Genomic DNA, 144,179 nt, shown 5'->3' with positions numbered 1-144,179 from the left:
TATTGTTCCTGCCTGCCATTTGCATCTTACAGATAAAAGGCATCTCCTTCAAATGGGTAAGAGGACTACAGTTAGTCCTGCAATTGAACTTGCTAAGGAATCATAGAAAACTTGAGTTGGAAGAGGCCCCAGTGGCCATCCAATCCAACCCCCATTCTGCCATGCAAAAATACACAATCAAAGCACCCCTAAGCAATGGCCATCCAGTTTGTTGCACTCTAGCCTTGAGACACCTCCACACCAGAGTTCAGTACTACTAACTACAACAGGTCATTAAGAAAAGCAGCTACAACAGGAAAAAGGGGCATTTCCCAAAAAAAAAAAGCAGTAGTAAAGGAGCTATAAAATAGCAGTAGTCTATATACAAAAGAACAATAGTCCAAAATGGCAAAATACATGAAATCCAGGAAGTCAAGATCACAGGCATTAATCCATAAGCCATAAAAGCAGAAACTTTTCTCAAGGCAAAACTCTTTCAGGAACAAAGACAAACACAGAAAACTTGAATCATGAACTTGAGAGCTAAAACAGGAACTTGAATGTTTAGGCAATGTTGTGTACTCTAAGAGACACCAAGAAATATCACTTAATTTAAACTCAGCCTGACCATGAAGCCATGAGATCATGCCCCACACGCCTGGTTTTCAAGGCCTTCCCACAGAGTTTCTCTGACTGCCTAATTAATCTATCCTTCACCCTCTCTGTGTGGAGATCTAATCTGATATCATGGGAAAACTCCCATCAGCTAAAAGCTGATTCTCAAGAGAACTGGGCTTTTCCCCTGTTGCTAAGAAACATTGGAATCCAAAAGATCCTCTGTCTCATCTTCAACTGCCTGCATTTCTCTCTGATCTGAGGCCTGAAATTCACCCTGATCATGTACAGATTCCTCAGTAGGAAACCCATCACTCCCCTTGTCCTCTAATTCCCAGCATCTTGCTGAGCTAAACACAGTTTCTGTTTTAAAAAAAATTACAGAGGAGAACCCAGCACACCCAGAGGCAGCACTGCTGAGCAGTTCAAACCTTCAGGAAAGTTTTCACAATGTTTAGTCAAAGTCTCTTTACCTGTAGTTTGAATCCATTGTTCTGTCTTGTCTCTGGAGCAGCAGAAAACAAGCTCGGTCCATCTTCAATGTGACATCTTTCCAAATATTTAAACATGGTTGTAAGGTCACCTCTTAACCTTCTCTTCACCAGGTTAAACATTCCAATTTCCCTAAACTACTTCTTATAGGCACAGCTTCTAGACATTTTACCATTTTGGTAAAAAGATAATGTCTTTCTCATCCATTTTCCTCCTTATCTGAATATAGAAATTTATATTTATCTATGTTGCACCCAATGTTATCAGTTTGGGCCAGGTTCTTCACCTTGTCAAGATCATATTGAATTCTCTTTTTCTTTTCTAAGAAATTTGGTGCCATCTGCATATTTTATAAGCATCTTCCATAGTGCACTAAGTCATTTATAAAGAGGCTAAACGTCATTAAGTCCAAGATATAGCTCTAAAATTTCATGTCCTGACCTCATATTTCCCAGACAGAGAGTCAATCAAACTGTCCCTCATTCTGCTGTCCTTACTAGCATCCAAAATCCTGCTCTAGAAATGGCCGCCTGCCACAAGAGAGGATCACTTGTATTTTATGCTGTCTACATGGATCTGGTGTCCTGCTCCCTGAATCAATACACCAGGATAAGGGCATCATGACCTCAACCACTTTCATAAAACAACACAGTTTCTTGAGATTCCAGTACATGATAGTTCATGCACAAATTCAAATAGCTAAAAAGAAAGGGAGCTTCTTATGTAACATTAGAAAGACGTTCCTGATAATAAATCGATTATCATTGAAGGAGGTGTATCATCATTCCTAAATTAATTTATAATAAGTACATAAATGAAAAAACACAGGTTTTTTGCCTGAGAAATTACATCTCGAGAAATCTCTATGTCTTCCAATGTGACCCTATTATCAACTTCTGCTGGAAGGTGGCCATATGACCATACTAGAGTATCTAGAGATTCCTAGAAAGGTCTTCTTTAGGAATCTCTGAATCCTCCAGCACAGCTCTATGACTAACCTACAATTGACATAAATACATGAAGATTCTTAGAGAGAACCTGGAGATTCTTCAACTATGTTAATCGATACATGAATGATCAAATGCACAAAAGTTAAATTCAAAAATGGAGGGAGGGGGTTGCAACTGTAGCAGACTAGGTGGATCAATGGTCCGAATAAACAAAAGGTAGCTACGGTACTTATATTCATATAGGAATTATTCTACATTTGTGTCAATCAGTAATGACACAATGCTAATTTATATGCATTGGCACAAATGCATTTTCACTCCATGTCTTCCTAATATTGAACAGCTCAGCTTGCATAAGAAGGGTGTTTGGTCCATTTTGAGACTCAAAGGGTGAGGAGAGGGAAGCTTGGCACCAGTTATGGGGATGGAATGACTGTGTTTCATCAGATTTTGAGGGAACCAAATGCCATTCAGTGCTGTGAGTTGGCAAAAAATCAAGAGATCTGGGCTGCTGGCATAGGAGTGGAATTACAGAGAAGGGTTGCCACCCATTCATAACATTTATGCCCTGTCCATATTTTGGGACTCCTGCCCATAAGAAATAGAAAACTTTATTATGAATAGAATTTGGTTGCTTTTGACTGGTGGATCCTTTCTTTCTCTCTCTTCAGAGGGTGAAAAAGATGGCTTGGGAGGGGTTAAAGGCAAATTTGTGTGCTTTGAATTTGAGAACAAACACTCATCCTTCAGTGAGTTAAACATCGCTAGTTTAAAAAGGTTTAACATCTCATGGTAAATAAGTACTGTATTTCTTTAATCCACTGTTGCCCTTGACAATACAGGTTTATCACGTTTTTTGAAACTGCCTGCAAAACCTGTTTTCTAAGAGATATAAGTGGAGTGACTGAACACTCCAGAAATAGCAAAGATGATTACCTTTGGCTCACCATCTAGAGAACATAAAGACATACCCTACTCCTTCCCTTCATCTGACTGAGCCAGTCCCAATTAATCCTCTACCATCCCACTTTCTTCAGCTGTTTCTAAAGTGTTCCAGTGTCTCTCCCTTCCCTGAAAAAAAATTGCATCATCATTGCATATTACATAGCACGATATTTACATGCTACATAGTGGATTCTGGCCAGACCTCCCCAAGACTCACTCTGTAGTGGAAATGAGTTATACCCAATCCTCCACATTTGCTGGTGTTAGGGGTATAGGACCCCCACAAAAGTATTTTTTTAATCTGTGAAAAACTCATCCCTAGGAATCTCTTGGTCCTCCAATGCATTTCTGTTCCATGTTGCAAAGACATTAAAAGTTCTTCCATGATCTTCTCCTTGGGTACCTATCTCCCAATTTGGCCATTCAAAGCATGTGAGCCAAGTTCCATATCATTGAGACCTCTACTTCTCAGTACCCAGATCATCCAGAGGTCTAAGATCCATGTTTCAGGCAGGCAGGCAATCATGGGTCCTTTCACAATAGAAAATTATAGTGCAGGGATTCCATTTTTGATTCCATAGATCCATATGATGGAATCCTGGGTTTTCCTTTTAAGGAAGGGCTTTTAGAATCTGCCAGTCATTCTAATGCCTCACCAAATTGTAGTTCTCAGGATCCCATGATGGCCATTGTTGATAAAGAAATGTGCATAGCATTTTCCATTTGATACCATCTTCCGCAGCTAAGTTTAGAGCTGGCTGTACTGTTAAAAAGAGTGAGCAAGCTGCCTAAGGTTGTTTGGGAGGCTGGAGGACTGAATTGTGTAGACCACACAATCTTCCTTGTGCCACTTAAGTCAGCCTCTGCTGCACCTGGGTGTTGTTTTGCCACCAGTGTTGGATTCAACTGGAAATCCAGAAGATTTCTGTAGTTGAACGGGAATAATACTATCTTGCCCTCTGCAAAAGACAGTAAAAAAATTGCCTGAATTGACCCAGGTTTGTTCTGAGACTGTCAGAAAGGAAGACGGTGGTCTTAGTTGACTAGAGTTGCTGTGATTTTCTAAGATGTGACTGAAAGAAATGGTGAGTGGTTGCTTGCATGTCCCATAATCTGAGTTTTAGTCTGAACTGTCCAAAGTGCTGCATCTGTTTGGGTGATACGATTCAGCACCTTGGGAAGCTCCTTTAGAGACCAAACCCAATGACATATTTGCCATCCTAGTGCTGATATGACAGCAAGCATAGTTCAATGCGTCTCAGAGTTGATGTTTGTCCTAGATTGCCATTTTCCTTTTCATGTTAACATGCAACTGACAGAGTTTTAGACTAGGCTCAAATTGCACACTATCCACAAGGCTTCAATCAAGAAAAGTAATTAGGAAATGTGGACACCAATCCAACTGCTTTCTCACACTAGTTTAGGCTGGAGCTTTTGAATTCATAGCTACAGAGGTCTTCGCCTTCCCAAACCACATTGCCCAGAATTCTGCAGGCAGCAGAAGATTCCCAAAATGTGGGGCTGACCGCTTTAGAGACCATGTGTGATAAAGCCAGTACAATTTGCTTAATTTAATCAGACTAAAATTTGAGCTTTTCCTTGTTGATTGAGGATCGAGTGGACTCCATACAGTTGGCTTTTCATGTCCAAGGATTCTGTATCCACATATTCAAACATTCACAGATTGAAAATATTCCAAATTGCAATTTTTGATGTGTTGTCGAAGGCTTTCATGGCCGCAATCACAGGGTGGTGGTATGTTTTCCGGGCTGTATGGCCATGTTCCAGAAGTATTCTCTCCTGACGTTTCACCCACATCTATGGCAGGCATCCTCAGAGGTTGTGGGAAAACATACAACCACCCTGCAATTTTTGATGTTTGCCATTTTTCACAAGGAATACCATTTAATTATGCCATTGTATATAATGCAACTTGAGTGTCCACAGATCCATGGGGGGTTCCTAAATCAAATGCCAGCAGATACCAAGGGCCCACTTTCCATAGAAGCAACAATAATTCCCTATACTGTGTATGAGGAATTCTAGCCATAAAACCTTGACATATTTCATCTAGAGGATTTGAGTGCATTTCTTTCCGAGGTTAACCTTATTAAATTGGTCTCTCAAGCTGTCCCCAAATAAAGAATGAACCTTTGGAATGACCCTTGGTTTAAAATGTTTGACTTTCCTGTGAAAAGCTGTAACTGCCCTCTGGAGCCTGGAAGTCTCGCAAGGAAGCTTAAAGTGAAACAAAAGCTAATCTTTTGAGCTAAAGTGTGGAGATGATGGTACAAAAGGAGAGACATTAAAGCCAAGGTCTACAGTGAGTCACTCGGAGATATCTAATTATCTAATAGCAGGTTGTGAATTTATCCAAGCCCTTTCACATCATTTTCCACCAAGTAGGAAAGCCTTCCTTTAAGATGGTACTCTTCAAATGTGTGTGTGTTTCTGTGTCAAGAGTGACTTGAGAAACTGCAGGTCACTTCTGGTGTGAGACAATTGGCAGCCTGCAAGGACATTGCCCAGGGGACACCCAGATGTTTGATGTTTTATCATCCCATGGGAGGCTTCTTTCATGTCCCCACATGGGGAACTGGAGCTAACAGACTGGAGCTCACCCCAATCCCCGGATTCAAACCACTGACCTTTTGGTCAGCAGTCCTGCCAGCGGAAGGGTTTAACCTGTTGCGCTACCAAAGATGTGTGAGAGATGTATACATTCCTCTTTGTCCCCAGTCATTTTGTCTGATGACCATGCTGAATAAAGAATTCAAGGCACAGAACTCCTACATACCCTGAAGACACTAGGTCTCATCTGGTTTTGAAAATTGTGGGCCTTTGGGGACAACTTAGGTGTGGTTCCACAGATCCACAGATGCTCAAGATCCAATCTATACAAAGGCATAGTAAAATGGTACACCTTTTATAAAGGGGCAACATCTAGCTTTGATTTTTGAGGGACAAAGGAATATTGGATGGATGATTTTGTGGATACAGAATCCATGGATACAGTGGGCTGACTGTACTACAATTGGGGACCAGAAAACAATACCAGATGCTGTAAGCTGTATTTCACAGGAAGGCAATGAAACTGTCAAACACAATTCCCAATTCCAAGGAATTCCATGGAACAGCAACCTAGAAGAGAGCCATCTTCTAGGGTGCAATTTATCCACAAAAAGCCAGGGTTTTTAAAACATATATACAAAAATCTGTGAGCTAGTTGTTCTCCTCCTCCGTGACACACACATACCTAATGCATGCATATTTTTCATGTGGGAAGCTTACATTTTCTCAATGGGGTTTGCAATGCAAATGTAAAGTTTACATTGGCCAGTAGGCTCATCTGCATCACAAATACTTTCCCAACCCTTTCTCTTCCAAACAAGCAGCGTTCATGATAAACAGTGCAAAAGAGAGCCAAGTCTCCCATATGCCCACCTCTTGCAATGGTTTGATTTTATGGCTGAACCAAAATTTGGGAATCATGTCTCCCCGTGTCAATCCAAATCATATCGGCTGCATTTCTAACAAGACTTCCAGAAGAGATTAATTAAATTTCAAATTCATGGCCAAGTCCAGGAACCAAAACATCGCCTTTCTTGCACTGAAGGGATGAAAAGAGACAAGAAGGTGGTTGTATTCTCTCTTTTTTAATTAAAAAAAATGATACCAAGCAAAAAGGCCTTTAATTTCCCTTCCACAGACTCCAAGATAAGTGGGTCCTGCTCAAGGAGAGGAGCAATCTTTAATAACGGAAATTCTGTAGAGAATAGTTCTTTGGTCTGCTTGCCAGAAACCTCCTGGGGGAGAGAAAATGGGAAGGAAATTAAATCTGACCTCACACTGTTTGAGTGGAACGAACAAGGGCTGCTGGCTTCTTCCTCTGTCTTCCCTGAAGCCATTTCTGCTTCTTCTCTCAAAGAATCCCATTGATTCAAAAGTGTCAGGAATAATTTGAACAGGGAAAGGTAAGAGAGGTGTTGTGGCCTGAGCATTGGACTATAACTCTGGAAACCAGGGTTTAGTAAAGGTAAAGGTTTTCACCTGACATTAAGTCTAGTTGTGTCCGACTCTGGGGGTTGGTGCTCATCTCCATTTCTAAGCCAAAGAGCCGACGTTGTCTGTAGACACCTCCAAGGTCATGTGGCCGGCATGACTCCATGGAGCGCCGTTACCTTCCTGCAGAAGCAGTACCTATTGATCTTCTCACATTTGCATGTTTTCAAACTGGTAGTTTGGCAGAAGCTGTGGCTAACAGCGGGAGCTCACCCCGCTCCCCGGATTTGAACCGCCAACCTTTCAGTCAGCAAGTTCAGCAGCTCAGCAGTTTAATCCACTGCACTACCGGGGGCTTCAACCAGGGTCTAAATCCCCACAAATCCACTGAGTTGGTAAAGCATGCTCTCAGTCTCAGAGGAAGGCAAGGGCAAACCCCCTCTGGAAACACCTTGCCCAGAAAACCCCAAGATAGGGTTGCTTTCAGGCTGCCATAAGTTGGAAATGACTTAACACAACAGCAACAATTTCCTCGGCTGTCTTCCTTCTAAATACTAACCAGACCTGATCAATCTTAGTTTCTGAGATCAGTTGGGATTCTAGTACCTTCAGGGCTGTCTCAATTCTGCCTTGCGATGTCCATCTTCTATTGTCATTTCCTTATTCAGAAAAGAGCTGTCTGAAGCTCCAGATTAGAGTAGGAAAAAATTCCTTTAATAAACAACAACTCAAACGTAACAAACAGTCTGCTCTATACTGAATCAGATCGATGCTTCATCTAGCCCAGTACAGTAGAGTCTCACTTATCCAAGCTAAACAGGCCGGCAGAAGCTTGGATAAGCGAATATCTTGGATAATAAGGAGGGATTAAGGAAAAGCCTATTAAACATCAAATTAGGTTATGATTTTACAAATTAAGCACCAAAACATCATGTTATACAACAAATTTGGCAGAAAAAGTAGTTCAATACGCAGTAATGTTATGATGTAATTACTGTATTCATGAATTTAGCACCAAAATATCACTATGTATTGAAAACATTGACTACAAAAATGGCTTGGATAATCCAGAGGCTTGGATAAGTGAGGCTTGGATAAGTGAGACTCTACTGTATTTTCAACTCTGATGGGCAGCCACTCACCAGAGTTTCAGGCCTACCTGGAGATCCCTCTCATTCCACCCAAGTGACCTGTTAGCGCAATGGATTAAATCCTTGTATCGGCAGGACTACTGACCTGAATGTTGGGTTGCTGACCTGAAGGTTGGTGGTTCAAATCCGGGGAGAGCGGGTGAGCTCCCTCTGTCGGCTCCAGCTCCAGCTCCCCATGTGGGGACATGAGAGAAGCCTCCCTCAAGAATGGTAAAACATCAAAAACATCCAGGTGTCCCCTAGGCAATGTCCTTGCAGATAGCCAATTCTCTCACACCAGAAGCAACTTGCAGTTTCTCAAGACACTCCTGATGAGAGAAAAGAAACCCAAGTGTGTACTAGGTTCAACTCTTTCTCTCTAGCTTCCATCATTAGATCTGTTTGGATGTGTTTTGGAGAAGGGCATTATCTGGTTCATGAGGATGGGAAGATTGGATCATGTAGTCCAAAAAGTACGATATTCCTTCTCCCAGCTCTGCCTCTGCCTTCACATTATGTGAAGCACACAAAATGAATCCAATTCCTTTGCTGACAGAAATGAAGAAGTTTTTAAACTTTGTTTGTGTTTTCAAATACATTACAACTTGTACCCTCAGTTTGCTTCGGACACGATAAATAAATAAAATATGGCAGTGTAGAAGGAGCCTCAGTGAATTGTAGGGCTCAGTGGAAACTTGAATCTCCTTCTTCCAACTTTAGTGCTCTGACTTCTATATACCACATTAACTTTTTATTTTTTGCAAGAGATGTTATGCACCTGAGGCCTTAGCCATGCAGAACATGTGCTCTGCCACACACCAGCAACCTATTGGAGACTTCCCATTCTCATGCCCCTGCTAATCTCTTTTCCATTTTAACTCACAGTCAGTCCTCTCTGGCCATGGAAAAATCAGCCTGACTGCCGTAATTAAAGGGAGAAAACACAACAAACCCAACCTAAAGATATCAACAAAGGCTGCATATTCTCATTTTAATTGCTGCCCATAGATCCTTCCAGACCACGCTATTAACACTAAGCTGGTGTGTGATTTCATTAAATGAATAGCTGACTTGCACAATAATTACAACCTTTTTTTCTTTTTAAAACAAAAAAGAGAGAATCTTTTAAGTTTACCACCTCCCAAAAATGATAGCTTTGTGTCCTCTCCTTCACTCAGCCTCTCATCTGAACATTTCCAATCAAAAGAATCCCACCTAGTCATAAAAACAATAGTCGGATGTTATATTCCTAATCATGGGTTATTTCAAACAGAATTACTGGTTGTGCCTGATGATTCAAGCATTATTTCTCCAGGGCCATCTCTCCCAAGCTGGGTGGCAAGGCTGAATGCTTTTGCCTTTTGGCTCAACAACTGAATGATGAACCACAGCCCAAACTTCAGCCATCAGGTATCAAATGACCTGCTTATGGGAGATGAGTTAACTATAGGTACATCTATACTGTAGAATTGATGCACTTTGACACCACTTTAACTGCCATGGCTCAATGCTATGGAATGATGAGAGTGGTAGTTTTACTCGGTCTTCAGCATTCTATGCCAAAGAGTACTGCTGCATCACCAAACTACAATTCAGCTAAAGTGGTATCAAATTGCATTAATTATGCAGAGTAGATGCAGCCTGTACTGTCCAAGTAAATGGCAATTAAACTGCACATTGTTAAGAGCCACGGTGGCACAGTGGGTTAAACCCTTGTGCTGGCTGAACTGCTGAGCTTAAAGTTGACTTGCTGACCTGAAGGTTGCCGGTTAGAATCCATGAGACAGGGTGAGCTCCTGTCTGTCAGCTCTAGCTTGTGGGGACATGAGAGAAGCCTCCCAGCTAACACATCTGGACATCCCCTGAGCAACTTCTCAATTCTCTCACACACCAGAAGCGACTTGCAGTATGTTCTCTAGTCGCTTCTGACATGATTTTAAAAACAACAAATTACTGTATATACTCAAGTATAAGCCTAGTTTTTCAGCCCTTTTTTAGGGCTGAAATAGCTCCCCTCCCCAATAGGTTAAATTCAAAAACATTTAACCTATTGATACCTCAAATAATGTAATTTTATTAGTATCTATATTTATTTTTATTTTTGAAATTTGCCAGTAGCTGCTGCATTTCCCACCCTCATCTTATACTCGAGTCAATAGGTTTTCCCAGTTTTGTGATAAAATTAGGTGCCTCGGCTTATATTCAGGTCAGCTTATACTCGAGTATATACGGTATTCATACCCATAACTGCAGCAGGTAAAACTATGCTTTTTAATCATTCAATATAGTGCATTTAAATCATGGTTTACTCGTTGTTCACTTGGAAGCATTTTTCTCATAGCTTGGTTTCAAAAATATGGTTTATACATACAGTGCTATGATTTGGAAAGATGCCAGACTGAGTTGTATGGTAGGATATTAGTATCTCTGCTCCACCACGGAGAGTAGACTGGGGCTGGATCAACATTGCCATACTATGCTGCTTGAACTGCATTATATGTTCAGTGCAGACCAATTATTGTGTGGTTCAGTGCAGTGCAAACTACATTGTATGGGTCTACACTGGCCATATAATGCAGTTCAAATGACATAAAATGGCAGTAAAGCTCCAACCTGGGAGAATCCAGTAATCTCCCATATTGTCTTCCAAAGTACAAAAAAATGCAAGCCTTCCTTTCACAAGCTTAAATTTGAAAAATGATCTATCCATATGGAGTCAGACAGATGTGCAGGGAACGATATTCTTTAGTAACAGTGTCTTTGAGATTCCTAACTTGAAAAATAAGGGATGACACACTCATAGCCCCTTTCTTTCTGCAGCTAAATAACTTCAAACATCACATTGCAAGTAAGGAATTGCATTCACAGATCCCAATGAAAACAAACTCTCTTTGAGGATTCAAAGCCGCCCTTCAGAGAAATAGATTAATTACAGACTCTGATCCTGAATTGCTGGCTTTCTATATGCAGGGGGTTTTTTTAGTGTGGAGAAAGAAACATTCATTCCGAAGTGGTTTGGTCTAGGAATAATCTATGCCACACAATCCTGTCTTTTAGCCTGCCTCTCCGTCTGGATTGCTTCTGAATCTTGTTAACGCAATGCTTGGAGCAAAAGAGAGCTATATGAAAATGGAATGCAGATTCTAGACAATGTAGTATGCTAATTCAATTTACAGATGCAGGAAATACAAAAAAAAATCAGATTAAGCATCATTGAAAACGTCCATTGAATTCCAGTGCCAATGCCACCAAAGCAGATGCCAAAATATTTGTCGCTTGGGGAGGGAAGCGGGTCCTCTAGTCAAATTGTCGCCACAATTAGAGCAACTAAAAGAGAATTCCAGGTAAAAATTCAATGTATTGTGATGTCTTGCTGAACAAACCGCTCATTTCTTTGAAATGGTTTCACTTCTGTTGTCATCACTCTCGCGCCGCTAATTAACTTGCATCTGTTTCACGTTTGAAATTTACAGCATTTGCCCACTTTGGCTACGGTAGTTTGCGTCTAGCACTAAACATGTGTTTGTGTTTACTGCAGGCAAGGTCTGAGTGCTTTTGACTTCAAATTGCATGAGTTTATTGTCCCCATCAACAGAACATTTGGGAGAAAAGGCCCGCATTCATTAAAAATGCTGGAAAGCACCGCTCTTTGTATCCTATTAAGAAGAGGCCCTGCTTGAGGTAGAACCTAAGCTGATTTTCACAATCTTGTAGCTCATAGCAATCCCTCTAGAAGTCCAATCATAGATAGTGTCACAGGAAATACCAAGTGTGTCTTCTGTGAAAAGATAAAGAGAATAAGAACAAAAAAGTCTAATTAAATCCAGTGTTATGTATAAGACGATGTTTCATTGGGCAGCAATTTTTTATATTTAAGTTCAGTCTCAAAATCCTCTGGATCATATTTATTTGTATCCCAATATGTAATATATCACAAGTCTACCACATATAGATAAAAAGACTCATTTATTGTTTATATTTCCAACACAAATTTACTACTCCAGAGCTTTTCAAATTGTGCTGTAACACATTTGTGTGCCGCACAAGTGTAACGGGAAATGCCATGCAAGTGCAATAAAACATGCCGCATTATCACAGGATGTCTACGCCCTACACCACTGGAGAAATTATACTGTTTAGCCTGTATTGTATCACTTGACATCCATTGGGAAGTAGCAGCCTGTAATGAAAGGACCAAGGCATTGACATCTCAAGCCCATCCTCTGTTCGGATATCCGCCAGCAAGCCAGTGCCTTTAATTGAGAAATAGCTTCATAAGAGATACCCACAGGAACACCTCAGCAAGTGAGAGTCCAAAAGTGGCAGCCTAAAACCCAGAACCTCAATCAGTGGCTGATACTAGATGAGAAACATCTCCCTGGGCACACAGAAGACTAGGTGACTTGGAAGGCACTGAACAGACTGTGTTCTGGCACAATTAGATGCAGAGCTAACCTTAAGAAATGGGGCTACAAAGTGGAGTCCACAACATGCAAGAGTGGAGAAGTGCAAACCACAAACTACTTACAGCCTGAGCCCTGCCACGTGCACAATGGAAGACCTTCTTACAGCAACACCACAGGAAAAGTGGCCAGCTTCTAGTCAAAGGAAATCTAGTATAATATCAAGTTTTTAACTTTGTTTGTGGTTTTTCTATACATTATAACTGTATTGTCAATTTGTTGTGTCCTTATACATTTTATTACAATTTATGTACGTGTCCATGTCTCTTATAAGAGGATGGTTCAACCTCCGATTTACAAGTCAAACTGAATGACTGTGTCACAAAATGATGCATGTCCAAAACGTGTGCCACCAACATGAAATGGTTGGAAAGCTCTGCACTACTCATTTCTGCATTTGGACAATCCTTCAAGGGTTGGATACCAATGATACAGTGGGTAAGTAAAAAAAAATTACTTTTTCCTATTTTGTTCTTGTACCACATCCCTATTATAGTGTACTGCTTTCTGGGATGCCAACTTTTCTTACATGGGGCCACATATAAGACAGCATGTGAAGTAATTAATTAGGGAATGCATGTAAAATACGAAGGTAAACTTATCACAAGGTTTTCTGTATCAAAGAGTATGTGACTCGCTCAAGGTCATCCAGTGGATTTCCAAAACCAAGTGGGGAATCTAGCCATGGTCTATGGAGTCATAGTCCAATGCTTCAGCCACTACACCACATAAGCTCAAGATTTGCCACAGGAATATATACGGATATCATATGAATATCTCCATCAATATCCTGGTCAGTGATTCTGTTAAGACAAAGCCATCTAGCTTTGCAGTGCTTCCACCCTTTTTGAAATAAAGAAATCCAGTACAAGTGGATTCCTTGACAGATATTGCTGTCATCCTTAATTATAATAGTCTTGGAAGTCCTAATGATAAGAGAAGAATATGGAGATTTAATCTTGCAGATGTTATGTTCTTGTCTTGTACTATCTTTATAGCCAAGATCAGGTGGAGAAAGAGTGCCTGTATCTGCCTACTCAAATGTAAATGGGACTGAGTTCAAGAGGACCTATTCTTTGTCAAAGTATACATCTGATTGCATCCTATTTTATTATCTGGGTGCCTTGCAGAAGCAAAGCAGACAAATCCGTCCAAAGAGACACACCCATCATGGTTCTGTGCACTCATTAGGTAGCACAGACTTCAATAAGGCATCTATTTGAGAGCCATTCCAGTCTCCAGCTTAAACGGCTCTTTAAAAGTTTGTTTTATATGCAAGAGACTAGAAATGTTCCTTCAAAGCCATTCCACTAGATTATGTAATTACTGATTACATCTTGAGGGCATATGCCGTGTGGCACTAAAGTGGATGGGAAAATATGCCCTTCTTTCTCTTTTCTTTTCTTTTTTTTTTTAAATGGCCCTGGAAATACAAAGCATGCTTGTCAAAGCATTGCAAAGCATCAAAACTAGCTCAAGCAAAAATTAAAGACAAACCACTTCACATCCTTTGGATCAAATTGTTCTTTCTGCTGAATGTTACTCTGGAATTCGGAAACAAGATAACATTTTTCACTTTTGATTTATGAAAGAAGGCTGCCAGACCAAGTCGTGTTATTATTACTATTATTATTATTGACACAAAGACATAGTATGACACAGCAAAAAAGATCACGCAGTCCTAAACGATTGGGAAGTGTTCAACTTGTGATTTTGTAATACAAAATCCAGCATTATTATTATTATTATTATTATTATTAATAATAATAATAATTATGACACAGCAAACAAGATAGATATGCTGGATTTCGTATCACAAAATCACAAGTTGAACACTTCCCAAGTGTCTAGGACTGTGTGATGTATTTTTGGATGATGCGTGCAGATCCCAGTAGGGTGGCCTTTTGCAGTTGGCAGATCGTGATTTTGTCAATGTCTAGTATTGGAAAATGAGCACGCAAAGATACTGTGGGACTTCCGAATCCAGACTGACAAAGTTCTGGAACACAACACACCAGACATCACAGTTGTGGAAAAGAAAAAGGTTTGGATCATTGATGTTGCCATCCCAGGTGATAGTCGCATTGACGAAAAACAACAGGAAAAACTCAGCCGCTATCAGGACCTCATTATTATTATTATTATTATTATTATTATTATTATTATTATTATTATTATTATTATTATTATTATGTTCTACAATTCCCAGTGGCCATGCTGGCTGGAGGATTCTGAGGAAAGTTATGTTTCCAAACTTTGTTCCAGAAGAAGTGCTTATTGATCAATCTTACAGTTTCATTCATGGGATTTTATGGGAATCCAGACTTCATTGTCTTCCATTTATAGTTACCATTGTCTTGTTCTCTTACTAAGGAAAAAAAACTAAAAAGGGTGAATAGAACTGCACAATGCCCTTTAATTTTCAGCACCAGAAGCACTCCACTAACTGTGTGGCCAAGGAGCTGTTGTGTCCTCAAGCCGGAAGGCATTGAACAGACTTGGAAGGCACTGAATAGACTCTGCTCGGGCACCACGAGATGCTTCTGTTTAAAAACCTCCAGAGAAGGAAATTCCTCCACACTCCATATTCCACTGTTAAATAGTTCTTACTGTCAGGAATCTCTAGGTCCTCCAGTACAATTCCATGGCCAGTTTTCAGTTTTCAAGAGCCATTCTTGAAGACCTAGAAATTCCTAGAGAGGTGTTGTGTCCCATAAAAAGATAGCAATGTCTTCATTCATGTTTTTTCACTTTCATGGGGGGCCTGTGCCACTAACCCCATGAATGTGGAGGGCTGACTGTAGTGCCTGTTCAAAGACAAAAAAGGCATTAACTGGAACACATGAGTGCATCTTGCAAAAACAACAGGGATAAATGACAATTTTATCCACACACAAATATTTGTAGATTTAATTACTTAATTAATCGATCAATCAGTCTGTTAAGACTCATCTGAGGAACTTAGATCTTTTAAAAAGTCTGGGTGGAACCCCAAAAGCCTATCCCGGCTGCTCTCGACCTGGCCAAGCGTCTCTTTTAAGTCAATTGGAGGGAGGTTCATAAAAGGTACTGAGCATCATTTCAGGGAAGAACGAATGTCAAGATGATGCGGGCAGAGTGTTTATTTAGGGAAAACGAGAGGAAAATGGCCAGGCAATTATGAAAATGAATATGCTTCTGTAAAGCGAGGTGGGAAAAAAAATAAGTTGATCGTGGTAGCGGTGGGGTTAGTTATGGAGGAAACAGGAAGCTGAAGAAACACATCAGCAGTTCTGGTTCAGAGAGTTTCTGTTCACTGTCTGCCACTTTTAAAAAAGGCCTCTTAATATAATTCCGAGGATGTGCTTATTTGCCCATTAAGGACAGGCCACAACAGGAAATAGAACCAAGGAACTCAGAGAGAACCAAGTCCACGTTTTCCTTGAAAATTAAAGACAACTCAATTTACTGGCTGGAATGAGCTATCTGTCTGCTTCAAAGCAAATGAACGTGGTTTCAAAGCTTCAGGTGGTCTGTGCAAGATCTCTTTTTTGCTAGGACATCCATATAAGGCGCTCCCATATGATGCTCTGTCATCTAAAACAAAGAAGAATGGATTGCAGGAATATCAGTGACACCCAGTTCCATTTCTAGTCAAGGAAGTTATCTCACCTTGGTTGCTGTGAGTTTTCTGGGCTGTATGGCCATGTTCCAGAAGCATTCTCTTCTGATGTTTTGCCCACATTTATGGCAGGCATCACCAGAGGTTGTGAGATCTGTTGGAAACTAGGCAAGTGGAGTTTATATATTCGTGGAAGGTAGAGGGTGGGAGAAAGAATTCTTGTCTGTTGGAGTGTGAATGTTACAATTGGTTACCTTGATTAGCATTTAATAGCTTTGTGGCTTCAAAGCCTGGCTGCTTCCTGCTTGGGGGATTCCTTTGTTAGGAAGTGTTAGCTGGCCCTGATAGTTTCATGCATGGAATTCCCCTGTTTTCTGAGTGTTGTTCTTTATTTACTGCCCTGATTTTAGAGTTTTTAAAAATACTGGTAGCCAAATTTTGTTCATTTTCATAGTTTCCTCCTTTCTGTTGAAATTGTCCACATTCTTGTGGATTTCAGTGGCTTCAATGTAATCTGACATGGTGGTTGTTAGAGTGGTCCAGCATCTCTGTGTTCTCCAATAATATACTGTGTCCAGGTTGGTTCATCAGGTGCTCTGCTGTGGCTGACTTCTCTGGCTGAATTAGTCTGTAGTGCCTTTCATATTCCTTGATTCGTGTCTGGGCAATGCTACGGTAGACTCCTGCAGAGGTGAGAGGATCCCCCTTGTCCTTGGCTGAACGTAGCATTTGTTGGATTTTCTTAGTGGGTCTGTAGATAGTTTGTAGGTTGTTTTTCTTTGTCAACTTCCCGACGCCGTCATTGGTTCCCTTGATGTATGGTAAGAACACTTTTCCTCTGGGTGGGTCCTTATCTTTGCTCTTGTGGCTTGTTTTTGATCTTGTAGCTCATCTGATGTCGATGGTGGAGTATCCATTGGCTTGTAGAGCCTTATCTTCAAGCTTAACTTCATTCAAGCTGAGGTTCTCTCTGTGAAACTCATGAACTCAGTTGAGCCTTCTATTTTCCAAGTTGTTATCTTTATTCCTTCCTATCAACCCTTGTGATCTTGGCTCACAAAGCCATTGAGATCTGCCTGAATCCTGATACAGAGGATCCTTCAACCAGTAGAGAAAATATCCCAACCAACGAATTTTAATATTTTGTATTGATTACCTTTCCCTTCTAAATTCAGCCAGCAATTTTATCAACTTTCAAGTGCACCCCTTTAATGTTATCCACATTTCTCCTTTCCTTTGTCTTTATTCTCAGTTTTTCCTAATTTATTAGGTACTTTTCTGTGCACAGATGTCTATCTCTTTGTTTCATTTGCGCTCAGTTTATGAGTCCAAATGTCCATAAGTCCTGATTAATCCTCCGTTGTCCTGTTTTTTTAAGCTGCTTTTCTCTCCCCGCTTCCCTCCTCCATCTTCAGTTTACTTCAATTGGTGCAATCCCTATGAGATCAATACAAGTTGCAAAGTCTTTGCGGCTCATTATTCTTTCTGCTTATGATGACCAAGTGTGTCATTGCTTATGCGGCCAAATCAGGATCATCTCCATGGAGAAAAGTGGAATCAAGAGGCTTAAAAGAACCCCGAGGTTTGCAAAAGTGCCCACCTCATTGGCAATGCAGTCACACATACATAACTCAACCGGGATTGGGAGCAGAGTCTTTGTGAGGTCTTGACATACTTAACAGCCACAAAATGTTGACTGGTTATTGGGGAGAAACTAGGAGGAAGTTAGTGGGAAAGATGGAGTGGAGTTGGAAAGGAAAAGCAACCCCTATTGTAAGCATGGGTATCATGTAATTTTAAATGACAGATGAGAATCAAATTAACTTTAACAGGGCTCTTTTTCTGTGTGAATTTAATGAACTCGTGGTTTTTAGATGTTTGGCTGAAATGTAAAGTAGTACAATTTCATAATTTTCCCATCTCTATCTTGAGGTCTGCAGATCGGACAGCAAACAAAGAAGCTTCAAAATGCTCGCTGCTCAAGCACACGTCTCTTTTTAGCCCAGAGGTGCAAACATTATCATCTTTAGGTCTCCCACGTTGGCAGTCCCTAAATTTAGTTCGCATGCTAACTATTCTTGCTAAATGCTTCTTAAAACTGGCACAGCCACATAACGCCATAGGCAGACTAGGACAGGTAGGAACACAACAGTTACCAAAGTGGTAGTTTTATGTTCATGGTAGCTTGGGGAAGCCATGAGATTTTTAAGTAAAAGGCCAAAGTTGGGTGTGACATAAGAACAAAGATTTTAATTTCTTTGCCTAGATTAAAGAAACCAGTTCAACAAGCACATGCCTTTTTAAAAAAAATAAGGAGGAATTTTTTTATCAAATATATACATGTTTCCAAGTGAAAGTGTTGCACAAAAATGCACTGAACCTTTCGTTTCATTTTCTTTAAAGCATGGAGAATAAGTAGACAGATTGCTAAATGTTGCCCTGAAGGATCCAGGATCACCTACAGAAGCTGAATATTTTCAGACCCAGGACAGTAAAAGCAATTATTTATTTGTAATTATTATTATTATATAATTATTATAATAATTATTTGTAATTATTTATCCCTGTTAAAACTGGCAAGGAAAGGCACCAGATCCCATCTGATCTTGGAAGCTAAGCAGGATCAGTGCTTATTAGTTATGTGGACCAACAACTAATACCAGATGCTATATTTCAGAGGAGGAGACTGACAAAACCACCTCTAATGTCTGCTTGGCTACTGGTGGTCTCCATGTCAGAGTGAATCAATTCTGGTTTTTAGTCCAGATTTCGAAGGAGCAATCCAAGGTACTGAACTCTGTTTCCAAAATAGATCAAGCACCTTGGGTATGTAATTGATACTCAGACTAAAACCTGAAGTAGATTCACGTTTCCACAGACATAGAATCTACCAGCACTGAGTTATTAAAATATGGAATTGTGCTGTCGAGTGAAACAAAATACTTCCTATTTCTTTTGCATTTATGAATGCAAGACTAGTTATTGCACAGCATACATCAGCCACCCAAGGAAGATACACACAGGGTCAGATATAATTTTGCAGACCCTGATATTTAGTACCCTTCACGCCACTCCTCTTCCTTCCTGCTGAAGAAAATTGCATCTCTAATAAAACCCCATGAATTCAACCCCATGACCCCAGCCTCAGATCGCCAAAACCACTGCCTGCTCCACCTTGCAGCGTCATGCCAATGTCAATCTTATGTAAACAGTATTTATAGTTCTGCGAGCTTTGGAGCAGCTGGATTTCTCAGATGTGACCTAAGCAGCTATTTGTCTATAAATGAAGTTGCATTGCACTTTTTTTGGCCCCTCTAAATCAAGCACCACATAAACAGCATTGAGATATTATTACCAGGGACTAGGGAAAGACACAAAACTTTGGTTTAATTTAGGTTAGGCAATATAACTCTGTTTTGAAAAAAATGTTAACTTTGAGGCACTAATTGGATTGAGACCCAGGCCTCTAATTAAATGGTCCTAAATACTTTACCGCAAAAGAGATCCCACCTAAACATTAGGAAGAACTTTCTAATAGTAAGAGCAGTTCAGCAGTGGGATTTTAAAACAGAAACTGAATGGCCATCTTTCAGGAGTGCTTCAATTGTGTATTCCTGCATGGCAGGGGATTGGATTGGATGGCCACTGGGATTTCTTCCCTCTATGCATTTATGAATCTATGAATCTCTAGATCCTCCAGTGTGACTCTATGGTCAACTTCCACCAGAGGCTGAGTATTGACTCAAGCTAAAGAACTTAAGAGATTCATAGAGAGGCATTCTCTTGCATTAAAAAATGATAGGATTTCCACTTTTGCAGTGGTCCTGTGCCTCAAATTCCTGTGAAAATAGAGGGCCGACTATATGCCGGATTTAACTCTATGCTGGAATTATCCCAGATTGTGCTATTGCAGAACCACTAATGTCATAGATGGCTATACCTCCAACTCACCCATTTTGCACAGCTGCTCATCAAGCCAAATGGAAGAACCTGGCACCTTTCTAGACAATGCAACCAATCGTACAAGGGTTATAATAACAAAGCTCTTCTTGCAGGACCACAAAGGGAATGCCACTCTTGTTTAACCTCCTAGAAAGTGAAAGTGCTTGCATGATGGTATTTACACCAGCGTCACTCATGAACAGGATTCCGGTGCCCATCACTTGTAGTAGACCTAGGAGAAGATAACAATATGAATAGACACAGTTCACCGATATACTGCAGATCAAGAGCAGGCAACCCAATGTTCTACCTTGAAACAGATTTAGGAGACTTAAAGGCACATATAATCTCAGAAGAGGAAATTTCAGCAGATGTTGCTTTATCATACAACCAGATAACAAGCAACACCTGCTAAAATTCCCTCTTCAACCATTAAAGGTGCAGCAACCTTCTTCAATTTTTGTTCGAGTAACCTTCAGATGAAGCTACTAGAGCATAGAAATCCAGATATAACTTAAGATAGTAATTAAACAATTCCCTGGGTGCATCTACTGTTCAGTGGTTCTCAACCTGTGGGTCTCCAGGTGTTTTGGCCTTCAACTCCCAGAAATCCTAACAGCTGGTAAATGGCTGGGATTTCTGGGAGTTGTAAGCCAAAACACCTGGAGACCCATGAGTTGAGAACCACTGATCTACACTGTGGTTTGACACTACTGTAACTGCCATGGCTTACTGTTATAGAATGATGGGAGCTGCAGCTTTACAAGGCCTGTAGCCTTCTCTTCCAAGAGTGCTAAAATCCTGGGAGTTGCAGTTTGCTGGGGCACTAGCACTCTTTGACAGAAAAGGCAAAAACTCATGACAATCATAACATTACAACTCTCAGGATTTCATAGCATTGAGCCATGGTGGTTAAAGTGGTGTCAAACTGCATTCATTCTACAGTGCAGATGCATCTTCAATTGCTTCATTGATGGAACTTGTCTTTTCTCCTTTTTTAAAAGAAGAAGAAACACAAAGATTTAAATCTTAAAATACCAGAAGTCCTTATAATCGTTGGTTGCTTCTGAAAAGTGGAGGCAAAAGTGCCGCAAATCCCATCTGGGAGCCGGGATCCTTTTTTCAAGGTTGACTGAACAATTGTAACTTCTGTAGAGCTTTCAGTCTCTTTGCTTCTTTTATCAGCTGTTTGTTTTACTTCAGGCTTTCCCCCACCAGGATTATGAGCGCTGGAAACAAAGTCTAGGAGTAAAACAAAAGAAAGGGCCGTGTTTGTTTATTTGGAGGGAGCCAGGATTCATCTGGCTGGAGACAGCAGGCTCCCCCAAGAGAGATAACCCTGATCGGCTGGCTCCTTCCCCTCCTGGTCTCCATCCCTGCCTCCACTTTGTCATTAAAAAAATTGGAAATTTCATAAACGGCTCGATTCGACCTAATGAAGCCCTAGAGCTAACATGAGAAGAGCCCCACTGCTTGCAATATATGAACAGGCACACGGGACAGAAAGGGAATCCGCCGATGCCTCAAGGGAAACTATTTCAAAAATTCAATAATGTGAAAATTCTGCTTACTTCAGACACATCCATTCTCCCGGGCTGGCTTTCATTACGAAGGCCTCTTTGTGACAACGGCGCTTTGTTCTTCAGGAGTTAATCTTCTTATGCCGCCCTTGAAGTCCGGAGTCCAAATTCTGCCCTCATTTAAGAGCCACGAAATACACTAGAATCATTCTATACTACCGTTTTATTATTTTGTCAGCAATTTGGTTTCCAAAAGGGCTTGTTTTAACTCCTGGTGCACAGCTGAAAATGCAATGTGTATTTTGGGGTATCATTGTTATTAGTCACATTTATGAGCAAAGGGCATCATAGGTGGGGTGATGCCACTTCATTTTCAGAAATGGAGTTCCTGGCGGCACAATGGGTTAAAGTAGTGGTTCTCAACCTGAGGTCCCCAGATGTTTTTGGTCTACAACTTCTAGAAATTGCAGCCAGTTTACCAGCTGTTAGGATTTCTGGGAGTTGAAGGACAAAAACATCTGGGGGGCCCAGGTTGAGAACAACTGGGCTAAAGCCTTGTGCTTGCAGGACTGCTTATTGACAGGTCAGAGGTTCAAATCCAGACAGAGTGGGTGAGCTCCCTCTGTCAGCTCCAGCTCCCCATGCAGGGACATGAGAGAAGCCTCCCACAAGTATGGTAAAACATCAAACATCCGGGCGTCTCTGGGCCACATCCTTGCAGACTGTCAATTCTCTCACACCAGAAGTGACTTGCAGTTTCTCAAGTCAGTCCTGACATGAAAAAAAATCTTCAGAAATAATTCTCATAGGTAAATAAAGTTGAGAGTGTGACTGGCCCAAGGTAACCCAACGGCAGGCAGACCAAACCAGGGTGGTGTAGATATATAATAGGTGCATCTACACTGTAAAATTGATGCAATTTGACACCACTTTAACTGCTATGGAATCACATGAGTCGTTGTTTTACATGGTCTTTAAATCTTCTCTGCTGAAGAGTGCTGGTGCCTCAGCAAGCTACAAATCTCAGGATTCCATAGCACTGAGCCAGGGCAGTTAAACTGGTATCAAACTGCTTTCATTCAAGAGTGTAGATGCACCTGAGTAAAAACTGGAGACCCTTGCTGTGCCTTCAAAGGTTGAATAGAAGAGGGAATTTTCAGTATGTGTTGCTTGTTCCCTGGTTGCATGATAAAACAACACCTCGTGTCAATGGCAGTCCCATGAATTTCATTGGGTTTTATTGGGCAAGGAATATTCAGAAGTGTGTTCTACAGCACCTAGAGTTTGTTGATGGTCTTCAGCTCATCCAGACCTCCATTAGTCCTTTCTTCTATCTGCTGATAGGCCTAAGTTTCCCTACTGAATAAACTGCACATTTGTTACAACTTCAGATGAACTGAATGTCTTAATAAAGGGTCCATCTTCACTGTGAAATCAATGCTGTCTGACAGCAGTTTAACTGCCTTTAAGATGTAACATCACAGCAACAGCCCCTGGATGAAGATGGATGTTGTGAAATGTCTCAGTTCAATTTTGCTCTTGTGTAAAGCTATCTATGAAGATGTGAATCCCAAACCAATATTTATGGGATGTCTACCTGGCTAATACAATGAATGCTCATTGAAAGTGCAGAAGAACAAAAGGGTCATTTTCAAAAGCCACCAAAGAGTCTATATCTAAAGGAGAACCAGAGTACCAGGACCAGTGCATGTGTGAGAAAAGGGTCTGTGAAATCTACTTTGCTCTTTTCCTTAAAGCAAAGGAAAGCAAAGGCTTTACTCCTGAGCCACAGGGGCTGGATTCTGATCTGCTACATATGAATTAATCTGGGCTGAATTGATTGGATTTGGCAGCTGTAAATACTGGAATCAGTAAAGATAGCCAGCGAGCCCCAGATCTGCCACCCAGATAAGCCTGCCCAATGCCCCGGCTACCAGAGGAGGCTGGTTCCTTTCAAAGCTCCCCGCTCAACCTGTAATCACCCAATATTGAAACCAGATTCACAGGCCCTTTGGAGGAAGGGCACTTTGAGATTTCCAAAGCAGAGGCATTTGGTCTTTCAGGAAAAGGTCAGCCCTCCTGTGGCGCAGGGGCTTTTTAATAGAAGCAGTTAAACAGGAGTCAAGAAGAATAGCTGGGGAGACTTGGAATCAGCAGACAGACAGACAGACAGACAGAAGAAAAGAAAAGAAAAAAGAAAAGAAAAGAAAAGAAAAGAAAACAGGCCACGTTCCTCAAGCCATTCTGCTCAGTTCAAACAGAGCCTGTTCCCAAATAGGTGCAGCCTAAGACACATTTCCTGGAGACAGAAACACATTTTAGGCACTAGATCTGAAGTTTCCCTTTCTATTTAAAGATATGGAACATAGACTCATTGTAACTGCAGAAGAGTCTCATTTATCCAACATAAACAGGCCGGCAGAATGCTGGATAAGTGGAAATGTTGGATAATTAGGAAGAATTAAGAAAAAACCTATTAAATGTTGAATTACATTATGATTTTACAAATTAAGCACCAAAACATCATGTTTTACAAGAAGCCTGCCACTTGTTTGGGAGTGTGGCTGTACTTGTGTTGTTGCTGGGTGTGATGGTCTGCTGCACATTGCTTCCTAGAGAAACAGCTATGGATCCAGGCAGGAGTCAGACTGCATTGGATAATACAGAACATTGGATAAGCGAAGGTTGGATAAGTGAGACTTTACTGTATGTGTAACTAGACACAACTACTCAACCATTCAGAAAGCTAGAATCAAAGTGCTATGAACTTATTGAACAGTACACTCCCATCTGCTCAGAAGTATTTTTTCTTCCTTCCATCCATCAGGATGTTCCAAACTTTCTTTATCAAGATGTTATTACTTAAGACAGTTTTCATGTCCATCCCTAAAAGTATCTGTTGGCTGCCATTCTAAATATTTTCCAGTACTGTACTGGACAGTTTTTTTTCCTTCTTTTAACCTTTCCTATGTCAAAATTTCTGATGAGTAAATGAGACCTCATGCAGTCACACTTGACCTAGTGGGTTGCTGTGAGTTTTCCGGGCTGTATGGCCATATTGCAGAAGCATTCTCTTTTGACGTTTCACCCACATCTATGGCAGGCATCCTCAGAAGTTGTGAGACACATTGGAAACTAAGCAAGGGAGGTTCTTTCACACCATCCGCAGACAACATTCACACTTGCCTCCAACAGACAAGAGCTCTTTCTCCCACCCTGGACCTCCCACAGATATAGTATCAACCTCCCTTGCATCATTTCCAATATACCTCACAACCTCTGAGGATGCCTGCCATAGAGGTGGGTGAAACATCAAGAGGGAATGCTTCTGGAACATGGGCATACAGCCCAGAAAACACACAGCAACCCAGTGATTTTGGCCATGAAATCCTTCAACAACAGAATGACCTAGTGATTAGAATTTGAGCTGGTACTTTAGCAACAGAGGTTCAAATCTCATCTCAGCCTTGAAACTTTGGCTGGTGCCTGATCCACATCACAGGGTTGTTGTGAGCATGGAAGTGAGGGGTCATGTATTGGGCGAAACATGGGGGAGGGCAGATGAAATAAATCATTCAACATGCATTCAATAGGGAACCACTGAATGTTCAGAATACATTCCATAGCAATATGCTTAAGAGAATCAGAGAAACATCTAAGAGGCAATGCTGGCAACTTTTGCCATTTTACGAAGAAAATGTATAAAGGGTAAAGCAGGTACTTTGGATACCAAGGCAACCAGGAACAACTCTGAAGCACAACTGTGTTGTTTTGGTTTGAATTTTGGATTAGGTCTTCCCTGTTCTGCCATATAAAGTTTCTCGGTGATCTTGGGCAAGTCTCACCTTCTCAGTCTTAGAAGAAGTAAATGGCAAATTTCTCAATAAATCTTGCCAGCCCTTATCTTCCATGGATCTACCTTTCTATAGTGATGGGACTGCATGTCCCTGTGAGCAATCCCATCACCACATCAGCAAAGCCTCTTGCCTTGAATGTCTTTTATCATTAAAACCTTGTAATGAGACAATCTAAAATGAAACAACAGACCCTTGACTGACTAGAAAACACAGTAATGACTTGGTAGGGTAGAAAGCAGTAGAAAAAAGAGAAAAGCTGCATGCCAGATGGATAAACTCAATCAAGGAAACCAAGCTCTTACTCTGCAAGACCTGAGCAGGGCTGTTAAGGATAAGGTGACGGGGAGATCTCTCATTCATAGGGTTACTAAAAGTCGAAGCTGAGTTGATGGCAGTTTAACAATAACAATGACAGGGTTGCTATAAATCAAGAGTTGTGGGCAAAGGTACATATCAACAACAAAGGATCAGCTCTTATATACATCTATACAGGATTGGCATGTTAGAAAGCAGTAATGGAGTAATGGCTCATGTGCTTTGAATGCAGGATACAGTTTCAGCCCACCAGCATCTTCCATCAAAGAGATCACATACCAGGTGGTGAGGGGAAAAAATTCGGCCTGAAAACCCATAAGTCTGCATCCAGTCAAAGTAAACAGTACTGTGCTTGATGAAGAACAGGCTCAATGTAGTCGTTAATGGGATTGTACCATAGTGTTCTTCTTGGGTCTCTTTGATTTCCGTAGAGGCACGGTTCACGGACCAGGAATATGCATGGACTAGTGGACACCGATCTTTGGTATAAACTGGAGTGCATGAATCTATACTCATATTTATCCAATACGTGAAGGAAAGCCAGTGTGGTGCCGTTTTTTGAGCATTGAACTAGGACTCTAGGAGATTGGAGTCCAAATCCCTACTCATTCTATAGAAAGCCAGTCGATGACTGTGAAAGTCACACTTTGTTAATATTGAAAGAAGGCAAAGGCAAACCCCCTCCCAAACAAATCTTGCCAAGAAAACCTTGTGATATGTGTCTGCTTACGGTAGCCATAATTCATCAATCATTTGAAGGCACACAACAATCTAAAGGAAACTCTTTCCATAGGGTCTTAGGAATATCAAGAACAATTTTGGTGGCCATACTGAAGAGAACAAGAAAGCATGGAAGAACTTTCCCAAAAGGGTGATTTCTACAGTGGAGATGCATTCCAAGATCAAACTTCTACTACAGCTATCTGGAAAGGAATCCTAATGAACTTTCATGTGAAATATTTTGCTCCCAGCTGCATTTATAAGCAAAACTAATATTAATAATCCATGTATATTTCACATTAGAGAATTGCATCCCATTGCGATTTTGCATTATAGGACACTTATTTTGCTCCTTGTTCCTACCCACTGCGGCCTGCTCTTGCTCCTCAAGAATAAAACACACCTAGAAACAATATGAAACAGACCTGGAGGAGCATAGCAAATAGGAAGGCTCATTGAAAAGTTGGTGCCTTGTCTTATTCACACATAAGCAGTTTCTACACATTGCAGTATATTTACATTGGGCTCCATATCATACATATTTGGAAAAGGCAACTTATTTTTATCTGCATCTAAGGAACATTTTGAGGAGTTATTGTTTATGCAAGTATCCTCTGTAACTGCAGGGACTATGTTCCATGCCTCTGTGTGGATATGCAAAACCACAGGGAATAGCAAATCGTATTGAATGAATGACTGCTTGAGGAAACATCCCATAGAGTTGCACAAGACCTAGGAAATGCCTAGAGACGGTATCTTTCTAAACATCACTAGGTCATCCAGCACAACTGTGATCAATCTCTGGCAAAAAGCATACAATTGGATCACCTAGAAAATGCCTTGTGAGGAGATATTTTGTCAGGCATGGGTAAATGAAACTGTAGGTACCAGGGGTCTTATTGTAACTTGTATTTCCTCCAAGATGATTAAGTTGGCATATTTGATTCAGCCTCTCAACACCCCACAAGGTAAGCAAGGCTCAAGGAAAGTGAATCAAAGCCATAAAATGAGTTTTATGACAATAGTGGGCATTGGAACCACTGCAACAGTCAGGAAATCAGGGTTGTTGTATGTCTTTCGGGCTGTGTGGCCATGTTCCAGAAGCATTCTCTCCTGACGTTTCGCCCACATCTATGGCAGGCATCCTCAGAGGTTGTGAGGTATGGAGAAAACTCCATACCTCACAACCTCTGAGGATGCCTGCCATAGATGTGGGCGAAACGTCAGGAGAGAATGCTTCTGGAACATGGCCACACAGCCCGAAAGACATACAACAACCCTGTGATCCCGGCCATGAAAGCCTTCGACAACACAGTCAGGAAATCCACACCATCTATAAGACTTGGCTTCTTCACTGCAGGGGTAGGAATAAGGCCCCCAAGACCTTCTAGAGGAGAGGGAACCCAAACAAATCCTTGATTCTCTACCCACAAAACTGTTAAAGAACGACCCCTTTGCATTTCTGTTCTCCTCAAAAACAAGGTGGGCTGCCGAAACCTTGTCTTGAGCCAGAAGTGTTTTTTCTTCTACAATTTCAAAAACACAGAAATGACCTCCCAGTTATCCTGATTCACCCAGATAAGTTAGGATGGCCCTAGGAGGGACCCTGCAGAGAAAATGACCCACAGAGCTTGCCTGTTCTGGTTAAATACCCAAGGGATGCCAATACTCTGTTATTCACAAACATGGCAGGAAGGCTGGGTGCTCTGGACTATTCTTTGAGAAGTAAAGTGGCCCCTCAAAGTACAAAATTTATCCCATGCAGTCTAGCAGTAGATTAGCATGGTCACTTAAGGTAAAGGTTTCCCTTTTGACATTAAGTCTAGTTGTGACCAACTCTGGGGGTTGTTGCTCATCTCCATATCTAAGCCATTGTCCGTAGATGCCTCCTAGGTCATGTGGCCAGCATGACTGCATGGAGCACCGTGATCTTCCCACCGAAGCAGTACCTATTGATTTACTCACATTTGCATGTTTTCAAATTGCTAGGTTGGCAGAAGCTGGGGCTAACAAAGGGAGCTCACCCCATTTGCGGATTCGAACCACTGACCTTCAAATCAGTAAATTCTGCAGCTTAGCAATTAAACCCACTTGCGCCACTGTAGGGCACTTAGCACTACATAAAAGCTGAACTCTGTGGGTTGAAACCAAAATGCCTTTACTGCAACAAAACCAATTTATGACAAAAGAAAATAATCTGCAATGGTATAAGAAATGAGAAAAAAATCTAGCAAGGGAAGAGTGCCAGTTCTTGTATGTGTGTATGCACATGTATGTATTTATGGTTGAATTTTTGGACACATATTACAGAACACTAGAGGAAACCTTAAGCCAACCGTGCTTCTACCACACCACAGTGCTGTTACACAAAACCACAGAAGTCAGACAAATATATATATAATATGTATTTTTTAAAAATCTTTACATCAGAACTTGCATACAATTTTAATAGTATAACTCAATCCCCTCCTCCCTACAGTTCAGATGACCCTGGTAACAGTGTGTACAACTTCTCGTTTTTTGCTTTCATAATTTCAAAGCAAACAAGACATTTGAGTGTATTTACTCTGTGCAAATAAAGTAACTTTTGGAATCCTTCAGAAGACATCTCCAAGGTTCAATCTGCAGCAGTCCTGTAGTTTTCCTTTTTAAAAAAATGACTTAATGACTGTAGGTCCCCCTCCCCTCCGGTTAATAAAGTGCTCCTGTCCAGCAGAACCCAAAGGCCTTTGAAAAGATTTCCTAGTCATTTTACGAACAATGTCTTTTTAAAATATATATATTTAAAAGGGGGGAAAACACACAGAAAAAAAGAAGTGATCACACGAACTCCAGCTTTCCATGCCCACCGTACATCCCCCAGTGGACTAGTGAGAGTATTTTGTCGTTGCTGAGGTCTGGCTGTCGCATTTTGTCGCAGGTCAGGCAGCAGTTTTCGTGACCCGTCACCGGCACCATGCATTCCAAGTCCAGCTTGGCCACCTGTCCCTTTTTGGAATGGTGCCCGTGGAAGCTGTAGTGCAGTCGGGAGAGCATTTGCTGCCTCTGGTCCTGCAGTCTCTTGTTCTCGCTCCTGAGCATGCGCAGCGCCAGCATGATGAGGAGCACCAAGATCAGCCCACCGGCAATGGGGACCGCAATGACGGCGGCCCTGAACCAGAGTTCTTTCGAGGAGGTCAGCTCCTGGACCTTCGTGATGAGGTTCCTGCTGGAATCGTGCTGGTATCTGCTGCCTTGTCCTGCAAGGAAAAAAAGAGGGGAGCGGTCAGGAACAGAGGTTTTTTGTTTTGTTTTGACGATCAAACTTTGCAAAACTACAGTCATCCCCCCAAATTGGTGGTCCTGTGCCCTTAGCCGCACTGAATGTGGAAGGCTGACTGTATCTATATATATAAAAGAGTGATGGCATCAGGGCAGCGGACAAAACAACAAAACTACAGGCCCCCCAACCTCGAAATTTGACAACACAACCCATCATTCACGGCTCTAGGTTGATACAACAAAAAGAAAAGAAAAATAAAGTCCTAATTACAGGGAGAGGAATAATAGTTTTTATACAATGGCTTAGCTTAGAAGGCTAAGCTCCGCCCACTTGGTCTCCTAGCAACCTACTCAGCCCAGGGGACAGGCACAGTTAGGCCTCACTTAGGCCTCTTCCACAGATTATCAGATTTTAACTGGATTATATGGAAGGTAGACTCAAGGCCCTTCCACACAGCTATATAACCCATTTAGAATCTTATATTATCTGCTTTGAACTGGATTATCTTGACTCCACACTGCCATATAATCCACTTCAGTGTGCATACTAAACATAAAGACAACCATACAACAGACATTCAATATCACCACTACCTCAACAATTTCTCACCAACACCAACAGACAACGCCACAGCAACGCATGGCCGGGCACAGCTAGTTCTTTATAAGTATGTCATTTACACTACACATTAAGTAAATCCCTGCTGTTGCCCATTAGAACATGAAGAATCAATAACTCAATTGTATTTCTTTGTGTATATCAGGAGCAACTTGGGAAACTGCAAGATGCTTCTGGCGTGAGGGAATTGGCCATCTCCAAGGATGTTGCCCAGGGGACGCCCAGATATTTTATCATCCTCTAGGAGGCTTCAATCATGTCCCCGCATGGGAAGCTGGAGCTGACAGACGGTAGCTCAACCCGCTCCCCAGATTCGAACCGCCAACCTTTCGGTCAGCAGTCCTGCCAGCACAAGGATTTAACCCATTGCGCCACCGGGGGCTCCATTCAATTGTATTATTTGTTACATTGTTAACTTTTCCATAACTATTTCGGAGAGAGGAAATCTAGGAAGTGGGAGGGGGATTCCTGTCAAAATCTCTCCTAAAGTATCATTTATAGGTTACTTTTTAAAGTAATTAGAACACATTTTCATAATACAGTAGAGTCTCGCTTATCCAGCATTCTGTATTATCCAACAGAGTTTGCCTTTTAGTAGTCAATGTTTTTGTAGTCAATTTTTCAATACATTGTGAAGTTTTGGTGCTAAATTCATAAATACAGTAATTATTACATAACGTTATTGTGTACTGAACTGCTTTTTCTGTCCATTTGTTGTAAAACATGATCTCTTGGTGCTTAATTTGTAAAATCATAACGTAATTTGACGTTTAATAGGCTTTTCCTTAATCCCTCCTTATCATCCAACATTTTCACTTATCTAACATTCTGCCGGCCCGTTTATGTTGGATAAGTGAGACTCTACTCTACTCCCAAGTACAACTTGTTACAGTTACTTTTTCAAATGCTAAAACTGAAAACATTGTATTTAAGAAGGGAGCTAATATAAGCTAGGTTTCAGCGAATGCCTTCCACAACTCAGGATTAGCTAAACTCATTTCTCATTGACGCTACTGTCGCTGTGGTCTGCATGAAATTGGGGGCCTCCCTTGCTCTTGTCAAAGTGAATCAGTTATTACCTATTAAAAACCTATTTAAAACATTTGCAAAAGATGCTTTTTAATAAAGATAGCTGTAACTTGTTTGATAGCATTAGCTAAAGCATGCACACATTATTATGAAGCATTCCCAAGAGTCTGAAGTCTTACCTCTATGCCTTTATTTTGTATGCTATTTTATGTATTTCAGTTGTGACTGGTAAGCTTATTAGGGTTAGAAATGGTGTTGGAAATTCTGTGTTATCACTTCACTTCTGGAGCCCAGAGTGGCGCAATTGGTTAAACCCTTGTGCCAGCAGGACTGCTGACCGAAAGGTCGGCAGTTCGAATCCGAGGAGCAGAGGTGAGCTCCCGTCTGTCAGCTATAGCTCCCCATGCGAGGACATGAGAGAAACCTCCCACAGGATGATAAAACATCAAACATCCGGGCATCCGCTGGGCAACGTCCTTGCAGATGGCCAATTCTCTCACGGCAGAAGCGACTTGCAGCTTCTCAAGTCACTCCTGACACACACAAAAACTTCATTTCTGGTTATTTGCATTATTTCTTTGTTTTGACATTGGGATGAGCTATGTCAATTAAAACCCAAACAATACTCATAACATAAGCTAACACATGTTGCAGTAAACATGGGGAAGCCTTCAGCCCTCTGGATGTTTTGGTTTTTAGATATCTCATGCAGCCTGACCAATAAGTCACACTCTCTCAGCTTTGGAAGAAAACAATGGCAATCGTGACTGAACAAACCATATCAAAAAAATTCAACAATAGATTGGCCTTAGAGTCACCATAGCTCAGAAATTACTTGAAAGAGCACAACACATTTTTCCTAATTATCTTTTCTTTGTAATGTAAAAAGAAAACCAGTTGTGACTATCTTTAAAAAAATTGTAACAGCCATGGCTCAATGCAATGGAAGCATGTGAGTTGTAGTTTTACAAGGCTTTTAGTTTTTTTCCCTGCCAAATAGAGCAAGTGCCTCACCAAACTACAACACCCACGATTCCACAGCTATAAGCCACAGCAATTAACAGTGGTGTAAAATTGCATTAGTTTTATGGAGCAGATGCACGCCAAAGATAAATAATTCACCCAAACTGTATATTGTTCATGATGGTGATAAAAATAATAATAAGAGATTACATTCTACGATGTCTGGGCTTTTGTATCTTTAACACTTGTGTTAAAGAGGAAACATTAGAGGTATAGATTTCCATGTCAAACTATTCCTGCTGAAATGTCCCGCTTTTGCGCAATTATGAAAAGTATGGGACTCGGGTCCCACTTTACATTGGGCCATGCTAATACATGTCAGTATGGTCCCACCCTTTTCAATTAAACACCCAGCGACAGACAGTCATTTTATGCAAGGTATCGGTAGAGTCTCCCCACCAAGTCTGTTCAGTCAGCTGAATATTTTACATATTTTGAAACAGAGCTTGGAAAAGTCATCTTTAGGACTCTCAAAAGTCCTCCATCAGCCGGGTAGGATAGTGGCTATGGGAGCTATGGCATTCTGGGAATTATAGTTGAAAAAACTAAATTCTCTAAACTCTCCTTTAAGTATATATTGTGCCAAGTGAACTCATGAAATGTCTTTCAACTTTCTTCTCTTCGGTTTAACTACTACATTTTGGGCAGCATAAGTTTTAACAAACAGCCACAGTTTTAAATTAAAAATGCCATGTCCCCTCCAAGAACCTATCCATTAAAATTTAAGGGGCTTCAATAAATTTAATTCACACATACTAATAGTTTTATTTTTCCCGGTCCAAATTGGGCCACGTTTTATTTTGAGCTGGGGCCTCTCGCTAAACAAGTTTCCCCTGGCAAGACACCAGATGTATTAGAGGGGAAGGAACAAGCTTTTGTCCCATGCTAATGCTGATGCAAAAGCTATTTGGCAGAAATCTGTCTGGCCATATGCCTCCCCTCCCCATGTGCTTAATTACTATGAAGACCAAAATCATTAGGAGACAGTCAATCAAGGTCTTAGCTGTTGACAATAAGTCTTAACATCTGAGTATTCCTTGCCTATGAAAATCCCATAAAGCCCATAGGATCATCACAGGAGACCTGAAGGCACATATGCATGCATGTTTCAGTGGCGTTCAACTAACCTGAAAGTTCTCCTCTGGATGGAGAAAGGACGTCATATAACCCTTTGTAATTGCACATGTCTTCGTGACAACACTCCAACTTGGGGATTGTCATTCCAGAGTGGTTTTGTGCCAGGTTGGCTTGACAGAGGTCTGAGGTGCTTGCAAGAGAGTCCAAGCAGCCATGAGTAAGTGGAGAATGGCTGTTCTGTGGGTCAAGCAGTCTGGAGAAGCAAGCGTTGAGCTCAGATTTGCACATGTAGCCTGTGGCGACACAATGCGCAGCATCACAGTAGCATCTAATTTCACCTACAAAAGGAAAAAGGATTGGACTTGTTAAGCTCTGGGAGTCCCATCACAACCAACTGGTTTTATATACGCTACAGATTAATTATCCCTTATCCAAAAAGCTTAGCATCAGAAATGTTTGAATTTTTTCCCAGATTTTGGAATACTTGAATTTGCATACATGTACATAATGAAATACAGTAGAGTCTCACTTATCCAAGCTAAATGGGCCGGCAGAAGCTTGGATAAGCAAATATCTTGGATAATAAGGAGGGATTAAGGAAAAGCCTATTAAACATCAAATCAGGTTATGATTTTACAAATTAAGCACCAAAACTTCATGTTATACAACAAATTTGAAAGAAAAAGTAGTTCAATACGCAGTAATGTTATGTTGTAATTACTGTATTTACAAATTTAGCACCAAAATATGATATATTGAAAACATTGACTACAAAAATGGCTTGGATTATCCAGAGGCTTGGATAAGCGAGGCTTGGATAAGTGAGACTCTACTGTATTGTGAATGGAAATCCAATCTGAACACAAAATTAATTTATATTCCTTAAAGACCTAGTCTGATGGCTATTTTTCTACAATGTTTTTACATTATTTTGTACATGAAACCATGTTTGTGTACACTAAGTCATCACTATCTCAATCATGCATGTAGACAATTTCATATTACAGAATATTTCAGGGTTCTGGATAAGTGAGGTTCATTCTGTACCACTAAAAGATTCCAATACCAATTACATTTGCTATCTTGAAATGCATAGCATCACTGAGTGACATTAGGGTGAATCTAGTGTGGTTGTTTCAGCACTAGCCTATGAGACTGGAGAACAGGATTTGAATCCCTGCTGAGCCTGGAAACTCAATCAATGGGTGCCTTGGGCAAGTCACTCAGCCTCAGAGGAAGGCAGTGGCAACCCTTTCTGAACAAATCAAGAAAACCCAGTGATATGTTTTACTTTAGGGTCAGCATACTTCAGAAATGACTTGACATACAAATGTATGTCAAGCTGAGCAACACAATTCCTCTACTTGTATAGCTTCAGGCGATACAAGCAGACAGGATGGGGAAACAGTCTAGTTTTGATAGATCTGAAGACCTATTTCCTATACTAGTACATTCTTGGTACAAACGATGGTAGCCAACCACTGTTATGATATAGACATGCTCACAAAATGCTTCCAGGTGATGGCAAGAGTGCCACCACAAATCTATCTTATCACTGGAGATGTTCTGCCACCAAAACATGTAATATGAGAGAACGACTTGACAAATGGATAGGATAAGTGGGTAAAGTCAAGGGAAGGCCTCTTGTATGGCAGACCTCCCCAACCTTGTGCTCTCCAGACATTTTGAGTATCAAAGATGACCAATGGTCAGGATTACTGGGAGCTCCAATACAAAACTAAATTGGGGAAGGCTGCTTTATACAGTGTTCCCTCACTAATAGCTGGGATTAGGTTCCAGGACCACCTGCAATAAGTGAAAATCCACAAAGTAGGGACGCTATATTTATTTTAATATTTATACATTATTTTAGTAATTATACACTATTTTAAGTCTTTATCAATCAATTGTGTTGATAAATTGCTTCCTTCTCCTCCCACTGCCTCTTGGGATCCTTTTCTCTCCCTTTGGCTTCTCCTTCCTCCCTTCCTTAAGCTGTAAATTATAATTTTTATGATTTATAATAGTCTTTAGAGTTTATAGGAAAACCGTGAAACAGCGAATCTGCAAAAAGTGAACCACAAAGTACTAAGGGAACACTGTATATCAGTATCACTGTATGGAGAAGATACAGAGACACAGTATGTAATTACTAACATATAGAATCATAGGGTTCAAAGAGACCTCGTGGGCCATCAGTCCAACCCCCTGCCAAGAAGCAGAAACATCATGGAAGCTATGCCAAATTTCCAGTACTGGAAGTAATAATATTTCTTATTCTGCTGAATTATTTGATATTATTCCATATTATTTTATTGCACTACATCCCAAGTAGAGTTAAGCCAACAAATAAATCAGAACTTTTACAACTATAGATGTCCTGTTTCCCATTGATCCAGTGGTCAATGCCCTTTGGAATTAAGAACTGGATTTAAGTCATGCTGTGACCCGGTGATTCCCAATATAGGAGAAGATGCAAATATTTTACCAAAATACATATATAAACTACATGGTTCAGCTTTCTTATTTCTGATATTATATTAGCAAAATCTGTTAAGGTAACTGTGTACTAATGCTTCCTCGTTAGCCATTTCTGCAAGTCTGCTGTTTTACATAACAGATGTTCCCAAATATGCTACCTTTAAAAACAATCTAGTTTCCCCAGAGTTGAAAAAATGTGTTACAGCTATGAAGCAGTATGCAAACAAATAAACAAAAATGTAACATCATTTTATCATGCATAGATTTTTCTCTCCTGTTGTTTCACCCACATCTATGGCAGGCATCCTCAGACATTGTGAGGAAATTAGGCAAGTGGGGTTTATATATCTGTGGAAAGTCCTGGTTGGGAGAAAGAACTCTTGTCTGCTTGAGGCAAGTATGAATGTTGCAATCGGCCAACTTGATTAGCATTGAATAGCCTTGCAGCTTCAAAGCCTGGCTGCTTCTTGCCTGAGGGAATTCACTTGTTGGGAGGTGTTAACTAGCCCTGATTGTTTCATGTCTGGAATCCCCCTATTTTATTAATGTTGTTCTTTATTTGCTGTCCTGATTTTAAACTTTTTAAATACTGGTAGCTAAATTTACCCATCTAGTAGTTCCCCATCTAGCAATAGTACCACTGATATCCGCATTCTGGCAGCTGTAGTCCAAAGAAGTAGTCCCCCTCCCCCCCAAACTTGGCATTAATCTCACATTTCTACAGCATATTCTGTCAAAAGAAGAAAGAATCTCTCATGCAGAGGAGCCTTTTGGTCTTTATTATAAAGCAGGGACTTATTTACAATTGGGGATCCTACCTGCCAAAATCAACCCCTTTCATCTGCAATGGGAGCTCATAAATAGAAGGAAAGGTAAAATAGCAAGGCTGAACCTTCTTTCCACCACCAACACTCCCTCTTCTTTCCTCGCCCCAATGGACAATTCATCATGTGGTTGGAAAGTATAAACATTTAGCCTGAAAATCCTCTACTGTTTGTATGAAACAGAAAACGCAGAGGAAAACTCCAAAAAAAATCTTTAAAATCTTTAAAAAGCTACCCTTCTTGAAAACATCTTCATCTGACATTTTCCCACCAATGTATGCATTTTACTATACAGGGAAATCAGCTTCTTTAATAGTATTTCAGTTTAAATATGTTCCCCATCAATTCAGAACAAGTTCCCGGAAACTGCTGTCACTAGACCAAGTGTACTACCAAACCCACAATGGTCAGGAAAGCATTTTTTAAGCATGCCACAAGAGAACATGCTTTAGAAAGTAGCTTCTCAGGACGCATCTACACTATAAAATTAATGCAGTTTGACACCATTTTAACTGCTACACTTCAATGGGAGTTGCAACTTTACAAGGTCTTTAGCCTTCTTGGCCAAGAGTGTTGGTACTTCTCCAAACTACAGCTCAAAGGAGAACAAAGCATGGAGTGGAAGTGGAGTCAAACTGCATGAATTCTACAGTGTAGATGCATGTTTAGACTTCTATGACAAATTAAGAGCTATAACACACACTATTTTTGCTGTGAACATGTCGAAGGAGATACTGCAGTTACATGACAAGGTTCTTCCTCCTCTTTAAAAGCCAAATGATACCTTGACTTTAAGTTGACATCCTTCCTTTGTGAATGTTTATGTACATGTGTGTATGCATATGTATGCTCTTTAATGCACACAAAAGGGGAAAGGAGAGAAGCAAACCCTGAAGCTTTGAAAAATTATGGAGTTTGAAAGCTGACTAAACATTTGGAGAACCAGTCTGACAGAAAGCATTGCACTAGGCCTGAAATCTTTCATCAGTCAGATGAAACAATGTTTGCATTTTTAAAGGGAAAAAAAGAGGTGGTTCACATTTTTACAAAATACAAATGCTTTGTAGTCCATTTGACCATCCTGAGTGATTTTTTAAAACTACTACAGTAAATATACTGGGTTGTTGTATGTTTTCCGGGCTGTATGGCCATGTTCTAGAAATATTCTCTCCTGACGTTTCACCCACATCTATGGCAGGCATCCTCAGAGGTTGTGAGGTATGGAGAAAACTAAGCAAGGAAGGTTTATATATATCTGTGGAAAGTCCAGGGTGAGAGAAGAACTCTTTGTCAGTTGAAGGCCAGTGTGAATGTTGTAGTTAATCACCTTGATTAGCATTGAATAGTAGTAAATATAGTACTGGACAATTTCAGACTTTGAGATGTTGGACCTAAGGTGCATCTAGATAAAGTTTTCCCCTGACATTAAGTCTAGTTGCGTCCGACTCTGAGGGTTGGTGCTCATCTCCACTTCTAAGCTGAAGAGCCAGCGTTGTCCATAGACACCTCCAAGGTCATGTGGCCGGCATGACCATATGGAGGTGCAGCTACATTGTAGAAATAATGCAGTTTGATGTCACTTTAACTGCCATGGCTCAATGTTATGGGATCATGGGAGCTGTACAAGGTCTTTAGCTTTCTCTGCCAAATAATGTTCTAGTATCTCACCAAACTACAACTCCCAAAACACCGTAGCATTGAGTCCCTGCAGTTAGAGAGGTGTCAAACTGCATTAATTCTGCAGTGTAGATGCACCCCTTGAAGACTTGTAAAGGTGAGCAGAAGCATCTTCTCCCTTTGCAAGAATGGATAATGTAAGCAAATATTGTTTAGCAATTTGATTCTGAAAGCTCATACCTTACATTCACAATATGTTGTGCAGAGCTTGAGAAACCCATCATATGACCAAGTTGTGATGTTATTAAAAAAAACAACTTTCTAAGCCCTGAACTTAAGGGTAAGTACAAAAATACTCAGGGCAAGAGGGCCCCATAAACTATCCTCCCCACTCTATTTTAGAGATTAACAAGCAGAGGAAACAAACCATAAAGCTATGTTTCCGTTTCTGCAGTTTATCCAACCCGACTTAAAATTCTATCTTTTCCTGACCCAAGACAGTCCTATAAACAAAGCATGATGGACCAGTCATCAGGTTATTATAACCCTGTTTTAATTAGAGCCACATTTTTTTGCCCAGAATGGAGGTTTTGTGTTATTGTATCTTAAAAAAAAGCCTAAACTTTATTTCTGTCAATTCATAAAGTTCCTTCCTGAACTATGCAAAAGGCCAGCAAGGGGTATTTGGTATTTTCGAACAGCGAACAATGCCCTTTCTGTTCCCCTCCTCTTTCTTGTTACTGTATTTAGCTATTAAAGAAAAATGTCTGCTTTTAGTCAAGGTGGCTATGCGGAGAGACTGCAGGCTTCGCTCAAAAAGCTTTTGAAGTCGACAGCAGCCAGAAGTCTGTGATCCCCTAATTATATCATTATCAGGCGCATAGTTTCAGTATCTGCAACTGCACATTACTCTCCGTCACTCCCTGCTCTGCCCCTCTTTGATGGGGCCAGAAGACTTCCCTCCGCTGGCTTCAAGGGCTGTTATTTGGGGTTAATTACACCCTTCCTTCCAAAATAAATAAATACTGCAGCACATCAGCCCTGTGCTAGCTTATCCTTTAACCTCCCTCTCCATGGAAAACATGGCAATTATGGGAAAGCATCTCCCACCCATTCCATCTAAGTCTTTTTCAAATGTTACCTTTTATTTTTAAGTGGGGGAAAAAATGAGAGTTCTTCTTTGTGAGTTGTCAAGAGAAAAACATCATAGATTAAGGCTGGATCAAACCACCATATAATGTAGTCGGAATTGCATTATACGGTCAGGGTAGACCAGGCATGGGTAAACTTTTGTGGGAGTTGAAGTCCAAAACACCTGGAGAGCCAAAGTTTGCCCATGCCTGGTGTAGACCCATATAATGCAGAACTGTGTTATATGGGTCTACTTTGAACATATAATTCAGTTCAAGCTGCATTATATGGCAATGTTGATTCAGCCTAAGCTTTAATCAGCTGAAACAGAGAGATCAATAGTTCACATATCATCCTAGTTGAGAAGCCAAGGTGATGTAGTGATTTGAGCATAAGGCTATGACCCTGGAGATAAGGGTTCAAATCCCTGCTCAGTCATGGAAACTAACTAGTGAATGGGTTGCTGTGAGTTTTGCAATCTGTCTGGCCATGTTCCAGAAGCATTCTCTCCTGACGTTTCACCCACATCTATGGGAGGCATCCTCAGAGGTTGTGAGGTCTGTTGGAAACTATGCAAGTGGGGTTTATAGATCTGTGGAAAGTCCAGGTTGTTTGTTTGAGATGAGAATGTTGCAATTGGCCAGCTTGGTTAGAATTTAATGGCCTTGCAAATTCAAAGCCTGGCTGCTTCCTACCTGGGGGAATCGTCTATTGAGAGGTGTTAGCTCGGCCTGATTGTTTCATATCTGGAATCCCTTTGTCTTCTTAGTGTTGTTCTTTATTTTCTGCCCTGATTTTAGAGGTAGCCAGATTTTGTTCATTTTCATGGTTTCCTCCTTTCTGTTGAAACTAGTGACCCCGGGCAAGGCACACTGCCTCAGCTTCAGAGGAAGGCAAAGCCCCTCCGAACAAATTTTGCGCACAAAACCCGGATCTAGGATCACCTTAAGTTGGAGACAATTTGAAGGAACGCAACAATAGAAGTAACCAGTTTAACCTTGAGTATATTTACACAAAAGGAGACCTCCATCCACCCAAGACTGCAGCTCGAAGGAGACAGATGAATTCAATAGCAAGGAAAAGATCCATAGTTTCCATATAATTTGGCATATTGTAAGGTAAAGGTTTTCCCCTGATGTTAACTCCAGTAATGTCCGACTGGGGGCTGGTGCTCATCTCCATTTCTAAGCCGAAGACCTGGTGTTGTCCATAGACACCTCCAAGGTCATGTGGCCGGCATGACTACATGGAGCACCTTACCTTCCTGCTGAGTGGTACCTATTGATCTACTCACATTTGATTGTTTTTGAACTGCTAGGTTGGCAGAAGCTGGGACTAACAGCGGGAGCTCACCCCGCTTCCTGGATTCAACCACCAGCAAGTTCAGCAGCTCAGCAGTTTAACCCACTGCACCACTAGGGACGCCCTGGCATATTGTACAGGAGGGGATTTGTATTCATGTCCTCTCTCAGCCCTCTGCAGTCATAAATAAATACAGTAGAGTCTCACCTATCCAACATAAACGGGCCGGCAGCACGTTGGATAAGCGAATATGTTGGATAATAAGGAGAGATTAAGGAGAAGCCTATTAAACATCAAATTAGGTTATGATTTTACAAATTAAGCACCAAAACATCATGTTAGACAACAAATTTGACAGAAAAAGTAGTTCAATATGCAGTAATGCTACCGTGTTTCCCCGAAAATAAGACAGTGTCTTATATTAATTTTTGCTCCCAAAGATGCTCTAGGTCTTATTTTCAGGGGATGTCTTATTTTTCCATGAAGAAAAATTCACATTTATTGTTGAACAAAAAAATGAACATTTATTATATACTGTACAGTAATTGTCATCACAAACCAGCATAACCAGACAAACTGTGAATCCTATCAAGAATTTCTTGTTACTACCACTATTTCCATGTACAACTATCTATGGTACATACATTTACCTATCCTGCATGCTCTGGTGTTCTGTTCGGCGGGCATGCTTCCAAACAAAAACTTTGCTAGGTCTTACTTTCGGGGGAGGCCTTATATTTAGCAATTCATCAAAACCTCTACTAGGTCTTATTTTCTGGGGATGTCTTATTTTAGGGGAAACAGGGTATGTAGTAATTACTAGATTTACAAATTTAGCACCAAAATATCACGATATATTGAAAACATTGACTACAAAAATCTGTTGGATAATCCAGAACGTTGGATAAGCGAGTGTTGGATAAGTGAGACTCTACTGTATAACGTTTGTGGACTAAAACTCCTAGGTGTGGTGGAATTATAGCACATGAAACTCAAAGAGCAACCTTGAATAGAGTCCAACTACACCGTAAAATTATACACCGTAAAATTAATGCCGTTTGACACCACTTTGACTGCTATGGCTCAATGCTGTGGAATCCTGGAAGTTGCAGTTTGGTGAGACAAAGGCACTCTTTGTCAGAGAAGGCTAAAGACCTTGTAAAACAACAATTCCCAGGATTGCATAGCATTCAGCTATGACAGCTAAAGTGGTGTCAAACTGTTCATTTTATAGTGACAGGAGAGAAGAGAAAAGGCTGAGAAAGGCAAAATTTCTGGAGTTTTGAGGATGGGACAAAAAAGCCTGTGTCTATGCCCTGTGTGAGTGATAGCTCTCTCGAGCCCAGGGCTGGAACCGTTCAGAAGTGCACTCAAGACAGCCTAACAAAAACATTTTGACAACCGCTTGCCCCCAAGGTCTGCCTTAACATCAGCAAAGGCGGGCTGGGCGACACAGGGGGGCAGAGCAGAAAGAGAGAAAGGAAGGAAGGGGAAGGAAACCCAAGCAGCGCCACTTCCAAGAAGAGGCAAGCTTGTTCTGGCCTGCGAGGCTCGGCCCAGGAAGAAACATGACACGCTCGCAAAGCCTTGGCAGAAGGCTTCAAAGGCAGCGCCGGGGCCCAGCGCATGGAGGGGAGGAGGAAGGGAGGGCATCTTGCCCCAGGGAAGCTGCAGGGCACCCAGCGGGCAGCTACTGGGATGGCCCACATCCTCTACCCCCCAACAGCATCCACTGGGGATCTGGGCACTTCAGGCGAGTGAGAAAAGACAGAAAAAAGGGACCCCAAGCTTTGACCCAATTTGCTTCTTCAATGGTGAAAATCACAGAATTATAGAGTTGGAAAGGACCCCAAGGGCCATCCAGTCCAACCCTATTCAGCCATGCAGGAAGACACAATCAAAGTGCTTCTGACCAATGGTCCTCCAAAGGAGGAGACTCCGCCACACTTCAACCAGCGCATAGCTCTTAACATCAGAAAGTTCTTCCTAATATCTAGCCTTAATATATTTTGCTGCAATTTCAATCCACTGCTCTGTTTCCTATTCTTTAGAGCAACTTCCAAACCTTTGATAGTTTTGGTCACTCTTCTCTGAACATGTACCAGCTTATCCTTCTCGGGCTTCACCAGGAGATGTCTGACTAAAGCAGAACAGAGTGGGACTATGACTTCCTTTGATTTCTCAACACTATGCTCCTATTGATGCAGCCTAGAATCGCATTGGCTTTTTTAGCTGCCGCATCACACTGTTGAGAACAACAGGGCAAATTAAACCAAAAGAAACCCTAGCTCCATATGCAGTTGTCCCATTTTAAGTTCAAATCTTAACAGAATCTCCAGCCACACTTAACTCCCCCCCCCCCAATGTTGCCTGTAAAAATCCATTAAACTGTTCCAAAACTGACACACAGTCTCAGTAATGCAGTTTGGACCTTTGAGTTTGCATCCAAATCCACAGCCCCAGAGAATGTCAGTGATGACGGCACAAGAGGCAAACTCCTCTATCTCTGTGATCATGCAACTCGCAAAGTTTGGCTAAAGCTCCCTTCTGAAAGTCATGTATAACAAAATAAGAAGCTTGCCCAGGCTCTGCAGGATAGTGCTAGGATTTCAGCTGAACACGGGACACTGCACACATGGAGATGAAGTTGTTGTTTTTTTGTTGTTTTTTGTTTTGTTGATCAGGATCGAGAAACTCTGTGGCTCTGATTGTCACCTATCAAATGTGTGGAAGATATGGTCACAGGGTGAGCCACATTAGTTCTGCACTTCAAAAGGGAAGGACAAGCCAAGTCTCCCTTATCCAAAAACAGAGGTGGTTTGAATTCCCACCTCACATTTTGGAATATTTGTATATACAACAAAAGCAGCATCTTGATCAAAGATGACTCTAACATTCTCTCCCTCCTGTTATGATTTTGAAGATATTTACCTGCTGAAGAGGCTTGTAAAGCTTGCACCATGAAAAGCTATCCAGACATGAAACCATCAGGGCCAGCTAACACCTCCAAACAAAGGATTCCCCCAGGCAGGAAGCAGCCAGGCTTTGAAACTGAAAGGCCATTCAATGCTAATCAAGCTGGCCAATTGCAACATTCACACTTGCCTCAAACAGACACTCTGGACCTTTCACAGATATATAAACCTCCCTTGCTTAGTTTCCAAAAGACCTCACAACCTCAGAGGATGCCTGCCACAGATGTGGGTGAAACATCAGGAGAGAATGCTTTTGGAACATGGGTATACAGCCCAGAAAACTCACAGCAGCCAGTGATTCCGGCCAAGAAAGCTTTCAACACACCATGTATTTATGCATTTTTTTTGGTCCATTCAAAGCATTAGTTCTGTGGATTTTTGATGTTACTATATCATTGTTGTATTGCCAACATATCTACACAAATGTTTTCTGCATATAGTTTTTTTGGAGATGGGACCAAAGACTAAACACGGAAGTCATTTATATTTCATACGCAACTTATACGTGTACTCTGAATGTAATGTTTTACAAGATTCTAAATAATTTTGTGCATGAAACCATTTTTTTTGTTCAGCTGTGTGCAAGGGGCAAACTTGGGCCCTCCAGGTGTTTTGGACTTCAGCTCCCACAATTCCTAACAGCCTACCGGCTGTGGGAGTTGAAGTCCAAAACACCTGGAGGGCCAAAGTTTGCCCATGCCTGCACTAGAGCGTGAATCCACTTCAAATCCTGCTTCTGCCTCCTGCAGAATTCTGGGATTTGTAGTTTGGGTGAGGCCCTGGCCCTGTCTGGCTGAGCTATCTAAAGCCCCCTCCCTAGACTGGATTTAAAGTGGATCTAAAGTGGATCCAAGTTCTAGTGTGATGAGGTCCAAACTTGAACGCGTCCCCAAAGCAACAGCAGAGGCCGCAAAACAGCGCCACCTGCTGTCGGTCTCAGGGCCTGCACGGCTGAAGCAGCGATGCCTGAAAGACAAGGTCTCAATGTATACTGTAGCAGAATGAAAACATTTTTACTACTGGTTCAATGTTTCCGCAGTTTCACAAAGTCTTTCGCTTTCTCTGCCAAAAGGTACAGCCAAGTCCCAACTCCCAGGATCCCCGAAGCCTCAACTCACCTTTGGTCAGGAGGATGGCCATGGCGCACAGCTCCAGTTGCAGCCAGACGAAGAGGAAGCTGGAGTGGCGATCCATTTAACCCTTCAGGAGACTTGGACTGCAACTCCTATCATCCCCAGCTCAGAACGGGTCCCTCTCCGGCGGCCCCAGCTTCGGGAAGCGGCTCCTTTCGCAAATCAAGCCGGAGACTGAAAAACGAACTTCTCACTCAGCTCCAAACCCTCCTGCTTCTCGCTCCGCTCTGACTCACTACATAAAGTCGCCTCGGCCCCGCCCACCCCTTCCCTCATTGGCGGGTAGGATGTGTCACTCAAATCCCAGGGAGGCGGCCACAAACTTTCCCCCTTTTGCAGTTGCCATTAGTCATTCATTCAGACCGCGGGGAAAGGAGCATCCTGCGTGGGTTTATCTTTTCTCTCCCCCAAAAGACCTCTCTTTCCCCACCTTTGGGTTATTTATCTATCGTGTCAGAAGCGAACCATGTTGCAATGTACAGTAGAGTCTCACTTATCCAACATTCGCTTATCCAATGTTCTGGATTATCCAACAAAGTCTGCCTTTTAGTAGTCAACTAGCTTTGCCCGGCCACGCGTTGCTGTGGCGAAGTATGGTGGTATGGGAAATAAAGTATTGAGGAATTGGTGGGTAGTTAAGGTAAAGGGTAAAGGTTTTCTCCTGACATTTAGTCCATTATAAATGGGTAATATAGCTGTGTGGAAGGGCCTTGAGTCTACACTGCCATATAATCCAGTTAAAATGAGATAATCTGTATTTTATAGGCAGTGTGGAAGAGGCCTAAGTGAGGCCTAACTCTGCCTGTCCCCTGGGCTGAGTGGGTTACTAGGAGACCAAGTAGGCGGAGCTTAGCCTTCTAACTGGCAGCAATTGGATAAAAACAATTATTCCTCTCCCTCTAATTAGGACTTTATTTTTCTTTTTGTCGTATGAATGTAGAGGCATGGATGAGGGGTTGTGCTGCTAGGTTTAGTGTTTCTGGGATGTGTAGTTTTGTTGTTTTGTCCTAGGCCGAAATTTCATTACCCTTTTTTATATATAGATGTTTTTGTAGCCAATGTTTTCAATACATTGTGATGTTTTGGTACTAAATTCATAAATACAGTAATTACTACGTAGCATTATTTATTTACTTATTTACATCACTTTTACCCCGCCTTTTTCCCCGAGGGGACTCAAAGCGGCTTACAATAAATAGGCAAAATTCAATGCCTAAAAACAATGTAAAAACAACAATTCATATAAAACAATTTGCAAAACAACAATTCATATAAAACAGATACCATTACAAAATAAAATCACATTACTGTAGAGTCTCACTTATCCAAGCTAAACGGGCCAGCAGAACGTTGGATAAGCAAATATGTTGGATAATAAGGAGAGATTAATAAAAAGCCTATTAAACATCAACATAGGTTATGATTTTACAAATTAAGCACCAAAACATCATGTTATGCAACAAATGTGACAGAAAAAGTAGCTCATTACACATTAATTCTATGTAAAAATTACTATATTTACGAATTTAGCACCAAAATATCACAATGCATTGAAAACATTGACTACAAAAATGCGTTGGATAATCCAGAACGTTGGATAAGTGAGACTCTACTGTATATAAAATTTGAAGCATGTCCAAGGTTACTGTGTATTGAACTATTTTTTCTGTCAAATTTGTTGTTAAACATGACGTTTTGGTGCTTAATTTGTAAAATCATAACCTAATTGGATGTTTAATAGGCTTTTCTTCGATCCCTCCTTATTATCCAACATATTCACTTATCCAATGTTCTGCCAGCCCATTTATGTTGGATAAGTGAGACTCTACTGTATTTAAAAACACTAACAAAGTTTAAAAACTGGGTTCTTGTGCATTTTCTGGGCTGTATGGCCATGTTCCAGAAGCATTCTTTCCTGACATTTTGCCCACATCTATGGCAGACATCCTCAGAGGTTGTCAGGAGAGAATGCTTCTGGAACATGGTCATACAGTCTGGAAAATGCACAACAACCCAGTGATTCCAGCTATGAAAACCTTGGACAACACACATTTTTAAAAACTTGGCATTATATTAAATGTCCCTTGACATTGGAGTGCCACTTGGTGTGCCTCTGGTGTTGCTATAGGAAGCAACATTATGCATGTGGCAGGGCTCAGGCTGCATTGTAATAAATAGTCTTAAGGTTGGCTCTGTATCTCGTGATGCCAGAGCTCAGTCTGTTCAGTGCCTTCCAAGTCGCCAAGTCTTCTGTGTGTTCGGGGGGGGGGGGGGGGGGGGGATCTCCCATCCAGTATCAGCCATGGCTTGAGGTTCTGGATTTTAGCCTGCCACTTTTGGACTCTCACTTGCTGAGGTGGTCCTGCAGTTTTAAAGTTTTTAATTTCTTCACCCTTAGACCTGATGTGTTTGTGCGGGACTGTGTCCCTCTTCTTATGAGCCAGTCATAGACCATAATAAAGTGATCTTGAACTATAGCAACACCAGAGGCACGCCAAGTGGCCAGCTACTGATCAAGAGACATTTAGTATAATGCCAAGTTTTCTAACTTTGTGTATTTAAATACAGTAGAGTCTTACTTATCCAAGCTAAACGGGCCGGCAGACCCTTGGATAAGTGAATATTTTGGATAATAAGGAGGGATTAAGGAAATGCCTATTACACATCAAATTAGGTTATGATTTTACAAATTAAGCACCAAAACATCATGTTATACAACAAATGTGACAGAAAAAGTAGTTCAATACGCAGTAATGTTATGTTGTAATTACTGTATTTATGAATTTAACACCAAAATATCACTATGTATTGAAAACATTGACTACAAAAATGCCTTGGATAATCCAGAACCTTGGATAAGCAAGTCTTCGATAAATGAGACTCTACTGTACATTGCAACTGTACTCTCAGTTACTTCTGATACAATAAATAAAATCTTGTTGAATTCTTTCTTCCCTTCCTTCCTTCCTTCTTCCTTTTTTTCTACCTACCTGCCTTTTCTTCCTTCCTTCCATCTGTCTTTCTTTCATGTCTTTCCACAGTTTGTGATATCACTAGGCTAGATTTACTGAGAAAACTGAACAGGTAGGCAGCTCTGCAGTATCTGCTTTTATAGGTGAGCTAGATTTCTTATTTGGTACCTTAGTGCCACCACAAATCAATTTCTTTGAGGGTGTAACTATATATATGTCTTTAAGGCTGCATCTACACTGTTGAATTACTGCAGTTTAACACAACTTCAGCTGCCATGGCTTAATGCTATGGAATTGTGAGAGTTATAGTGTTCCAAGGTCTTTAGCCTTCTCTTCTAAAGAGTGCTGGTGTAATTACAACTCATGGCATTGAGCCACAGTAGTTAAAGAAGTGTCAAACTGCATTAATTCAATAGTGCAGCTGGACATCTAGATGGCCAGATGGTCACACTGCAATGTGGCATAAGGTGGTGCAATGTTTCCTCCCAGCTGTTTGTCCCAGTTCATGGCAAACCATTCATAGACTCAGCCCAGAACCATATGCTCCCTTGTTCAGACTTTTTTGTTCTGTTGCAACATTAGCGTCAAACAAAGCATTGATAGCAAACCATCCGGACCATGCAGTGCTTTAAGGAGCTCAGCAACTACGACTTTTTAAAAAAGAGCTGACATTGCTTTTCAGCAGCTGTCAAATATCGTATACATGGACAAATCATTCAGTGTCGCTTCCTTTGATATGCAATTTCCAACCAATTTTCTAATGATATTTTTGAATTTTTTTATCAGTTTTTTTGTTCAGTTTGTCTAAACTGAACAAAATCCTCACCTTACAATACTGGCCAAATATAGTTGGCAGCTAACTGCTGCATAGGTGGAAAAAAATAGTAGTGGTGGCACCCTGCTGTTGTTGTTATTATTACTTCTGACTCAAGTTGTCTCTCTAAAAACAGAGATAAGTGCCCAAAGTGCCCAAAACTATATGCTGTACAATTTAAAATATAAAAAGCATAAAAACATTAAACACTGAAACTATTAAAATTAAACAGCTAAACAGAATTAAAATCCCCATCTCATTGATGGAAAAATTGCAAAAGTATTGGAAATTTATTGAGAAAATAAACCAAATTCTCACCTCTCACAGTCATGCACATATGTGTATAATCGAACACTCTCTGGCTTAGAGTGTATCTACACCGTAGTATTAATGCAGTGTGACACCACTTGAGTTGTTATGACTCAATGCTTTGGAACACTAGGAGTTGAACTTTGGTGATACACCAGGACTCTTTGGCAGAGGAGGCTAAAGTAAAACTACAATTCCCATGACTCCATAGCCATGGCAGTGGAGCCTCCAGTGACACAATGGGTTAAACCCTTGTGCTGGCAGGACTGCTGACTGAAAGGTTGGCAATTCAAATCCAGGGAGCGGGGTGAGCGCCTGTCTTTCAGCTCTAGCTCTCCATGCGGGGACATGAGAGAAGTCTCCCACAGGATGGTAAAACATCAAATATCCGGGTGCCCCTTGGACAACATCCTTGCAGACGGCCTATTCTCTCACACCAGAAGTGACTTGCAGTTTCTCAAGTCGCTACTGACATGAAAAAAAGCCATGGCAGTTCAAGTGATGTCAAACTGAATTAATTCTACTGTGCAGATGCAGCCTTAAAGACATACAACCCTTTCTGCTGTAGAGGCACAATGGGATATCTATCTGCATGTGATACAAAGCAAGCAATGGGCAGAAACTGTTTACAGGCAAGGAAGAAAGCCAGCAGAAAGTAAGGCTAGCATAAAGCAGCCTTAATGACATGTTCTGTGTCCCAAAGGAATGCAAGATAATAAAGCCAAGGAAGCAGCGAGCAGAGGCCTGAGGCATCCCGATGTGTCTGTTACAACTGTTAAGAGAGCAGCCTGGAGACTTAACTTGTAATGAGTATGTAGCTGACTCAGAACACATCCAAAGGCTTGTCACACACCAACATTTCTTCCTTCTTTCCCACCAACAAACCCAGTTTCAAAGCAACAGCCTGCAGTGGAATGCTGCAGAAACTTGGAGCGCAGGCTTTTCAAGGGGAGCCGGCAGCAAGCCTCCAGGAAAGCAGAAAGGTTGTGTGACCCCCTGTATCAGCCCTGAACTCAGAGCAAGAATGCCGTTTGGAATACCTGTGTTTGCTTATACTGTATAATAGTCTAGTGTAGTCGCTTTGCTGGGCTAAATAAAGGATGGGGCTCCTGTCTCTTTAATAGCCGTGTAGAAGCTAGAATTTCAACAGGTGTTGATTATCACACAAGCAATAACTGCTGAAATTGTATGCAACCATTAAAAGTACAGGCACTTTATTTATCATGTCAGAAGTGAACCGAGGGTACAGTTGTAATGTATTTAGAAACACAAACAAAGTTTAAAACTTGGCATTATACTAAATGTCCTTTGACCACTTGGAGTGCCTCTGGTGTTGCTATAAAAAGGTCCTCCATAGTGCATGTGGCAGGTCTCAGATTGCATTGTAGTAGGTGGTCTGTGGTTTGCTCTTCTCCACACTCACATGTCATGGACTCCACTTTGTGGCCCCATTTCTTAAGGTTGGCTCTGCATCTCGTGGTGCCAGAGCACACTCCAAGTCGACCAGTCTTCTGTGTGCCCAGGAGGGAGTCCCTCATCTGGTATCAGCCATGGCTTGAGGTTCCGGGTTTTAGCCTGCCACTTTTGGACTCTTGCTTGCTGAGGTGTTTCTGCGAGTATCTCTGTAGATCTTAGAAAACTAATTCTTGATTTAAGGCGTTGGCATGCTGGTTGATATCCGAACAGAGGATGGGCCGGAGATGTCACTGCCCTGGTCCTTTCATTGCTGGCTGCTATTTCCCGGCGGATGTCAGGTGGTGCAATACCGGCTAAATGGTATAATTTCTCCAGTGGTGTGGGACGTAGATATCTTGTGATAATGTGGCATGTCTCATTAAAAGCCACATCCACTGTTTTAACGTGGTGAGATGTATTCCATACTGGGCATATGTATTCAGCAGCAGAGTAGCAAAGCGCAAGGGCAGATGTCTTCACTGTGTCTGGTTGTGATCCCCAGGTTGTGCCAGTCAACTTTCATATGAAATTAATTCTATTACCCACTTTTTGCTTGATGGTCAAGCAGTGCTTTTTGAAGTCAGAGCACGGTCCAAGGTGACTCCCATGTATTTTGGTGTGCTGCAATACTCCAGTGGGATTCCTTCCCAGGTAATCCTCAGGGCTCAAGATGCTTGTCTGTTCTTAAAGTGAAAAGCACACATATATGTTTTAGATGGATTAGAAATCATCTGGCCTTCCCTGTAATAGAGCACCTAAAGCTTCGGAGAGCTTCTGTTCAACCATTTCAAAGCTCCCTGTTTGGGCGGTGATGGCACGATCGTCAGCAAAGATAAAACTCTCTGTCCCTTCTGGCAATGGCTGGTCATTTGTGTAAATGTTAAACAGTGATGGAGCAAGCACACTTCCCTGAGGCAGGCCTTTTTTGGTGAGCCTCCAGATATTTTTTGGACTGCAATCTCCAGCATCCTTAACAATTTGCTATATTAACTAAACCCGATTGAAGTTCCAGTCCAACAATATTAGAGGATGACATCTTCCTTGTCTCAGCTACATGGGACACTGAGGGTACATCTACACTGTAGAATGAATGCAGTTTGACACTCTGTTACCTGGAATGGCTCAATGCTATGGCATTGTGGGAGTTGTAGTTTTACAAGGTCTTTAGCCTCCTCTGACAAAGAGTGCCGATGCCTCACCAAACTATAAATCATAGGATTCCATAGCACTGCCCTTCCCAGGAGACTCAGACAAAAGCCAACTGCTGCAGCCTCTCATAGCTTGTCTGTTTTTCCTTTGCCATCTTGACCACATTCCCAGTTTTCATCTGAGAAATGTTAGAGGATACGCCTTTCCTACATCCAACTCATACAGTCACGGAAGAATGTACACCTTCTGTCACTTCCACTTTCACTCGCTTGATTATTATTATTGTAGCCGCACTGCCAAGAAGTCACTTGCTTTTCTGCCAATGCAAATTCAGCATTTCTCTCTCCCTCTCTTTCTCTCTGCTTGGATTGCAACTTAAAGCTCAGATTTTATCAGTGTGCAATGATGGTTTCTATTGTATCTCGCTGATTCAAATTAGTCTATCTAAACAATCACTCAGCAGACAGCACTCAAATGATTTTTCAGCAGCCCCAAATGTTGAAAATCGCATTGAAAGAAGGAAAATCTATGGAGTATTCCACCAGGCAGCATTTGGTGCGTAATAGCATATAGCTTGCCTTGGAGTGGGAAATAATAATAATAATAATAATAATAATAATAATAATAATAATAATAATAATAATTGTGCGGTTTTCTGGCATTGTATATTTCTGCCGCTTCTGTGACTGTTCATTTGAGTTTTGATGATTCCATAGCCCACTTGTCGATGGATGTCCAGAATCAGCAGCATCCACCGCGGTCCTTTTTATCCTGGGCGACGACCGAGCCAGTATAGACTTCGTTTGAGTTTGATTCTCCATAATGCTAATGGGTTAGGTGCTCTTAGTTCTGCTCCTCAGCTGAGGCCTCTCTGGCTTGGATGGGCCTGCCGGTAGTTACACTATCGCCAGCACAGCCCTCAGTCATCATTAGAGCAGTTAAGCCCCCCCACCACGTCAAGGTGGCACCTGCGGGGGGGTGCTGTGCCAAAAGATCTCAGCCGGCATTTGGAAACAATAGACATTGACAAAATTACGATCTGCCAACTGCAAAAGGCCACCCTACTGGGATCTGCACGCATTATCCAAAAAATAACACAGAGACTTAGGAAGTGTTCGACTTGTGATTTTGTGATATGAAATCCAGCATATCTATCTCGCTTGCTGTGTCATAGAATAAAATAATAATAATAATAATAATAATAATAATAATAATAATAATAATAATAATAATGTAATAATAACTATTTTTATACCCCACCTCCATCTTCCCAAAGGGACTCGGGGCAGCTTACATAGGGTCAAGCCCAGATAAAAACAATAACAATATAAAACATATCAAATGAAGAAAAGACATGTGCAATTATAAAATTTAAACATTAACACATAAAGATAAAATAGCATGATTTAAACATGGAAAAGTCATAAAAACAGACTAGTAAGTGCGCCATGTGGATTTTGTAAACACGAGGTAGCTGATAAAGTGCTGCAAATTCGTGAGAGAGCAACTTGGGATGGGAATGGGCCCTGTGGCTATATCAAATTAACAAGGCAATAAAAGTGCAACCGGTGGGTCCAGAACAATTCAGGGCTTTGTGGTTACCTGAACCTTAAATTGGGTCCGGAAGGTGAATGGCAGCCAGTGGAGCTCCTTAAACGGGGGTAGACCGCTCCCTGTAGTTATCTCCAATTAGAAGCATGGCTGCCAGACGTTGGACTAGTTGGAGTTTCCGGGCCGTCTTCAAGGGCAGCACCACATAGAGCGCATTGCAATAATCCAATCTATTGGTAACTAAGGCACCAACTGGCCACCATGGCCAGATCAGTACCATCCATGATAGATAGGCAGGCAGGCAGATATATCAATGTCAGATATATCAATCAATCCAACTACTATAAGGGTTGTGTCTCTATTGATGATGATGATAATAATAATAATAATAATAATAATAATAATAATAATAATACTTTATTTATATGCCACCCTATCTCCCCAAAGGGACTCAAGATACGTCCAGGATTAGATTCTTGATTAAAGTAAATTCATTTGGTCAGGACATTGGATTTGAACGCAAGGAAAAGACTATTTTTTTGCACATTGTGACAATGGCAACTACACTGCAGGATTAATGCAGTTTGACACTCCTTGAATTGTCATGGCTTAATGCCGTGGAATCATAGGCATTGTAGTTTTACAAGATCCTTCTCTGGCAAAGAGTGCCAGTGTCTCACCAAACTACAACTCCCAGGATTTCATAGCATTTAGTTATGGCCATTAAAAGGGTGTCAAAGGTGCATTAATTCTATAGTGTAGATGCAAGCAAAGTGAGGAAACATCCACAGGATTATCCTCCATGAAGTGTTAAATGCAGAGACACTAAACACAAAATTTAAAAAACAAAATAGGAAAAGCACCCTACAGATCATCCCTTCTTTGATCTTATATTTTACTGAGAGGAGAGTTCTATTTGGTTTTACCATTGCTTCATTACATCACAAATACATTTTCTATTCTTTTAAATACACATTGTACCACTCCAAAAATCAGATTCCAATTGACCCTGAAGTTAAGCAGGGTCAGTTCTGGTTAGCCCTTGGATGGGAGACCATCACCAAATACCAGGTGCTGTGAGCTATATTTCAGGGGAAGAATCTTGCAAAAACCCCTCTGAGTATTCCTTGCTTAAGAAACCCAATGAACTTCATAGTCGTGTAATTTGAAGATACAGAAAGAAAAGGTGTTGCTTTGTCTTATAACCAGGTAGCAAGCCACTTCAAGGCACATACACAAATCTCTCCAAGAACCTTGGCTACAGAGTGACTGAAAAGTGCGAAAGGGACGCCAGGATCGATAAAGGCGTCTCCAATCCATCGATGGATCGATCAATGACAAGGGCTCCCAAGTAGCCAGACTGGAAGGGAAGATGATGGAGAGCCCCATCTGTATTTGCTCTCTGCCAGAATTGTAGCTGGGCAGCTGGGCAGAGGAGGGAAGTAATCGATATTGCAAAAGTATTGCTGCAGGGTGGGAAGAAAGAGAAGGAGAGAGAGAGAAAGATGCACTCCTCCCCACAAAGAAATGCACCCAGACTCTCCCCCACCCCCCAGGGAAGAGCTGAGGCAACTATTATCGTAATTGGAGGTAATGAGGCCTAGGCGCCAGCTCCCGGTCTGCTTAGCATCATCCCTCAAGGAAGGCGGGCAGAAAGGAAGAAAGAAAGAAAGGAAGAAAGAGAAAGAAAGAAAGAAAGAAACTCCTGACCCAGCCCCAAATCACCCTCCTGCTCCTCCTTTGCCCTCCAGCTAAGCTCATGCCCACAGCCTGGCTGTCTCAGCTAGGCATTTCCATAGGGTGCATTTACACTGCAGAATTTTTGCAGTTTGACACCACTTTAAGTGCCATGTCTCAATGCTATGGAATCATGGGAATTGTAGCTTTACATGGTCTTTAGCCTTCTCTCCCAAAGAGTGTTAGTGCCTCACCAAACTACAACACCCACAATTCCATAGCATGTGTGTAGTGTCAAACTATTAATTCTACAGTGTAGATGCACCCTTGTATAGGCAACATCATTATGTAGTTCAAAATGAAATGGATTCAACGAACCACAACTAGAAAATATTGGGGGGGGGGGATTCCAAAATGCAATTTTTTAATTATTTTATTTATTTCCAGCATTTATACCCTGCCCTTCTCACCCGGGGGGACTCAGGGCGGCTTACAACAGTTGGCAACATTTAATGCCAAGAACATAATAATAAAACAAAAACAGTACATATAATCAATTAAAACTATAAAAATACATCATTAAAATACATTATAAACATTAAAACATATGTAAATTAGATCCATTTGTCTAAAAATCTTATGCTTCAACCTGTCTTCTGCATGTCACACGCTACACTAATGTGTAAGGATATCTTGCTGGTTGTTGTTGTTTTTTGTGCCTTCAAATTGTTTCTGACGTATAGCTACTCTAAGGTAAAGGTAAAGGTTTCCCCTTGACATAAGGCGTTGTTCACAGACACCTCCAAGGTCATGTGGCCAGCATGGCTGCATGGAGCGCCGCTACCTTCCCGCCAGAGCGGTACCTATTGATCTACTCACGTTTGCATGTTTTCGAACTGCTAGTTTGGCAGAAGCTGGGGCTAATAGCGAGAGCTCACCCCACTCCCCAGATTCAAACCACCGACCTTTCGGTTAGTAAGTTCAGCAGTTCAGTGGTTTAACCCGCTGTGCCACCGGGGACTCCATATAACAACTCTAAGCTTCCATCATCCATAAAAATACCAGGAATGGGATGATGGGAGTTGTATTCCACTGCTTGGAGGGTGCGTGGTTGGAGGAAGCTATACTCTGAGGATCCTGGCCTGCTGTTACATGTGCTCATCATGTAAGACACATGTTTGCAGCCACACTTTACATTTTTATATGCACACAAAAGCAGCTATTAGTTAACTTGTTTATTTGCGATTTGTGAAAACAGAGCTGGCAAATTGCCATTACAGAAAAATTAACAACTTTCATCAGAGATCAGAGCAATAGGCAGCTGATGCATTCTTTTCAACACTGTAGCCTTTTATTATGACAATAATAGCAATGTACATTATCCTCTAACAACACACAGCTGTTTATGGAATAATTTATTAAGCCAGAACATGATTTATAATAGACCTGATGAAAAGGAAGACTAGTTGATTGCTTTACGCTCCTTGAATTGGAAGTTTTACTCATTCTTTCTTTCTTCTGTACATTATTTGTCACTCATATAAGCAAATGCAGGAAGAGCAATCCTAGATGCTAACCAGGAATTACTACCTCTAGGAGATGAGAAAACAGTAAGTAATATTTTTTTTTCATAAAATAAAAAAGTTTCTAATCAAGGAACAGCAGCAATAGAGGGACTTAGTTCAAGGAAAGAATAATTATTTTGTACGTAGATGGTTGTAAGTTCAGTGTTTAGCATCTCCAGGTAAGAACTACAATGTAGTAAGCCAGCTGCTTCCAATCTGGGACCCATATGTGTGTGTGTGTATGTGTATGTGCATGTGTACATGTGTGTATATATACAAACACACACACACACACACACACACACACATACATGCACCCTGTTGTGGGATGATAGGGACTGTATTTCAACATATCAGGAAGGCTAAAGATTGGGATCCTACTTTAAAGGTTATCACAAGAGGCCATGCTGAATTTTTATAGCAGGGTTGACAGCTGCCTATTATTGTTGCTGTTTCCTGACTTTCTTCAGATAATGGGGCACAAGGCAGCTAGCAACATATTGAAAACAATGTAAGTTAAGCCTCTGGGGCCACAAAATGTGGTCCTTGGAATCCACCAAAAGTCAAAGCCATTTTTTAAAAATATGGTGGGGTATTTTTTACCTTCATAATGGAGTTCAAAATCATGAAAAAAACACACATAGCTAGGAGGAGAAAGCAGAAAAGAAAAAAGAAATCAGTTGCGTATTAGCTGATTTCGAAACTGGAAGAGACATTATTTGTAGTGGTGTTTGGAAATGTAGCTCTCTTCTGTAGCTCTCCTTTCTTGCTTTGAAGTTCTGTTACTTTCAGCACTGTTTTTTTTAGAAGAATGACACGTTTTGTCATGATCATTTCCTGCTCTCTAGTGGTAGAAGTGAGATTAGCATTGATTCAACTCTGTACTGCTGTTATACCTTTATTGAGCCAAAGTACAATCGTCCCTCCACATTTGCAGTTTTAATTATTCCTGGATTTAATTTTTAAAATGTTCTCTGTAGGAATCTCTATGTTTTACAGTGTGACTAGAGAATCTAGAGATTTCCACTAGTCAATTCCCACCAACCATGCTGGAAGACCTAGGGATCGCTAGATCCTCCAATAAGATCCTTTGGTCAACTTAAAGTGGAAATTGACTACAGGCATCCTGGAAAATCTAGTAATTTCTAGAGACTTTCTTTCAAATAAGGTAAAGGTAAAGGTTTCCCCCTGACATTTAGTCTAGTCGTGTCCAACTCTGGGGGTTGGTGCTCATCTCCATTTCTAAGCCGAAGAGCCGGTGTTGTTTTTAGACACTTCCAAGGTCATGTGGCCGGCATGACTGAATGGAGTGCTATTACCTTCCCACTGGAGCGGTACCTATTGATCTACTCACATTTGCATGTTTTTGAGCTACTAGGTTGGCAGAAGCTGGAGCTAACAGTGGGAGTTCACCCCACTCCCCGGATTTGAACCACTGACTTTTCGGTCAGCAAGTTCAGCAGCTCAGCAGTTTAATCTGCTGCGTCATCGAGGGCTCCCCTCTCACAAGTAAAGAGAAAGTAATTTCTTTTTTCGTGGTTTACTTTCATGGTGGTCCTCTTATCCTAACTGCAGCATTGTGTATGGGCCTTCAAGTTGCCTGTCAACCCCATGAATTCTGAAAAATCCCCCCCCCCCCCAATATACACACAATAGTTGTTTTCTTTGAAGATCCTTTTTCTGCTGATTGCACAATTCTTGAGAGTTTGGACAAAGCAAATAGCAAATTGGAATGTTTGTGCTGCAATGAAGAGACTAAGGCAATGGTTCTCAATGTGTTAGTCCCCAGATGTTTTGGCCTTCAGCTTCCAGCAGGGCTGTAGCCAAGGGGTGGGGGTTAGGGGTTCAACCAACCCCCCCAAATTTTAGGTTTAAAAAAACCTGGTTAACTCATTAATTTTAACTGGTTAACCAAATCCCCATGAGTGTTCACTGAAGTTTATCAATGGAGCCTGATTTCTAAATTATTTTGCATTATGGAACTACTCTTCATGATTTACCAAAAAAAAAAAAAAGTTTCAACTCCCCCTCTCCCATATTTTTCTGGCTACAGCCCTGACTCCCAGAAATCCTAACAGCTGGTAAACTGGCTGGGATTTCTGGGAGTTGTAGGCCAAAACACCTGGGGACCCACAGGTTGAGAACCACTAGACTAGGGGGAGAAAGGAGAAGACAGTAAGAGGAAAAATACAGAAATGTGCTCTCCCTGCTAAAGAGTTGTGTGCATTTCTTCAGTAGTAATGTACTGCCATCTAGCGGGATCTGATTTTTCACAAAAGTGACATTAGACTTCTTTTAGATTAGTGACATTGTGACTTCTTTTCGATCTGATTGTTAAAAACAGAAAAGCATCTAAAATCAATTTCTGATTATCATGAGTTAATTTTTCAGAAGTAGATATGTAATTTAAAAGGGCTTGTTCCACTGCAGAACTGAAACATTACTCTCATAGAGGTGACTCTAACAACATGATGTCTCACAGCCAAGGTGTTGCTTTTGGTTTTCAGTTCCTGCCTCCTCCTGGCACCATGTGTATTTCTGCATTCATCTTCAAGTCAACTTATGGACAAGCCTATGGATTTCACAGGGCTTTCTCTGGCAAGAGTGGTTTTGCTATCGCCATAGAACAGAACCAGCAGCTTCTTTCATTTGCTTGCAGCATCTTTCACTGGCCTCTAGATGCCACACTTGTACTTTCCATTTGCATGTCTTCTGAATGAAGGTTACCCAATACCCATGCAATCCCAGAAGGGATTGCAACAAGGGGTGTTTTAGAAATGCAAACTAATTGGTTGTTGGTTAACATAACATACATTATACCGAGGTGGGGATTCCTGTTGAACCTTGCTAGCAGGCAAGAGATGTTTGTCTAGACTCCTCTGGCATTATACTCACATGTGCCTGCATTCAAGCTGATTTTGCAGATATCTACAGAGCAGCTTCTAAGATGAGTATATGGGAGAAGCCCAGGAGACCTCTTGCGAATGAAAGGGAATGCTTCCCACCCAATGGAGGGTAGCTGCAAATCATCTTTAAAAGAAAATATGGCTTCTAAAATCTGTTGTTATGATCAGAAAACTCAGGAATAGCACAAACAAGTCATCAATCGTCTAATAAAAAAAGCCATCTTATTTGTGAATTTCTGTTCTCCTTGTTGGAAAGAAGACAAGTAAAACTGGGAAAACACCCACCGCTCCAGCTAAAAGGCAATCTCTAAAAAGCTTCCCCGAAAACAGGTACTTCTCCCCAAAAATGCTTAGTTCAATTCTTTCAGGATGACCTCGGGGTATCCCAGATGTGATCAATACCTCAACATTGTTTGGGTTGGTCTGTGACATTAATGACTGGCATCTTTGATAAATTAGGAAAGGCAACGATCGATAGCATACACGGCAGGTTTCATTGTCCCAAGGATCCTGTCCATATCCTTAGACCGCACAAGCTGACAAATATCCATTAACACTGGAAAAGCTGGAGGCAAGATTATACTAAGACTTTATTAACTATAGTATCCAACTAAGAATGGGCTTGAGATATTTTATTTAGAAATCCTCAGACCCAAGTGTACCGAAACCCAAGCAGATATTACAAAGGCCACTAGAGTATCTAGGTTCTTTCCAAAAAGCTTGGCATTGAGGACTAGCTGGAGAGATCTCTTCCTGTATTCATTCGTTTTGGCTGAATCTCCATAACATTCCATTATGAGGCGATATTGATATGAGGTAGGTCTCTTTGAGCTCTATGAAGAACGAAAAGTTTATACCAACCAGTTTCTATCCAGAATCTAGGCACGTTTTTGTATATTCAGGATCAAACAGCTGTCAGTGTCCACACCCTTTTCCTTCCTCTATAGGACTGATGCTATAACTTCAATCTGGAAGAGATACTGTACTTGAATGAATACTATGGGTTTAGTGGAATACTTGGTTCCAGTCCCGAGTACAGGCTGGAGCCTGCTGATGAAGTCTTGCTGGCCCATTTCCATGATCTAGTGGTCTGAAAAGGACTGTCTTCAGACATAAGTAGCTCAAGCCTACTCCCCCACTAACTCCCCTCCCTTATTTTGAGTTGGGCTTTCTTCCCTTTCCCATCTCAAGAAGGGGTCTTTGAATGTTTAGTCCAGTGATTCTCAACCTGTAGATCCCCAGATGTTTTGGCCTTCAACTCTCAGAAATCCTAACAGCTGGTAAACTGCCTGGGATTTCTGGGAGTTGCAGGCCAAAACACCTGGGGACCCACAAGTTGAGAACCACTGGCTTAGTCCATCTCAAATGTATATTGAGGAGTAGGCTTGTGCAAAATTTTCAGAAGTTCTGCAAGTCGTATTAAAATTTGTTAAGTCTGTACTTCCCAAGTGATATTGGACACGTGGACATGGCCTGCCCCTAAAACTTAAGAATCAAAACTTACCCAATCCTTTTTTGTTTTAATTCTTTAATGCTCGAAAACCTCCCAGTTTCATTTTCATGGCAAGCAGCCAAAAAAGGCTCCCATTCCTCTTTAAATTAATGGCCTCTCACCATTAGAAAAGGGAAAGCAGGGAGCAGAGTTCACTGGGAAAAAGATGGAGAAACCACAGAACTCTGGGAAACGTCGTTTGGGAAGGAAATGAGCCCTATGTCAGAGAATTGAAAAGGTCCTGCCCTAAACTACATTTCCCAGAACTCTGCTCTCATCAGAATGCCCCAATCAGGATAGGGAAGTAGCAGCCGCCAGAGTTCCAATAAATTGTTGAATCTGCAGAGGAAGGATACTTCTAGCAAGTAAATCTGTATGCTGAGTTGGCAAGAAATCCTTAAATTGATGGCTCTTGTGGGTCCCTTCCAACTCAATAGGGGAAGCAAATTTTGGATGGTCATCCGTCAGGAGTTTTGATGGGGCCCTTCTGCCAGGAAGAAGGGAGTTGGACTAGATGACCCCCCCCCTCCAACTCTAGGATTATATGAAAATGTAGAATTCGTTAATACTGGTTTCTATTGTTTAATATGAGAAACATTCAATGAGATAGTTGAGGTGGCCTTTTAAAAGGTTTTGTCAAAAAAATTTAAACCCCTAAAACCAGTAGATACATGGATATTTCTGAAAGTTGTGGGAATGATCCTATTACTTTGTGTCATTGAATATAAAATTCTAAGAGATAGCTCTTGTAGTTTTTTTAAAAAAATGTTTATAAAAACTTCAAAAATTTCCAATATTTGTGGATAGATGAAATGTTCTGAAATTTGGTGTGGTAAATGTGTTCTATCATTGTAGCAAGTTTCACCCCAATAGCTGTAAAAATGAGGGAGAAAAGAGCCCATGAAGTTTCCCCACCTGTGCAATTACTACAACGAAAAAGTAATGAAATTTTGTTACTCTTGTTAGAGCAACAAAATTTTCACTAATGATACTTTAGAAACGGAACGCCAGCATCCCCCCTCCCAGTTTGAGTATTTGATATCCTGATGTTTTATTGAAACTGTGTTTTTAACTGTTTTGTTATTTTGTACTGTTATTATGTTTTATGTTTTTACCTTGATGGGTCTGTATTGTGCCTATGGGCATTGTCTCATATGTAAGCCACCCCGAGTCCCACTTGAGAGATGGTGGTGGGGTATAAGAATAAAGTTATTATTACTACTACTACTGCTACTACCCCCAGGAAGGGAAATTCACTCCTGAAAAAGTATCTCAAATTAAGCTTTATCAGCAATTCTTGTTTCTACAAGACAAATTTCTCAAAATCCAATCCAATTATCACAGGGTCAGAAAGTGAGGTGAAATCTTCTGAATGGGGAAAAGAAAGCAAAACAACACAGGGATGTTAACCCTTCTCTATGCTATCCAAAGTGTGCACTCTCCCCCCCCCCCCATATTTAGCTGGAGTTACACTTAAAAATGTACCTGTTCCAACTTATATACAAATACAACTTAAGAAAAAACCTACAGAACCTTGTTTGTAACTTGGGGATCGCCTGTACATATAATACTAGAGGAAGGAGACAGGAGGGCAACCATGAGAGAAGGTAAGAGTCATCAAGTTCTGTGGGAGTGTAGCCCATTTTTATTAAACAAGCAAAAGGCAGTCCAGCTTAGCCCACATGGAAATGCAGAAAGGCTGAGTAGATGAATGCTTGGAGCAATGAAAGCTTTTCCACAGGAAAACAACATATTCCTTGCTAGTTCATCAACCCAAAAGTTCAGAAGATTGTGGTAGGCAAATAAAACCAGGTATTAATAGGCTTATAGTAGCTACTTACCCATTTGCTTATGGCAATTTTTAAAAAAACTTCTGCTGTTAAGGCAGAAAGAATCTGTTCAGGATCCAACTTAATATAAAGGACCGGACAAGGTTAAACTTACCTTGTAAATCTTACCAATTGATACTAACAAACACCATATTTAGCACACGCAATACTGTGTGAGGACAGCTAAAAAGCAGGAAAGGAGTCAGAGTTTTCCAGTGATTTCACGTTATGCAACTTGTCACAACAAAGGCAAAAGATGTAGACACAGAATAACTAAGAACACTGAGGATCAATTACATGGGCAAAATCAGGAGGCACATCAAAAGCATCAAAACTTAGGAATAAGGTTTCAGCATACTGAATGAATTCAAATCAATACATCAATTGCAAAGCAGGCCTGCAGTACAGCAATCTTTCAGCAGCAGCCAGATTCTAAACTGGCAAATTTTAGGAATGTACAAGAACCTGTTGTATCAGGTTGTGACCAACAGCTTTTTGCAAAGAAAACCCACATTTATTTTGTAGTAGCAATAGTTTCTTTTTTATTTTTAATATACTTTAGGAAACAATATACAAAGCTGAGCTTTCTCACCATTGTCAAACAGCAAGATTCTCCAATTACACAAATTCAGCGTTTTGTGATGGCTAAGAACAGCAGTCAGCACCAGACTTGAACAGTTAGCTACAACAAACATCCTTTGAAATGAAATGTCATAATAGCAAGACAGGTAAAACCAGGAGTTAACATAAGACAACTGTTTGGGAGGTGTCATTGATCCTTGTTGAATGCCATTAAATATTTTATACACAATTTTGTATCTGCTTTTTTAAAAACAAAACCTCCCTTGAGGCTTTATTTTCAATACAAAAGTATTCAACAAGAATAGTTCTGATAAAGAATCCCCAAAGAGTTCAAATTCTAATATGTACTGACCAAAGGAAAATGAAAACCAGTGTTTCTTTGTTTTAAACATGTTTATTACAACAGATACAATTCACATCTGACTAGCTTCGTTTTCTTCTTTCCCTCCCCACAACCATGTTGACATGTTCGTTGGGCTGTTTCCTTATAATCTGAGAAAGGGATGTACTTTCAGCACACATGCCCAGCAGTACTACCAGTCCATTCTTACAGGGTGCAAATGGAAATACATTTCAATAATTTATACAAACAAGTGGGTTATGCTCAATCACTGCAATTTTAAGCTACTGTACACAGGAATGAAAAGATTATAGAAAAGTGCCATAGCAACAGTGCCTTAGGAAAGGAGGAAATTAGAAGAATTAAAAAAAACTGATAAAATCAGACCCTAGGATTTCAAGGGGGAAATGAACATAGAAAATGAGAACACTGCTCTGTAAAACAGAAATGGAAAAGCACTGCTCTTGATTCGGTGCAAGTGTGGAAACAGTTGTTTCATGATATTTTGTACATTACCCAAACTGTTTCAAACTGTTGCAGCCTTGAGACACATATCGCCTGGCGCTTGCATTGTATTTTAGAAAATGCAAGATTTTTGAATGATAAATTAACTAAAAAAAGAGAGAGAGAGAGCTAATTTTGCAGACAGGTTTACATGTAAAAGGCTAGGTATTTAGCCACCTCAGCATTGATTAGTTTTGGATGTCTAAGCTCTGATACACATGGCTTCCCATGGCTTCACTCTACAAAACATATTTACAACGTGAAGAATACATCTACAAGAAATCTACATTTCAAGGGTTTTACAAATCTTCCTTGTATCCTTCCCCTGAATGACACCCCTCGTGTCCCCTTTCCCATGTCATTTTCTTTTGCCCAACTCAACGGTCCAAAGTCTACTCATATGCAGCTCAAAAATGTTAAGACTGGGCAACCAGTTTTACAGTTCCTGTACTCAAAAACCCATGTGCAATTATTCACAACTTTTCACACCATGAAGGAATTCTGATTCTTTAGTTTTTCAAGTTCTTTAATTTGTTGTCTCAAAAATAGTATCCTACAAAGGAAAAGAAAGTAATTAGCTATTGTTAGATGAGCAATTTTATTCCAGAATTAGTACTTTACCAAACATGCATATTTTTTAGTTTGTTATGCAGTCTACATCAGCTGATATATAAAGAATGTGTATGCTTTTTTAATTTAAAAAAAATGACAAAATTGCTGGGCCTAGAAATGGCTGACCTACCTTAATGGTACACATAATGGGCTAAATAATTGTTCAAGATCCGGGAGCACACAAGGCCACCTTCAGTAGTTCAATGGCTGTGGAGGGAGGTATTACGCCTGTTTAAGTCAGTATCATCCTGTGTGTTAAGCTGTCACAGTTTTTAGCTCCTGTCTGAACACTTGGGAATGTAGTTCAGTAGCTATTCATGCTTAGCAAAGTTATGAAACCAAAAATCACATGAAAGATTTAGGATATCAACATGATGCAACCATAATGAAGTCTTACCTTTGCTCACGCAAAGTTGCTTGAATTTCACATACTCGAACTAAAGATCTTAAGTTTTTTAATTCAGTACAAATTTCAGACATGTGTACACTCCCCATGTTATGAGCTTCTTCACGTAATCTTGATGCCTAAAATAATAATAATAATAATATAAAACTTTATTTATATACTGCCCTATATCCCGGATGGGACTCAGGGCGGTTTACAGTCATAAAAGCAACACAAACATTACATAACAACATAATACACATTATTAAACAAAGTAAAATAATACAATTATAACAATAAATGACACTTACATGGCCAGATCAAGGGGACGGGAACCATAAACCCAATATATTAAAATGTATCATTTTAGGCTAGGGAAATCTTGTGCAATATATTCAGGCTCAGAAATCGGCGGTAGTCCAATATAATTACTCAAAAACCTGCCGACACCACCAGGTCTTCAGTTCCTTACGGAAACTGGATAATGCAGGGGATTGCCTGATCTCTTTTGGCATTCCAGAGCCGGGGGGCCACTGCCGAGAAGGCTCGTTCCCTCATCCCCACCAGCCGCACTTGAGACGGTGGTGGGAGCGCGAGAAGAGCCTCCCCGGAAGATCTCAAGGTCCGCACTGGCTCATAGGAGGAGATGCGATCACGGAGATAGGTAGGGCCCGAGCCGTAAAACAAGAGTTAAATGTTGTTATATTTTTGGAGCACTTGCAAACAACAGTATTATTGTACGTTAATGTTGTAAGATTTATCCGCTACCACTGTGGATAAATTCAAACACTTAATAGCAATCCTTAGACTATTCCGAATGATCTCCATACTCCTGGAGATATCTTTACCACCAAACAGACAAGACGAACCAAAATCAGAAGGAGTTCAAGAAAATTGAGGCAGTAGCAATTTGTGACACCAGGTTTCTCCAAAGCAGATAAAGAAGAGCCTTAAATGAGCCTTTTTATGCACTTTTAGTGGATACAAAATTCCACATTCTGGCCTTCTCCAAGCCTCAAGAGACAATATTTTTGGCCCACAGGACGTACTTTCTTAAAGGAGATGGACAAAGCCATAGTAGGCCACTGGAATCAAATTACCAAGACAAGCCAAAATCAACTGACTAGTCCAAGTCAAGCCAAAAGTCAGAGTTCAGAACTAAGCCAACTTAAAAACAGATGGAGGAAAGCCAAAATGCATTACGGCTAGTGAAATACCAGACATACAGTTGAATAAACAAACACCTCAATAATTATCCTTCGATAATGCTGTGAATTAAAATGAACTTAGGGTTACCACAAGAATTAGGCTAGTTACATGGACCAGGAGAAGTGAGGCTACTGAACAAATGCTTACGCTTGAGCTATAGAGATTATTATTGTTGTTCTTTTATTATATTTCTTTATATCCCATTTTATCTCCTCAAAGGGGACTCAAAGCGGATGCCCAAATGATTCACTGTGTAAGAGTGTGAGCCACAGAGGCCATGAAGAACCATAAAATGCGAGAGGCTAAAAACAGTGCCAACCTATTATTATTAAACTGAAAAAGCAATCCCAAAAACTTGGTCAGCCTATTCAGGAATCAATGTGAGTACCTTACCTTAACTCTTATTGAAAAAGGAACCATCCCCTTCTCTGTGTAGAGTGGCGAAGGACTAGAGCTCAATCCTTCCCAGGAGAACTATGGTGTCATTTCTGGCCTTTCTGAATGCCTAGCTGACCCTCTGAAGCAACACTGGTGCTTTACCCTCTCCTTGGAATGACCCTCTACTTATCCATATCCAAATCCATAATATTGTCCCCAAAACCTGCCCTCAACTTAATATATGAGATCAACTTATACATGCCATATACTGTGATTTGTCAAAGCAGCATGTTTCATCAATGAAAAAGCAAGGAAGCCTAACCTTAAATCTAAACCAAGAAGCCTTCAAGAAAAATACCTGTAAGAATTTCTACCTTTTGCTATCCCTTCAATCTTTAGTTATTCAAAGGTAAGACACACATCAGACCAGTTAGCTATTCAACCAATTTAACTGCCTTCTTCCTAACTGAAAATTTCTAACTGCCAGTTAGAATGTATTGCTTCTGTATTCTATAACCAAGGAAGCCTCTCTCTTGACAGACACCCCTTAGGAAGAAATCAGACATAAGAAAACACTGCAGTGTGTGATACTTAAGATATTTGTGTTTCATAATGGTATGCTCATTCAAAATAGTTTTGTTATATTGCCAGCACTTCTACTGAAACAGTTTATGAGCAAGTAACTTCCACAAAGCCCAGCTCATCCAAATTTGAAAACCACAACAAGACTGGTGCTCTCCCTTTTTACTGTGTAAAAAAACAACAACTTTTCTCCAACTTCTTTCCAAAACAGTATCCTGATATTCAAGCTGAAAGAAAAAGTATAGCTATATTTTCTAATCCAGTATTATCCAAAGGCATCCTAATATTACTATGCTATAGTTTATGGAGTCCTAGAAGCAAATGGTTCAATCTCAATGCAAGACAAAAATTATGTTACTCTTAACCTAAAATGAGCCCTCTTGGGGTTGCTAATTTAAAATTCAGGACCTATAGTGCAGCTCTGCAAATGGAGACTGCAAAGGCACACACTCCACCTCTGCTCCAATTGTTTGTCATTATAGACAAAGAGGCTCTTGGCTTCAAAGGAAGTAGAAGTAATGGCTTCCTGTTGTCTGCTCTCTTCCCACTTTTCTACCAAAGTGGAAGAAGATGCATAGAAATACACTACAGTGCTATGTGGCCTATGTACACGGCATTCTTTCAACTGGCTTTTTGACTTACGGTAAATGTTGATAGTCCTCTGATGGTTGCTATTACTGAGGACAAATGGTTCTGGAAATTCAGCAACTAGTAAATTAAAAAGCCAAAGACATGTATTTCCATGCTCAATCACTGGATTAGAATGGGAAAAATTAAATGTTTCCTGACTAAAAATTTAAGGCATGTTTTTCTGCATCAAACAATAAAAATACTTTCTCCAGCCTATCTTCCGCTCAACCACACTTAAGTAAAAGAATGACTTCATTTTTCAACTCCAGAAATGGAAATACAAGCTGCTGAGTAATTCTTTTAAAGACCACTGGAATGTAAACATGACCTGGGAAAAGTAATCATACTAACATGAAACTGACATTGCAGAATATGCACTCACCTGCTTTTCTGCATGATCGGCAGGCCATCCTTGAACATGCTTTATAAGATTTTCATTGAAATGTGCAGCTAATGTGGGTGTTAATGAGCACGTAGGTCGTGCAGATGCATTCTGTGGTGCTGTCGCATTTGAAGCACTTGTACTGGAGGTATGATTTGGACCAGGAGATGGACTTCTCTGACTACTGCAAGCAAAAAAAGGTAAAAGGAAGTAGTATTTGTTGAGTTACAAGTTCTTACTAGGCTGTTCAGCAATATAAATCTATGTGGAAAGTTCAAGACAAAAATTACACTATGTAACACAATTTTTATTCTTGGGTTATAAATGTCATTTCCTAATTGGTTCTACCATGGATAAATGGAAAAAGTTTATTAAACTGCAAAAACTTTGTTTTTGCGGGACATCCTGCAGCACATTTATTTTATAGAGACTCAACCAATTCAACATAGTTTGTGGCAACTACAAAACTAAGTTTCTGGAATATAACAACTACTTTCAAAGTAAGTGCTGCACAATTAAACAGGAAATAACACTTTCAAACTAGGAACAGATCTGTTTCAAATTTTGTTACATAGTGTTATTATCTATATCTGTATCTATATCTAATCTAAATCTAAATCTATCTAAATCCATAATAAAAGTGAAAACCCGTATGTGTGTATGTGGCACGGGTGTCTGCTCACACAGACAGCCTCTGGTCTCCACAAAGTTCCCAGTGCTGAGAGTTCCCAGTGCTGACAGCCAGCAAGTCACTCCTTTGCACTGACATTGAGGTTACAGCGAGCACCATGAACATGCAGCCCAACCCCTGCAAATGTCCTCCCCAAACACTACGGCCCACCACCCAAGGAATGCTTTCATTTGGGGACCATTTCATCCTAGATTTTGCTTTTTCTTCCACCACAGGCAGGCATCTCAGGGTTCTCCATTGCTGTGGAATTTGCATGACCCTGCCTACTGCCCTTACCTTTCAAATCTGTCTGCAGAACAAACAGAGCAGAACTGAGCTGCGACTAAACTTACTGGAGGAGTTTGGGGATTGACTGCACATGGTGGAAGTTGTAGTTCATCCTGCATCAAGTCAGAGTACTGTGACTCCTACTGGGGAATTTAGAGGAGTTGTAGTTCACCTACACCCAGAACGCTATGAACCCAATGATGGGTCTGGACCAAACTTGCCATGCATTCCTGATGTGCCCAGATTTGAATACTGGTGGGTTTGGAGGGGAATTGCCCTGGACATTTGGAGTAGTAGGTACTGGGATGTATAGTTCACCTGCAATGAATGAGCACTTCGAACCCCACAGATGATGGACCAGGACCAAACTTGGCACACAGAGCCCCCATAACCAATACAACATAATGGACAAGTTTGGGGGAAAGGGAGTTATAGTTCACCTGCATCCAGAGAAACAGTGACCCCCACCGACAATGGACCAGGACGACACTTCGCACAGAGAACCCTCATGACCAACTGAACATACTGCAGGTGTTTGAGGGAAGGGACCTTTATTTGGGGAGTTGTAGTTCACCTGCATCCAAAGACCACTGAACCCAGCCAATGACGGATCTGGACCAAACTTGGGACACAGACTCAACATTGCCTGATGTGGATACTGACAGATGTTTCGGGGCAACTGCCTTGGGTCTCTGGGAGTTGTAGTAGTTCACCCCCATCCAGAGAGTACTGCAGCCAGGCGATGATCAGCCAACAACATATCTGGACCACACTTGGTACACAGGCCCAAAATGGCCAACTTTTAATACTGGCAGGGTTTGGGGAGGATTGAGCCACGATTCTGGGAATTGTAGTTCACTCACTCCAAACTGAGAATACCTAACATTCAAAGACAAATAATGCCATTTTCAAATAACCGAGGAATCGCCGGATTCCCAAACTAGTATAAAATAAAATCATTAGATACATGAACACAACCTGAGTACCCCTTATCCAAAATGGCTGGGACCAGAAATTGGATTTGGGGGCTTCTTTGGATTTTGGAGCATTGCAGACATTATGAGATAATTTAAGATGGGACCTAAATCTAAACACAAATAAGGTGTATTTATGTTTCATATACACCTTATAAACATAGCCTGTGTGCACGAAATAAAGTTTGCATAAATTGAACCATCAGAAAGCAAAAGTATCACTATCTCAACCAGCCATGTGGACAATTTGGGAACATTTTGGAATTCCAGATCAGGGATGCTCAAACTGTATAACAGAGAACTGTTTCAATACCAAGGTGGGGCAGCTCAAAGTTAAATAACCAGTATGGACAAAATGGCTACTAGGCAACCACCAGGTCATTAAGAGAGTATTATTATTTTTTCTTTTTTTAATTGTGCTGAAATAACAGTGTCTTAGAATATTTCCACATTGAAGCAAACTTCTCTTCATATCTACATCCTGCTAATTAGCAAAGATTGGGTAATACATCCCGTTTAGGCTACTGCAACGCACTCTACGTGGGGCTGCCTTTGAAGACTGTTTGGAAGCTACAATTAGTCCAATGAGAGGCAGCCAGGTTAATAACCAGAGCGGCGTACAGGGAGCACACTACTCCTCTGTTATGCCAACTCCACTAGCTGCCGATCAGCTACCAAGCACAATTCAAAGTGCTGGCTTTAACCTATAAAGCTCTAAATGGTTCCGGCCCAGCTTATCTGTCCATACGTGTCTCCCCCTATGACCCACCTCGTAGTTTAAGACCTCAGGCGAGGCCCTGCTCTCGCTCCCGCCAGTTTCACAGGTGCGGCTGGCAGGGACAAGGGACAGGGCCTTTTCAGTGGTGACTCCCCGCCTATGGAACGCCCTCCCAAGTGAAGTCAGGCAGGCTCCCTCCCTCTTATCATTTCGTAGGAAAGTTAAGACCTGGCTGTGGGACCAGGCCTTTGAACAGCAATAGCAGCACTAAGTATTGTTATGTGTGCTGGAACTCAAACTGACAGACTCGTATTTTAGACCTGATTGTGCCCATCTGCTTATTTATTATTGTATTTTATGAATGTTGTTGTAATTAACTAGCTAACTGATTTCAATTGACTCACATTGTATTATATATTTTTTATATTTGTGTTTTATTGAAAGCCGCCCTGAGTCCCCTTTTGGGTGAGAAGGGCGGGATATAAATGCTGTAAGAAATAAATAAATAAATAAATAAATAAATAATAACACCTTATAACTAACTATGATTATATTTGTAAGTTATCAGATTTCTCTCTTTGTGTACACTCTCCCAAAATATGTTAAAACATGTAACGTAATTTAATTTCAAAGTCTGAAATAGTTATTTAACAACCTATGATTAATAGAACAACAAGACAAAGTAAGTACTAGAATTGTGCAAATACGTATAGGGTGGGAGGGAAGGAAGAATAGCAGGGCCTTCTTTGGTTTCAACCCAATGCTGTTTCACTTGACTTAGATACAAGAGAACAAAACACTACCTAAATATTTCTTATTAGGCTTAACAAGGCCTATTCACCTATCAGCAAAACATGATTCCTTGACATCACAGGACTCAAAAGAAAGGAATATTTGCAGAGATCCTCCCAGGAGTTTCCTTTCTATGAAAAGCAAAACCTACAAGTAATATTAAAATATCATTCAGCAATCTGATGCTATTTAAATGTAAGGAAAACCAAATGGAAAGAACTAGTGAGGAATGTCTTATCACTCAATGGTTACCACTTGCTTCCAAGTAATCAGTACTAATATATCAGACACATTGAGCCACATAATTCAAATGGGGGGGGGGGGGTGAGGATCATCCTGAAAGCACAAGAATGAGAAAACTGATACAATTAATATTTGATTGTAAAACAGGTATCATCATAAAACAGCAATTTTATTCATTTTATCTACAGTAGTAAAATGAATTAAATTACATCTTAATACAACTTTCCTATAATAATTTTTCCCCTCCTCAACCCTTCCTGAAGCAAACAGTCTCATGAATACTTCATTGTGGCAAGACGTCACATACTTAAAATATAAATTCCACGAGAAAACAACTTTCAAACTAAACTATATAGAGACTGCTGAAGTCTCCCCTTTTTTCACCAGCTTTCTCCCTAGTTTCCTCCTCCCCTTCCCATGCACCTTTTCACTCACCTCCCCCGTTTCCTCTTCAGCCACAACTAAGTGTTAAACAAAGATAAATACAGAGAATAATTGGCTATTAGATACCTAATCTTTTTTAAATTAAAGATATTACAAACTCATTTGGAGTTCTTTGATTCACACATGTAATTTTTTTTACCATGGATCTTTACAGACGAAGACTTCTTGATTGGAAGTGGGAAGGCCGAAAGAAAGGTTACATAAAGATTCTGTAGAATAGATGCTGAAGGACTATCAGGACATAAATTGAGTCTCTTGATGTCAAGATAAGCTTAATGACAGGGGGGATATGTTAGAAAGCCTAATAGTGTCAAGCAAATGAAAATTAGTGGCTTTCTCTTGACAGCAGGTTCAGTGGCCTTGTTGATGTTCTGCCACTGAAGGGCCTTCACAGTCAAGATGCTCTTTTCCTAGAGACTTATGAAGTCTATGTGCTGCTTATCCAAGCTATAAGTAGGAATGAGCACTGGATTGAGGTAGCTTTCCCATATGTGAAATACACCACTTCAGAGCTACAAACCACTTAAAGAGGCTGCTCAAATCAGTTGAAAAAGATAATACTGACATCAGAAGAAACAGAAAAGGTCCAAGGAAGAAAAAGAAAGACTACTCAAATATTCTGATGAAAAGCCAAATGGCCAGCTAGGGCTTGCTTATAAACATGAGTGCGGGGAGGGGCTGGGCTGTAGCATAGCTGGTTAATCGCCAGTAACAATAGATCACTGCCGACCATAAGGCTGGCAGTTTGAAGCTCAAGTCAGATTGAGCGCCTGACTGTTAACCTATCTCATTGTTCACCTAAGCAGTTCAAAAACACCTGAGCTGTGAGTAGAGAAATTAGGCACCACTTAAGCGGGAGGTATTTTATAACACCATAAAAATGCAGGTGATCAAAGAACAAGGAGGGAAAACTCTGCAATCAAAAAGGGCTTGTCATCATAGCAGATGGGAGCGACAGCACCCCTCTGTCCAGAATCGAGCATAACCTCCAGGCACTGAAGTTGGAAAATGCCAAAATACCTCTATCTGTCTGTCTATCCTGTATAAACAGCATTGAATGTTTGCAGTGTATGTGTGCACTGTGATCCACTCTGAGTCCCCTTCGGGTGAGAAGGGCAGAATATAAACACTGTAAATAAATAAATAAATAAATGCCACCCAAAATGATCACTCTGCTTCAAACCTTTCTCAACAATGTCCTAAGCAAGCAAGCCATTTGTGTGAGTAACAGTCTACTAAGATGTTACAGATTCTGATTATAATAGATGAGGAGTGTTTAATCATGCACGTCCTGTAGCTAACAAGTAACAATGTTATTTAGTCATAAAATGACACTAATGCCTAGCTAAAAAGTTGTACTGGAAGAAAGGAAAGTAATCAACAGCATGAAAAATCCTGTTTTAAACTATATGGCAGCTATTTCCTTGCACAAAACTATTGATAGTTATGGAAAAAAAACCAGTGTGGAAGTCAACAAAGACCAAAGGTAACTAAGCACCCCAAGCACTATAGTAAGAGATATTCAAGTGTTAATAAACAGACTTGAATCATTTGAAGATTAATATGTTTTATTTGAGTTTAGGTTTTCATAGACTGAAGTCTACTTTGAAGGATGCAGCAGCAGTCCATAGAAGCCTATGCCAAATAAAAAGCAACATAAGGCTCTTGGCTGCTTTTGATGCAACCAGGTAACATGGCTATTTCACCTCGAAAGTAGAAATGGTACCTTGGATACCATTTGATGGAAAAACTGGATACATACTTTAAAAAACAAAACTTAGAGCTGCTCAATTATCAACCTTTCAAAATATTATGACAATTCACATTGCAAGTTATCACAGAAGCAAGTACGTAAGAGCAAGTAAAAGAAAAAAAACACTGAGCCTGATGGAAAAACACTGGTCTTGTTCAGACAATTAAGATCCTAGCTTTATAAGTGAAGAAGTACTGGGTGTCTTTTTCCAAGAGTGAACAATACACTTAACAGAATCTCCTATTATGTCAGAACTAGAAAATGATGTTAATGGATACTGGACAAACAATTCTAAATTTGTAGATATGCAACAAGTTGGCTTTATAATTTTCACTTCTCTTGTCAATTAAGGCCCAATATATACTGCCATATAATGCAATTCCAAACTGCAATATATGCAGTGTAGATGGGGCCAAGGATTCCTAAAAATCTAATTTTATATAAGAGTATGTACAGAGCTATTGGAAGTGAATTCCTTGGTTTAGGAACAGCCACTGAGAAAGAATTCAGAAGTAAAAACCCTTCAGAAATGAATTGATCTGACTTATATAAGAAATTAGATAAAATTAACGTATGAATAAAATGCATATGAAATTGACAGACTGAAAACAGCCAGAGTCCTTCTATACTTTGGTTGAAAATTGAGACCTATGAGGCCTAAAATATTTTGGAAACATGGAAACAGATAGATCAGTCAGCTCTCCCCCAGTTAATTTATTCTTATTAGCCAAAACAGCCAGCAGGGGGAAGAAGAGAACCGTGATCTAGTAAAATTAGTGACCCAAGTCCAGGAAAATAATTTTGAAAATTCAAAACAATATCAATGAGAGAAACAAAAGAGAAATAAAAGCAACACTGATAGAAACAATATTTTAAATGGATCCTTACACTTGATACAAGTCCTAAAAATAAACTACAACGGGAGCATTATCAGCAGATACTCACAGCATAAGATTCTTCAAGGCAATAGAAAGAAAGTATAATTTCAGACAACAGAAAAGCATTTGCACTATGCATTTTTATGATAGGTTGTGGCAAGAAAGAAGTGGGTAGAAAAGGGTTCTCTGTATGTATTCAATATAAGCTCTCTGCTCTCAAAAGTTCTCTTAGGCTTTATTCTATACACACAAACCACCAATACATAGGAAGTAACTGCTTCCTTTGAGCATAATGGATGAAACCAATCTTCCTTTGAGAGCCAGAAGATACAATCTTCAGTAGAGAAAGTTTATTTTGGTGTGTATGTAGGAGTGGGGTGGGCTTGGATCTTATTTTATGTGATAGTAATTAACAATAACAAAATAGTAATACAGTTTTATAATGTTAGTTTCAAAGCTTAATATCTCAGCAGGGTATTCTGTCTAACAATATATGCTATTCTCTTCGTTAATCATCCTCTTGAAAACTTCAGTTTGGAAATACTACTGTACTGACAACACGAATTCCTAATTACCCACAGAGAAATTGCATGATACAGAAACAGTGACCTGTGTTGACCAACCTGCACAAAGATATTGTCCAGATTTATTAAAAAATTCTTATATAAAAATTCACCAACAACGCAGTTCAGATTACTGAAAATGAAAAAAAAAATCTATTCAGTTATATTTGTAAAAGAATCCAATCTGAAATGCCTGCACAATAAAATAGTATCCCTGATTTATCATCTGCGTTTAAAATGTATCTTTTAAAATACTAAATAGAAATTCACCTTTCACCTTGAAATTAGTATGATAGCACCAACTGGCATTTCTACACAGGAAAGCTACACTAAAATATTCATGCAGGTGTCCATACAGAAAATTCTACATTTCTTTATGCCCATGAAATAGAAAATAGTAATAAAACTGTGTAAGGAAGTGCTGCATCACTTTTCTTTTTAATTAGCAGAATTTCAGGCCTGCCCTATTTTTAAGGGAATGTTATTTTCAGACCATTACGTTTTTGTACCTCACAATACATACTAGCTTTTATACATAAAGTGGCATAACACTCAATGGACAGTTCAAAATTCCTTCAAACAATCAAACAAAAAAGAATGTATAAGGAGTTCAATGCACATAAAAAGCTTTGCAAAGATTCTGAAGAGCCACTAATAACAGTAGATGAGAACAAATTCAAATTTGGCACCCCCAAACTGGTCTACCATTAGACACAGAATTGCCAAATGACAGAAAAGCCACCTGCAGAAAGTTAGCAGCTGATGCCATGCATAGGCAATTATTGTAACTCAGAACCAGAGACACCATGCCAAAGTGCTTCGGATCAGAAGTGTTATGTATCTTTTTGGATTTTAGAATACCCAAATTTGCATATGCTGTATGTACATAGTGAAATTTCATGGAAATAGGACCCAAGCCTAAACACAAAATTTCACTTCTGTTTCATACACACCTTATACACGTAGGCAATTTTATACAAGATTTTTTTATAACATTGTGGATAAAACGAAGTTTGTGAACACTGAAAGCATAGGTGTCACTATCTCAGCCATTGATGTAGATAGCATTAGATTTCTGAATACAGGCAGTTTCCAAGTTACGAACAAGATAGGTGCTACAGGTTTGTTCTTTAGTTGAATTTTTACGTTGGAACAGGTGCATTTTAAAGATTAACTCCACACACACACACCCTATATATAGATTTCACTTTCTGTCTTTGTGATCACTGGATTTTGAAAAATTAGGGTTGTTGTGGAAACAAGGATTGGTGATAAAGTTTCAGAGCAGACCCCTTTTCCCCATGATAACTCTTTCAAGAGTGAACTTCCCTTCCTAGGGGTAGATGTCTCTCACTACCTGTTGTCTCACCCTGTTCATAACTATGAGTCACTTGTAAGTTGGGTGTTTGTAACTGAGGAACTGCATGTACAGTAGTCTCGCTTATCCAACATTCTGTATTAGCCAACACAATCTACCTTTTAGTAGTCAGTATTTCTGTAGTCAATGTTTTCAATACATTGCAATGTTTTGGTGCTAAATTCGTAAATACAGTAATTACTACATAACGTTACCGTGTATTGAACTGCTTTTTGTCAATTTGTTGTAAAACATTATGTTTTGGTGCTTAATTTGTAAAATCATAAAAAAATTTTACGTTTAATAGGCTTTTCCTTAATCCCTCCTTACATTTTCGCTTATCCAACGTTCTGCGGGCCCATTTATGTTGGATAAGTGAGATTCTACTGTACTTCAAATATTGGAATTCCAAAAAAGGGATGCTCAACTTGTATATCCAAATGTAGGCAGTTAGCTTTGTCAGGATATTTGCATGTGTGCATACACTTTTATAAGCATTAAAATCACTTGACCCTATTGTGTCTGAAAGAACTTGCCCCAATTAAGCAAGTGCCTGTACGACTGTTTTGCTTCTACAAAAATCTACCATCTAGAAACCCCACTAATGCTGCAGACAATACACTGTCCTATTTTTAACTATTCGGGTTAAAAAGGATTACTTTAATTTTAGCAGCATGTTTATGTCAACTAAATAGTTACTTTTCATACCAACAACTACTTTTACAAATCCACCTGACATAACATGTTCTGTTTGACAAAATGCTAGTTAATATTTAAGCTCAATAGTATCTGAAGAATCCAGAACTATTAATTTACCAACCACATCATATGTCTTGAAGAACAAGATTTAAGAAAAATATACTTTCTTCCATTCAAAATATAGACTGCTTTCACATTCAAAGGATCTGACATTCTTTCATCCTAAACAACATCAGGTATCTTTCTGAAACATCATGTGTCAAGACACTTTCAATCTGTGTATTGCAAATGGTAATGTGCAGCTTTGAAACAGGGTCAGAAATTTTACAAAGCTAGTTACAACGACCAATTCAGCTTTACATTAACAGCACTGTTGAGGGACTTTAAGCAAAACTGAACCTACTAGCTTCACAGACCATATATAAAAGCCCACAAAACTAAATTTCATATGTAACAGAAGGTTGGAATGCAGGAAAGGTGTTAACATTTTGTTCTTCATATAATTAATAAAATACCAAAATCTCAGAATGGACAGATATCAACTCACTAAACTGAAACAACTTGAATAATTAAATGATGTATCATTCTCTTTCATCACACTCCATACATATCCCATATCTGAGCAGATTTCTGGAAGGTGGGAGCAGAAATTGAAAGACAGAGGAACAGAAAGAAAAATCCCATTATCTGATCCTAGATATAATTCTGAGACTGCAATTCACATGCCACCTTGAAAGAAAAAACCTAGACAAGATATATTTGCAGAAGAGAGAGCATGCAATTCAAAGTGACGCACTAAGAAATCAGCATTTTCTAGAGTGTATGGTGAAATCAAAACACGAAAACAATGTAAATTTTACCTCGAACGCTGAAGACTTCGAGGAGAAGCAGGTTCATGACCTTGCTGTTTATCAGCAATCACTGGCTGCTGAGATGCTGACTGTGAAACTGGTCCTTGCTTAACACCTGAAGTAGTAACCTGAAAGGTCCAAATTTGGTCAGATTTCTGTATTACTCAAGATAAACAAAAGTCCCTAACCTCAGGATCAAAACTAGGATGTTTCCTGCTCTTCGTGCATATGATGTCAGAAAAAACAGCGAATAATATTACAGAAATTTGTACTAAAGCATGTATAAAGCACACTGAATATTCTTAAAGTGTTGCATAATTATCCCAGCAGACTGCATTGGTAATCCCTGTAAACCAGTGTTTTCAAACTGTGCTCTTCCAGATATTTTGGACTTTGACTCGCATAATTCCTGGTGCAATGGTTGAGATTTCTGGGAGTTGAAATCCAAAACACCTGGAGGAGCACAGTTTGAGAAACACTACTGTAAACAAAAGATATACTTCCAATAACTCTGCAAAGCAGGCCAGTGCTATTAGGATGAAAAGAGGTTAAGGCTGCCTGCTGAGCTCCTGACTAAGATCTGAATGAAAACTACCAGCTCACACAGAGCCACCCTTTCACATCAATAGTGATAGATTTTGTAGCATGGTTGCTCTCTTCTTCTTAGTCATGCAGGCCTTTGGGATTTGGTGGGCTTGTGTTTTTATCTTGTTTTTACTTTTTTTAAAACAGTGTTTAATTTTTTTATTATGTCTGGTGTTTTTATACAGTCTTAATCATCTGTTTTTAACTAAATTCTCATTCAATCGTTTTTAAACTTTTGTGTCAATAATGGTTTAAACCAGTGGTTCTCAACCTGTGGGTCCCCAGATGTTTTGGCCTTCAACTCCCAGAAATCCTAACAGCTGGTAAACTGGCTGGGATTTCTGGCAGTTGTAGGCCAAAACACCTGGGGACTCACAGGTTGAGAACCCAGTGGTTTAAACCATATCTTGCTTTTTAAATGCTTGGATGCTATCTAGAGAAAGGTGGGATACAGATCAAATAAATATAACAATTGTGCAAATTCAAAATAATTTGAAGACAACTATCAGACAGAATACTGACATTGGTATACCTTTAACTTCTAATTTGATATATAAAACAATGACATAATGTTTTAAATATTGAAAACATTCAAATGCTAGCATCTCATGCCTGTGTTCATAGTCAGTAGAAACACAGTGTCACTACTAAAGCCAAAACTCATTAAAATCTTACCTTTGGCTGTGATGATACAGGGGGTGTATTTATCAAAGGTTTCAGAGGAACTGGGTTAGTCTGAGGCGTGCTTATCCTTGGAGAGACATATGACCTTGGTGATGAGGCATCCGATGTTAAAGACATTGGGGACTGATTAGATGGCTGAGCTGTGAATAAGACCATTATAATTTTATAAAATCCTAAGGAATTTGCACAAACATTCAAAAATATTTTATGGGAAATGCCAGAATGGAATAAGAAGAGTGGGATGACCTATGGTTGAATGAAGAGTAAGCCAAAAGACTCAAACAGAAGACACTACCTAAGATACTAAAAGTTTTAAATTAATAGACAATATGCAGCATCAGCAAAACAATTTCTTTTACAGTACTGTTTGTGAAAACGTTTAAATGATGTGGATTGTCTTTAACTACCTTTGGGGGATATGCGCAAACTGCACTGGTTTTCCTTAAATTGTTTTACCACGTACAATGTAAATCTGCTACCATGTACAAGCCAACTACCCGCACAAACAGAACCTGTATAACTGGCTATACACTTGGGCCTCAAAGTGAGTGACAGCACTATCAAAATGGTGTCAGTGCATTAGTAAAAGTGAGGTTTAGCACAAATAATCCAAGATATTTTTGAGAAACATGAACAGTCAAGATGCAAGTACAACAGAATAGGTGGCTTGAGTCCCCTCTTCAACAACAAATGGATGCATGTTATGTCTCCAGTTGCCAATCACATTGACAAATATATATAGCCAACAAACAGATCACAAGCATCACAGTTTAAAAAGAAGTCCAAATATATATGAAACATGGTATCTCAACATTTTTCAGAGACAAAAAACTAACAATAAAATTCCATCAGAATGGATTTGTGCACCTTACTACATTACTATAGAATTCTCAGTGTCTCCATTGAGTTCTAATTACTGTAACATATGATTCAAAGGATCTTTAAAGGATCTATTTTACATATCCAGCTACCCTGAGTCCCCACGGGGAGATGGCGCAGGATATAAATAAAGTTTTGTTTTGTTGTAAATGCATATCCTTAATTACATTACCATTAGCTAATGTGGACACAGAATAGAACAAAATCAGAAATATGTTCATGCATGTAGGTTAGTTGAGAATGTATTTAGTGTAAATTTTGTTGACTTCAGCCAACACCAAGAGGCTTACTGAAAGGACAAATTCATTGAATAAATTCCGTAACAAAGTTCACGCTTTTCATCAGCCTGTTATTTTTTTATGCTACACTGGTCTAATAGCATCTCGGTTCATTAGATACCAACAGCCTACCCACACAGGACCCTAAACAGGAAATTCTAGAAGGAACAAGGAGCTTCCAAAATACCTTGTGTAGAAAGCTGTGCTGCCTGCGAAATCAGGGAAGTTATATTAAAAGCAGATGGTCCAGCAGTGAGAATTTTATGGAGTATAGACTGCAGAGAAGCTTGTGTCACAGCAGCTGTAAGAACTAATGATATATTACGATTATCAGTTTCATTTTAAGTCAACAATATATTTCTTTAAAATAAAAAAACCCAGCCAATATAATATTACCACATATAATGTATTCAACCTATCACACATTATTTCCTCCTCTCTTTATGCCACCTTTAGTGCAGGTATTCACTATTAATAGCTGTTGCTCCGGAAGAAACTAAACAGTAAGTGGCTCAGGAAAACAATGAAAGGCCTTGCTCTATTTCCTTCTTCTGCCCCTCTCAGGAAGGAATGACACTGCATATGACATATTGTTTCCAAAATAGTTTTCTCAAATTAATGTATTAGCAATAAACTGAATAGAATCAAGCAGGCACTTTGACCAAGAGGAGTCAACCAGTGAGCAACCATTGACATCTCAATAGTGATTCCATTTATTGGAAGTAGGGGGGAGCTGCATCTGTGTGCTGACTATCAGTTGGAAAACACACCACAAATAACCATATGCAAGCATGTGAAGACCCACCAGCCTAACCAAGTCTTGCAAGTGTAAAGCCCTCCAAAGGATTTCAGCCAAATGCATAACTTTCAGTCAAGTAATATATGGTGTTTCAAAAGAGGGATCCAATCTGAGATTGCTATATCTCTGCAACCACAAACTGCCCATGAATGAAACTTTTACCACTTGAAAGAGTGGGACATGGAATTTCAAATCAGTATTAGATGCTTCTTCCTGGGCACAAACAGACCCTAGACTCAGTCATTCACAAGATGGTGACCCAACAAGATAAGATATTTTGTGTTACAGTTCAGCAAGACTGAATCCCGAATTGCAGTGCAGCATGCATTTCAAAAGCAGCAGAGTGAGTAAAACTTGATAACTCATTAAATCGTTTGCAACTTTTTGTACAATTCTAATATGCTGACATCATGAAATATACTGCTTTGAAACTGGGTCCATCATTTTGAAACACCCTGTATTTTGGGCATTGCTATTCCTGAAAAATAAATTCCAAATCCAGCTGGTCCTTCAAGTGTGCTTAAAGGAAAAAGTGGGGTATAAATAAACACAAAAACAATAATAATTAAAAGTAACACAGCTAGTTTTGACCTTATCCAAAATAAGGGGTAGGGTACACACTAAAAGGCAACACCTGAGTTCTTAGCCCTGTTCTCCATGTAACTCGAATGCAGAGACATAGTATTTGCAGGCAAAATCAGAAAGTAGTTTAATTCTTCCACTTGCTCAATTCTCCCTACTTCTCCCATAGGTTATTTTAACTCCTATTTCCCCAGTTGTTCCCCATGATTGGTGGTAAGCAAGAGAAGAAAGGCAGAGAGAATTTGCAATTCCAAAGAAATTAGTAAGCGGGGACAGGATTTTATATTCCAACACATTTGCTACTTCTCACTGACTTAAATACTTCTCACCTTCCCACTCCACTTCACAAGTTATTTTGACCATATGCTTGCAAATAGAACATTAAAAAGTGTATATAACATTAAATAATGTAATTAAACCGACACTTATATTCATCTTCGTTTTACAAATATGCTGATTTACTAATTCAATGTCATCTCTTAAAAACTGCTCTTATACAGAAGGCATCAGCCACTTTGTTTAATAAAGAATGTTGAGATGGTTGCAATGATAATTTATCTTACCTTCATTTATTTTGGATATATCTACACTAGAATTGTTAATCTGCAAGGTGGTTTGGAGAGCAGGTAGTAATTGCCGAAGGAGGTGTGGATCCTGCAGAAGCGGGGGAATTGGTGATTGTGAGACAGGTGAAACAGGGACTGCAGCAGCAGATGAAGTTGGTGCACAAACTGGATTCAATCCAGAAGCAGACGATGTGGAAGGTGTTGTGCATGAGTGGGATACAGACTTCTCCATAGACACAGATTCTGAAATAAATAAACTTTCTGTTATCCTTTTAATACTAGAGATTCACTTCTCTTCCAGCAGCAGCAAATTCCATTTTAGTACAAAAATTTGTACCAATTGTTTTCCTTCCCATGTTTTAAAAAATAACTTGTGTTTATAATTCACATTACTGCCTGCTTATAAATCCAAAAAAGTAGTAAAATAAAATAGTATTACCACGTGCAAAGATAAAAAGTAATAATAAAAACTAAATATTAGAACTCAACAGAAACAATACCACATATACATGTGCGTAAGTCAGCCTCGTGTATAAGCTGAAGGCATTGTCCACAGATGGCTGCCATTTATTTTCCGAGCCCAATTCAAGGTGCAGGTGCTTACTTACAAAGCCCTGAACGGTTTGGGATCATCCTACCTCCGTGACCGCATCTCCGTCTACGAACCCACGCGTTCACTTCGGTCATCTGGAGAGGCCCTGCTCGTGATCACGCCTGCGTCGCAAGCGCGGTTGGTGGGGACACGAGACAGGGCCTTCTCTGTGGTGGCCCCCCGACTCTGGAACACCCTCCCCAAGGATCTCAGACAGGCCCCTACATTGGCAGTCTTCAGAAAGAACTTGAAGACCTGGCTGTTCCAATGTGCCTTCCCAGATTAATAGGAAATCTCCAATACCAAGTCCTATAAGCACTTTATTAGAACTTAGATTGCATATCGCACCCTGCACTTGCCCTATAAGCCTTATATTTCACCTGTCACATCAGCACTTTTAATCTTGTACCCATTACTCTGGCCCGGCCCAGTTTTATTGTGTTTTAGCGTATTGTTTACTGCTTGTTGTTTATACTGTTTTAATTGTTTTAATTTGCCTTTTGTTTTGTATTGTTATATTGTGTGTTGAGGCCTTGGCCTTTGTAAGCCGCATCGAGTCCTTCGGGAGATGCTAGCAGGGTACAAATAAAGTTTAATAATAATAATAATAATAATAATAATAATAATAATAATAATAATAATAATATGTCCAAGGTAAAAATTAAGGGCATGTAATAAACAAACCTTTTCCTCACCCTTAAAAAATGTATGTTGTTTATTTTAGAGGTTGCAATGGATGGAGGGGAAATTGTTTTGCTGATCTTAAAATGGCTTGATCTGTAGAATTACAGATAGGGAAAGGAATATAAATGAGGAATGAGAATGCAGCATGAAAAAGAGTAACGAGAAGAGCAAAGAAAGTAACCTGTCTCTATTAGGAGCTTTGGACAAGGAAGCTTCTCTCCTTTGCTTCTGCCACTGCCTTCCTGCTGGGTCCCTATTCCAGCACTGATATATTTAAGATAACCCAGATTTTGGAAGGTTTTTTTTTTTTGCATTTTTTTAAAATTTTATACATATCTAGTAGTAAAATGGTATAAATGGCAATAAAATAGCTAAAGAACAAACACAGTTTCTGACTTTAGACCAAAAACTTCCTTCTAAACCTATGTAGTCCTAAAAAGGCAAAGCCAATGACATTTATCAATGATACAGAACATGCTTTTGCTCATTTGTAAAAATGAGCAAAACATAAAGGCAGATGAGATAGCGCATCAACTTCTGAAGAATGGGAAACCTAACCTTGCCACCAAACTAGGAAGGAAACCAATAGTCAGATAACCAGATAATGAGAACAGCAACCTTAATGAACCTTTTACATCTACTGAATTGGAAACGGCTCTTAATAAATGTAGAAATGGCAAAGCAGCTGGCCTGGATGATCTACGGACAGAACAAATTAAGAACTTTGGCCCAAAAGCAAGTTGATGGCTGCTGAAGCTGATAAACAATTGCATTGCATCCTTTCAGCTTCCTAAAATCTGGAGGAAATGAAGAGTCATAGCCATTTTGAAACCAGGAAAAGACTGTAATTATCCAAAAAGCTATAGATCTCTTTTGTTGTGCTATCTTTACAAAGTTCTGGAGAGACTTATCCTGCACAGAATTATGGAAAAAATAGACCCATTTATGATTCCATAGCAAGATGGTTTCAGGAAAGGGAAAAGTTTCAGGAAAGGGAACCTGACTCAGCAACTTAGGATAATGTAAATCATCGCCTTCTCCTGAGAAAAATTTATAATATCACAAAGGACTACAACCTCACCTGCTTCATAGGAAATCTGCTACAAAACAGGAGTTTTTTTTGTTGAGTTCCAGGGTCAGAGGAGAAGAAGGTGAAAAGAGGAGAACGGTCTGCCCCAGGGGAGCATGTTTGTGCCATCAATGTTCAACATTTACACAAATGACCAGCCATTACCAGAAGGGACAGAGTTTTACCTATGCTGACGATCGTGCCATCATCGCTCAAGCAGGCAGCTTTGAAATGGTTGAACAAAAGCTCTCCGAAACTTTAGGTGCTTACTGCTTATTACAGGGAAAACCAGCTGATTCTTAATCCATCTAAAACACAGATGTGTGCTTTTCATCTTAAGAAGAGACAAACATCTCGAGCCCTGAGGATCATCTGGGAAGGAATCCGACTGGAGCACTACAGCACACCAAAATATCTGGGAGTCACTCTGGACCATGCTCTGATTTACAAGAAGCACTGCTTGACTACCAAGCAAAAAGTGGGTGCTAGGAATAATATAACACGAAAGCTAACTGGCACAACCTGGGGGATCACAACCAGATACAGTGAAGACATCTTCCCTTGCGCTTTCCTACTCTGCTGCTGAATATGCATGCCCATGTGTAGAATACATCTCACCACGTTAAAACAGTGGATGTGACTCTTAATGAGACATGCTGAATTATCACAGGATGTCTACACCCTACACCACTGGAAAAATTATACTGTTTAACTGGTATTGCATCACTTGACATCCATCGGGAAGTAGCAACCAATAATGAAAGGACCAAGGTACTGACATCTCCAGCCCATTCTCTGTTCAGATATCAGCCAGAATGCCACCGCCTTAAAACAAGAAACAGCTTTCTAAAATCTACAGAGATACTAGCAGGAACACCTCAGCAACCAAGAGTCCAAAAGTAGCAGGTTAAAACCCGGAACCTCAACCCATGGCTGATACTGAATGAGAAACTCCCTCCTGGATACACATAAGACTGGGCGACTTGGAAGGCGCTGAACAGACTGCATTGTGGGACCACAAGATGCAGAGCTAATCTTAAGAAATGGGGCTACAAAGTGGAGTCCACGACATGTGAGTGTGGAAAAGAGCAAACTACAGTCCACTTACTACAATGCGGCCTGAGCCCTGCCGCATACACAATGGGGGACCTTCTCACAGCGACACCAGAGGCACCCCAAGTGGCCAGCTTCCGGTCAAAGGAAATCTAATATAATGTTAAGTTTTAACTACGTTTATGTTTTTAAAAATGCATTATAACTGTAACCTCAACTTGCTTCTGACACAATAAATTTGTAAAAAATAGTAACACTTGAAAATAAGAACAATATAGTAACAAAAGCTAACTATGTTTATGAAGAATATGCACATTTCAGCATTATCATTTTTAAAAGACTCTTATTTGAAGTTCAAATTCAGAAAAGCTGCCTGCCACCCTCATAAAAGATTTTAGTCAGGACCAGAAGGAAATGAGTATTACAGCAGAGTCTCACTTATCCAAGCCATTTTTGTAGTCAATGTTTTCTGCTACATTTTGGTGCTAAATTCATAAATACAGTAATTACAACATAACATTACTGTGTATTGAACGACTTTTTCTGTCAAATTTGTTGTATAACATGATGTTTTGGTGATTATTTGTAAAATCATAACCTAATTTGATGTTTAATAGGCTTTTCCTTAATCCATCCTTATTATCCAAGACATTTGATTATCCAAGCTTCTGCTGGCCCGTTTAGCTTGGATAAGTGAGACTCTACTGTATTTACATTTTGTATTGTTCTATTACTTTTAGGAATGTTACATGTAAATAGAAAAGGTCAGCTGTCCATTTTTGTTAGCAGTGTCTTGATATTATCACTGAAACAGGGCAACTTTGCTTAGTTCTTCATTCAGTACTTGAAACCACAAAGTCTGAACGTGATTTTTATGTTAGTCGGAAAACAGCCAATACCCTGAGAAGTTCAGAGGCTATACAGGGACTATGGGACAGAAGGGAGCAGAAGGAATTCAATATTCCAATAGTATATTCCAACAGTGATACCTTGACTTATGAGTTTAATTCATTCTATGACCGAGCTCTTAATTCAAAACACTCTTATCTTAAAGTGGGTTTTCCCACTGAAATGCTATTAATCCATCTAATCTAATCTATTAATCGAGCCCTACCCCACCCCATTTTGGTTACGTATTTTTAAATAAGAAAATGTACCTCATAAATAACAGATAATGTATAAATGCATATTCACATGGAACAATAGAAAAGGAAGATCAACTTTAAAATGGTAGAAACACAAAATTGTGGCCAGGAAGCATATTTGGGGCAACAAAATGTGTGTTGGTCAGTGTAACAGCAAGGCAAAACCTTCACATTCACATGGAACAATAAAAAAAGGATGACAGCTTTAAAATGGTAGAAGCACAAGGTCATGGCAAGGAAGCACAAACCACAAAGCGAAGGGGCAGAAGCATCATTTTCTTCATACTGCACTCATTCCAGCCTCCTTCCCTCTTTTGCTCACTCTCTTCATGAAGCCAAACATACCAAGAATAAAAACCACACAAAATTCTCAAAGTGGCGAAGAGCAAAGCAGACAGAAATCTCCCAAAGCAGACAAGAACAGAGGCATGGATGCTGCTCCCTGGAAGCATTAAGGCCTGACTCTAGTAATTAATTCAAAACACTGTTCTTATGTCAAAGCAAACCCTGGGCCAAGAGATGGCTCTTAACTCAAATACTCTTAAGTAGAGGTGCTCTTAAGTCAAGGTCCCACTGTATTCTGTTAAGGGACACTGTTTGATACAAAGGACAGACTGATTTCAACCTATTCATTTTAGTATCTGTCTTACTCATCATTCTGAAAGGGATTATAGCTTTGTCTAACAACCCAATGTTCCCTCCGTATGTACTGGCTATTAAATGTGCTGGAGAAAGCTGTTTTGCACATTTTAATTTGTTTCCCTCTCACATTTGCATGCTATTTTTTAATTTCAGACTTTTAAAAAATACTCCCTCTCACCTTTCCCAGTTTTTTGTACCTCTATGCAAAACTAACAAGGCACAAGGGATTATTAAAACACTGGAGTCATTTAAGCATACATTTCTGTCACTAATTACAACTTCAGGTATTACTGGATTAAAAGATTAAAAAATGAAGAGTAAAACTTAAGTGAAAACAATACAGATATCTTCACTTATTTAATGTTATGCTAACAATTAACAACTTCTCATTGTCAGTCAGTGGTATGTGCTATAAGTTATAACATGGGAGGGTATATGCAATTAAGAATTTTATCATGAACATGAATCTTCATACAGTTAATTTTAGGTAGCCATTGCCATACACTTTTATTTTTAGGGGTGCATATTTTACCTTTTGAATGTGTCTAAAGAGCAAATAATATCCAAATAAAAATAAATAGCAAATGAAAACCAACAAGTTAGACATTTTAAAGTGGACATCCAATTAACAAGGGCACCACATTTCCAAGGCAATGAAAAATCTGGCAGCTATGAAAAGATTTCACCTGGCATCTAGCGCAGAAATGAAAATGTATGGGTAACGTGGCCAATCCAGAATTTGGTCAACAATTCTGGAAAATTCCTCATCCAATTTTGAAACATGGTTTCACCATGGGTTGCTGACCTGAAGGCTTCCAGGTTTGAATCCAACCCGGGAAGAGCGCGGATGAGCTCCCTCTATCAGCTCCAGCTCTATGAAGGGACATAGAGAGAAGCCTCCCAGAAGGATGGTTAAAAACATCAAAACATCTGGGCGTCCACTGGGCAACGTCCTTGCAGACGGCCAATTCTCTCACACCAGAAGCGACTTGCAGTTTCTCAAGTCACTCCTGACATGAAAAAAAAAAAACCATGTGTTGAAATATTGCATAAGAAAGGTTCTAGAAATGTAGGAAGATGATGTAAACAAATATATATATATTGTTTAGAGGCATATTTATTGTTAGTACACTCCACTTGCTAATTCCGAATTCTGGCAGTGGCAAGAAAAGGGCAGTAACAAAAGGGGGGAGGGTACTTTCATTTTACCCCTGTTCCAATAATACAATAAGCCAGAGAAGCATGTGAATTCTGTGTTGTCATACATAATCATTCCTGCTTGAGCAGCAGTAAACTACATGCAGTGCCTTGTTTGTTTATTGTGTCAGCTGATCTCTGGGCTGTTTATCTTCCAAACAATCCAAAGATAACTCTAGGTTTGTTTGTTTTTTGCTTATCCCTTTAACTGAGAATGAAATAAACCAAGGGTTAAAAAGCACATATTCAGATAACACAATCAATAGGTCATGAAGGAAAAGCTGTGTGATTTATTTATCTGCTCGTGCTGCAAGCAGGAATGCTTGAGCACTGCACACCAACCAAATCTTCTATAGCCCATTGGCTTGTTGTATTGTTTCCATTTCATTATTTCAAACACGTCCATCAATGTCTTCCTATCAACATCTTTTTCTACAATTAAAGTGCACCTAGCCTATTACCATTCTAACGTGTAATAAAATCCAGCGTTAAACAAACTGAACTCAACTGCCACAACTAGACTTCCTGACTCCTCAATCCTCCAGTTTCAATACTCGCTAATACTCATGAGGGTATAAGGGCTCTCTGAAAGAATATCTGATTGGGCAAAAGGAACAAGAAAGCATAAAATTGGAAGAATCAGTAGAATTTAGTTGCATGGCCATCCACAACTCAGTTTGAATAAGATCTCAGCGAGGAGATAATAATAAATAACGACAAAAGGCAGCAGACAAGCGCATTTTGAATCAATGCTAAATTCATATTCCAATTAAAAATTACATATTCCAATTGGTTCAACAGGAAAAATAACTAATGTAAGCAGTAGTAGTTGACAAACCTTTTCTCTCTGTTTTCTGTGAAGGGATGGAAGAGGTGGGTGTAGGCAGTTTTGATAAGGAAGATGCTCCATTTGCATCGAACGATTTCTTTGGCTGGTGGTCAGACTGTAGAGGAAATGGGCTAGGAGGAACAGAACTTGGGGTTGCAGATGGATGTACCACTGTTTTGATGGGATGTTGTACTGGGGTAGAACTACTGTGAGTCTCTGTTCTTGGCAGTCTGTAGTCTCTGTCATTGTGTCTGCTTGTCTGAGACAAAATATTCTGTGGGAGCATATTAGCGGCATCACTGGAATGCTTCTCTTCCACTTTTGTTTATCATTCACAATGTTGCAACGAGAAACAAAAAAGGTCAAGTTAGAGCTCAAACACTGACCAATTGCTAATACCATTTCAATATAGCCTTTTCTATCTAGTCCCAGCTAACAAAAGATCACAAGCATTTGAAAACATGTTTTAATGTTTCTATCAAAATGAACCCGGCATCCTTGCTTTCCTAAATACATGTAGTATCCTCATATAACCAAGTCAAAGAATTAAATCCTGGATTCCATATTTTTTAAATATCATCCAGTAAAGTAACTAATGGCAGACCACAATATAATTTGTGCTCGAAGTTCACATACATTGCCACTACTATGACTACAACACAAATGCAGTAAAGCCCAAAGTTTTCAGTGGGGTTTCATGAGACTAACGTTATGCTAGCAATTCATGGAAAATGTAGTCTACAAAAAAATCCTAAGTGGGTAGTATAGAAGAGGTACCAAAAATACCAAAAGCAATCCAGGGTTTCAAACCAAATACACCAAATGCTAGATAACTGAAAAGTATTTTTTTATCATACACTGTTTACACACTTTCAAACTGAAAAAGAACTTTGTGGTGTTTTGTGCAGTCTCTTTAGCAAACCTAGAAAAATATCAACTGCATGGGTAAAATCTCTAGCTTTAACAGCATTTGAAAGCAAAAAGAAAGAACAGCAATTTAAAAGAAATCACAAGAACTATTTAATGTCTATGCAATAATTAGACCGAAGTACATCAAACCGGGTGTGACCTATTTACAATGCTTATATAAAATGAAAGTGCTGGACAATGTGGAAAATGAAAATGAGGAAGTAACAATCTGATTTATAAAAACATACATACTTCCACTAGAAAACCCACTAGCAGCGGTTGCCGGCATCACCTCTCTTCTGTAGTCTCTGTCTTTTGGGAAACTGTTGACAGACATTTTACTTGCTTCTTTTTGTCTCTGCTCTCTATAGTGGGCAGCAGGGGAGAAGGAGAAAGCAAACAGTTAAAATCATACCAGATGTACCACATTACACCTATGAAAATAAAGCATTACCTTTCAAGCCATTCTTTTGGTTTTTCCCACTGTGAAACCTCTGTTCGGCAATTGTAGTAATACTTTTTGCCAGAAGAACTAATGTGCTCAGACCAGTCATCTGCAGAATCATAAGACTTGAAGGGGGAAAAAAATAAGAGTGATGGAACAGATTCAACACATTATACAAATAACATATTCTTAATTTTCAGCATTACAGTGCATTTCACTGAAAATTCAATCTTCAAACTGATTTAATAGAGTAAAATCCATATACTGCATTAACACTTATGTAATGACTTCAGAATAAAAATCAAGATTACAACTTTAAGCAATATACATAAATAAGTCACATAATATTTAGAACCCAATAGTGATCTTAACACAATGCTTTCTCCACAGGATTATCATGGATAACCCTGCAATCTACAGAGATCCACTAAATAATAGAAACTTTAATTTTCTTCCTCTCCCTATGGATCGAAACAGAGAACTACAACAAGTAACACAACACATATAAAGCTATATACCATGTTTCCCCGAAAATAAGACAGTGTCTTATATTGATTTTTGCTCCCAAATATGTGCTAGGTCTTATTTTCAGGGGATGTCTTATTTTTCCATGAAGAAGAATTCACATTTATTATTGAACAAAAATGAACATTTATTATATACTGTACAGTAGTTGTTATCACAAATCAACATAACCAGACAAACTGTGAATCCTATCAAGAATTTTTTTGTTACTACAATTATTTCCATGTACAGCTGGTATGTACATTTACCAATCCTGCATGCTCTGGTGTTCTGTTTGGCAGGCGCCGGGCATGCTTCCAAACACAAACTTTGCTAGGTCTTACTTTCGGGGGAGGCCTTACATTCAGCAATTCAGCAAAATGTCTACTAGGTCCTATTTTTCGGAGTTGTCTTATTTTCGGGGAAACAGGGTAGATGGTTTAAATATAATACATATATGAAAGCATCTAAAATCAATACCTATCAAAAACCTTCAATAAATATTTTAAAATCATAACCTAAAAAAATCTGGATAGGTCTACCAGAACTCGTCTTTATTACTGCTTCAAATGCAATCAGATGGCTGTATTAACAGTATTTCAAATTCTGAAATGTGTAGACACTACATATAAAAATATATTAAAAGTTAAAGGAATTGATAAATTGATAAATTCAACATCAATACTTACTGCATCAGATGTTTTGCCTGGATTATTGCTAGGATTAGAAGTGTGTGAATTTGAGCTATGAAGAGCACTGTGGTTATGAGAATTTTCTTGTGGAGAGTAACTGGTTCCTGGAAAAGGGTGGTGGGAGGGGAGAGAGAGAGAGAGAAAGCCATGCATTAATTTTCATAATCTTCTGCTTAGATCATGAACAAATACAACTATGAGTATCTTTCAAGTGAAGCAAAATTATCTTGGAAAATTGATATTCATTAAAAAGAAGGCAAGGTAAATATAGGGCATGGGCTTTTACAAGAGATCAAAGAAAGTCGTTGTTATGATATATATCTGGACCGGAACCCTCTACAGGTACTAGTAAGTGTATTTGTATGTATGTGTGGGTGTGTGTGTATGTATGTATATACATATACATACATATATGAAAATAAGTAAAATCAGACTCAACAAAACTCTCTTTCAAGCTGACATGCAAGTCACCAATAATTCAGATAAGAACAAGTGAAGTTACTTAAGTGGAATGCAAAAGAGGCTATTTGCATATGTAAACACTAAAGTGTAATACAGAAAACTTCACTTACTATAAAAATAGGTCATGCATTTACCTTTGTTAACAGAGGAATATTTACAAAGTACTGTATACTCTAAAGCAGCAAAACTAAATCTACAACAGTTAAACAATTTTAATTACCATATATACTCAAGTATAAGACGACCCGAATATAAGCCAAGGCACCTAATTTTACCACAAAAAACTGGGAAAATTTATTGACTCGAGTATAAGCTGAAGGTGGGAAATGCAGCAGCTACTGGTAAATTTCAAAATAAAAAATAGATACCAATAAAATTACAGTAACTGAGGCATCAGTAGGTTAAATGCTTTTGAGTATTTACATAAAACTGTAATTTAAGATAAGACTGTACAAATCAGATTAAATCATTATTCTAACCTTCTTCAATGTAAATGTACTTACGTATCCTTCCAATAATCACCATAATTTATTTTAACTATACATTTTGGGGGGAAATGCTGTGTGTATATCACTAAGAAAAAGTGGAAAAGACTGGCTTGGGAAGGAGGTGGTTGAAAAGGTGGAAAATGAGGTGGGAAAAGGGTAGCTGGAAAAGTAGGACAGATTAGGGTGGGAAGGGGGAATGATTGAAGTGGGAATGGGGGCTGGAAACTGGGAAAGGTTGGGATGGAAAGCAGGGTTGGAAAAGTGGGAAAAGCCCCAGTCTAGAGTGTGAAGAGGAAGAAAGTTCCAAATGAAATTTCAGAATCAGAAAATGTGAGACCTGCCAGCAAAATGTTATACTGTATATCTATTACTCAATTCCCAGGTATACACTTGTTCAGAAGCCTTATAAGCCTGGAACAGAAACTTTCTAGTGAATTCAGAGGGAAGGAGGGGTAGGATATCTTTTTTCTTTCTTAACCCAGAGGTTATTTATTTACATTTATTTATTTACAGCATTTATATTCCGCCCTTCTCACCCCGAAGGGGACTCAGGTTGGATCACATTACACATATAGGCAAACATTCAATGCCTTTTAACATAGAACAAAGACAAGACACACATAGGCTCCGAGCGGGCCTCGAACTCATGACCTCCTGGTCAGAGTGATTCATTGCAGTGATTCATTGCAGCTGCTCTCCAGCCTGCGCCACAGCCCGAGCCCAATATTATCCAATATTAAGTACCAATATTAAGTTCCAAAATGCTGTAAGATTCAAGTGTGTGGCTGAATTTTAGACCTAAGCTTGAAGTATTGTTTTCCTCCAGCTTTCAGAAATACTCCTTTTTTAATTATTATATCACACATATCTTCCAATCCTTATGACATTCCATAATATTCACTCTTAAGTTATTAGAATTATGAGTGGTCATTTTTTTCTCATCCCTCAAAATTCCACAATTTAAAAAAAACCTAACACTGTGCCTTAAATTCTCTCAAGCAGTACTGTCTAACAGTAGCAAGAACTAAAAACCTTCCACCAACCAAACTATGCTGTTGAAAACATGAAGTAGGGGAACCAGGAATAGATTTTTGATCAAGAATCCTTGCCACTCCAAATACAATAAAAAGGAATATTCTCATAGAGAATTCTGAATCTCAGGAAAATGACTTTTCATAAACAGTTTTACTACTTTCACTCATATATATTAGGTAAGAATTGTAAAGTATATTATAGATGCCTTTGAAAATTTAGGGCAAGGGACATGATTTGCATCTTTCTTGATTCTATTAAATTTCATCCCACTCCAACAATGTGTAAATATGCTTTATATCTGAGTGTTTATTATTCTTGTACTGCACCATAAGAAGTGGGTTTATATCTATGAAAGCTTATGAGAAAATAAAAGCAGTTAGGCTTAAAGGCGGTGCTACACTTTCTTCCTCCTCCTTCCTCCCATCTCTGTTTTATTTCAAAAACTCACTGGACCAATCTCTACCATCTCCAGGCAGTAATCCAGATTAATCTGAAAATTAGGGTACCAATTATGGAAAGAACAGAAGAAAGCTGAGATTTCCTCACTGACAGCTGTAATATGCAATCTGGGGAAAGGAACTAATCAGCACCATCCAGTAACAGAGCAGATGCAAGAGGGACTATGTAAGGTCATTGATAACACTAGCCAACACACATTTTGGTGCCTCAAATATTAGACCTGTTTCTAGGTATATTTGACCGGCTGATTTAAAAAATGGCACCACTTTCCCCTTATCAGCTCTAGTTTTTGAGATACAGGCAGAGGCGGTTCAACCATCAGGCCAACTAGGCAGTTGCCTGTGGCGCCATCTTGTTGGGGGCGCCATCGAGGCAACTCCTGTCTCCTGCGGCCTGCCTCCGCAAGGTATTGAACTGCTTTTTCTGTTGATTTGTCATAAAACATGATGTTTTAGTGCTTAATTTGTAAAATCTTAATGTAATTTGATGTTTAATAGGCTTTTCCTTAATCCCTTCTTATTATCAAACATTTTCGCTTATCCAACGCTTTTATTTTTCAGTGATTGGTTGGGGGGGGGGCAAAATTCTGTTCGCCTACACTTGAAAAATACCTAGGGCTGGCTCTGACATGTGCATATACCAGTCTACAACTGCTTGTCCATAGAAAACCATGACAACCATATCTAGAAAACTAGAAATGATGCAGTTTATCCAATACAATTTTCTGAATCAGCGCCCCAAATAACCCTAGGAACAGGACCAAAAACCAAGATACCAAAATATTTTTAATTGGGCTGTGTAGGAAGAGAATTTATTTATTTATTTATTTATTTTATATACCGCTTTTCTCCCCCGGGGTGACCCATTACAGGTGTCATAATTTGAGGAAAACAGCTTTATGGAGCTGTCCAATTTTTACTAAAACATACAGTTCAAAAGTTTTAAAGCAGCGCATACCAATATAGAAAATATTTCTTCATGAATACATTAAATTGCAATCAAGCTCCTTTCTGGTCTTGACCTTTCCTTAATCTATAAAATTATATCTGAAATTCTTATTCAAAATCCAAACACAATACTTTTGCCCTATTAGCAGATTTTTTTTATTCTATTACTAAGAGTAATAAAACATACATTTTAAAATCATACATGAAGAACAAAGCAGGACATATGCATTCCAAAAGTTTGCAGTTTTAAAAGATATAGCAGTGCCAATTGTACATAACATGATTGTTTAGAGCTGGATATGGAAAAAGGGAAAAGTTGTGCCTTTCCAATATCACCATTTATTCAACTGTAGAAAGAACACCTCAGCCCTTTCTCTTAAAAAGCCATGTAAAAATTAAGGAGAGTTAACCAACTTCACCAGTATATAGCTGCCTCTCGTATTTACATGGTTCTAAACAACATTAAATGAACTCACTTAGCAAGGTATGCAATCAATTTTCTAAGATATAAATCTGCACAAGTCGTCTAAGCTGGCACAATTCTACTAAAATAGTTGTATGAATGCATACATCAAAGCCTCACCTCATCTCAAATAGTTGTGATTTCTTTTTTAAAAACCTTTTTTTAAAACATATTACTGCAGTTTCATATATTTAATTTAATTATTCCATTCTTTTAAATTGTGTAATTTGTTTTAATGCTCCTTCGAAGCCACTATGAGATCTTTGATGTAGGGCAGGATATAAATATTTAAATAAAAGATAAAATACTATACCTCGTACAATAGCACCGTGTAAGAAGTTTAAGTATCAAGTGCCCCAAAGTATTAAAACAGAACTGATACCAAAAAACTTTGCTTGCAAGTGAAGAACAGACACACGGTCTCTCAAAAAATCCAAATTGTCATGGTGTTCCTATGCCTGGTTTGGAACGAAAGTCTGTATTCATAGTTAAATGAAATCGAAGGTACCATATACAATATTTGAAACTGAATCCCTTGCCAGACGTAAGTAACCACCCACCGACCTTTGCTGGCCTCTAACACCCTGCATTCCTACACAATCCTGATTCACAGTGCAGGACACACATTGCAATAAATAAATGAATGAATAAATAAATGAAAATAAGATAGGGCTAAATAATAATAATTCGTAATATTTGACTAGAAATATACAACTGTTTATAAAGAATCACTGTATATTCAGAAATAGAGGTTTCTTTAGAAGGAAGGCATACACTAATTACTCTAAACTGTTTTCTAATTAATTTTCAATTTATCAAAAATGTAGAACACCAACTCTTCATTTTTCTGATTTTTACAGTTGCCTAAATTCACTTGACCTTACTTATTGTTTCACTTAGAGACAAGAGAGAGAGAGATAAGGTAGAGAGAAAGCACTTGATGTACACTATCTGCAGATAATCAGTTAATCACCTATTTTCATACATTGTACAATATTTACAAAATAAAATTATGTTGTATACCTCATATTCGTTATACTATGTAACACATTTTTTGTTTCTGGGAGTTATAAGCCAAAACACCTGGGGACTCACAGGTTGAAAACCAGTTTTAGACCCTTCTTGCCATGAACTTCGCTCATCTCCTACCCATATATACACTGAACATTAGTTCTGAAATGGATGTCTCTATTTCAGAAGCCCTTCAAGGCTTCTGTTATTTGAATACATGGCCATCCACATGCACACACTGAACATTGAAAAAATATGGCAACATCATGCCAGCCCTGGGTCACCACCCACCGACCTTTCCTGCCTGTAACCCCCTCCATTCCAGCACAATCTCGATTCACAGTGCAGGAAACATTCTGCAAAAAACAAACACACGTATTTTTGTCCTTAAAACTGAAGATTTTAGAACTTTTTTTTAAAATCTCTTTAAATCCAAAAGATAATGTTTCCATTTTGAAAATAGTGAAATGCTGTGTTTTCCAATAGCACCATTATCTAGCTAAGAACTAATCACTTTGCAGATGTAGGTACAACTTAAGAGGTGCTGTGGTTTACTGCAGAATGCTATGGCTGCTATCTGCATCTCAAGATGAAATATATGAACAAAAAAGTGATAGCACATTGCTAGGTTTCTGCGGCCACAACATTACCACTGTAGCAAAGGGGCTAGTGCAGAACCATTTCTTCCCAAAATATCAGAATCCCAAGGCTAAATCTGTTTTCCTGGCAGAAGTGTGAAGAACTGCCGATCAATTCCTCCTAAAAGCCGACGTTCAGACAGGGAGGAGCCACAGAATGAGATTTTCAAATTATCCTACGTCATAAGAGGTCACAACATTCATACTAGCATAGTAATGTGAGTAGCAGGCTTATCCTATACTTCTTTTCCTCTTGAATCAAAATGAGGACACATACAGGATGTACCCAAATGCTGCATACATCTGCTTCAGGGATGCATAAAGGAAGAAAAGAGGCTGGGGAGAAATTAGAGCAAAGAAGAGAAAAGAAAAACTAAGAAATCCCACTGAAATAAGAAATTTACATATTTCAACTACAAAATATGCAGAATGCATATAAAAAAGTGGTTTGCCTTTCCCTAACCTACAGTCTGATCCCTCCAAAGAGGACCTTTTTTCTGGGAAGATTTTGCTGCAAAATTATGTGAGTCACAAGGGATTTGGGGAGTCACAATTGCCCTCATTCTCTCACATTTGTTACCTTTGCATTACTGCAATCCTGTATCAGCCTCACTGACCAGTTACCAGCTTCACTGGTTAACAGATTACTCCAGAATGAATTTGAAGTATTGTCTTTGAACATTTTAAAGATTTAATTCAGACTAGAATGTCTCAAGAATCACTTTCTCCCATGTGATAATACCCAAGCCTTTTGACACATTTTGAGCTTTGAGATAAGACTTCAGAATACAATAGTAGAGTAGAGCCCATTATCCGAGATAAAGGGGCGGGCCCCATCTCGGATAACTGAACGGCTTGGATAGGGCAAGGTCTCGCCAAGGGATGTCCCTCAGCGAGACCTCGCCCCTTGGGAAGCCCCTCGCCATCACTGCTGTCTAGGCAGGAGTGATGGCGGCACGCTTGCCTGGGCCGAGGTCTTGCCGAGGGATGTTCCTGGCCTAGGTCTCGCTCCTTGGGAAGCCCCTCGCCATTGCTGCTGTCTAGGCAGAAGCAATGGCGATGCACTTGCCTGGGCCAAGGTCTCGCCGAGGGACGTCCCTGAGTGAGGCCTCGCCCCTTGGGAAGCGGCTTGCCATCGCTGCTAGGCAGCAGCTATTGCGGGGCGCTTCCTCCTCCCTCTCCTTCTCTCGAACTCAAGAGAAGGAGAGGGAGGGATGCCCCCGGCAGCACCTCGGATAATACAGAGCCTCGGTTAACCGGAGCTCGGTTAACCAGGGCTCTACTGTATTATCCAATCTTCGTTTATCCAACATTCTGTATTATCCAACGCAGTCGGCCTTTTAGTAGTCAATGTTTTTGTAATCAATGTTTTTAATATATTGTGATGTTTTGGTGCTAAATTCATAAATACAGTAATTACTACATAACGTTACCATGTATTGAACTGCTTTTTCTGTTGAATTGTAAAACATGATGTATTGGTGCTTAATTTGCAAAATCACAACGTACTTTGACGTTTAATAGGTTTATCCTTAATCCGTCATTATCCAACATTTTCGCTTATCCAAAGTTCTACCGGCCCATTTATGTTGGATAAGTGAGACTCTACTGTATTATGAAAAATAATCCTTTTGACACCTAGGATATTCTTGCGTTTAGATGACCAATTATGCTTATTTTGTTTAATCATGGTATTTCTTTTTTCTCTCTCTCTTTTCAGTTTTTTATTTAAATTATTGAAAAATTTTGAATTTTACATATTCAGTACTTAAAACTTATACATTCTTTAACAGATTTGCAATACAGAGTTTTCCCCCCTTTCCTTCTACGTATACAAACTCCATAAATTTTCCCCATATCTTCCCAAAATCATCCTTTTTAAATAACCCTCTTTTAATTTTAATATTACATGTCAATTTATCATTTGTCGCAATATCCCAAATCTCCTTATACCATTCTTCCAATTGGCACTCCTCACTTCCTTTCCATTTTTTTGCTATTAACAATCTTGCTGCTGTTACCAAGTTGGCAATTAGTTCCTTTAACTCTTTTGATATTTGAATATTATCCATAAATGACAACAGTGCTATTTCAGGCATTCCTATTATTTCTGTTTTGGTGATTCCCTTTATTTCTTTAAAAACGTTCTCCCAAAATTTTTGAACATATTTACAGGACCACCACATATGTATATATGTACCGATTTCCTGACAGCCCCTCCAGCACTGTTTAGAGTATTTCTTATCAATTTGATTTAATCTAGTTGGTGTGAGGTACCATCTCCAAACCACTTTATAATAATTCTCTTTTATTCTTATAGACATGTTTTTTAATATACGCATATTCCACATTTCTTTCCAGATTTGAGGGTTTATTTCCTTATTGCAATCTAACTCCCACATTTCTTTAAGGTGATCCTGCTCCTGCTCTTTATCTATTAGCAATTTGTAAATATCACTTGTTATACCTTTAGTTCTTTCTTTTCCTTCCCTTCCCCCCCTTTGATTAATCATCTTCTCAAATTTTGTAAGTTCTCTATCTCCCTTATATTTCTTTCTTATTTCCCTTGCCCATCTTTCCAATTGTAGAACTTTATACCACCCAATACTCCCTGATAGTTGATTCCTTATCTCCCCTAGATTTTCCATTTTTGATTCCCAATCCTTTAATTTCATCATTCCTTTTTCTTTAAATTTTCTTTCTAACTCCCTTTTGAGATTTATTGGGAATTTTTTGTAATTAACACCGGTGTTAATGGGGAGATCGGTGGTATTAGTTTTTCTTCATACTTAGTCCAGATTTCTAATATATTTTTTAAAAAGGGGTTCCCTATTTTATTATACCATTTCTTCTCCAAATTCCTGGTTTTCCCTATGAAGAAAATATTCTCTAATTTCATATCTATATCTTTACTCTCTTCTTCTAACCATTCTATAATCATGGTATTTCAATTGAAGGTCTTCTAAAATGCAGAAATAAATATGATTCAATGTAAACTTAATAAATATGCCCCAAAATACAACTTCATATGTTACATTATTTATGTATTTATGTAATTAAAGCAGTGCAGAAAAACCACATTTGATACAAATTATTATTAACTGGAAATATTTCAAAGTTTTCCACAAGCACTTTTTCTCTCTTCAAATTTTCTAAAACTTTTAACTCAGGTGATGCTTCAGACGCAATCTCCTTTAGAACCATTAGAATGTCTCTATTCCAAAATACAGTATTTCTGATGTCACTTAGCAAACCGTTGAGACCATAAATTTGGCAGATGGAAAAAAGCAAGGATGGACAAATCTTATGGCTGCACTGTTGAGACTGAACACTCCAAATGATCCAATCCAAACCCACAGGATGGACAAACCAAAAGCTATTCCTAAATGACTAGAGCCCTTATGACCACTCATGCCAATTCTGAAATAACTATAGCACGCAAGTAAAAATGAATATGATTTGTCCTCTGAGAATCTATATTGTGGGACTGAGTTAAAAACAAAAACACTGGGCCAAATCGCACCAAATTTGGCAACAAAACGGCTGACTATCCAATGAATGACCACCACAAAGAAAAAAACATAAACACACTCAGAAAAAAGGGCTTTAAAACCCCAAAAATAAACAATAGCATACAGTGCATGTGCTGCCTCAAGCCCCGTACTCCTCCAATGCATGGGAGAAGAAGAAAAAAAAACTACAGAGGAATAAAGACTGTTCAAAATAATGAACCCAGAAGGCAGGCACTACATCCCCTCAGAAACGTCCTTGCCTTCCGGCCTCCACACATGCCTCCCGAGGTTGCCCTATCTCACACACCATCCTGCCATTCCCGCACTCCTTCTTCCTCTCAAATCATGCCTCTCGCTATCACCGTCACAAAATGGTGCAAACCCCCAATCCCACCCTCTACGAGGGGGCACCTGGCTGTTCACGAGCCTGCCGCTCCCTCTCGGAGATCTCGCTGCACTCCTTCCTCCTCCTCCTCTCTCACATAACATCATAATATATACCAAGCATGTGCAAATGTGGGCCATCTAGGAGTTTTGGACTTCAACTCCCACAATCCCAAACAGCCTACCGACTGTTAGGAATTGTGGGAGATGAAGTACAAAACACCAAGCGGGCCCAGGTTTGCTCATGCCTGGTATATACAGATAAAATATACACAAATATATGAACAAAACCTAGCTCCCAGCATTAAAAAAAAACCTCTAAAACCAAGACAGTAAATAAAGAACAACACTCAGAAAACGGGAATTCCAGATAGGAAACAATCAGGGCCAACTACTACCTCCCAACAAAGGATTCCCCCAGGGAGGAATCAGACAGGCTTTCAAGCTACAACACCATTAAATGCTAATCAAGGTGGCCAATTGACTATGCCACAGCAATGTGTGGCCGGGTACAGCTAGTATCCTATAAAAATGCTTCTGAACAAAACTTAAAAAGAAACAGTTACAGCTAAGTTAGATTCTTTGCCATCCCTACTATGGCTATAAATCAGCTTCTAGCACATGAGAATGTTTCACAAGAATCGTCATCATCCTATCAGTTTCAATACTTTCCAACTCTCAGAATACAAAGGAAATGAAGTGACACTACAATGCAGGAAAACATGCTTGGGACAATTAGGTCACTATCCCAAATCACTTCTGCACACCAGCCATGGCATGTCTATCCATACAAGCCATTAAAAAACACCATCCAGGCACAAGTCTCCTGGAAGAAAACATTTCAGAGAGTAGAAACTGCATATATTTTATTTATTTAATTCAAATGCCACCTTTCCTCCAGTATGGGACCAAGGCAGCTTACAAACGATGTAAAATAAAAATATTAACATTTAAGAACAGTTAAAATTACTTGAAAATTATTTTAAAATTATATTTAAATTATATTGTTATATTTAATAAAAAATATACAAAAGTCCAAACACTCCCAATACCCCCCTCCATACACACACACATATTAAATGCTTGCTTTAAAAATGCATTTGCTTGCTGGGAAAAGCAAAGCAAGGAGGGCCAGCAAAGCCTCTCACAAAAGGACCCTCTAGAGTAGTGGCTCTCAACCTGTGGGTCCCCTAAAATTTTGGCCTCCAACTCCCAGCAATCCTTACAGCTGGTAAACTGGCTGGGATTTCTGAGAGTTGGAGGCCAAAACATCTAGGGACCCACAGGTTGAGAACCACTGCTCCAGAGGATGGGAGTTACCAAATAGCCTCCACATGCTTCAGCCTTATCTTTACTAGGAATCATCTTTATATGATGAGGGAAGCACCTCTGGGTGTCACACCCTTTTCCTACCTTACTGAACAGCTAAGACATTTTATTCAATATATGTTCCATTTAACAGATTGCCAAAATAGCAAAATTGACCCAGGTCTATGATAAATATAATAAATAAATAAACTTTATTTATACCCCGCATCGGGGCAGCTTACAAAGCACTCAAAAAAGGCAAACACACAAAATACAGAAATTGCAGAAACAATAACATGAAACAATAAAGGTCAACAGAAATATCACTTCACAAACCCCCTGGTTAAAATCTGTACAATACAGCAATGGCAGCAGATATAAAACAACAATAATAAATGTCAGTCATGTAAAGTGCTTGGTGAAATCTATGGGTCCTCATGTATCTTCATTAAAGGAATCTAAATATGGTCGAAGGCTTGTTGAAAATTGTGAACGGAAGGCCTTGAATAGTGGGGGCTAGCCTGATCTTCCTCAGGAGGGCATTCCAAAGATGGGGGGCCACCACCAAGAAGGACCTCTCTCTCATCCCCACCAGCCGTAACTGAAACAGAGGTGCGACCGGGAGGAGGGCCTCCCCAGTAGATCTTAGTGCCCGTGCTGGCTTGTAGAAAGAGATGCAATCTCAAAGATAGCATGGACTCAAAGCGTATAGGGCAGTGATGGCCAACCTATGACACACGTGTCAGCACTGACACGCCTAGCCATTTTTGCTGACACGCTGCCGCATGCAGATTGATTGGATGACTATGTCTTTTGTGGCTAAGTTTGGTGTGATTTGGTCCAGTGTTTTTGTTGTTTACTCCAGGGGAATTATGCACATTACATTTTATATATATATATATATATGTGTGTGTGTGTGTGTATAATTATTCTATTATTATTGTAGTGTATTATCATATTATTACTAGTATATTATTCATTATTCATGACTACATTGAAACTAGTCAAGCTAGGTTTTTTGGTGAATTTTGACACACCAAGCGCAATAGGTTGCCCATCATTGGTATAGGGCTTTATAGGTAATAACCTGTACTTTGAATTGGGTCCGGAAACTCACTGGCAGCCAGTGGAGCTGCTTTAATAGAGGCATTGTGTGATCCCTATAACCATCCAATCTCCACTTATCTATGAATAAGGCCACCCAACAAGTAGTGCTTACTTCTATGAAATTATGCATAGAATAAAATGCTAAAGTCAGTGTTCCCATACAAATTTAGATGTAAATACTGTATGACTCCTATATCCACAGAGGATACGGTCCTGAACTAAGTGTGGAAACATGAAATCACAGTTAACAGAAAACCCTATTAAAATCAACAACCTTTGGTGGAAGAATACCTTAGAATCAAGCTGGATAACATAGAAAATACTAAGAAAGAGCACATTTTAAGGACATAAGTGACACTGTGGGTATTGAGCATATGAGGGTCATACTGTTTAACACAGTGGGAATAACATAAAAAGAAGAAAAGAGAAGATAAGCAAATATAAATTTATCCACATATGCTTGAGGGGTTTTAAAATTTATTTTGTTCACATGTTCACAACATGTTCGTGAAATAAATTAAGATCATAACAAAACGGCAAGCAATACAAGCCTTCCACTAATTTCTGTATGTTGCCAAACATACAGAAAACAAAGGGCTCCACGTGGTAGGGCACAGTTGTTATGGAAATGAAAGGTTTGTCATATATTTGTACTGCAACACAGCCCAGTTAAGGAGCAAACGTTTCTCACAACACAAAACCCAATGGCTGATGCTTTTCATTTATTGCATTTTCTAATTTCCCTTCAATATCTGTGTAGAAGGAGGCAGGGAAATTTCTTTCCCAAAGTAATTTCAAATACAGCAAGATTTTTTTCTCAAGATTCTCCCTTTTGCTAGTGGCAGACCAAAGCTGCACAACCCCCCCCCCCCCCAAAAAGTAGGTAAATACATTTCAGCCAATTATGGGCATAACAAAGTTAACTGAAACAAGTCAAAATCAAATCTCATTGTGCAAGCATAGGTTTACTATTCTACATGTTAAATCCACATTTTCCTATTCTGGGAGGTTTAAAACCGAGAACAGATGCTTGTACTCTGCATAGGAAAATGCATGAGCCTGTTGTTTACTTGTGTGCATTTATGTAGCGCTAAACTTGAGTCAAGCATGTGCTTTCTAGATTTTTTCGAATTACAACAGTCATAATCCCCAGGCAGCATGGCCAGTGATCTGAAATCATACAGCCTATTTACAGTAGAGTCTAACTGATCTAACATAAATGGGCCGGCAGAACGTTGGATAAGCAAAAATGTTGGATCATAAGGAGGGATTAAGGAAAAGCCTATTAAACATCAAAGTACGTTATGATTTTACAAATTAAGCACCAAAACGTCATGTTTTACAACAAATTGAAAGAAAAAGCAGTTCAGTACATGGTAACGTTATGCAGTAATTACTGTATTTACAAATTTAGCACCCAAACACTGCAATGCATTGAGAACATTGACTACAAAACATTGACTACTAAAAAACTGACTACAAATAAAAATTGAATTGCATAAAATGAATGGAAGTTAAATCTGTAAAAAGTTCAGTCCTGTGAAGAAGGCATGCACAGAGCGGTGGCGGGAGGGGTCTGCCACTTGTTTGGGAGCATGGCTGTACATGTGTCGTTGTTGGGCGTGCTGCGTGTTGCTGCCTAGAAAAACAGCTGTTTCTCAGCAAAGCGCAGTGGGCCTAAATGCCGGGTGCCCACCTGGAGGAACAAGATGCAGCCAGCACAGATTTTCCCCCGGTGCATGGACAGGTCTGCTGCACTGGCCCATCGGATAATACGGAGTGTCGGATAACCAAGACTCTATTGTACTAGACTGTGTATTCCTATTCTGAAGAATGGTTATAATGCACAAAATAAGTTTTTTTATTTTAAAATTCTACATACTATTTCAGAATAAAAGGGTGAGTACAACTTTTGCTGCAAATATGTACCATGAGTTGGAATGTTTTACTGTTCTTTTCTGTTTTACTATTGCTAATAAGTATAAGTTTCAAACTCTCTTCACCTACAGATCTAACATGCATGGGCTGCCAATATAATGTCACCTGTACTAACAGCTCAATTTTTAAATGCATTACATTACCTAAAACTATTTAAATGTTTCTAGCTCTGTCTGTGTCATGGTATAAGCCTTACAAAGCAGTATCATCTTGCCTGCTGGGGATTCAAACTCTAGACAAAAAGGCTACCCATTGCTGATGCCTTAACTGAAGGCTATTTACTCTTCCCACTATTTTCCCAATAACTCCCAGCTATTTTCCCCAATACCCACGTGGATATGTTATGGAATTTGTAATTTTATCACGTTTTCCCTATGAAAACTATTCAGTCAATAAACATAACTAAAACAGATTACAAGCAAATGAAACAATAAGACCAACAAAATAATCATATTCAATAACTATCAAAATAGTTTAACAGGCTCATTTGAAGAGATATATCCCCTCAGTTGTTAAAAGTAAGAGTAGGAGCTGAGCAATTCCAAAGAGAGTGCATTCTGGTGTGGGAGCAACAAAGAAAAGTATTGTGTCTATCAAGAAAGAAAGAGGAGCAAAACCTAGAAAGTATTTGTTCAATGAAATCTGCAAAGAAAATACAGTCACGTCTAATGTTTCTAAAAAGAAGGTCCTTTATTTGCAAAGACGTTCTTTTTACAAATGTGGGTTGGCAGATTATCTAGAAGTTTTCTTCAGAGTGCTATATAAAAACCACAGCAAGAAAACACATAAATATATAACACCCAATTACATAAGGGCATTAACACAGACTTTACTTTTTGCTTCTATGCACTCACTTTTAGTCAAAGCTACAGAAGTTTTTCTGAGCCAGGAACTCAAAACCACTTGCTGGCAAAATTAAAGCACATGAAGATTGAAGGGTCTTTTAAATCTTCCAAGTAGATAGTAGAAAAAATAGAGATAATCTTTAAGAGCATATGGGAGAAAGGGATTGCCTAAAAACACTACACTATAAGGAAATAAGCAAATTTCCTTATTTCAACTTCCTTTTTAAAAGGAATGTATCCTACACTGCAGAGTTGTTTTCATGTATATTTCCTTCCCATACATATTTCCTAAGAGGCCCTATTATTAATAAAGCACCATCTTTTAAGTCTCTTTTTCCTTCGTGCTCATCAAGACAGCAGTTGATGATTCCCTCAAGAGGACCTTTCCTGAAGTTAGTAAATGTCCAGAAAGTTTCATACCCCTGCTCAGGAGAGACTATGCCCATGGCCATATCGAAACAATCGAGCACGTGCTCCTCCGGTGTATGTTTTATAGAGACATTAGAATCAATTTCATCACTCCTTGGCTTTTAAAACATCCAGGCCGCACTGAAAGATACTACACCTCTCTGCTGCTCTTGGACTCCTCTTCTGCAATAACCTATAGTGTCGCCAGGTTCTGTGTGGCAGCAATTTCCATCAGACGGACGATGACTGACCCCGCAGGGCCTGTAGCCAGAGCAATCTGTTATAACTGAAATGCTGCAAATGCTCCCTCTATCCCCCTCCAGAGTCCGTTAGTGGATCGATATTTATTATTAGCCAACCCTGCTAATAGTCTGCTTTTAATTTGTTTTTATTATAACATGTTTTTAACTTGTTCTTTTATTTGACTTTTATGGGAACTGCGATTCTCCTTTTCGGGCACCTGTGACCATTTTCATATACTCTGGTCATAGACCATAATAAATTGCTGACACTGACAGAAAGTTTCATAATGAGATAGGTGGTCTCTGGAACAGGCAGGTCTCAAGATGTTTGGGACTTTAAAACTGAAAACCAACACTTTTAATTGGTCCCACAAAGCACTGTGCAGGTTTTTCAATATCAAGGCTTACCAATATGAACTCAATAATTTGCACGAGTCAGATCCCATATGCTCCACTTATTGAATTCCCAGAAACATTTTCTTGTTTAAAATTAATTCTATTCAACTAATTTAACAATGACACATAAACAAAAGGAACTGCATCCACTAAGATCAACAGAAAGTATATATCATATTTAAAAGGGTTGACAGTGAATTATTCTAACAAATATTTTGAGTATCTTTTAAGACATCACATAATTTTACTTTTTAAAAACCCAGATATTATAGAATGAACCATTTATTTTTAAACAATCCTGCCAGAGTACTGAATATTCCTTTTCACTAATAAACAGAAAGGGAATTCTGTTTCCCAGAATAATACCCTCCTGCCCAGGTCTTTGTCTTCTTCCCTTTTTAATTCAAGTCAGTCCTTCCATCAAAACAACCTCCCTTATACTTCTCTATACCATGAATCAATGTAGATTTTTTTCAGACCCTCCATTTCTTGAAAAGGTCTATATGAGCTGCCTCTAAAAAAACTGGAATGCTTTCTATTGCACATTCTCAATTTGTTAGTATGCACAGATAAAAGGTTTTTCACATAACTTAAACTAACAAATCATTCGGCAAATGATACCATTCTCCAATATTCATCCACAGTTGAACATTTTAATAATACATTAAACTTCCCCCACAACTTCCCCCACGCTGGCCCTATGATTCCTTATGGAACACGGGAGGCCTCCTGTGTGTTCTGGGCCAAGTGTCCCAGAACACTTTTGGCCCAAGTTCACCATCGGAGCCCCACCAGAAGTCAGCCTGCGTTGTGTGATGGGTGGCGTGGGGCTTCATCGTTTAGCTGTGCTGCAAGCATCCTAGGACACTTGTACTTCATCTTATGAGGTCATAAGTCAACACCAGCACCTCAAACTGTGTCTGTGGGGCCAGTAAACGACTAATGCAGAATTAGGATTACATGGCTTGAGCTTCTGTTTTACAAGACTATCCAAGCAACAAAATGTACGTCCTGGCTATCAATGCCATCTGCACAGGTTCAAACAAGCTGCTAACATGGGCCTTCTAAGAGAGAGCAATCCTAGCCAAGATCAAATGTATAGCCCATGCAGTTCTACAAACCTCCCAGCCCACAGCACTACTGTCTTATTGACTTTCAAGTTTTTCGCCTTCGATTTTTTCCAAAGTAGTTTCAGACAGCTGTTCAAGATTCTCTGAATTATCTAACTGAAAAAGAAAGGGCTTCATAGTTCACATGATCTCTCTCAATGTTTCATGGAAATGCATCATTGGGACCATAATACAGTAGAATTTTGAGATACACTATGCGCAAAATAGAAAGCTGGAATATGCTCTTCTGGGACCATGCATTCCTGAATTATTAGACCTACTGCAACACAGTAACTTTAAACCTAACCTGGATCCATAGTTCAGAAAGTTGCCAGTGCCGCTGTATCAAATGCTCCTGAAAGAATCTTTTGCATTACTAGTGCCTTTCCCATTAGGGCAGGAGTTCCCAAACTAAGGTCTGCAGGCCAGATGCAGCCTTCCAGGGTTATTTACCCAGCCCCCACTGTAAACTTTAGACTTCGGATCGCCATAAGTCTGAAAAGACTTGAAGCACACAACGATCCCAATTAACTTGACTATCTCATCAGCCAAAACAAGTCCACATTTCCCATTAAAGTACAGTAGAGTCTCATTTATCCAAGCCTCGCTTATCCAAGCTTCTGGATTATCCAAGCCATTTTTGTAGTCAATGTTTTCAATATATAGTGATATTTTGGTGCTAAATTCATAAATACAGTAGTTACAACATAACATTACTGCATACTGAACTACTTTTTCTGTCAAATTTGTTGTATAACATGATGTTTTTGGTGCTTAATTTGTAAAATCATAACCTAATTTGATGTTTAATAGGCTTTTCCTTAATCCCTCCTTATTATCCAAGATATTCGCTTATCCAAGCTTCTGCCGGCCCGTTTAGCTTGGATAAGTGAGACTCTACTGTACTAGTAAATTTATGTTGGTTAAAATTATTCTTAATTTTAAATATTGTATTGTTCTTCATGTTTTTTGCACTACAAATAAGATATGTGCTGTATGTATAGGAATTTGTTTTTTCAAACCACAGTCCAGGCCCCCAACAGTGTGAGGGACCATGCGTTAGGGCAACCAAGATGACCTCCATAAAAAGGGGTAAGAATCTGAAACAATCTGGGTTGACCCTTTGTTCAAAGGCTTTATCTTCTTTCTCTCAGGCTAGAATTCACTACTTCTGAGGTTTATGGCTAAATCCAATTACTAATCTCAACTAGAGTAGGCCCAACTAATGAGAACTTGGTAAATCCATGCTTAAGGTCAACAGTGAGTATACTTCAGCTGGAACCAGTAACTTTATTTAAACCTGAATCCTCAAACCCAAGCTACCAACTTTTAAAAGTCCCTAGTGAGTTCATTATTTCAAATCTAGGGTAGCAGCTCCTAATCTGCATGTGCAACAACTCAGATACTGGATACAGAATGCTCGTGAAGAATCCAAATACACGACAGCTTGAAATAATTGAATTCTTCTCCTGAGCAGAACCACAAAGGCCAGGGACAACTTTTAATAGCAGTTCTTCATGCCTAAAGGTTTTGCTCTGTGAAAGATGACTGATCTTTCATCGGGGAGGGGGGGGGGGGGTTACTTAAACCAAGGAGCTCAAAGCTGTCAGGCATGAAAGATCAAGTACATGTGTCAGTCTATCCTAGAAAAATAGTTTTGCATCAGATATCAAAAAATATTATTTCAAAGCCAAGCTGCAATATTTTTCGAAATAAAGACAAATAAATGTATTGTTACAAAGTGTCCTTGACATTCTTTTTACATAAATACCTTGATAAAACAAAATTGGACAGAGAGCATTCGCTGTCTCAGAAAGTCAATCTGAAGTGTATGAACTCCCTAGCACTCACTACGATTCCACAGCTTCAATGTTTTTTGCCTTTACTAAAGATTAACTTCTAAATTAAATTTGTCGGTTGATCTGGTTTACAAAAAACTGTTTCAACTGAAACTGTGTTCTGATAGAAAAATTCAAATTAAAGTATTCCAGCAAGAGCAAAGCCAAATCCCTGACAAAACAATCCTAAACATTCAAAAATGATGTAGCACTAAGTGCAATGGGACTTAAAACATATAAGAATAATTCAGACAAAAGGACTTCCAGATTTATCAAGTTTAGAAAAAAAATAACCAGGGAAAATGAAGTGAGTATACTTACTGAAATTATATGAAGTCAGGAATTCTAATTAAGGTACAGGGCACAGAGCACATGTTCTGAAACACAGTTGGGCAAATCTGAGGGGTATTTTTCTAGCCTCAGCACACTCTAAGGGCCTTAACAGTTTATTTAGCTAAAGAAGAATAAGAGGTGAGTAAGAGTGGGGAGAAGGTCCTCATGCCTTGCTGAGGCTGCTCTTGGAGACTTCCAAGAACTGAAATTCTCATTTTGACCTCAAAAGAAAAGCTAGATGAAGGATACATAAAAAAGCTTTTGAGGGACACACACAGTCCATAGGCTGAATACTTACAACTGCGGTTCTAAATTGAGCATCCCATGTCTCATAGTCAGCTATTTGACTAATTTATTTGTCTTTCTTAATTACTGTACATAGTACTTTCAAGAAACCCTTCAAGATCTAAATAACAGCCTTCTTTTAGAGGAGGATCAAGGATGTATTTTCTAATTATACCCTGTTTCCCCTAAAATAAGACATCCCCAGAACATAAGACCTAGTAGAGGTTTTGCTGAAAGGCCTCCCCCGAAAGTAAGACCTAGCAAAGTTTTCGTTTGGAAGCATGCCCATCGAACAGAACATCAGAGCATGCAGGATTGGTAAATGTACGTATCATAGTGTTGTACATGGAAATATTGGTAGTAACAAGAAATTCTTGATAGGATTCACAATTTGTCTGGTTATGCTGGTTTGTGATGACAACTACTGTACAGTATATAATAAATGTTCATTTTTTTGTTCAATAATAAATGTGAATTCTTCTTCATGGAAAAATAAGACATCCCCTGAAAATAAGACCTAGTGCATCTTTGGGAGCAAAAATTAATATAAGACACTGTCTTATTTTCGGGGAAACACGGTAAAACAACAGGTGTCCACAACAGTCCACACTCCCATCAAGACCAACTACAGATCCCACTGGATATATTAACTGGGGTAAATGTATTAGTCACTGTATATCTCCCCCATTTCCAGATTATCAATGTAATGCTCCTTTCTCCCTACAAGCGTTTCAATCTAGGAGAGACACACTTTTTCATTAAAAGTTATTAGCAAGACTGTTCAGAGTTTTTGCATGAAATTCTGAGCATCAAGAAAACGTGACTGATCTTCTTTTACCTGTCTAGGTTGAGAAAGGGAGAGAATACAATTACAATCTTGACATTACTCAAAAGAAAGGTTTCCCTTTGCTTAGAAGCAGGAGTCTGATGGGGAAGGAGGAACGCAAATCTTGCTGTCATTTGATAGTTTTGCCTATTTAAAAGATACATCGGGGGAGGAAGAAAGTGGAATCTTAGATCTAGAAGGGGCTTCCACTAAATGTTGGGGCAAAAGAGCAATGTGAGACTGCTTTCTCTATTTGAAAAGCCTGCTGTAAAGAGCATAACAACAAATGAACTATCTCTACTGCCCTTGTGCTCTCTGCACCTGCTGCAGAAAACACAGCAACTACATTGCTTCCTTCTCTTTAACTGTTTTCTCCATGTGGAACCCTGTTAGAGAAGGCAGTGGAAGAAAACAGTCCTTAAATGTCTCTTTCTGTCTGTATGAACCTATGAAGAAGACGTCATCTTAAATGGCAAGCAAGATCTTCCCAGCCAAGCCCCCTTGGTATCAGCAACTTCTGCCACTTCGGCTCCTCTGGACCATCATCTCAACTTCTCTAGAATGGAAACGGTTAGTTTCTGATGTTTTGTGCTTTAAACCTCTAAGATTAGTGGTACTTTGAGTAAAACCACTAACTCTATTGCTATTTCCTTTATGTTAGACTATATAACCCCAATCTCCAAGGAATTCTTGTGGAATATTTATGTCAGCCTCAAGTTACGTTGTAAAGTACAGGAAATCAACTTTCAAGTAAGTCAGGACCCATCTGTTCCTATGATCCTTTAAAGACTAAAACAAATTTACTCACTCACTTCAAACAAATTATTTCAAGAAAACCCATTAGGATAAACATTTTTCTCTGCTCTTACAGTCTGCAGCCATGAATTTACCCATAAACAGCTTGAAAAAAATACAATACACAAATCTTGATTTCATCATTTTATATATGGGCCATTGTTTTAATATATCATTATATATAATGTGACTTGAGAATCCACAGATTTTGGAATACATGCTGCATATGTTTAAACAGACCTGGAACCAAACCCAAATTTAACTAGCCCACCTAGCTTGTCAAGATTCATTAGCCAGTTTTCTGTAGAATATGTGAATACATATCACAAATCAGATCAGAAACTTGCTATAAAATAGATCTTTGTTAATATGTTGTTCTATTAAAAGTGTGCTTTAAATATTTTTATCTGTTTCTCCAAGTAAGCCATAGCCATGGCAGCACACCTGTATTTTTGATACGACAACCCTGAATGTCGAGTTTGATTTTAACAAAAAGCAACAAGTCAGAGTGGGCGATCTGAAATCCACATTTCCAGATCTATATTTTGTTATATTATAACGCTGCTGAAGTAAGGTGCACTTATTTTTAAAAGAATTTTTATTTTATTTCACTCATCTGAAGGCATAGTTCATTACAAGCTACAGTAACAGATTGCTCTGTTCAGGCAACATTAGGATGGAGAAACAGAGGTACCAAATGTTCCTATAATTACTAAAATGAGACCAGGTCTACAAAACTCTTTTGCAGGCCAGTATGTTTGCCCCAAATTTCTTGACATGTAGAATAGATGAATCCTCCTCAGTAGACTATTTACAGGACAATGGTAGCATAATGTCTTCCCAAAGCAGTAACACATTACTACTTAAAGTTACCAATGATACATTTTCAGCACTGTATGTTCCAAATGTCATTATTCCATGAACTTACATAAGGAAAATAGTTATAAAAAGAAGGTTCAAATATCAAATGGACTCAAATATTTTTGTTGTTATATTTCCTGTTCAAGTACAACTCCTGGCTTACAATCTACACCAGGGATGTCAAACTCATTTCTACCAAGGGCCATATCAGCCTTCAAAGGGTTGTTTGCAACTGTAAGACTGTATAAATAAATGTAATTCTGTTTCTCAGGCATAGAAGCCTCATGGGCCACAAAAATGACATGATGTGTTGGATTCAGCCAATGGGCCTTGCATTGGACATGTGTGCTCTACAGCAAGTCCTGGAACACATAAATCCATATTTCTCCTATATCAGCAATGTCTCACTTCTTCCTCTATTTTTTCTATTCTCTAGAGTGTCAGGAGCCCCTGGTGGCGCAGAGGATTAATCCGCTGAGCTGCTAAACCTGCTGACTGAAAGGTCAGCAGTTCGAATCCAGCGAGCAGGATGAGCTCCTGCTGTTAGCTCCAGCTTCTGCCAACCTAGCAGTTCGAAAACATACAGATGTGAGTAGATCTATACGTACCACCCCTGTGGCACCCCATGTAGTCATGCCGGCCACATGACCCTGTAGGTTTCTACAGACAACGCCGGCTCTTCGGCTTAGAAATGGAGATGAGCACCAACCCCCCAGAGTCGGACATGACTAGACTTAATGTCAGGGGGAAACCTTTACCTTTACTTAGAGTGTCAACCCTTTAAAATAGGAATTTATATTTTTATTCTTTAAAAATACTTTGTATACAGATGGCACTACATCAGGTATTTTTCTTTAATCACAATTCCCAGCATTTATCACTGGCTATGCTGCTATGGATGCTGGAACCTCTGAAGGGCTACATGATTCTGCCCCTGCACTATATAAATGAAAATGCATGTCTGAAAAATAATTCAGTGGGAAAAGATTTCATACTAAACCCCTTATAAGTAGTCTTCAAACTTATAACACCTTTAACCTAAACCCAATCCTAATCCACATATGCACTTGTGTCTTTGCTTCTGTTTTCCCCTCCTTCATTCCCTCTTTCCATCTGATAGAATAGAACTTTATGCCAGTAATTCTGGGGGATTGTCCCTTCAAATATATTTTTTTAATCTCAGCTCCTGGAAGCCCTAGTATATCTGAGAGTTAAAGATTCTAGGAGACGAGACTACAACATCTAGAGGGCAAAAACCTAAGAACTATTGGTGTTATCTATACTTTGACTTATATTAGGTTGGAAAATAACCTAAAAGTAACCAAGATTCTACTTTCCTGCTTAAAATTCATAATCTGATTGCTATCTTCCACTCAGCCGAACCATACTTTAAAAAACTTTGTGTTCAAAATATTTGTTTCCTAGCTGAAAGAGCAAAATGAATGTTGTGCTTTTTTAAAACACATAAACATGAAATGTGTTTCTATAAAAATAACATACAATGGATACTTAAAATAAAGGCAAGCTATATATTTGAAAGAAACTTGGTTATCAGTAAAAAGTCCGAATATTCATCAAGAAATTAAGCAGATTTGGACAGAGATGTTACTAACAAGAATAGAGTGCCCAACCCACAGAACATTCTGTACAAAACCTGCACCTGCTAGATAGGGGAACTATACATACACAAATCCTAACAAAATGCCAAGTGATTGGACTATTATTTCTAAATACAGTAGAGTCTCACTTATCCAATGTTCTGGATTATCCAACGCCTTTTTGTAGTCAATGTTTTCAATGCATTGTGATATTTTGGTGCTAAATTTGTAAATACAGTAATTACTACATAGCATTAATGTGTAATGAACTACTTTTTCTGTCAAATTTGTTGTATAACATGATGTTTTGGTGCTTAATTTGTAAAATCATAACCTATTTTGATGTTTAATAGGCTTTTTCTTAATCTCTCCTTATAATCCAACATATTCGCTTATCTAACGTTCTGCCAGCCCGCTTATGTTGGATAAGTGAGACTCTACTGTAGTTGGATAAGTATCAGTCCAAAGTGTAGAGTAATTTCATGGATCTAACAAGGACCAGTGCTTCCACTGCCATTCAGAGTTCTCCCAGCTCAGTCCATGAACCACAAACTAGTAAGGATGATGGAACAGGTAATTCGTGTGTTGGATGGAGTTTACCTCAAACAGTGCTCCAGTGCACAAAGGGTAAACAACAATGCTTTCTAGAGCTTAAAATACTATAGATCTAAATAAAGTTTAAAAAGTTACCAACTGGCACTTGTAGTTAAAATCCCAACCTTTCACTTTCCAAAACAAATAATGAAAGCAATTTAAATCTACCTTCAATTAATTTTAAATATTGATAACAGCTTATTTTTAGAATGGCCTATATTGATGTAACTTATACTGATCAACATTACTGATTTTCAATCAGTACTAAGAAAATTCCAACATTGGCAATGCAATATGTGTAAGTGAAAGACATTATACATAACAAAATGACATGGAGAATTTAAAGAAAGCACTGCTTAACCTTTGGCTACTAATTCAGGAGGCCTTATGTTGGGAATAGTTTAAAAAACAAGCATCTATAGTAAAATCTAAGAAAACAAATTAAATAAACAAAAGTCTATGAGCGTATTTCCCTTTCTGGTTATGTTATAACTAGCCTAAACTTCTGCTGAGGAATGTGTTTTATTCTGATGCATGCACTGGAAGCTAGCAGTATTTTGAGAAAAATTCAGTTAAAATTAACTCACCACCATCCCTCTCTCTAACTCTGTGAGTATGCATGCTTTTAGCTTTACTGTGTCCAGTGCTGTCACCATATTTGTTTTCAGGGCTATCAGAGCGCCGCAACATTTTGTTTGGTGGTGAAGGGTCTGTGGTGTCTCGCATCTTCTCATGCCGATGATCACCACCACTGGGGTGACTCTTTGATGAGTATTTAAGAGCCTGAAAAAATTACAAGACAAATACAGAATTTTAAGTTGTGTCTTGGTAGCTAACAAAGACTTTATAACAAATACTTCAGGCCTTTATTTTTAAAACATCAGACTAACAACTACGGATATTAAAATAGATAATGTGGCACCTGCAAAGGGCTTGTGGTACTCTAATCAATTTTGTAAATCTTCCCCCCACCACCTGAACTACACTATACCACAAACTCTTTTTGAAACATTGGGCTGGCAAACCTACAGACCTAAACAAATCATCTTCAGTATCCCTCTTGACTAGGTTTCCCAACTGTACAGGACCTGTCCCAATTTATTTTATCAACTTAACAATAGGCCATGCTTTTCAGTGAGTTTTTCATTCATCCATTCTTACTGAGACTTGTTCAAGATATAGTTATGCTTTCCTTCACTCACTTCTATTTTCCCTTTAAAATATCGAAATACTGTATTACCAGTATTCAAGTCCTATAACACCTCTAAGTAGGTTCCTGTAGATTAATTGCTTTTGTTATTTTAGAAGGCAATAATCAAGACACTGTGCACTACAAATGCAGTACATTAACATTGCTTTCCTTGCAGAGAACAGTAAAGGTTGCTCTTTAACTAATGAAAAGCAGCTTTAAAAATCTCTTAGTACTAGTTTTAAGTATGTAAGGAAACGGCATGGGGAATTTTACACTGGTTTCAGAGATCACACTGTGTGCTGCTATCCCACACAAAGCACGTAGAGGTTAGATTTCAATCAGTAGGACCTTTATGCTGAGAAGCTTTTAACTTGTTGGTTTTAATGTATTTGTTTAGTTTATTTTATTATATGTATGTTATACGGCCTCAAATTGTTGCCTTTTTGTAAGGCCGCTCTGAGTCCCCTACAAAATGAGAAGGGCGGGATATAAATATGGTAAATAAATAAATTTATGAAATAAAACTGTTTGTGGTGTATTTTTCCTAGACTGCCATTTCTGAAGAGGGACTAAGAATTGCTCGGGTATAAAAGGGATCTTAGATGCATGTGTTACCATTGCTATGCATTTATTTAATAACCACAGCAACCTGTATCCACCGAATATAACATTTTATAAGCACACTGGTCAACAGCTCTTTTATCTGCATGCCTTCAAAATACACACTTTTGTGTGTTGAATGTTTTCATCAAAATGGCTTCAGGCTCCAGTTGTCAAAATCTGCTTTATACACACCCATTTTGGATAAATAAGTCAAACAGTCCTAATTCCAACCACTTCTTATTTTTGCTATTTATCCCATTATTAGCAAGTATGGGTTCAGCATTCCTTATCTTGAATTCCAAAATCCAACAGACTCCAAAATTGTGCTGGTCAGTGGCCAAGTCACACCTCTAATTTCTGATTATTCAATATGCACAAACTTTGTTCCATGCATAAAATTAGTCTAAACTTTTAAGCATTGTATAAAATTACCTTCAGACTATGTGTATAAAGTACGTATGAAATAAAAATAAATTCTGTGTTTGGATGGGGTCCCATCTCCAAAATATCTCATTATGTACCTATCTGCAAAGACAGGTATTTCAGTATCTGAAATCTTATCATTTCAGGTTGCAACTACACTGCAGAATCAATGCAGTTTAACTGCCATGGCTCAATGCTATGGAACCCTGGGTTTCGAAGATGACAAGGCACAAGAACTCTTTATTGTGCTGGTGCCAGAACTAACTACAACTCCTAGTACTCCACAGCATTGAGCCAGGGCAGTGGAGTACTATACTATAAAATTCATTTTATAGTACAGGTGCACCTCTGCATGAGGGATGCTCAAGCTGTATTTTTTGAACTGGTGCCTATTTTTACTCCAAATTTAAAACAGCCTCACTGACAGGGCCCCATCTACACCATCAGCTCTCTCCCCAGTGAGATCAGATCAGCACCCCCCCCCCCTTCCTGGCCTTCAGAAAGAAAACAAAGACATGGCTATGGGACCAAGCTTTTGGCCAGTAAAGTAATGCAGTACAAGAAAATAAATATAGCATATGTACAATTCACAATTGGAATGGTCCCGTCTATGATTTTGAATCATGTGATTTTAATGTTTATATTAGGTGGTTTTAATTCTATGTCCTCATGTCTAAATGTTATCTTACGTTTAATCGTTTTATTGGTTTTAATGCATAGTGATATGTTTCTTGTTTAGATGTTATGATTTGGTTTCATATGAATGTTAGGCATTGAATTTTGCCATTATTATGTTGTAAACTGCTTTGAGTCCTCCCTGGGGTAAGAAAAGTGGTATATAAATAAAAATTCAGTAAATAATAAATATCACATTACACTGTCAAAGCGATGCGATTCCACTTTAAATCCTATGACAGCCCCCTGTGAAATTCTGGGCATTGTACTTAATGAGGTCAGGACCGCTCCTGTTGGGAATTTTGAAGACCCCTCCCTAAACTGCACATCCCAGGAACCAAGAGGCAGAAGGCATGGGATTTAAAGTGGAATGGCTTCATTTTTAACAGTGTAGTGAGACGATCTCCTAACAATGCAGCTAAGCTGCACTGAATTAATGCTTCCTGACTATATGATACAGTTTGAAGCTGCATTAGAAGCTGCAGTGTAGATGGGGGCCTGGAAAAGGCGGCGGTGAAGTTCTCTTCAAGTCTAGATAGAATTTGATTGCCCAAACCTAACTGACTGTCAGACTGAACTCAGCACTTTACCCTCAGGCCTGGCCCTATGTTTTTTGCAGAAGCCCATACCCAGCCATCTCTAATTCTGACATATCCACTATAGTCCTGGTTCTGGTTATTAAGATTGTGTTTGATTTATTTTAATGTTTTTATACTTTACTGTTTTAATTGTTTAATTAGATTGTCACATATTTACTGCATTTTTAAATGTGTTTTTAACTTGGTTAACTTTGTTACTTTTGGGCTTGGTCCGGCTTGTAAGCCGCCCTTAGTCCCTTTGGGGAGATGGTGGCGGGATATAAAATTAAAGTTGTTATTATTATTATTATTATAACTTACCATTTTTTTTAAATAGAGTTAGAAATAAACGGGGGGAGGGGTGCAGTTTTAATTTCTAGCCCAGGCATGGACAAACTTTGGCCCTCCGGGTGTTTTCGACTTCAACTCTCACAATTCCTAACAGCCTCGGGACCTTTCCTTTTCACCCTCAGCCACGTAAGTAAAAAGGGAGAAAATATGGCCAATGGGTTCCACATTCTCTATCCTTGGGCTAGACCAGGCATGGGCAAACTTCAGCCCTCCAGGTGATTTGAACTTCAACTCTCACAATTCCTAACACCCTACCAGTTTAGTACCTTGTGAGGTGTTAGGAATTATGAGAATTGTGGTTAGTACCTTGTGCTTTGAGCATAGATCTAGGTATCCGTGCAAATACACATTATTTTATTTTTGCTATTATTCTTATTTGCATAAATGTGTATCTGAAACCATTCCACCGTGTAGAACATGCATGGGCAAATTTGGGCCCTCCAGGTGTTTTGGACTTCAACTCCCACCATTCCAATTAGCCTCGGGCCCTTTCCTTTCTCCCCTCAGCCGCTTAGCAACTGAGGGGGGAAAGGAAAGGGCCTGAGGCTGTTTGGAATGGTGGGAGTTGAAGTCCAAAACACCTGGAGGGCCCAAATTTGCCCATGCCTGGAGCAGAATCAATTGCCACACAGATGTGGTAATTCGGAGGGAAAAAACAACACATTCCCCACTCCAAAAAAGAAAAGAAAACGTCTATGGGCCATATATCTCAGGATTTGATCCCAGGTTTTCTGCTTTGAGCTGGATTATATGAGTCCGCACTGCCAGATAACCTGGGATAAACAGAAAACCTGGGATGGGCTCTAGGGCCAGTCTGAGGCCTCTCTGGCTTCTCCCTCCCCGTCCGAGGCCTCCCTCCCCGCCTCCCTCCTTGTTCGCGCGGCCCAGGAAGCAGGCCGAGGCCCTGCGCGGCCTACAGCGGCGGGCCAAGCCTGCGCTGGAGTAGCTGCGGCCGGCCCTCCTCCCACACTCCGCTGCGGCGGCGAAGGAGGTACCTGGTAGGGCTGCGAGTCCCCCTTGCGGTCGTGACAGCTGAAGAAGGGAGAGAAAAGAGAAACAGTGGCGTTAGCGAGCGGCCGTTACTGGCGGTTGGGGAAGGAAGGGAAGGAGGGCGATACCAATGCGAGGGGAAAAGGGGGGGGCGAGGAGGGGGGGCTTATTTACCCATCATTGAGTCTTTGCTGTTTCCTCGCATACATTACCATCAATGCCCGGCCTGTGAGAGAGAGACTGAGGGGACCAGGAGAAGGAGGAGGAGGGCGCGGCTGGGCCACGGACGGGGAAGGAAGGGGAGGGAAGAGGAGGAGGAGGAGGAGGAAGCAGCAGCGCGGCTCGGAGGGGCCCAGCGGCGCTCACGGGCCCATCGCCTCGCCGCCCAGCGACACACAAGGGACGCACGGAAAACGCAGCGCGGAAGGCAGGCAGGCAGGCGACGACGTCTCCCCCCTCCCGCCGCCGCCACCGTCTCCTCCTCCCCCCGCCTCCTCCTCCTCTTCCTCCCTCAGTCACTGCTCCCAACACTACCGCCGTCCAACTACATCCGGGAAACTCAAGCGACGACGCCTTCGCCAAACGTCGGCTCCGCTCGGCTCTTTCCGCCGAAGCTCCTCCCTCTCCCCCTGCCTTCCCTCCCCTTTTCCCGGCTTCGCACTTCGGGTAACATCGGCCGATCCCTCCCCCCTCCTAGGTTTTGACGACACGCCTCCTTCCAATCTTCGGTGTTTTCCGTACCAGGCCCCCACTTTTCGGGCGACGTCGGCTCTCTCCGCTCCTGCCTTCTCCGCCGGGGAAAGGCATCTGGTGTTTCCGGGGAAAGCCGAGAGAGAGGCAAAGACTGATAATACTGTAATATAATAATAATAATATTTGCCTACATAATAATAATAAATTAATAATAATAATATATTATTATATTAATATATAATAATAATAAGGACCTCAAGATTGAACTTCAAAGACTGGCAGAAACCAGTGCAGGTGGTCCTGGTGGTGATGGGCACATTGGGTGCCATGCCAAAAGATCTCAGCCAGCATTTGGAAACAATAGACATTGACAAAATTACGATCTGCCAACTGCAAAAGGCCACCCTACTGGGATCTGCACGCATCATCCGAAAATACATCACACAGTCCTAGACACTTGGGAAGTGTCCGACTTGTGATTTTGTGATACAAAATCCAGCATATCTATCTTGTTTGCTGTGTCATACAACATCATTGTATCAATAATAATAATAGTAATAATAATAATTCCATACCTCACAACCTCTGAGGATGCCTGCCATAGATGTGGGCAAAACGTCAGGAGAGAATACTTCTGGAACATGGCCACATCCCGAAAGACATACAACAACCCAATAATAATAATACATCGCACAGTCCTAGACACTTGGGAAGTGTTCGACTTGTGATTTTGTGATACGAAATCCAGCATATCTATCTTGTTTACTGTGTCATACAATATAATAATAATAATAATATAAATACATCACACAGTCCTAGACACTTGGGAAGTGTTCGACTTGTGATTTTGTGATATGAAATCCAGCATATCTATCTTGTTTACTGTGTCATACAATAATAATAATAATATATATACATCACACAGTCCTAGACACTTGGGAAGTGTTCGACTTGTGATTTTGTGATACGAAATCCAGCATATCTATCTTGTTTGCTGTGTCATACAATACAATAATAATAATAATAATAATAATAATAATAATAATAAACACTGCCTAAAGATGTTCAATGTGTTGTTGAAGGCTTTCATGGCCGGAATCACTGGGTAGCTATGAGTTTTCCAGGCTGCCTGGCCATGTTCCAGAAGCATTCTCTCCTGATGTTTTGATTTGAGTGAAAGGCCAGTAAGGAAGGAGCTGTTAGGAAGGGAGTTCGAGAGCCATGGGGCCACCACCGAAAAGGCCCTGTCTCTCATTCCCACCAACCGCACAAAGAAAATTTCCTTTGATCAAAAGCCCCGGTCAAAGCCAAAACATCATGTTAGACAACAAATTTGACAGGGAAAAGTAGTTCAATAGGCAGTAATGCTCTGCAGTAATTACTGTATTTACGAATTTAGCACCAAAATATCACAATGTATTGAAAACATTGACTACAAAAATGTGTTGGATAATCCAGAACATTGGATAAGTGAGACTACTGTATTTCTTAGTTTAAGGCAGTGGGCTGGCTGATATTCAAACAGAGGATGGGCTGGAGATTTCACTGCCTTGGTCCTTTCATTGCAATGAGATAATAATAACAGTGGTAATATATGGTAATAAATGATGATGATGATGATAAATGGTTATAATAATATCTGATAATAACAATAAGATATGGAACCCTCGGTGGCACAATGAGTTAAACCCTTGTGCCAACAGTGATCCAGGGATCCTGTCTGTCAGCTCCAGCTTCCCTTGCGGGAATATGAGAGAAACCTCTCACAGGAACGTAAAACATCAAACATCTGGGCATCCCCTGGGCAACGTCCTTGCAGACGGCCAATTCTCTCACGCCAGAAGCGACCTGCAGTTTCTCAAGTCACTCCTGACACACACACAAAAACAATGATATGATAATATATAATGATGATAATAATATAATAAATGTTAATTTCCAAAAATGAAAAAACCCTGAATGCCAATTTCCTGGGTGGTTAGTTAATACCTTGTGCTTTGGGCATCTGTACAAATACACATATTATTTATTTTATTTTTGCTATTACTATTATTCTTATATGCCAAAATGTGTATCTGAAATCCCTTCACAATGTTGAACAGGCATGGGCAAAGCTCGGCCCTCCAGGTGTTTTGGACTCCCAACTCCCACAACACCTGGAGACACCTGGAGAGCCAAACTTTGCCCTTGCCTGCTGTAGAATCAATGCACTTTGGCACCACTTTAACCACCATGGCTGAATGCAATGGCATTGTGTGAGTTTTAGTTCCAGCCTTTTCTGCCAAAGAGTGCTGGTGCCTCCTCAAAATACAACGTGTAGAATTGAAAGTGGTGTCAAACTGCATTAATTCTACGGTCGCAGCAGGGAGGCTCGCCCTCCATTGGGCTTCAAGAGGGCGCAGGGATGGAGAGCAATGGCCGCGAAGGCTTCAATGCTCGCACTGCGCAGGCGCGGGCGGCGCCCTATCCTGTCGTTGTTCCTTCTGAGCCTCGCGCAGGCGCAGAAACGCCGCGCCTCCCATATTCCGGCCTCTAAGTCAAGGATGGCAACAGCGTCGCTATTCTGGGAGGAAGGAGGTCGGTGGGCCCGGGGCGAACAGCTGCCCGCCTGTTTTGCAGCTTTTCTTGGCCAAGGGTTTGAAGGCGAGGGGAGAGAAAGGTCAGGGGGGCATCTACAATGTAGAATGGATGCAGTTTGGCACCACTTTCTGGCGCAGCTTCTGTGGAATGACTGGACTTGTAGTTTCCTGAGGCACCAGCCACTCTTGGGCAGAGAAGGCTCAAGACCGTGTGAAGCTTACAACTCTCGTGTTTTCATAGCACTGAGCCAAGGAAGTTAAAGTGGTGCCAAACAGCATCCATTCTACAGTGTAGACCAGGCATGGGCAAACCTTTTTGGAGATATAGATAGATATATGCCTCTACACATGATAGATGCATATACACATACAGAATGTAGATATGTGCATATACACATAGATACATAGATAATGTACATCCACACGGAATATAGGTAGTTATTGTAGGAATACAATGCTATACTACTAATAATACAATATAATAATATTAATTATATATTATATATTAAATGTAATATTACTAATAATATTACCATATAATGATATAGTACAATATAGTAATTCAATGCTTATATTACGCTATAAAAGGTAAAGGTTTTCCCCTGACGTTAAGTCCAGTCATGTCTGACTCTGGGGTGTGGTGCTTATCTCAATTTCTAAGCCAAAGAGCCGGCGCTGTCCGTAGACACCTCCAAGGTCATGTGGCCGGCATGGCTGCATGGAGCACCGTTACTTTCCCGCCGGAGTGGTACCTATTGATCTACTCACATCAGCATGTTTTCAAACTGCTAGGTTTGCAGAGCTGGAGCTAACAGCAGCTGCTCATGCCAATGCTAATAATATATTGTATGTTCATTTGATTTGTAAGCCGCTCTGAGTCCCCTTCAGGGTGAGAAGAGCGGGATATAAATGTAGTAAATAAATAAATAATAAATAATAGTTATATGCAGATTAATGTACATCCACACAGAGTATAGGTACAGTAGAGTCTCACTTATCCAACATAAACGGGCCGGTAGAACATTGGATAAGCTAAAATCTTGGATAATATGGAGGGATTAAGGAAAAACCTATTAAACATCAAATTATGTTATGATTTTACAAATTAAGCACTAAAACATCATGCTTTACAACAAATGGATAGAAAAAGCAGTTCAGTACACGATAACGTTATGTAATGATTACTGTATTTATGAATTTAGTGCCAAAATTTTGCAATTTATTGAAAAATTGACTACAAAAACATTGACTACTAAAAGGCAAACTGTGTTGGATAATACAGAACCTTGAATAAGCGGAGCTTGGATAAGCAAGGCTCTACTGTAGTTATATGCAGATACACATAGATATAGCTGCCTATACACGTACACAGATAGATGCAGATACACATACACACACAGAAATGCAGATAGAAATATGTGCATATGCACGTGATAGATGCATATGTACATACACACACAGAGATGGAGATATGGATAGATAGATGCTTATACACATACACACAGAAATACAGACATTGATAAATATGTGCATAAAATCATTAATGATGCGTATTCACATACACATAGGCAGATATAGATAGATAAGTGAATATACACATACACACATGCATATACACACAGAAATGGATGGATATATATATATATATATATATATATATATATATATATATAAACACACACACACTCATACACAGATGCATGTAACAGCCAGTAAGCTGTTAGGAATTGTGGGAGCTGAAGTCCAAAACACCAGGAAGGCCGAAGTTTGCCCATGCCTGATTGGCTGTACTATACTGAGACCCTTGTTTATTGATTTGTGTTTCCATTCTGGCTTGACGTGTGGTTTCTTAAATATGTTTTCATTCTTCCATTCTTTAAATGATACACAGAAAGCTGAATGGTGGTGGAAGAAGAAGCGCTTGCTCTTCCTTGGAAGGGTAGAACCAGGAGGATGACTCACCAGGGGGCCGTTCTGCAAAGCTACAACAACGAGCTTGTGAAATTCGTGGAGGAGCTGCACTTGCAAAGGGAAGAGCTAAACAGACAAATCGAACAGGAGGAAGAGGAGAAGAAGAAAGTCCAGGAGGAACTTGAGATGCTGACAAAACAATTGGCCTGCGTTTGTGAATGTTTAGCGTGGAAAATTGCTGCCCAGAAGGAACTCGATAAAATTCTTGCCGAAACAGAAATTGCTTATGAGAAGATCTTGGGAAGCTCTAAGATGCTGCTGAATGTTTTGAAAAACGAAATGCTGAATCTGGACAAAACGATTGCGCTAAAAAGTACTGCGTCTGGGGATGGTCCCTTGTTTGCAGCTCAGTTAAATCAACATTAGGTTTGGTGAGATGTTATAGACTATATATCTATTAATCTTGAGTCACATTTGTGTATTGATGGTGCATTTTTAATATCAAGGAAGCAATTAAAAAGTAGAAATAAAGTTCTTAGGGACTGAACATTTAATATAAGCAATCAAACCCAAGTCAATCAAACCAAATCTTTATTTATGGTAAGCAACTAGCATAGAATCCCATCTTAGAATCATCCATCTACATCAGTGCAGTATTTATATTAGGTTAGGATATAAATTAAAATGTAACACCATTTAAAAGATACTTATAAAACCCTACTCTGACTATACTTTTTGAAAAGTCATGAAGAACAAGGGGAAGACGGCTTTGTGGATTTATGGTGACAGCTTAACCGTTTTTTGATAGATTGAAGACTGATCAGAGCTTCCACCCTTAGCATCCCAGTTTCAAGCCTGATAAACAAGTTTTGAACAGAAAGGACTTGCAACGAGGTACAATTATTTGAAGTGCTAGAAGTCCAAAAAATAGATTAAAGGCTGTAGGTTTACTATTGTAATTCTAAATGCCTACAGGCTATCATTGAAGAATGGCTGCAAAGAACTTTTGTATCATTGAATAAAGCAATTAGGACTGAGTATGCCATTGGTCAGCAAAAAGAGAAGATTTTCACTCCTTGCAAGTTTTCATATCCTGCAATATCGCTGTATATGTCATTATGATTATTTTTTCTAACTTGTTTATACAATATATTTTAGTTGGTTTGAAAAAGCCAAGTAACTTCAAAGCTCATGACCCCAAAGTAATGTAGAAGGACTGTAAAAGTCAAAATTTCTACTTGTGCATGACATTCCTACACTATCAAGGTTGATGACAATCGATACAAAGCATGCATTCTAGAGTACAAAATACATAAGTATTTATTTAGAAGGTACAAAAAGATGAGACTATCATCTCTGGTTTGACTCAAATAGATAACATTCAAAACTTTAAAGTGAAAAACATGTAAATTTCCATAGTGTAGCAAACACAACTATTTAGTTACTACAATTAATAATATGGTATAAGACCTTTAAAACAGCCAAGGAATTGCGATATGATTGACAGATGAATGTTTAATGAAATGTAGCCTGAATAACCATGTTGCATACTGATGCAGAGAATCTCCCCAGTGAGCTGTTCAAGAGCAACAACCAGCCCTTTAAACTGGCTTCAGAAATGCATTGACCAGTGATACAGAATCAGTATTACCTAAAGCCAAATGGCCAGTCCTTAGTAAAGTAGACCCATTGAATCAATGAAGTTTTGTAAATGTGCCATTATGTGGGTTCTACTGAAACTAACAATTAGATTTGAGCCAGGCTAGAAGTGATGGTATTCCAGGTGTCGTTAGACTGCAGGCCCTAGCATCCCTTGCTTTTAATTATGCTAACTAGGAATGCTAGGAATTGTATTCCAACAACATATCGAGGTCCACGTAATTCCTAGCTCTAATGTAGCCCTTTAGTTTCCGATCAGAAATGAATTATGGGTAATCAGCAGGTACTTGTTAACAGTATTCTCTGTGTTAATATGCTATTATTTATTATACAGTCAAAGTATATGGGGATATCTGTTAGGTGGCAGAAAACTGCCAATTTGTTTAGTTGGAATTTCCCTTAGTGGAGCTCCATTCTTTTAAGTTCTCAGTGTTCAGGGAGACTTTATTCTGGTATGTCTTGATCCAAAAGTTTGTCATACTCAGGAGACATCTAAAGGCAGGATTCTGTATGGCACAGAGGTTTGTTAGTCAAGCAAGTATTTCTTTTTTCAAAAGCCATTGGACTTGCTGAAACCCATGGGAATGCTGAAGAGAGCTTTTGGAATATTGACCAATGTGTTTGGATTGTAGCTTTAGACCCATTTCTTGTTTAAGGGGTATTTCAGGGAAAATATGGAAGCAAATAAATTCAGGTATAGGAAATGGAATTGCTTCTTTCATTGCAAAAACTCAAAATGTCTTTTCTTAAATTACAAGGTCATTTCTAGAAAGATATAAGCCTCTTCTGTGGTTGTGACAATACTTCATAGCAAGCTAGCAATTAGGGTGAAACTTTCTCTGTGCCTGAAAATATATTCATTTGGATGTTGCTGGAGTGAATTCGCACTTGCGCAGCATGTGCAAAGGCAAAGCTCTTCCTTAAATTAGGAAATAAAAATATGGCAGATCAAATACTAATAAAAATTATCATACGAACTGCACAGTTTAAGACAAATGGAAAGAGCCTGATAATGAGACAAAATCAAAATCTGTAGACACGTTATCATCCCCTAAAGTGCTGCATGTTAGGAAAACCTTTTTGCAAAGATTCACATATTAAAATCTCCATCTCGCATATCAACTTGCCTTACTCTAAAGCATTTTATAAATGAATAATCTGACAAATAGTTCAGCTACACTTTCTGCATCCAAATGACATTTAGATGGAATATCCTTTGAAAAATGTCAGAGATATTTGGACCTTTTTCCCAAAAGGATAATGTCAGACAATCATGCAGGGAGGGGATTTTTTTTTCAGACCTGAATTTTTGGTCCCTTCTTTTGAGAGACCAAAATCAGGGATACTTTAATTTCAAAAGTGGCAGCCCCTTGCTTGCAAAAAACAAAAAGAGGGGGCAATTAAAAGTTGGCATGCTGTGAAATCATCAGGACTTGGAGGTTCAAGCTTATAATGAATTGAATAATGATTTGTTTCTTGCAATACTTGATCTTCCTGGGCTATCCTGAAAGTAGACCGAATTATTCATAGAAGGTGTAACATGCAGAGATCCTTCATGGCTGATTGTGGAAAAAAATGCATACCCCCCCCCCCCAACATTTCCAAGAGGAAACCTGGGACCACCAGCCTTCGCTCACATTTGCATGTTTTCTGACTGCTAGGTTGGCAAAGAGCTAGAGCTGACAGATGGGAGCTCATCCCTGTCTCGCGGATTCGAACTGTCAACCTTCAGGTCAGCAGATTCAGCAGCACAAGGGTTTAACCCATTGCACCGCTGCAGCATAGTCACTGAATATTAAGTTAGGCTGGATACTAGAAGAAACGCAAGGAGGAAATGGATAGCAACTCTTGATCTATCCATAGAGTCCAAACCTTCCCTATTCATTGTTGCTTCCATGTTGTGGCCGTGGCTCTACGTGGCCTGGCTAAGCCAGGTTTTGACTGCTGTACTGGTAAGGTCATGTGTCACACTTGAAAAAGCAAGAAGGTGAATAATTAGGCATGGCTGTTCTGTCTGAAGCCAGACCGTTGTAAGGTATGAAAATGGGATTTAAAAACAAAACTCACCTAGCTTTTAAATGCACTGCATTCCCTAAGTAGGTCTTGCTCATTACAACTATAATTGCATTGGGTCCTTGGTATCCACTGAGTTTGGTTCCAGGACTCCCAGTAGATATCTCACTCATTGTAAACAATTTTGTAGTAACATACTTTCCCTGACCTGAAGGTTGGCAGTTTGAATCCCCGAGAAGGGGATGAGCTCCTGTCTGTCAGCCCATAATACTCAGAGAGCAAATAGATGAAGACAAGAGGAAAAAAAGCACCCTCTTGCTAGTTTTTTACTGTGAAACGTTGAAAGGTGCTCTAACGATAGGATTTAGGCTGTTAGAAAAAGGAGCTAAAACAACTAATTTGCTCCAGACTCAGCCAAGTCCAATATATGCCCCCATAATATTGAATCTGGGGAATGTGGCGTATTTTATCCCATATGGTTTCTGTTTTTACAGAGAAAGGGGAAGAATTCTCCAAGGCCTCCCACCAGAAGAGTCACCATATACCTGTCTGGCACACATGCTTTTTGCTCCACCTAGGTCACTGTTTTTAAAAATACGCTTTGATTTCTAAAAAATAAACAGTGACGCTGAAACTAAATTTAATCTGCAGAGACATGATGGGGAGGGATCGAGAACAAGCAGGTATACAACAACTGGACTAAATAAATTGTTTTTATTGGTGCTTTGAAAAAAGTTAAAATTTATTGCATCAGGCAAGTCAAATGGTTAGGTAACTGTTGGTTTTATTTTTCATTTCTAAAACTCTGAGTACAACTGAGTGCCAATAGTGCATAACCCAGAAGCCTGTGATGTCAATTTGAAAACATTTGGTAGGGATGAGTTTTGGGATAATATTAAGCCGCCTAAGCCCTCTGGACTTCAATCTGTCAGTTTCACTCATATCATCTTCCAAAACTAATGTGATAATTCCAGTGATTATTTGAAAGAAAGTGCAAAGATCCAAGTGACTAAGCCAAATTTGTCCACGCCATAAATACACTCTCTGAATCTGCTGCCTACATAAACAAGCATGTGGAATAAAGTGTACTTACATCACTCATAAGCATCCTCCTCCTGTTGCTGCTCTCTTAAGAAAGCCTCGAAAGACTGTGTTAATTTATCAAGCTAAATGAGGTCATGTTAAGAGTCACTGCCCGTGATTGCAGCAGCTGCTGAGTATCCCTGGCTGGCAAAGCCTTTTCTGAATTGGGTGTTCAACAAGGCAGGCCTACACATCAGGCACAGTCACCAGGGACCTTCCAGATGTTAGCCTGCAACTCTCCTCATTGCCAGCTGTGCTGCCTGGGAGTTATAGGACTTTAGCACAAGGCAGGCAAACCGGCATTGCAGCTGAATCGTCACCTTGGATGGTTTCTATTGCACAATGTTTAGTGACTTTTAGAAGCCCTAAGTTCTAATATCAGCACTCATTAATGGCTGATAAACACAAAGAACAGAAACAAATGGAGACCTGGATTCCTCTTGTCATCTTCCATTACCATTTGGTCGTTTAATTCTCAGAATGCCCCAGACATTATGGCCACGTTGCCTGAATGATTCTGCGATTTGTAGACTGAAGAAGTATAATTTCCAAGCACCTTTGTACCAGTCTTTGTACTCCCAGTGTCCAATTCTACACCAGAAACAGCCTTGCAGACAAGTGAAAGCAAATAAAAAACTTTACTTCAGCCAAAATAAAGACATTGCAATTTAGAAAACAGAAAATACAATATTGATAATTTTCAAGCAAACACAAAACAAAAGTCTTCACAGCAGACAAATAAAGTCTTTGATATACAGGCTAACAAGTTTCAAACAACAGGAGGTTTCAGAGATTTTACGCTAGACACGATGCCGGTAACAGACCCTCTCTTGAAAGTAAGATGGTTGCAGCCAGCACTGGCCTTTAGCCTTGCTGCTAATTTATAGCTTTCCAGCACAGCTGACCCTAGAGCGAGGTCCGATTGCTCAGCATTTTCTCTGCTAGCCTAGTTGACCTTCTACTGTCTTCTTTCTCCCTTCGTGGCTCCAAAAAAGTAGGGATTTCTGCCATATCTGCTGTCTCTTCTCCTTGGTCTTCTTCCTCACCAGTTAACCTTAAATCCCCAAGTGCTGCCTCTTCAACCACCTGTCCTCCTTCTCCCTCAGAATTAGAAGAGCAATCCACAACACCCAGTCTTTTGGACTTCTAAAGCAGGGCTTTTTAAACATTTTCCACTCATGACCACTTTCTGTCTGATAAACTTTCAGGTATATAGGTGTATGAAATAAATATAAAAACCAAGCATTTCCTGATTATAAACCAGCATTTGCAAGGCTTGCTAACCAAGCCGATTTTCCTTTAGTGCAGTAGGGCTGAGACATTTTCTGCAGAGTCTACTAAAACACAGCACGTTGCTGCTAACAGAGTTATGTAAATGAGTGGAGTTTCCAAATTTTACTGTTGCCAAATTTTTCGGACCCCAACATTGAGCGAAGGGGACCCCATTTGGGATCAGGACCCACCGTTTAAGAAGCAGTTCTCTAAAGGACCAGGGAACAGAGCAAACATGCCGTTGCTTCAAAGAAAAGCTTAAAGCATCTCAGTTTATAAGTGACCTGTAAAATCCATCTGGGCAGGTATGGAAACAATCATATGGGCAGTTGGCGCTGTGTATATTCTCTAGGTTCTGAAGAATCTGAGATGCCAAAAGAAATTATCCCAGATCCAAACATACAAGTCAGGAAAAATGGTTTTCAAGATGATCATTCATCAATGTAGAATCCTCTTGAAACCCAAAGCAGATGTGCAGCGTGATTAACAACTCCATCTGACAGGATGGAGAGATTATGAATAAGACTGATGTTGGAAAAGAAGACAATAATCTTTTGAGAGAATCCAGAGTGATTAAGTTTTTTTTTTTAGTTTTTTTTGCAGTTGAAGGATACCAGAAGAGAGGATTTTAATTCCTTTTCATATTGTTTCAGTGCCTTGCACTTATCACACAACAGATATCTAGCAAACACAAGAATCCTGTCCACAGTAATAAAGGCTCAGCTCTGTGGCACTGCAATTTGCTTGAGTCCTGCTCAGGAACTTCCCTTGAGAACCAGAACAGAAGTAACCTGGATTTCAAGGAAAGTTACTTTTTATGTTGCTGATGAAGCTTAAATGAAGCCTGGATGTTACAGCTCTTTGTCTCCACACAGCCAGAGAGAGAGAGGCCTCTTGCCTACCTGGATATCCCACCAGACCGTCTTTATGACAACAACAAAACCATGACATCTTGCTGAAATGTAGGCCTGTGACTCCAACAGTGTCATTTTTCTTCTTCTCCTGAATGATTTTAATCATACCTTTAATCAGTGGAACTTCAAAAGCTTGCATGATGTATTTTGTGTCTTTTTGGTAAGCCCGATAAAAGTATTTCTGTTGTGGATCACTGTTGTGGAGTTGGATGTTATTGTACATGGGAGGAGGAGAGAAAAACTGGGAAAAACTGTGGCTAAGGCCCCTTCCACACAGCTGTATAAAATCCACACTGAACTGGATTATATGGCAGTGTGTACTCAGATAATCCAGTTCAAAGGAGCCCCCAGTAGCGCAGTGAGTTAAACCTTTTTGCCGACAGGGCTGTTAAATTGAAGGTTGGGTTGCTGACCTGAAGGTTGCCGGTCTGAATCCAGAGAGAATGCAGATTAGCTCTCTCTGTCAGCCCCAGCTCCCCTTGTGGGGACATGAAAGAAGCCTCCCACAAGGATGGTAAAAACATCAAAACATCCAGGCTTCCCCTGGGCAACGTCATTGCAGACGGCCAATTCTCTCACACCAGAAGTGACTTGCAGTTTCTCAAGTCGCTCCCAACACGGAAAAAAACAGAGCAAAGATATATTGTGGATTATCTGCCTTATTCTGGGTTATATGGCTGTGTGGAAGGGTCCTAAGAAAGTGTCATGGTAGAGGATTAACGGGGATATGGAGAAAATTAGAAGAGAGCTTTCATTGAGATTTTTCCACGTCGTTTGGGGGACAAGAAGAGAGAGGATCATAGAATCATAGAATCATATAATAGTAGAGTTGGAAGAGACCTCGTGGGCCATCCAGTCCAACCCCCTGCCAAGAAGCAGGAAATCGCATTCAAAGCACCCCCGACAGATGGCCATCCAGCTTCTGTTTAAAAGCCTCCAAAGAAGGAGCCTTCGCCACAGTCCAGAACGTGAGATATGGGAATGCTACCTCTGGTTTTTTTTTTGTGATGGTAAGCATTACTAGCTGACCATCAGAGCCAGCCCAAATCTGAGAAAGGAGAAAACAACACGGCCAGGCAGCTGAATATTGTTTTGATACTTGGAGACAGTACAGCGTCCTCCTGGGGAGACGGCTTGCTGTAATGGTGCCTCTCAGACTGTGTGGCCACTTGCTTTGTTCGGAAACACTTTGCTGCCGCCACCACTTCCAGCTTCCCTACCTAAAGCAGCTGCGTCACTCCCTTTATTGGTACAGCCTGCCCAGTGCACCATGGCCACAACACGTGCCTTTCTGCCTGAATCCCCCTCATTCTATTTCTCTTAGTGGGGACATGGAAACATTTTTCCTAACTCTCTTCCTTCCTCCCTTAGAATGCACTTTATCCATTTAATCATTGGAGACTGTAGCCAGGCATTGCTGTAGTAAAACTATAAGCAATCTTTGGTCTGAATTTTTAACCTTTTCCAGTAATTCCTCGTGCAATACATGCATAGCTGCTGTCCTTTGTTTCAGAAATGACTTATCCTCCTATGCAACATTTCTTCTGGGTGCTCCAAGTACAAAATTGTACAGCTACGGTAAGATAAGGAAAATGTGGACGCTTTTCCCTTCCCAAGTGTATCAACTAAGAGACCAATGTTGTGGAATATGTCTTCTGTGCCTATGATCTTTGCCAATAGGCTGCTTTGACTATGGAGTTCACATTTTCAAAAAGAAGTAAAAAAAAGTTGGCCTTCCCTTGGAAATACCTTCCTGTTTCAGGAAATGTTCCCCAAAATAATTTTACATCTGTTACTTAAGCCATATATATGCTGCCCCATCTGAACAGTGGGGCAAACTCTTGAGTTGTTTGGTTAATGAGCAACTAAGGAGAGGTATAGAATGTTATGCATTCTTTCTTATACATACAAAGCCCATCTGAGTTGGAACGGCAAGAAACAATTTTTCAGACAAACGGGATTTAAAAGCTCACTGTTGAGAAACACTCCCAGGGGAATCCAAGGATGAGCTATTCCTGCTGAACTCCTGTTTCTCCATTTTAAAATGTACTCCTTTTCTGAGCACAAGGTCCCAGGACAAAGTCTAAAGGTAAGCGATGTTTAAAGCTAAGCATGTCTGCAGTGATCAGAGATGACTTCAAGTTGCTGCCAATTTTCACGATAGATTTGTATTTAAGATGCATAGCAAAAGTCTCCCCACTCCATCCTGGGATTTGTTGTCCTTTTCCCTAAAACTAATTGTTGACAAACCTACACCCAGTATAGAAGTAACATGGGATGTAAAAGTAGTACAGCACACTAAAGGGGTTTACAAAGCAGTATTGCAGCACTGTGTACTGTCGCTATTGATGTTCAGGATTCCTGCCATACCATATCGATGTGCCACTCCCTCCTAGGACCTTATCACACACATCGCAAAAAATGCCTTTTATGTAAGCAACCTGTGGTTTAAGAAGGCTAAATGAAGACTGGATACCCACCAGATACACATCCTCCTTTCACGCCTCCTAATAAAATAATGTGCCTTTGACTTATCACATGTGTCAGTGTTCCCCTACATCCTTATGTTCCCTTTAAAAATGTTTTGGGCAGATCTTGCACAACTGTTTTTTTTTTGTCTCAATGGAGAAACGTTAAAGCATGTTTTCTTACTACAGAGCTGCATAATTTTTATTTTTATTTTTTTAAAGGAAACGATTAAGGAAAGTTGAAAACATGGCTTTACTTACGGTCTTTCTCTGACTGTCGCTGGAACTGTGTATTGCTGGCAAAGATGAATTGTGTGGGATTAAAATACTGCCCCCAAAACTTGCCCCAAAAAATATGTCATTGACACAGAGGACAAGCTGCAGACAAGTTGAAAACAGGTGTAACACACACACACAGATGTGCCTCTGAAATGAGTGGAGAAATAAAGAACAAATGAAGTCAGTTTCCCATTTTACATAAGATACTGGTAATAATAATAATAATAATAATAATAATAATAATAATAATAATAATAATAATAATAATAATTTATTTTTTACCCTCCACCATCTCCCATAGGGAGATGTGGCTTACAAATAGCACACAATGGTGCTACACAACATATAAAATACAGTATATCGACATTAAAACCAATAATACACTTAAAACCAAACATAAAATTAGCAAGGGCCATAGTCAATACTGTAGCAAAGTATGGGTTAAAAAATCCATGCAATCTTTGCTTATGGTTTAGTGACGAAACAGCTTGAACCATGTGTTAGGGCCTGTAGGCAAAGGGCATGAGAGACGAGGCATAATACTGTGTGACAAGGTCCCAAGTTGTCAAGTACGTACTTCACCCTAGAGTCACCCTAGAATCATCGTAGTCATACCATCCAAGGTCAGCCAATTAATTCTCAGGAACAACAAATTTCAAAGGAAGCGAGTAACACAGGAGCTGCAAAACAGTCCTGGGTGAATCTAATTACCGGACTTTCACACAATGAAACTGTGTCCACAATCCAATGCCAAAGTCATGAAATAGCTCTAAGTTCTAACAGCATTCACTGTTCTCTAAAGCACCAGGCCCACAGCTTGGATACAAACATTGCAGCCTGCAATCAGGTATCACACTGCAACCTCTTAAAATTCAGGCATGGGCAAACTTGGGTTCTCCAGGTGTTTTGGACTTCAACTCCCACAATTCCTAACAGCCAGTAGACTGTTAGGAATTGTGGGAGTTGAAGTCCAAAACACCCAGAGGGCTGAATTCTTCCCATGCCTGTCTTAAATGCTTTGACAACCGATCCTGATTGCTGGCCATCCTTTCAGCAATTCTGCCTGAAGTCTCAGCTGGGATTTTTCCCTTCTATGTTCTGCAGAGGGTGGACCAATTCACTCTTTCCCAGCCTGCTCCACAGAAGCCTCTTGAGTTTGGCCACCAGGCTGAGTAGTTGTTACCTCTGGGTATGGCTGAGGGAGTTGCTGTTCCATACTGGGTACAACCAACCCTCACACACGCTATCCTCATGCACCAGTTTGCTGTAGCTATTCCTCCCTGGCAGGAGTCATCTAGCTTCCTGAGACCTCTGAGCATGTGCCTTTTCATGATCAGACACTGTTTAGGCATTGTGCATGAATGAATCTTTCAGTGGTCATAGCAGGAAACTCAAATACCTCATGTTTTATCTCTAGCATTGATATCTGAAAAGGTAGTCTTATATAGGAAAGTGAATTTGGCTTCTGAATTGCTTGTTGCCACACCACTCTGCTCCTGAAACATTAATGAGCAATATTTATTTAGGGATCAGAGGCAATGAGTTAATGCCGACACATTTTAGGGAAAGTGGGGGAAAAAGACACAGATCATGAGTCTGTCAGAGTTAAGCATGTACTTTATTTTCATCTAATGAAATTGATGGAAATTAAGAAATGCTTAATTTGAGCTGGACTGGTCTGATAGTAATTTGTGTCTTGCTGTGGCAGAATCAGCAGGCAGCAAGTTAATTATCCAGTCCCATTCTCTTTTCTGCGCTGACACACACAAGATGAGGTCAGCCCAGAGGCTGAGACAGAAACCATTGCCGAAGTGTATTCTTTCTTGCTTTTCTTCTTCTCATATATCAAACTAATTATTTTAATGAGGCCAGAAAAATTTCACCAAATGCTACTGCAGCACGTGGGCTTCTTTTAAACACTCAGATAGGGATGCAAAATAACAAAATGAAGCCGTTTGGATTTCCTCTCTGAAAGAAACAAAAAAAAGAGAGAAATTTTCTTTCCTTGCACAGCAACTCCCAGAACCCCCAAGCCAGCTGGCATTGTAATCCAAAATGTAAATTTTCCAGCCTTTGTAAAGGACAGGAAAAAAAATCCCAATGTTGTGACCATCGAAATGCAGAGTAATTGCTTAGATTGTATCACCTTGCTCCAGTTTTAAGTTTTCTAAGAGAAAAGAAATTAAAATCTGATCCAAATGATTTGAAGGAATTGAGCAAGTAACTCATGATTTTGGTATTGATATTTGCTTTTGATGGAAATAATGGGTTTCCACATTTAATAGCAGGCAGATAACATGTTTCTACAGTACAGAAAAGACCTGGTCAGCTGGATTGTAAAACTGTAAAGCAAGAAGGACAGAGATAAAACTGGCCCTATGGGTAAGCAGTTATATGGCTTCCTCAGGAAGGAGATCTTTGGTGTCCTAAACAGTCACAATACCTGGCTGCAATCCTAAAGAATAGGCTGAAGTTGAGAGCACATGGATACTCTCAAATCTATAATCATCAATCCTATTTAGGCTTTATGGTGATCCCTTAAATGTGGAGCTTGTTTCCAAAAGCTACCAAATCCATCTGAACAAATTTTGTAGGGATTATTTTTTTAAAAATGTGCTGATGATATACATTCTTTTGCATCAAAATGCAATTTTCCAAGCCCTATACTAAAGTGATTTGATATATTTGGATAGCTTTGATTTGTACATATTCTATTCCTAATTAACAATGTGCTGCCACCTACAACTCATTTTTCTTTTCTTTTCTTAATTTGGTACTTTTCGGAAAGAAACTCCACAAATATTGCCCCACAAGATACTTTATCCTTAAAATGTACCTAATAATTCAGGTAAAATAATATACACTTGAGTGGTAAGGGGGAAAAAAAACCTCTGGTAACTTTCCTGTCCTTGAGACAGTGTGTAAACAATATCACTGGGGGTATTTTGGATAAACCAAACTAAATGTTAAAGGAAGTATTCCTGACATGTGACCTGTTTCCTATCCTCCAATGGAATTTCCCAAGTGATAGGTGCACAACCATTATTTATTTATTTATTTATTTATTTACAGCATTTATATTCCGCCCTTCTCACCCCGAAGGAGACTCAGGGCGGATCACATTACACATATAGGCAAACATTCAATGCCTTTTAACATAGAACAAAGACTGACAAACATAGGCTCCGAGTGGGCCTCGAACTCATGACCTCCTGGTCAGAGTGATTCATTGCAGTGATTCATTGCAGCTGCTCTCCAGCCTGCGCCACAGCCCGAGCCCAATCAGCCCAATCGTGCACAGCAATCAGCAAATTAAGCCCAATGGTTTCCAATGACCAGTCACTAAAACAAGACATGTAGGTGAGGAAAAATAATCACAAATAATCGTATTTCACCACATGAGGGAGCATCTCTGGAAAAAAAAACCCAGGGAATATCAATAGACAAAACAGGAATATATGTTGACAAGTACGACCCAATGAAGCAGTTACAGTTCTCATTACACCCAATTATGGGTCACTTCTTCATCTGGCCAATTGAATTTTATGGCCTGCTAAAAGGAAAGTCTTGGCAATGTGAGTCAAATGGTTTTGGCATCTACCTATTTGAGGATTTGCCACATCATTGGCAAATCATTCCAACTCCTGACATGAAAAATTGGATGTAAATTGGTGAAGTGTAAGCAATTAGCATGACAGCCAGCATGGTGCAGTGGTTTTGATGTTGAACTATGGCCCCTTCCACACATCTGGATAAAATCCCACATTATCTGCTTTGAACTGGGATATATGGCTGTGTGGACTCAGATAACCCAGTTCAAAGCATATATTGTGGGATTTCCTGCCTTGATATTCTGGGTTATATGGCTGTGCGGAAAGGCCCTGTGACTCTGGAGACCAGGGTTTGCTTCCCTGCTTGGCCTTAAAAGCTCACTGGATGGCCTTGGGGGAGTCACATACTCTCAGCCCCTGTGATAAGGTCACATTAAGGTCACTATAAGTCAGAAATGATGTGAAGCCACCCAGCAACAGCAAAGCAGTGGGCATAGCTAAAATTTATGTGATTCTTTGTCTGCATAAATCAGATCAGATTGTCAGTTCACAATAGCAACGTCCATAACTGAAGAAAGACCTTTCCAGGTAATGCTGGTATGTTGTTAAAAGGCAAAGGCCCGGGCTGTGGCGCAGGCGGGAGAGCAAGCCAGTGCAATTAACTGCAATGAATCACTCTGACCAGGAGGTCATGAGTTCGAGCCCCGCTCGGAGCCTATGTTTGTTTGTCTTTGTTCTATGTTAAAAGGCATTGAATGTTTGCCTATATGTGTAATGTGATCCGCCCTGAGTCCCCTTCGGGGTGAGAAGGGCGGAATATAAATGCTGTAAATAAATAAATAAATAAATAAAGCACCTAGAGGCACAGCTTATAATGGGCAGCACAATTAGTGTTGTGGTAAAGCTGGAGCCAAATATATCCTCCATGAGTCCAAAGTTAAATGCTGCACAGACTGGAGGGATGTGAAGAGTGACAATGAGTCCCTTTTCCAGCCTGACAGAAACCAGACTTGCGGCTTACCACGGACTGCATCACATGCCATCACTTCATTACTTGCATTTTGTTACATGTGGCTTTTGGGGCACCTTCTGTGGGTTACCTACTTTAAAGGAGCTAATAAGAAGCCTATTAGGTAGTCGCGCTTTGCTCTTGAGCTGGCACATTATCATCTTCATTCCTTAATTGCACATGACAAGGAGATCTTCAGACATAAAGAGGCTGTAACAACCTCTATGGGCAGTAAATATTTTTATTGGTAGCAACTCAGGGCCAAATTAGATGTACAAAGTAAACTGCCCACCTTATTTGCAGTACACAGTTATATCCCAGAGATGAGAAAAGTTATTGAGTTGATCCTCCACATTTGTGGGTTTGACTTTTGCACATTTGATTATTCAAAGATTTGATTAAAATGTTCTCTTTAGGGATCTCTTGGTCCTCCAGTGCAATTTTATGGTCAATTTCTACAAGAAGTTGATCACAGAATTATACAAGACCTAGAGTTTCTTAGAATCATAGAGTTGGAAGAGACCTTGTGGACCATCCAGTCCAATGCTCTGCCAATAAGCAGGTAAATCACATTCAAACCACCCCCGACAGATGGCCATCCAGCCTCTGCTTAAAAGCCTCCAAAGAAGGAGCCTCAACCACACTCTGGGACAGAGAGTTCCACTGCTGAACATCTCTCACAGTTAGGAAGTTGTTTCTAATGTTCAGGTGGAATCTCCTTTCCTGTAGTTTGAATTCCAAGATTGTTGTTCTCTCAAGTAAAATAAAATAAAAAATAGCAATGTTGTCAATTGTCTTTTTTCTCTAACCTCACTGAATGAGGAGGGATGGCTGTAGTTTAGATTACAGCTCTTCAAACTCCTCCAGTCCTCATTGGCACTTGCTATGTTGGCCGGGCCATTCTGAAAGTAGCCAAAAAATAACTTTTGGAAGTTTTGGCCATTCATCCCTTTCCCCAACAGACAATTGTATCACACTGGGGAAATATTTTTTTATGCTAGCCTTCCCCCAGTTGGTTGATCTCCTCCAGATGTGGCACACCAATGGGGATTATGGGGTTTGTAATCTAACACATCTGAAAGGCACCAATTTGACAAGGGTCACATTATTAAATACATTGGGAACCAACTCTGACCCCTCCCATAGTTACTATACTCCTCAGATGTAAATCATTAGATACTTGCCCACCTTATTTCCAGTACTAGAGTCAGATTGGTAGCAGAAGCAGAGAACTACTTGTTTATTTATCGTATCAGAAGTGAAAACGAGGGTAAAGTTGTAATGTATTTAGAAACACAAACAAAGTTAAAAACTTAGCATTATACTAAATGTCCTTTGACCAGAATCTGGCCACTTGGAGTGCCTCTGGTGTCACTGCGCACGAAGGTACTTCATTGAAGTAAATGGTCTGTGGTTTGCTTTTCTCCACACTCGCATGTCGCAGACTCCACTTTGTGGCCCCTTTTCTGAAGATTGGCTCTGTATCTCGTGGTGCCAGAGCGCAGTCTGTTCAGTGTCTTCCATGTCACTCAGTCTTCTGTGAACCACCTAAAAGTTAGGAACTAGGAAGTGCACAAAAGTAATATGTGAAGAGGGAGACTATCAGTTTTCTCCTCCACATGGCATTTTTTGTGTTAATAGCAGAATATAGTTTGAAAAGCTATTATTGTTCATGATGCCTTCACACCTGCTATTTCCATTGCTTGCATATAGGCACTACAGATTTGGGTATGGCTAAAAAGAAGCAACCTGTCGATCCTGTTTGACCACAGAAAGGAACTGGGTGAAATGTCCTATGTGATCATGTGAATACATGAGGAGAAGCAATGCCTCTTTCAGAACAAAACTTGTCTGTCTTTAGCTGTAATCATATGCAGATGATATGTCGCTAAACCCCAACAGGCCTCAAGTTATCTTCAGTCTCAAAGGCACTTGACTGTTTCTTATCTCTGCCAAGCAGTTGAAATGATAAAAGAAATTGGTGGGGCATGGAGAAATTTTTCATGGAGAAAATGCCACAGGGAAAATGGTTAAATGCCCTCTTTCCATACTATGGTCCCAAGCCACATTTCCCTATGTAGTTTTTTCCCTGTGTGACACATCTACATTTACAGAACTCTATTGTTTTACATCAGATTAGTCTTTCTCACAAAGGGGAAAATGGTGAAGAGAAACAAGATGAGTGACACAAGAACCTGCATGTCATGGCAAAATAAAAAAGTATAACTTTGGGATGAATTAACTTCAAAAAGTTGCTTTAATAGTTCTGTCATATGCTTTGCAAAGCATAGGAAATAGGTTTTTTGACTATAGCTTCCAGACTCCCTCAGTCAGCATGGCCATTTGACATTCTGACTAGTGGATTGTGGTATTTGTTATCGTCCAAAATAAATTTTCTGGCTTCTGGTCATTTGGTCAGGACCAACAGGGAAATGCATTTGAGATATAGGCAAAACAGCAGCCAAAGAGGTTGAGCATGGACCTTAAGCAGCTTTACATGCAAGGAAACCCTCTGAGATCCAGAAATCTTTATATAAATCAGTGGTTCCCAACCTTAGCCCCCCCGGGTGTTTTAGACTTCAACTCTCAGAAGTCCCAGCCAGCTTACCAGCTGTTAGGAACTGTGGGAGCTGAAGTCCAAAACACTTTTAGGCCCAAAAGTTGGGAACCACTGATAGAAATAATCTGCGATGGAAAAGCTATACAGAAGCTGGATTTATACTACCATATGATTCAGTTCAAGATGCATTATATGGCAGTGTAGCTCTAGTCAGAGAGATATTCACATTTTCTCTGCAGTTTGCTGTAGTTTTTCTTTTAAAATGTTTATTATGGGAAGGGTCCATATCCTCAAACATTTCAAGGAGAACAACCAAGGAATGTGTGTTCAAGCAACATTGGTATGTGGTCACATCAGCAAAATTGATATTAGCAGCATGAAAGAGGAAGGATACATAAGTTAGAAGAGGCTGAAACTGTAGAAAGTAAGAAAAGGAGAGAGAAACTGGGTCATTTTAAAATCAGCTGAAAAAAATATGGTGATAGAAGTTTAATGGGGATTGTCTATGCTGAAGTAGAAGTTGGAGGGTAGAAGGGGAAAAGCAATCAATGGGCGCAGACATTTTTATTTGCCACTTTGACTCACAACAATGGACATCCGTTTCCACAACAGACAATTATTTCACAAGAAAAACAGCAAGACTTCTCTGTCATTCACCTTAGCTTTAGTTGAATGTATATCTGCAATACAGGGTGTCGTTCTGGATGAAGTCCTGCTGTGAACACGCTTCAGAGATTATGCCTGTCTCCCAGCACTGCCCTGCCGGCAAAGAATTCCCATTTCCTTGTCTTTTCTGTCAAGGTC

The 144,179-nt window shown here is 39.7% G+C and overlaps 3 protein-coding genes across 5 annotated transcripts; 1 reads left to right on the top strand and 2 right to left on the bottom strand.

Annotated features, from left to right (window-relative positions):
- Positions 1-28,921: 28,921 nt before the first annotated feature.
- On the bottom strand, positions 28,922-45,236 carry bambi (BMP and activin membrane bound inhibitor). The gene is made up of 3 exons (XM_062984518.1): positions 44,989-45,236; positions 33,591-33,878; positions 28,922-29,770 (listed from the first exon to the last, which is right to left on the bottom strand). Exons 1-3 carry the CDS (start codon positions 45,062-45,064, stop codon positions 29,352-29,354), a joined length of 783 nt encoding a protein of 260 aa, XP_062840588.1. The 5' UTR covers positions 45,065-45,236; the 3' UTR covers positions 28,922-29,351.
- A 17,999-nt stretch (positions 45,237-63,235) lies between these two features.
- Positions 63,236-121,986, bottom strand: wac (WW domain containing adaptor with coiled-coil). Of its 3 annotated transcripts, none has more exons than XM_062958126.1 (14): positions 121,919-121,986; positions 121,390-121,426; positions 117,160-117,355; positions 92,688-92,794; positions 91,504-91,619; positions 91,302-91,414; positions 90,150-90,458; positions 82,927-83,172; positions 81,170-81,292; positions 79,817-79,965; positions 78,566-78,684; positions 68,327-68,510; positions 65,158-65,285; positions 63,236-64,701 (listed from the first exon to the last, which is right to left on the bottom strand). In XM_062958126.1, the coding sequence occupies exons 3-14, from the start codon at positions 117,296-117,298 to the stop codon at positions 64,632-64,634; spliced, it is 1,803 nt and encodes a 600-aa protein (XP_062814196.1). In that variant the 5' UTR covers positions 117,299-117,355; positions 121,390-121,426; positions 121,919-121,986; the 3' UTR covers positions 63,236-64,631. The 3 variants fall into 3 exon arrangements, with proteins under 3 accessions (XP_062814196.1, XP_062814194.1, XP_062814195.1); XM_062958124.1 differs by lacking the exon at positions 121,919-121,986 and adding an exon at positions 121,559-121,908; XM_062958125.1 differs by lacking the exons at positions 63,236-64,701; positions 121,919-121,986 and adding exons at positions 64,725-64,967; positions 121,559-121,908.
- Positions 121,987-126,609: 4,623 nt separating this feature from the next.
- Positions 126,610-126,993, top strand: LOC100557173 (microtubule nucleation factor SSNA1). The gene has a single exon (XM_062957859.1). It carries the CDS (start codon positions 126,610-126,612, stop codon positions 126,991-126,993), a length of 384 nt encoding a protein of 127 aa, XP_062813929.1.
- Positions 126,994-144,179: the final 17,186 nt, after the last annotated feature.

Source organism: Anolis carolinensis, chromosome 6, assembly GCF_035594765.1.
Source record: "Anolis carolinensis isolate JA03-04 chromosome 6, rAnoCar3.1.pri, whole genome shotgun sequence".
Taxonomy (NCBI): domain Eukaryota; kingdom Metazoa; phylum Chordata; class Lepidosauria; order Squamata; family Dactyloidae; genus Anolis; species Anolis carolinensis.
Note: the sequence above shows the minus strand (reverse complement) of the source record. Positions and strands in the feature narration are given on the sequence as shown.

Coding starts and splice junctions, on each gene's coding strand:
- bambi (XM_062984518.1), bottom strand. CDS start 45,064: ATGGATCGCCACTCCAGCTTCCTCTTCGTCTGGCTGCAACTGGAGCTG. Junction 33,879..44,988: donor GGCCATCCTCCTGACCAAAG/GTGAGTTGAGGC, acceptor TTCCTTTTGTAG/GTGAAATTAGATGCTACTGT. Junction 29,771..33,590: donor ATCCAGAGGAGAACTTTCAG/GTTAGTTGAACG, acceptor TTTTCCTTGCAG/GACAAGGCAGCAGATACCAG.
- wac (XM_062958124.1), bottom strand. CDS start 121,599: ATGGTAATGTATGCGAGGAAACAGCAAAGACTCAATGATGG. Junction 81,293..82,926: donor TATATCCAAAATAAATGAAG/GTAAGATAAATT, acceptor ATATATCATTAG/TTCTTACAGCTGCTGTGACA. Junction 79,966..81,169: donor AGCACAGCTTTCTACACAAG/GTATTTTGGAAG, acceptor TCTTATTCACAG/CTCAGCCATCTAATCAGTCC.
- LOC100557173 (XM_062957859.1), top strand. CDS start 126,610: ATGACTCACCAGGGGGCCGTTCTGCAAAGCTACAACAACGAGCTTGTG.